The following is a 117722-nucleotide window of genomic DNA, read 5'->3' on the forward strand; positions in this document are numbered from 1 at the left end:
TTTTGGGGGATTATTAAATTAATGTTTGCCTTCCCTTGCCACGCTCTAGAAACTGAAAGAACCTAAGGATTAGTGTTATAAGAACCAAAACATAATTGTATGTGTTCTTGAGGACACATATCTCAACATTGACTGTCCTCAGTCCACTAAGAGTTGCAGTGATGAGGCAGGGCCTTAATCACAAATTGGATATCACGAAATTGGGGAGAAAAAAATCACCTGTCAAAATGTAGACACACTTGACAATTCACATTTGAACATACATACTTATTCAAGTGAACGGGCAAGTGTGTCCAAATGTTGACCGGTACTGTGTCGTATGTTAAAAAGCATGAGCGGGATCTAATATAAAATACATGAGTAGACATGTTCAAGCAAGCCAAAGTTGGCAACAAGAGTTGTAGTTCAAAATAAACTTTGTTGGTACAGGTGTACTGCTACAGGCCACTCAGTGCTGACATTTTGATGTAATTTGCGAAATCTTTTAAGGTATTGAATGAAAAGAATACTATTTAGACTGATCAGCTATAACCATATGACCACTGACAGGTGAAGTGAATAACACTGATAATCTCGTTATCATGGCACCTCTCAGAGGGTGGAATGTATTAGGCAGTAAGTGAACATTCTGTCCTCAAAAGTTGATGTGTTAGATGCAGGAAATATGGGCAAGCATAAGGATTCTAGCCAAATTGTGATGGCTAGAAAACTGAGTCAAAGCATCTCCAAACCAGCAGCCATTGTGGGGTGTTCACTGTCTGCAGTGGTCCAAGGTTCCACAGGAAAGAAGAAGGTGTAGTGGTCTCTTAATGTTTTATATATATACAGTTGTGCTCATAAGTTCTTTTGGCATCGATTTTGAAAATATGACAGAACATGCAAAAAAACTGTTTGTTATTTAAGGATAGTGAGCATATGTGAGCCATTTATATGAGTTTGTTAGCTGTCACATGGATGCACTGAGCAGGCTGGATACTGAGCCATGGGGAGCAGAAAAGAACTGTCAAATGACCTGCGTAACAAGGTAATGGAAATTCACAAAGATGGAAAAGGATATAAAAAGATATCCAAAACCTTGCAAATGCCAGTTAGTACTGTTCAATCACTTATTAAGAAGTGGAAAATTCCGGGATCTCTTGTTACCAAGCCAAGTACAGGTAGATCAAGAAAGATTTCAGCCAAAACTGCCAGAATTGATCAGGATACAAAGAAAATCCCATAGGTAACCTCAAGAGAAATGGAGGCTTCTCTGGAAAAAAACGGTGTGGTTGTTTCAAGGAGCACAATACGACGATACTTGAACAAAAATGAGCTGAATGGTCGAGTTGCCAGAAAGAAGCCTTTACTGTGCCAGTGCCACAAAAAAGCCCGGTTACAATATGCTCGACAATTCTTTACATGCCTCACAGCTTCTGGCACACTGTAATTTGGAGTGACGAGACCAATATAGAGCTTTATGGTCACAACCATAAGTGCTATGTATGGAGATGGATCAACAAGGCCTATAGTGAACAGAATACCATCCCCACTTTTGAGGGTGTGTGAGCTCTAAAGGCACAAGGAATCTTGTGAAAATGTATGGCAAGATGAATGCCGCATGTTATCAGAAAATACTGGCAGAAAATTTGCATTATTTTGCACAAAAGCTGCGCATGGGAGGCTCTTGGACTTTCCAGCACGACAATGACCATAAGTAGAAGGCCAAGTTGACCCTCCAGTGGTTACAGCAGAAAATGTTCTGGGGTAGCCATTACAGTCTCCTGACCTATATATCATCAAGCAGCTCTGGGGAGATCTCAAACATGCGGTTCATGCAAGACCACCAAAGACTTTACATGACCTGGAGGCATTTTGTCAAGACGAATGGGCAGCAATACCACCTGCAAGAATTTGGGGGCCTCATAGACAACTATTACAAAAGACTGCACGCTGTTATTGATGCTAAAGGGGCCAATACACAGTATTAAGAACTTAGGGTATGCAGACATTTGAACAGGGCTCAATTCATTTTTTTCTTTGTTGCCATGTTTTGTTTTATGATTGTGCCATTCTGTTATGACCTGCAGTTGAATGTGAATCCCATAAGAAATAAAAAAACATGTGTTTTGCCTGCTCACATATTTTCTTTACAAATGGTACATATATTACCAATTCTCCTTGAGTATGCAAACTTTTGAGCACAACTGTATATATACAGTGGATATAAAAAGTCTACACACCCATGTTAAAATGTCAGGTCAGATGTCAGAAATGTTTCCACCTTTAATGTGAGCTATAACAACAATTCAATTGAACAATTCAATTGAACAATTCAATTGAACAATTTAATTGAAAACCAAACTGAAATCTTTGAGGGGGAAAAATAAAAAACTCACAATAACCGGGTTGCATAAGTATGCACAACCTTAAACTAATACTTTGTTGAAGCACTTTTTGATTTCATTATAGCACTCAGTCTTTTTGTGTATATCTAATGCTTTGGAAATTCTTTTGTACCCTTCTCCTGACTGATATCTTTCAACAATGAGATCCCTCTGATGCTTTGGAAGCTCTCTGCGGACCATGGCTTTTGCTGTGAGATGCAACTAAGAAAATGTCAGGACACTCCTACTACTACAGCTGAACTTTATTCATGATTATTCAGAGTCCCTTTAAATGATGTCAGGTGTGTAATGACCTCAATTTAACATGAGTTTGAATGTGATTGGTTAATTCTGAACACAGCCACATCTCCAGTTATTAGAGGGTGTGCACACCTATGCAACCAGGTTATTGTAAGGTTTTTATTTTTAATTTTTCCCCCTTGAAGATTTCATTTTTTCATTTTTTTCATTGTTCAAATTATAGGTCATATTAAAAGTGGAAAAAGTTCTGACATGATTTTTCTTTGTCTCATTCTTTTACATCCCAATAACCTGGCATTTTAAGAGGGATGTGTAGAATTTTTTAAATCCACTGTAGATATACACTCACCTAAAGGATTATTAGAAACACCTGTTCAATTTCTCATTAATGCAATTATCTAATCAACCAATCACATGGCAGTTGCTTCAATGCATTTAGGGGTGTGGTCCTGGTCAAGACAATCTCCTGAACTCCAAACTGAATGTCAGAATGGGAAAGAAAGGTGATTTAAGCAATTTTGAGCGTGGCATGGTTGTTGGTGCCAGACGGGCCGGTCTGAGTATTTCACGATCTGCTCAGAGCAACTTTGACTGAAATAACCACTCGTTACAACCGAGGTATGCAGCAAAGCATTTGTGAAGCCACAACATGCAGAACCTTGAGGCGGATGTGCTACAACAGCAGAAGACCCCACCGGGTACCACTCATCTCCACTACAAATAGGAAAAAGAGGCTACAATTTGCACGAGTTCACCAAAATTGGCCAGTTGAAGACTGGAAGAATGTTGCCTGGTCTGATGAGTCTTGATTTCTGTTGAGACATTCAGATGGTAGAGTCAGAATTTGGCGTAAACAGAATGAGAACATGGATCCATCATGCCTTGTTACCACTGGGCAGGCTGGTGGTGGTGGTGTAATGGTGTGGGGGATGTTTTCTTGGCACACTTTAGGCCCCTTAGTGCCAATTGGGCATCGTTTAAATGCCACGGCCTACCTGAGCATTGTTTCTGACCATGTCCATCCCTTTATGACCACCATGTACCCATCCTCTGATGGCTACTTCCAGCAGGATAATGCACCATGTCACAAAGCTTGGATCATTTCAAATTGGTTTATTGAACATGACAATGAGTTCACTGTACTGAAATGGCCCCCACAGTCACCAGATCTTAACCCAATAGAGCATATTTGGGATGTGGTAGAACGGGAGCTTCGTACCCTGGATGTGCATCCCACAAATCTCCATCAACTGCAAGATGCTATCCTATCAATATGGCCAACATTTCTAAAGAATGCTTTCAGCACCTTGTTGAATCAATGCCACATAGAATTAAGGCAGTTCTGAAGGCGAAAGGGTGTCAAACACAGTATTAGTATGGTGTTCCTAATAATCCTTTAGGTGAGTGTATATAAATATACAGCTCTGAAAGAAATTAAGAGACCACTCCTATGTTTTCTTAAATCAGCATCTCTACATGTATGGCAGCCATTCCATTCCAGTGTCTGTTAAATTCCAACAAAGGCACACCTCATTTTACTTAATGAGGTACTGATTAGGTGATTACCTGAACCAAATCATATTTAACAAGGAAAAGTATAAAAACCACTGCTGTGGTCATCACTATCCTCTTGCAATAGGACCAGCTGGATGGCAAAAACAGTGCAAGTAATACCTCAAAGGTAATTTGAATAAAAAAATAACTACTCCGCATGACAAAAGAGTTGAAAAGAAATGCTTTGAGTGAGGAAGAGAAGGGTTCAGTTCTGGCTTTACTGGCAGAGGGATACATTGAGGTCAGGTTGCTTCCATCCTGAAAATGTCAAAGACGGCAGTCTTTGAAACAAGGTCAAGCAACAGACATTGGGGACAACAAAGCTACAGACTGGTAGAGGGCAAAAACGACTGTCCACTGACCGAGATTACGTCAACTAATTTGAATGTCACTCAACAACCGTAGGATGACATCAAGTGACCTACAAGAAGAATGGCAAACAACAGCTGGGGTGAAGTGCATGGCGAGGACGGTTCGAAACAGGCTCCTAGGGGCAGGGCTGAAGTCATGCAAAGCTAGAAAAAACCCTTCATCAATGAGAAGCAAAGAAGAGCCAGACTGAAGTTTGCAAAATACCATAAGCATTGGACCGTAGAGGAATTGAGTAAGGTCATCTTCTCTGAGGAGTCAAATTTTCAGCTTTGCCCAACACCTTGTCGTCTAATGGTTAGACAGAGACCTGGAGAAGCCAACAACCCACAGTGTCTCGCACCCACTGTGAAATTTGGTGGAGGATCGGTGATGATCTGGGGATGCTTCAGCAAGGCTGGAATTAGGTAGATATGTTTGTGAAGGGCGCTTTAATCAAGCCAAGTGTGGCATAAAGTGTCATAAAGTCACCCAACAGCAATGTGACAGAATGATAAAGCACATAAGGGTTATTCCACCAAATATTGAGTTAAAACATTAGTATTTTGTTGTAGAAAAATGAATATGAATTTGTTTTCAACAAATAATTACAATTAATGACAATATTTTTATTTGGAATTTGGGAATAATGTTGTCAGTAGTTTATAGAATAAAACAAACATGTTCATTTTACTCAAACACATACCTATATGAATAGTAAAAGCAGAGAAACAGATCATTTTGCAGTGGTCTCTTAATTTTTTCTAGCGCTGTATAAATATATATATTAATAAATATATATATTCCCTGCTTAGACTGCTGCCCCCGCGACCCGGCCCCGGATAAGCGGAAGAAGATGGTATGGTATGGTATGGTATATTCTGGGTGACATAATGACATAAATATTGATTGGACCAATCAGACTGGTTTACCACCAGCTGTCCACTGAGAAAAAATCTGACACCATAATTCTGGTGTATAAGACCACACACTGTATAAGACTGTATATTTGGTGATAAGTATTGTACAACACCATCAACCTGTACTGATCATGTTCTTACCAACATGGCTGAACAATGTTTTGAAGCTGAATCTTAGTTGCAGTAGATTGTTGTGATCTTGGTTGCACTCAGGAGAAAATACAATAGGCAGACAAAATCATTTCTAAGTGATCACACTGAATGTTATCTAATTTCTTGAAGATGTAACTCATGTAAAAGTATGCTAGTCAAATATACATGTGGAAGAGAATCCAAATGTATCACTTGACGAAATTGTTAAATTATTCAATGGTGACAACCATGCATCTGTTAAGAAACTATCTGTGAGACCTGTTAAAGCCAACCGGATTGATGATGAATTGTAAAAAATAAAATAATGGTTCAAATAATTTATACAAAATTGTGGCAAGCCAATCAGGCTTGCACAGATAATTTCTTCACATATGCTACATAGATAATATAACCATGACTGTCCTCTGCAATTTCCTGGTTACTAAAATTCTACAGACTGAAGTGAGAATACAAGAACTGAATATTGTAGGGAACAATCGTGAAATCTATATCACGTGTTTTTAATGGTCAAATATCCCAAAATACAGTTTTACAACTTCTGGAAGCTTACCAAAGAGTGAAAGAATGTTTTTGTATAAACAGTGGTTGATGTAATTCAACTACCTTCAACAAGATGAGAGCAAACTAGATATAGTCTTTAAAGGAACATTACGTAGAATTTTGTCAGTAAATGTTATCCATAATATATCTGAGGTAATAGTGTAATAATAGTGTTTTGCAACATTTATTCACAAGAAAATATTTTGGGTGCATAGAAAAGCACATCCTAAAATTCAGCAATCGTATTAATTGAAATAGACAGAATTCCTATTAAACCGGCCAAAATGCGAACTGGTTTGCTTTGCATTTCACCATTCTACAGGTCAACAGATGCATACGCATCGCACAAGACATGACTCCAGGCGTCACTTTGTAGTTCCCAAGTTAAACACAAACAAAAACAGTATTTTACACAGTCATGATCAAAGAGCAAAATATCCTGGCGCAACATGGACTGTGAACAGATAAAAATAATCAGTGATACACATATTCATATGCTTAATCCCTCACAGACTAGAGGACTGTTTTTAATTGTATTGTTGAATTTTAAATTGTGAATCTGTAAATATGATGTTAAAACTGTTGCTAACATGAAGGTATATATCCGGAAGTATGACGTAGGACGCTTCACACCCAGGTCTGCTACATCTTTTGTCCCGGGAGATTCTTAGTTGTTTCCTAGGCAACAAGCAGACTTTCCTTCCCTGTGCTGCTGCGTTTTGGACCATACCAAGTACAACTGTGATGATGATTACATCTTTGTCTAAACTTAATCAATTTCAACGTTCAAATTTGGACAATGAAAATCAGTAGACATGAATGAGGTCTAACCTTACAATTATTTCGTCGCACAAGTGAATCGATTGCTGATAAATGCAATTCCCATGTTTGCGTAATATTAATACACCCCTCAAGTGCATCCTGGTTTACAATCCCCTGAACTGTCAAAAAGAGCTTGTTGCTTGCAACACAATAGCCTTACTGTAAAGTAGATAGTTAGCTAGCAGTGATTGAAAGTTATTTCTGCCTTGACTGAGAGGGGGAAAAAAATCACACACAGAATGTCTGCGACGCCTTAACTAGATAGTCCATGTACGCGTATCTCTCCTTGGAATAGTTCCGCGTGGGCCCATATTGCATTGCACCTTTCTTGACTACGCTCGCAGTGACAAGTACAGCTGGATGCGGCAGGTAAGTAGCCAGGTAGCTAAGAATAGCGAGAATGCTACCAAAATGCTGACTTGGGTTGTTTCGTTCATGGTTAGTTTAGTTACATGTTTACCTTGTATTCTTGGCTCTCTGTGGAGGCTGTTGTCAAATAGGCTAACCATATCATACTGGCTCGAGCTAGCTAACGAGTTTGATTTGCTGCATCCCACGTTAACTACTTCGACTGGGAATGCTAGGATATAAAATGTTAGCTAATGTTGTACCGTCTTGTAGGCGTGTAGGGAATTGCCGGATTTGTATTCTTAGAGTTAGCCTATGTTGTCAGGTGGCATTTAATTGGCATTTGCTAGTTTGAAACGATAAAAAATGCTGGTAACTTTACCCCACGTAAACATGTTATTGAGCTATCAAAGCTGTACATGTGACATGTCACTGAATGTTGTAGCCATATGGTTGTATGTCTGTACTAGTATAACGTCCGACATCATTCAAATGAAGTTCAGGAGCGATTATATGCAACCCAGACTTAAACATAAAACTTAAATGTTTAAAACACAGGTTTCAGCATGCGGTAAATGGCTAGAATTTATTATCCACGTTGATTTTGCTGTACTCAGCCGTCAGCGTTATAGAGTAAGTTTAAGGTTGCCATTAAGCCGATGCAAACTAGTTTTTAAACTGAGAATTTTATGTCAACCTCTTCTCTTGTTCCAATAAAAGCAGGAGAGAAGTTATGAATTAGGTTAGGTTGAGCGTAGGACTATTGCGACACTATCAGCCAAAGTAACAATACAGGCTATTAAACTGTTGCATTATACTTTAAGTAGCATTATCTAGGTTAGGCTACACAACATTAACATATTTTAAGCATTTGACACACACACAAACGATTCGTAGGTACACACAGAAGGTCTAATTCATTGTTATGGTATGATTTTGTGACTCTGTAAAAGTATCAGTGCTATGCTGATCACGTTTAAAAACTATTTTATTAAAAAAATATTTTTTAGCCGCTTAGCCATCCAACTTTAGTACACATGAATGTTCTTGTCATAAATAATGAACACTACAAGCTAACAAAAAACAGTCCTATATAAAGCTTAGTAGAAAGGTCGGAGATATGTGACCCAAAAAGCATAAAAATTGTCCATCAGGAAAAAAAAAATCATTCAACCAATGCAATAGCCTGGCCCTAGCTGTTATGAATCGGATTAAGAAATGTTCTTTTGCTCTGGAGAATTTGATAGTCAATGTGCTTAAAAACTCAGCAGTCTATAATATAGCCTATGAGGTTGTCTTGCACAAAGATATCTCCTGAAATTGATGCAAACAACTGTTGATCAGATTTATAGGGTACATATGGGGCCTATCTGTGGATCTGTTTTGTGCTTTGCCGTATGTTGCCATGGGAACCAAACCCGCTGCTGATTGTGACTAGAAGCTCTGCAACATAGGAGAGACTAATGAACAATTCGACAAGATGGCGTGTCCTTATTTTGAGACATCTGAGCAACGTTACCCAGCTTTTGCATTATGATGTTGGGGTTTGTCTTTTTTTCACTCTGTAGGTTAATACAATGTTTGGTGCATTCTGCTCAGTCACGTATTTATTGGTCAGCTGAAAGTTCTTTCCTCCAGGGATTTCGAAGTGAAACAAATGTGGCTTCTTGATATTTAATAACAGAGAACAACAGGAAAGAAGCAGCTCATCATTAATCTTTGCATGGTTTTTTCAAATGTGTTATTAGGCCCAGATAGCAATAAGTAATTGGTAGACCGGAGGCCCTCCGTAGGCATTGAGGACCGTGTGCTAGTGTTTGGAGATTGTTTTATTGAGGTGTGCTGATGGCAGCCAAGCCCCTACCGATTACGAGCCACTATCTTGCCGCTGTCCCTCAGCTCTTAACCCGCCAGGCAACACTCCAGCTGCCTGCGAGAGGCAGTGACATTTATTTTCCAGCATCTACCGCCTCTTGTTTATATATTTATATATTTTAGGTTTATTTAACATATCCTTTTTGAAAAGGTTTGTGTCAATGAATTCCAACAAATTAACTTTTTATATTTGCTAGTTTTGCAAATAAGACACTGAGTTGTGTATCTGTTCTATAACACCGGCATTAGCATCTGACATTGTCATTACTAACTACGAGCATACTGACCGGTTTGAAGCAGTGTCACCTCCAACCGTCGATGCTGGAACAATGAATAGAGACTAGAGTTTCAAATTGGGTTAAAGTTGATGGGCCTTTTCCATAACTATGGAACACAGAATCAACAAAGTAAACAGTTAAACCAGTCAAATGTTAGCTGGGCAAATCTATTTCAGCTCTCGCCATCAATTGCAAAATGTACAGTTGTTTGTCTTACGCTTGCGTTGCTTCCGTGTAATTTTGTTTATGGAGCATTCAGTGTACTGTACATGAACCCAAACAAGGCTTGTCATTGGCCTTCACCTCACACACCTTCAAGGAAGTACATGCCTACGAACGTCCCAGCTTTCTATGTTTTACTTGCAACCACGGCACTGGGGGGTAGTGTCAGTCCTGACACTCTGCCAGAGACTGTTTTTTAATGTTAACTGATGGTATGTAAGGGTTATTATCTGATATTTTGAATGGAAAATTCTGCATAGGGCATCTTTAGGTGACAAATCAAAAGTGAACTAAATCTGGATAAACATCCCAGCAAGCAACACGCCAGTGGCCCACCGGTGGCCCACTAGCTTTTTGCCGCTGCGGCCACCAAGCGTTTCTGCAAAGCGTCGGGCCAGCAGGTCCGCTTTTAAATATAGCGCGGGTCGCAGCTTTGGGCAGTTTTCATGACGATGCCCTCTAACAATCCTGATCAGCAGCTCACCAGCGGCCCGACGGCCATATCAACTGTTGATATGCGAAGAAGCACAAAACATCCAAACTTGAGGATAAAATAAGAAACAAAAAATAGTAAGCAACCAAACTTTTGGACACATGAAGAAACAAGGGTTACTGTAGGTATTTAATCTCAGGCCAACGCTGTTTTGTTCAAGCTCCATTTCTATAACTTGTTTTCCCACCAATGGTTTAGAACTTGCATTCAGCTACCAGTTACTTGACTAAAGAATTTGAATGTAAATAGAATATTGCAAACAGTCATTGTTTAATACAGAACAGTCATTACGTTCTTACTCAGTAACCTAACAACACTTAACGCTAGTTATTTATAATAGAACAGAACTCACCATAGCTATGTAGGGGACAGGGCGTTCAACAATGTTTGGTCTGATATCCAAAAAATCCTTGATCTTCATTTGTTTCGGGTGTTCATCAAATTGTAGTATAACAATGTCATAATCCACATGTTGTATTGTCCAATTCAGAGCATATAGCTTATATCTTACACACTTTGAACAAGAGTTGATGAAATAACCAAGTCACTAAAATGAGTGATCATGGTATTACAGCGTGGGATTCCAAATGGCAATTGTCTTGCCTTACACATGCAATTTACATTTGCTATAGCGCCATCTATGGACACGGCGGTGTTTAAACACAGTAAAGAACTGTCCCCCATGAAGCATTAAAGTCGAGGCTTTAGGCGAGTAGTTGAGCTGGTACCATGCAGTGGAAAATGGCCATTAGTTGGGGAAAATATTATGGTAAGCAATGGCGAGAGACGGCTGTTTCAATGTGTTTATTGTACATGTCTACACGAAGGTCCTTTACCCAAGCAATAGTCAAAGTCTATTTTATTTATAAAAGCTTATGCAAACTGAGATCAGGAGAAAAGCGTCAAAAGCTGGTGGCCGCCATCGATTGCTCACTGGGATAGTCACAGACCCTCTTTGAAACATGGAAAAAGCTGAATTATCACAGTGCAGTAGCTGTATTAAAAATGTAACAAGATGACAACTTTCTAATGTTCTGATGATACACTGAACACCAACACAATTAAAACAGCCTACATAACTCTTCAATTCCATCTCGATTATAGGTATAAATAATTATCAACAGCTGGTTGTAATACCATGTGGGCTGACTCAGACTGCGTGGACAACATTTACTGGGATGGAGGGGTTTTAATGAAGCTAAAGAAGCTAACAAAATGGTTTCAAACTCTTGCATGAGCCTACTGCTTGTGGGTTAGAGAGACTTCTCAGTTATATAGCCTGCTAGGCCAATTAAGATGTTGAGGCGGGTCATATCTATTTTGAGCAACAGACTGTAAATATTTGTAGACTAATAATACCTGCATGCCTTTTCTATTAAAATATAGATTGCTTATTTGATCATGACACGTGTAAACAACCAGTAAACATCAGAGTGAGAAAAAAACAAACCGTTTTTTGTTTCAGTTGGTTTTGCCCATAAGAGTGCCTGGCCTAGATCAGAGAGTATACCATGTCATACTGCCTGAGATGCATATTGACAGGCAGGGTGGCATTTCACTGATTCAGATGATTTTCCTAGTGAGATATTTCAGACATTAATGTCAGTTGGCTGATACACAGTGGATCATGTGGATGCCGGAATAATTTTACATTGAAGAAAACATCATGACTTGTCATGTTCATGTCACAAAAAAGTCAATAGCCTATTTGTAACAGTTACATTTTTCTACATGTCTTTTCTTTGACGCACTTTTGACAGTTTAAAACTAAACATGCATGAAATCTTTAATAAATGATCATAATTTCTTCAGAAATGTGAGGCTGGCTTTGAACCATTGGATTTGTTCAGTGACTTGATGTGGACCCTCACAGAGGTGGATGGCCATCCCAATACGAATGGTTCCTGTATACACCAAGAAAAAAAGCATTTAGTTACTTAAATTGTGTGGTGTTCTACAAGTAAAAAAAGTGTATTGCATTCAATAATATCAAAACGTACTGTGAAGTATCGTTTTTAGAAACATCCCTGATACAGTCCCAGTCCAGGTTGTAGGGATGGGAAGAATGAAAGAATATAAGGTTGACTAAGTCCACCGCACCATTCACAACCAGAGATCTAAGTTACAAATGCAGATGTTATATATGACCCCTTCACATTCAGAAAACTAAGCAACAAATACAAATGCGTTAGATATGACCCTTGACATATTGCCCTCAATCAGACTTTATAATTAATGATGCCGTATGAGATTTCCAAAAGGTTTTTACATGATACATTCACAGACCACTTTTATGTAGTCACCTGCTTGTTAACACAAATAGCCACAAATCAATCAATCACATTTATTTTATGAAGCCCATTTTCCATCAGCAGTTGTCACAAAGTCCTTTTCCAAAACACCCAGCCTGAAACCCCAGTGAATCATGTGGCTACAATTCAATATGTAAAGCATGCAAACATGGTCAAGGTTTTGTTGTTCCATCAAATATTAGAGTAGGAAAGACCCATTGTTACTGTGATCCATGTGACTTACCGTGGTATGATTGTTAGTGCCAGATGTGGTGGATGGAGCGTCTCAGAAATAGCCCATCTTCTGGGATTTTCACCATACAGTCTTTTGAATTTACAGAGAATGGTGTGATATAAAAAAAAATGAAAATAAATAAAAAAACCACCCAGTAAGCGGCAGTTGTGTGGGCGAAAAAACCTTGTTAGTCAGATGAGAATGACCTGGCTTGTTCAAGCTGACAGAAAGGCCACATACAGTCAAATAACCACTCTTAACATTTGTGGTGCGCAATAGGGCAACTGAATGCACAATGTGTAGAACCTTGAAGCAGGAGCCAAAAGGGAGTCCTACCTGACAGTAGATTGGTATTGTAAATAAAGATCCAACAAGGGCTGATTGTCTCAGTTCCTTCCAAGATTAAGCCTAAATAAAATAGATTTTGAGCAAATTTACCAATCTGTCCTGTTGGTCATGTCCTGGCTCAATCTGGTCAAAAGCGGCTACAGGTCTTGCTACCTATAGGGCAAAGAAAAAATAGAGAGCAGTTAATTATAGCCACATTTGAGTCATTAAGGAGACAAATACAGATTAGTGTGTATACCCATTTTGAACTGTCCCCCTTGGTTAAAGAATACCACACTGACATTGCCAGCAGGATACTGTACTATTCCATTACACATTAAAATTGTACATTGAGTATAGGCTTTTTTCTGCATTGGACAAAGATCTAGTCACAGACCATGTCTGAAACGCATTGAAATTAATGAGATAGTTCATCCAAACATCATATTTCGATGTCAGTCCCCTTACTATCATTTTTTAAAACAATCCATTATTCAGCTCTATCTCAGTCTGTAAATAGATTTATTATCATCATACAAATTCATGAATGGAAACAGTACATACCTTTATCGCAAAGCTGCATTTCACTTGGAAAAGTACTCTAAAACACTCCAAATAATTAATTATCATTTACCTCAAAGAACATGACAATGTTGTATTCCTTGAAATATATATTTTCGCAATATGATTCTCATTTCAAATAAACGTGTACTTTCGGTGTTTGCCGGTCAGTTTTGTTCACAATTGTATCAATCCATTCGTTCGTTTGGAAAGAGAGTGTATACACACTAAATAAGTCAGTATTTGCTAACTAGAAAGCAAGTTAGCGTTTTCATCTTTGATATTCGCCTCGGACATTCACCTTGTGATGGTGAAAACGTTACTCCCCAACCATTGCCCATAATATCCGGAGTCAATGTGTACTTAGTGTATTATAGCATAGCAATTACAAGTATTACTTACAATCCCTCTTATCTCCACGGTTTAAACTGTGTAACTTAATGGAATTGCATTTGCCTTTATACCTCTTCTAAGTGAACGGGAGATACTATCCTTTGTATCAAAATGTTTCTTACAAAAATGTTATGTCTCGTTGCCGAAGATTATCTATTTATTCTTCCACAATACGACTCAGGAGATACAGAGGTATTGTCCCAATTGCAGAGTGGGTGGAATTTAATTAACTCAAGATCCATGAGCAGGCAAATGAGCAGGCAGAAATTGACATTGAACAAAGGAAAAGTTTTTTTTTTAATCAAAAGCACTGAATAAAACGGCATCATCCTGCACAATGAAATACATGTGACATGGCACACAACATCTACATAGTAAGAATAAACAAAAGCAAAAATATATCAATAATATAGTGGAAACTAGCAGCAATTTTAAAAAGCTAGGCAAAGCAACCCATCTTCTCATAGCTTGTTGAGGTTAAAGATCACGCTCACCTTGATGACATCACTGCCGAAGAACAGAAGCTGTATATGGTGGCTATAGGAAGTAGTTTGCTAGTGTCAGTTTGAAATCAACCAATTCTGCCAGCTGTTTTGTCTTTGTACAGTTTAAAAAAATCAATGCTACCACGGCAGATTACTGAATGTAGTTTGAAGTGTTTGAGTAGTTTTCCGCTTGCAATGCAGCTTTGCAAAACATTTCCATTCATGAATTTGGACGATTCTAATGGCTGTAATTATAGACTGGGACAGAGTTGAATAATGGATTGTTTGAAAAAATTGCTTTATGGGCCTTCTGGAATATCTGTTGGTAAGTGAAATTTCAGCAAAAAAGATTTTTGGACATATTATCCCTAAGTATACTATGCAAAAATAAGAAAAATGGATATAGTCATCTGGGCTAAGTGAATCGATGGCTGCCATTCACCTGCTGCTGCGGTGAATAATTTGAAAGACAGATTTCATTAATAAAAAGGTTAGTTTTCTCTGAAAAGTGGTAAATCAGTATTTACCAATAACGAATGCATACATTTTTTTCAGGAGTAATGATTCACTTGTACTTGGCCTCCTGGCCCCTGGGGAGACAACGGCTTCTTGAAGGAAAAAAAAATCAAACCATTGAAATTGTAGATCATTTAAAGGAATGTGGCATAATTTGGGATGTTTGAGAATATATACATTGCACAAAAAAATTAAGGGAACACACAATCATCACAGTATAACACCAAGTAATTTAAACTTCAGGGATATCAATCTGTCCAGTTAGGAAGCATAAGTGATTGTGAATCAATGTCACCTGTTTTGGAGCAAAAACAGGTGCACTGGAGAGGCAAAATGGTTTTGCAGTTGGTGGCCACGGACAGTTGCTCTCTCCTTATCCTTCCTGACAGATTCTTCTCTAGTTTTGCATTTTGCTCGTGTCCTTGTCGTTACTGGTAGCATGAGGCGGTACCTGCAGCCCAATAAGGTTGCTCGGGTCGTCCAGCTCCTCTAGGATGGCACATCCATATGTGTTGTCACAAGAAGGTTTGCTGTGTCTCCCAGTGCAGCCTCAAGATACCAGAAAATGGGCTGTTAGAACGGGACTGGGCTGTAGAAAGGAATCAACCCAGCAGCAGGAAAGCTATATGCCCCTCTGTGCGAGCAGGAACAGGATAACTTTCAGAAACAGAATCCAGGAGGGTGGCCTGAGGGACTGAATGTGAACGTTATGCTGCCTGCAGCATCATCTAGCATGACCAGTTTGGCGGTGTGTCAGTGAAGGTCTGGGGAGGCATATTCTTGGAGGGTTGCACAGACCTCCACATGCTATTCAACGGTACCCTGACTGCTGTGAGGTACCGGGATGAAATCCTCACGTCCATCATCAGACCTTACACTGGTGCAGTGAGCCTGGGGTTCCTTTTGGTGCAGGACAGTGCCCGGCCTTATGTGGCCAGTGTGTAGGCATTTCCTGGATGACGAAGGCATTGATGCCATTGACTGGCCCTCACATTCCCCAGACCTGAATCCAATTGAGATCCTCTGGGATGTTATGTATTTGTGCATCCGACGCTGCCAAGTAGTGCCACAGACTGTCCAGGAGCTCACTGATGCCTTGATCCAGGTCTGAGAGACATTGTTGGGAGTGCATACAGGCATGTGGGGGCCATACACACTACTGAGTCACATTATGAGTTGCCGTGATGAAATTCACTTAAGTTGGAACAGCGTGTGATTTAAATTGTTTAATTTTCCGTGTGAGTTTGTATCCAGTCCTCAATCGGTTGGTGAGTTTAGTCTCCTTTGTTACGTCATTTTGTTCTCAATGAATTACACACTGTACAGTAAAGATTTTGATCTTTAATATATTTTGTCCATCGAGACCTGATGTGTAATTTAAGTATTCCCTTAATTGTTTTGAGCAATTTGTTTTGGCCCAATAACTGTTTTCAATGAAATGCATGCTCCCAGGCACATGAAATCAGTGCATTGATATGCCAATTCAAATTTTCTGTTCCTCACTCAAAACTTTCAGATATCTTTTTCGACTTTTCTGGAAATGAAAGAAAAAGGTGCAGTGGTCTCTTAATTTTTTCCGGCGCTGTATGTTGTATAACACATTTCAAACAACATTTTCAGCAAATGGCAAAACACATGGTGTTTAAGTTCATGCTTTTTGTCTTGTTTCTACACACTAGCTACTAGTGATTGACATAACTGCGGGAAGTAAGGGTTCTGGGCCAGTCGCAGCGCCCCCCAACGAGATTTAGCTGTGCTGCTGCTCGCTGTTTAGTTTCCTCAGCACCCCCATTGCGTCACGTTGCACGGTATGGATCTACTGCCGATGACAATGCGTTGTCCGTCTGTCTATTCCCAGAACCTCTTGATACGAAGATCTTCCCTTGGCTATGGTGATTGATCATTCGGAATGCGTCTGGGCTTTTTAGGCAAACAGGATTTGTAACAGACGGTGTAAGAAAAAAAATCAATGACCATCACTACTAGCTTTTACCACTACATAGGTTCTGCCTAACCTAGGGAGAACATTTTGAGAACCCATTAGCTAACTTCGTTCATCATAGATATAATGTTTTCTAGCCACTGCTATCTGCTGGGACAAATGCTGTATTATATTGAAAATGCTTGGCCTATTTTTTATAGGATAAACTTTATTTGTCACTTATTAGGTGGGCCACTTTTTTTTGGGGGGGGGGGGGCACGTCTAAGAGTTTCTACGGTAGAATATTTTTCTTTTGAGTATGTCCCCCCCCATGATAAAATAAAATGTCCAGAAGAAACAGTGATTCTAAATTGGTTTCCATAAAATAAATAGATCAGAAGATTGGCAGGGTAAGGGTTATATCCAGAGGATTACAGACAATTCCATTTTACTTCTAGTGCATTGGTTAAACTACCTAGTTAGCTACATTCTGCAAAGGAATAGGATTGAATCCAGAATCTTGAAAACACAGAAGGTTAGGCCCTAGTTAGAAATCAGTTGCTTTGTTAAAACACAAAAGCGCAGCCTTTATCCCAGAAAACATGGGAATGAATTAATAATCTTCTAAAGCGATGATATAATACATTATTATCCATCACCTCCGCCACTATTATGGATGTAACGAATATCAATTTCTCAAAAAGATAAGTCAATAAAAGAAGTCCGAGACTAAATATAAATATATTCGATATTTATGAAAATGAGTTTTAATCTTATCTGATGCAAGAAGGAGAAAGAAATGAATATATATATATATATATATATATATTTATTATATTTCGTCTTATACTTTGGAGGTGCATTTTTATACATTTTTTATATATTAAACCATCCTCATAAAGACAAATTTTACCCCAAAAGTGTAATCTGTCCTTGTTGTTTGGCCTAAGAAAACAAAACATGTTTTTCCTACTTGCTGGTAAGTGACTAGATTTGGCGTTTATCGCCTGTTGTTTAATATCACTGCCAGGCACAAGGGTAAACGAGGACAGGGGAGGGAGGGGATACCACGGAGGGAAGGAAGTAGCCGGACTTGTTTGTCTGCAGGTTTTTTTTCCTCCTTTTTTTATGGATAAATGTATTCCTCCAACATTACGTTATGGGTTTTCTCATCGTTATAAAGTGCTCTGGCATAAGGCCAAGAAAATGGGACTGGGCTCCCAAATAATATTCTCTCAGCAGACTACCTTCTCCACAATACGCTCCAAGGCTAAAAATGTTTCATGGTTGTTTTTCTGCAGTCTTCTCCCGTCCATCTGTCTGAAGAGCATTTTAGTGTTGTCAAGCATGGATGTAACATGACACTTGTTTGCTGCCCCCCCCCCCCCCCCTACCCACCACACCACCACCCCTTTAACATAGAGACGAGAGTAGAGCGCCACATTTATACTCTCACCTGTGGTGTTGGCTGTTCAGAAACCTAAACTGAAGCAAGCAGCTTGAGAACATGGACGTTGCAGAATTTGCCAAGTAACAAACGCTTGCGAAACAACACTTTGCTACACTGCGCACTAATGATGTTGAGGTGACAGGGCTAACGTGAATTTCTCAGTTCCTCAGCTAAGTTGGGTACACATTCAACTTTGTTTAGAATGATTAATTAACACTTCAACACAGTGAAAAAATATTCTTTCCTTTTTGCTAGGCTGGCTGTTAATGCCCGAGCCTTGGGGGTTATCAGGTTTATTATGCAGTGGACTGGAAATAGCATGTCTAGCCTCATTGATGTGGTTGTTGATGAAGCACTCCCGTAATTTGCAGTCCACGTATGGTAGGGGGAGCTCAACGCAGACGTGGAAAGGGTGAGCAACATGAAGAGAGGGAGAGTCGGGTGGAGATGTGGGGGGGGGGGTGGATAGAGAGAGAGAGAGAATACAGCTGTTCTATTGGATTGGAATCGAAAAATCGTGAAGCCTGGGCTCTGACTCAACAGTTCTGTTCTGCTGCCGCTCCATCTGCCACGTCTCACGTGATGCCAGATAGGGTGGTGTGTGTGTCTGTCTGTGTCGTTACCGGGATGGGGTGTGTATGATAAAATAGTTTTCTTTCCTGGGGGATGGTGCTAGTCTAATCCAAATTGTCATGTTACAGTGCAGACGGGGAGAGCTTATGCTCCATATCAGACAGGTTTAGAAATGACCCAGTAGCCTAGGTCTCTTTTTAAAACAGGTTACAGGTACCTAGCTATATTACACTAATATTATCATTTAGTTTTTGATGTGGAGATGTGTGTGAGTATGGGCTTTTTGTTGGTTGCCTAATGGCCTAGATTTTCCTTTTGTGGAATGGCCAAAAGTGTAATGGCTGTTAACAGTTGGGTCGGGCATGAAATTGGGGAAATACCTTTAAGATCCAGATTTCAGTGTCTGTGTCATTTGGAAAGTTTTGCCTGCCTGCCAGTCAGGGCTCTGCAAGCCAATCAGAAAAGGGCTGTGATCAGCTACCTGCTTTCGTATTGGTCCCGGGCTGTGAGGGGGCGGACTTAGCTGGAGGCTGGGCGGGCTGGCAGGCAGGAAGGGGCTGGCCGTGGGGGGATGGCTCGCAGTGTTTCAGCCTGATAGCCGAGCAGACACTCCTCTGCTTCCTGCCTGCCTGCTCCACTCCCCTCCCCTCCGCGGCTGAGAGAAGAGAGAGAAATTCCCTGTCTAGGCATGGGCCTCAGGCTGCTGCAACGCTCGGCAGCTCCTCGCGGGGAATGACAACAGTTCACACGGTCATTAGCTCCAGACGCTGAAGCGGACAGACTCCTCCAAGGCATAGACGCCAGGTGCAACTGCTGCCTTTGCTGTGACTGAAAGAGAGGCACGATAGAGCTATACGGGACATCGCAAAACACCAGGTGGGAAGAACATCTCATCTATGAAACCTTTTTTTTTTTTTTTACTGTTTACTGCAGTGTGGTGCATACCCTCCTGGGTGGGGAGGTGAACTGGGAGAATGTTAGTGTGTGTATGGAGAGGGGAGAGGGAGTTCACCGCTGCGGTGATACAAACCCTTTTCAGGGTTCCAACTGCTGCAGTTCCTTGCGCTTGAATCGGGACTTGTTGATGATGGAAACTACATCAGACTGAGAGAGGCTCTCCCTCCATAATGCAGAAAAATTATGTAGAATTTCCTTTTCATGAAGTTTGGGGCTTGTGGTCTCGCTTATATGTTTCATACTCTTCAGACAGGGAAATATTAGTCTCCAAGCTGTTTGTAGGCTGGAAAAGTATTCAGTCACTCTATGCTCCAAAGGCTGTTAAAAACTTTTGAAATTGTGTCAACTTTCAACCAAGTAAGTTTGTATGCATCGTTTAAAGATTCTACACTCCTATACTGGAGGTGGACACGACATGGAGCCAAACGGCGGCATCCTGATTAGGCTACAATGAGCCATGCGCAATTTTAATGAGGTCCCACATGTTTTATAATCGCAGAGGAGGTCCTCAGTCGCACTCCAACATAAGCTCTGTATCCACGGCTGTCTGGTGTGTTAGTGTGTGAAGGACCAGGACATGTTGACTGGTCATGTGCCGGAAATCTCTAGACTGGTGTTTAACGTTTACCTGTCGTGAGTGGAACTGGTAGGGAGAAGGTGAGTGTATTCTGAAATGGACTGGTTCTGCCCTTCCTGTCAAGAAATAAATAGACAACATAAAAGCACAAATGTCACAGACAAGCAAGGCCAGGACCGCGAATCGGAGCAGCCCCCTCTCTAAAATCGATTTTGAGAAGGATGAGTTGTCACTGCTGACGCTCAGAGGTAATTAGCCATGGAATTCGGTGCTTTTAGTGAGTTCACCACTCCCCCAAATCATTTGAAATATTAACAACATTCTAAGTTACTTTGTAAATAAGCTCTTTATGTCCAGTCTCTGTGATAAGTGGAAAAGAAAGCTAAATCATTTGGGCCACACATTAGCAAGGATAATTCTGCTTTAAAAGCCAAATTGAAAGTAATATGAGAATTAACCTACTGGTGGGAGTTCTAGCATGGCAGTTTAGTGGTTTATACAGTTTTTTTTTCTTCACTACTGAAAAGCTTTTAAACGCACAATTAAAAAATGTTCTTTGAAAAATATCATCTGAAGTTCAGTGAGAAATAGTTTCACAGTATTTTCTTCTAAAGGACATTTGTCCTTCATTCAAACACCAGATCTCAGGCAACATGGTAATTCGATTCTGGTTTCCGTGATAGACTGGCTGTATCAATATTTGTTGGTATAAAATAACAAATAGTATCTTGATCGCAGAGGTTCTTTTTAATGAGTGAATTTTAGAAGTGCCTAGTATGATTCCTTCACTAAAACTGCTGCTGAGTTTGCCTTCAAACTTTGTGTTTTTATTTGCAGCGTTCTGGCAATTCTGCCATGTGATTTGATTGTAGAGTTGTTTGAATACATGTTTTTTCATGTATTAACATATCCAATGGCTAGGTTTCCATCCAATTTGCAGAATGGAAAAAATAAGTATTCTTAAATTAAAAGATGGGCGTATTTTCCTTTTTATAAATGAATGTTCAATGTCCTAAAGGTTTCAGCTCATTGTTTTGTGTAGCAATACTTTTGTCACAAATTTTCAGTTAAAAAGCAAATGTGTTCACTCTGCTTCTGGCCCCCAAGCCACTGCTCGTGAAAAGGTTTACCCCAGGCTATATGCTTAAATGGATAATGGACCAAGTGCAGTTGTCTTTTTCTATTGTCAAATAGCATTATTATATAGAACATTATTATTTTTTCGAAAGGCTTAAGGTCGTCCCTGTGCATTTTCCCCACTCTGTGAAGTTTATTTTCACTTATTTCGTCTTTACTGTCTAATAAATGTCATTGTTTCCCGACTCTCAGTGGGAGGACTGTATAACACAAATGTTAGGACTCAAAGTGAACTTTGATGTAGTATTCTCAAGTTACACTTATTAGCATATCCATGGCCATTTCTCAAAAAATTTCTTTGACATCCAAATACCCCACCATGTTAAACAATCTGTCGTCAAAAATTGTGTTTAACTGTTAGGCATATTTTCTTGGTTTAATGGTCAAATTTTAATGGCATAAGAACTGTGGATCTTATTGACATAATTGCTATTTGTCAAAAATAATCCATAATTGAAACCAGACCCTATTGCACATGTTTTTGACTAGCATCTGGATTTTCGAGGTGACGCAACCCAGGGTCATTAAAGTCATGAGACAACTCCAGTGGCTCTAATTTATGTTCTAGGCAAAGAAATGGCTAAGAAAGTCTAACCCTCTGATTGTCAGTCTATACTGAGCTGTAGATAATCAGGACAGAGGAATGGTTAGATATCCTATAGCAGGGCTCCAGACTGTGAACAAATATTCTTGGCTTTTTTTGGTTGCATCAGTGCAACCTTATGCAAGTGTAATGATTTGGTTAAATAGCAATGTAAATCATTCTGAGATCAAACTCTACACGTTTGTTTTGCTAGTTGTGTGTGTGGCTGCATTCATAAGCTACTCTCTCTCCCCCTTGCTCCCAACAACATGTTGTAGAATGGGCAGCTGGGCAGCTACTGCCCTGTGCAATGGCAGTTTTCAAAATAGAGTGGCAAAAGTGGTGGAACGATGGATCAAACTGGGTGGGTGAGGGCACAGATTAGAGTACAATTAATCACTGCCTGTAATATTCCCTTTTATTAAGGCGAGATGCCATACAATGTTCAAATCGGAGAATTGGGCTCCTTCATTATCGTACATACTATTATACCATGGATCCAGCTGCCTCTCCCCTCTACATATTCCGCCTGACATCTCTACTCCAACCAATGACACACGGATCATAAGGTAGGGGAAAACTGTCACTGGCCTTACCAGCCATGTGTTGTTTGTCAACAGTTACTTCATTTTAGAAATGCTCTGTAGTTGCAGGCTGTGCTCATCGCCCAGACATACAATTTGTTTTAAATGCAAAGTAATTAGAATTGAACCTACTTTAGAGCACATGTTTACAAGTCTAAAACATGTCAGCAATTTCCTCTGAGACTCACCAGGGGAAAATGTAAGTCTGTTGCTCTGCCTATAGGCCAGGTCCTTCATGAGAAGTCCACAAAGAAATCGGTCACAAAGTTTTCGTTAAGGCTATTAGGATATGGGGCACATATTTCTGCTGACTAGTCTCTCTATTACCCTGCTTAGCTTAGCCCACTAACCTCTGCTTAGCTAGTGTCACTCATTCCTCCTTATGCTAATGACATTTGAAAACTTCAAGCTCCAAGAGATGTACCTAATACCAATTTGCACAATAGCATACTTCACTTCTATGCATTTAATGGAATATTCGAGGCAACTTCAGCCTTGAAAATAGGCAATGATTAGATGTGTTGGATATTGATCTGCTTGTTTATTAAGAACCTCCTTTTGTAATGTTATTATACATAAAACTGGGAACGGAACGAGAAATCCTTAATAGAAATCCTCAGATTAAATAAGAGGCCTGGGTTATAGTTTTATGGGAGAATTTTCCGCAAACAGATCATAATATTAGTCAGTTGACATTTGGATACTTACAAAAGTGACGTAATCAAGCGTGGTCTTTAGAACCATTAGTGTTAGTACAGTAAAGGCAACAGAAATGCTTTTCAATAAGCCTGATCGTAAAACCCCCTGAACACTGTTACTCCTGTATTTCCAGGAACAACTAGAGATTGACATTTTCCTTTTTATTACACTGAGTCACTATCACGGTCTTTGCTGCCATGGAAAATACGGCCTACTCTTGTTCTTCCTGGCCATGCAAATGTATGGGGGATTGCCATCTCTTCATGGTAATAAATTCAAAAGAGCCTGGATTAATTTGCTTGGGTGTTATAGACCTGTAGCTTAACATCTATGCTGAGCTGGTGCTTTCATAAGATTGCATTGTTTCCATTTTACAGAAAAGATACAAAGTGCAGACTGTCCCATAGGCTGACAACATCCAGGATAGACCAAGTGAAGACTGTGTCTTTGGTTGACTACATCCAGGGGAGACTCAAACACAGCCAAACGGTGGCATTCAGAGGTCACACTAAATGACTTTCAATCGTGAATTCTAGGCAGGCCTGCTCTCATTCAAATTGGACCAAGATAATGCAAGGCCAGCTGTAATCCAGCTCAGACTTGCTATAAAAGATCATTTCAATGTACCTGATGGGATTCCTCACTACACTCCTTCTCCCCCCCTTTATTTAATTAGTTGCTTATGTTTTTATTTTTTCTCTATACGGTAATGAAAAAAACTATGTTTACACATTGTCAACACACTGTCGCTCTTTCCTGGAGGCACCAATCACTGCAAAATGAGTGGGGAGATGGGCAGGGGGAGTAATCTTTGCAGGTCACAACAAGGGTGTCACATGACCCAATGTACCTGCGCACCATCTGTCCCTCCAGTTGTCCTCATCAGCACTCTGTACTGGAGGTGTTCCGGCTAGGCTAAGCTCAGCTTTAGCCTATGTACTGCCTGGCTCTGGGCAAGGACGGGCTAATCAACTTTTTGTGGCCCCCAGAGTGTAGACTAACTGTTTTTAGCTAGACTAGCTTAGGCCAGGCTACAAACACACCGGTTTAGTTAGAGCTAGGCTATGCTATATTATGTGACTGTTAGCTCTTTCTAGCTTTCTAACCTGATTTACCCGAGCCATTCACCCTGATATCTGGGCTGTTTTCTGAACCAGAGTAGAATAGTAGGCTAATAATCATGTTACTTTCGTAACCCGATATGGAAAAAGCTTTTCTGCTTTTCTTATCCTGCTCACTGCGATGCGCGCCAGCATTGGTTTAGAACACATTGACAGAAGACCCCAAGTTGCCATTTTGGTTATTCATCATTTTGCAAAAGGCCATTAGAATGAAGGCTTTTGAGCTTTTTGCAACTTTGCCACCACTTAAACTTTTCCCACACAATTATTTGAATTGATTTCTGGGAATTGCTGATTGCCGGGATATTGAGAAAGCTTTGTTTTCCAAACAGCAATGATTCCAGCCCCATGATTTTAGGAGGTAAAGAATAATTTATGAGCCAATTAGATACTGTGTTTTTTCCAGAGGGGTGGTATTACTGTATTATAAAGCTCTGGAGTGAGGTTTCCCTAGACGCAGTGTTTCTCAACCCTGCTCCTGGACGCTCCCCCTACCCTGCATGTTTTAGATCTCTCCCTGCCCTAACATACCTGATGTAGCTCATTAAGGACTTGATAATGAGCTGATCATTGGAATCAGGTGTGACAGAGCAGGGAGAGATCTAAAACAAACAGGGCAGGGGGGCGCCCAGGAGCAGGGTTGAGAAACACTGCCCTAAAGCTAGGATCACCTTTACTGTCCCCAACCCTAACCTAACCATAACCTTAACCCCTAGAGGGAATTAATCCAAACTGAATGAAGTTCAGCTAATTCCTGGGAAAATTCCTTCACCCTACAGTACATTATTTGTGATCTGCCTTTTAAATTAGAATACATTTTGAAGTTGACATGGATATTCTAGGCTAGATTGATTTTACCTGGCCTTCTTTGGAATTTTTTACTTTCCATACAATTCCATGTTGCGTAACAGACAGAAAACAGACCTAAAACTGTTTGACTATGTTCTAAAAATAAAAAGGGATTAATTGTAAAAGGTCACATCTGACATGATTCTTACCTGGTTCTTTCATAGTGACTGACTCCTCCCCAGGGAGATGCTGTGAAATTAAAATCCTGCCTTTGAGAGTGTAGGCTCTTTCAGAGAGAATGGGGCGAGGCATCTCATCTAATTTCATGGATTTGCAGTGCTGTACTAAAGTGGGCCAATTTCCCTAGATGACAGGACAGTGTTTTGCCACACACACGCACACTCTGTTTTGCCACGTATGAATCTGCCTTGTGGTGGGTGCTGGGGGATGGGAGTCATCTGAAACATCCTTCTGGAATAGAGGTGGGTGTCCCCAGTGATGGCCTATAGCACCTCAGCACTGGTTAACCAGCATGTTAAAGTTGTAAAGTTTGTTTTATTTGGCCTTAGCCTACAGTAGATATGGGTCTCTAGGGCCCAGTTTATACATAGGAATTTTGCATATTGGATACAATTTGAAATTGAGGAATCCCATGCATTCGATTTCTGTACATTTAGTTTTAATTAATTGAAATCCGAATGTGGAAACTTTCCAAAAACTGAGCCTGGGTTCGGAAAAAAATTGTGAAGGATAATGGCTAAGCCTGATTTCTATTGTGTGTAAAAAATCAGCTGTTTCATATAGTGGTTGAAATACTGATTGCGTACACGGTCATGAAGGTTAAGAGTAATTAAATTATTTATTGCAGCATTTGATAGTCAATTGTTCATGATGTTACCAACTTGGTCTTATCAAACTCAATGTCAAAGAAACTTCCGGTTGTACCTCTACATTATAGATATTGCAATCTGGAATACACATCACAGTACTGTAAACCCATTGGCTAATTACTGTCGCGCTTTGACTGAACGTGACTTCCTGTGTACGGATAAACAGATGTTCTGTTATTATCTAAACATAACAAGCATACATTCATACACTTCAACATGTGCCACAGAAATATTTGTGATCTTTCTTACTATATATTGAAGCATGTGACATAATGGCCCATGATATTAAGCCAAGTAATCAAAACGTAATATTTTTTTAAAGAGAGAAAACCGTGTTTGAAAGTCAGGGATGGCAGTGGGAGTCAAAGACCGCAAGGACTCACACCCCCTTCCAACTGTGTGCCGTAGTCTTTTACTCAGACTGTTTTAGCACTCTAGGCCTCCATATGTAAGTTTTTCACTTGGACTCGCACACAGGTTTGTTTGTATGAAGTCTGACTATTGTCGCGTTCATTGGGCTGAGTCACAGTGGAGTGCATTGTGCTCACCATGCCGTCCCTTTTTAAACAGAACGATGTGTGGGATATGAAACGGTGAAGGGAATCTTAAACAGCAGCTGCAGGTTTTACAACACTCCCTCCCATGTCTGCCTGCCCCACCCCCACTTCCCCCTCCCAGTTAGCGCTAGAAAATATTTCCAGATGTTCCTGGAGAAAGCGGCTCCCTGCACGGCCCGTAACCCATTCAGTAGGCAAGCAAAAGACTGGGCTATGTTGACCTCTTCTGTTTTCATTCGTTTCAACCCTAAACCCTTTCCCCAGAACCTCAGAGGGACTGAGGATGGCGAATGAAAGCAGAGAGACTTAAGAGACTCTTTCTCCCTACAAATTGAAAATCCGCCGGCCGCATCGATGAGCCGCCATCTAATTTGATTGGTCGCCTCCGGTTGGTCGGTGTCGAGGCACTCGCTGAGCGCCCGAGCAGTGGCGTAATCGCGTCTGGCACATGCATCTGTCTCGGTCCCCTCTCTCGTGTGTGTCTCTCTCTCTGTTGGACAGTTTCCCAGAATACTGCTGCGCATTTTCGATGGGCTGGTGGTCCCTGTCGCGGCATTACTCAACAGGGTGGGTGGACCCGAGGGGCTTTACCCTCATTGTCCATGTTGGCTTGGCCCACTGTGCTCTGAGTGTCTCTCTGCACAGGGTCATTGCCATCCTCCGCTCTGCTTTATATTCAACACACTGGAGGGCTGCGGCAGACAAGCCGGCGCACGATTGGACCAAGTGACAGCTGAATAACCTCGCAACTGCCCTCTGTTGGCTTACACGGCACATCAAGTCTGACTTGTCCTACCCAGCCAAACACACACGGGTCACTCACAGATCACTTCAAAATTGCGCCACACTTTTGTCTCTCCCAGTTGCTGACGTTTGTCAGCAGTGTTATTGTTAGGGGTTCAAGCAGAGAAGCGGATGCAACTCTGTATTTCTTACCATTGCCATGCTAACTACCCATGGATAATGTTTGGATAATGCACCTTATGTCAGCGCTGCAATTTATTATCCGATAAAGTATTACATCTGTGTGGTCGGGCCAATATAGTAAGTGCACGTAAATCAGACAGATATTTGTATAATAACTAAACTTTGTACACTTCTCAACACATTTTCAAGGACTGTTGATTGTTTTAACTAGAATTTGGCCAGACATGCTAGGTTTATGAGGTCTACCTACAGTACAAGGTGTTTGGCTGGATGGAGGGATGTTAGAAAGGAAAACACATTTCCTGTGATTTCATTGGCTTATAGAATTAGGCTATTGTTTAAGCTAAAGTCCTGAGAAATGTTGTGTTTGAACATGTAATTCAGATATGATAGATACAAGTGGTTCTGGAGGAAAAACATTGCTTCAAGTCATCAGCATTAGACAAAATGGTCCAAAGTGCATGAAAAGCATATGATCTGTTCGATGTTGAGATCTGATGTTTGGCAAATGTAGTGAAGAGTACTGAAGTAGGATAATGTGTACAGTTTGTTCTGATGGTGGTGCAACGGGCTTACACCTTGAACCCAAGCATCGCTGCTTGCAGCTATGTATTTCCTGATTTTTGGGATGTGTTTAGAAGTATAATGCTGTTTAAATGTTTGCTTAGGCCCTACATCTGTTTTGTGAGCAGGTTTCAGGTTTTTGAGGTGAAGTCTGTTGCAGCATTATCTACACTTAAGTTAGAATAGGATGGTCAAAACGTTTAAAAAAAAATGTAAATTGAGTTATAACAAGCTAGTTGCTATTAGGTGGGCACAGAGCATTTCCTGGTCAGCGTTCAGAATGATACTTCCCCTACAACGAACCAATTAATTGTGAATACTAATGCATGTGGGTCTTATTTGTTAATGAAATTCACAGCTTTGTCGTCTTGTGAGCGGATGAATTATTGGGTTAATTTATTTTTGTAGAGGTTTTTAATTGATCAGACACTCTTGTAAAGAGATGTTGGAAGAATGCTCTGTCCTCGGCCATATCATTCCGGTCTATTAGAAAACAAAAAACGTTTGCATTAATTCTCCTGACAGTTGTTTAGGTATTCTTTCTGAAAATACCCCCCTTTTTCTCTCTTACAGATCAGTGACAGAAAGTGCCTTGTCAGACAGCATCCCTACTTGAAGCTGCCTGCCTGTGTGTCTCCTCCACCAAGCCCGCAAGGTTCCCTCCCCTTTTGCTGTGACAGAAGATCCCTCATTTCATCTTCACCAGGCACCGTCGGTGCGCAATAGAAACCCAAGCAGATTCAACTGCAGTGGTGTGGGGATCTGGCCCAGCCTCTCTGCCCCAAGAGAGCTGACTGACTTGCACAGAGAGGTTATTGTCAATACCCAACCCACTGTCTGAGCGCCCTTAACATTCTCAACCCAGCAGTGCCATCGTGTTTTCAATAGCACCAGTTTCAGTTTCCTTCCCGACTGCTCCCTCCCTCTGCCACCACTACTCCTGTCGTCCAAAGGACAATTCGGGCGGTCTGCCTGTCCAGCCATCCTCTGAGCATGCCCTTGTTGCGCTGTCAGTGGCCTGCACCCGGGACTAACTGATCGACGAGTGAAGGTCTCTTGATTGACAGCTTCTCTGATAGCCTCAACCTCCCATGCTGCGACCGCAGGGTGCACGACTTTCGCTGACCCGCGCACGCCATTATTCAAATTGTTTTTAGCTACATGTTTTAGTTACATTTCTTTTATTTTTCTCCCTGTAGCTCTTCAAAGAATCGTTAAATTATAAGCTCTCCTAAAACAAGTGGCTAGCTCAACACCACTTCCGGTGCTGCTATGGCTTTAAACATTGCTTCGATACGAGACACAAAATGGCTGACTCTGGAGGTGTGCAGGCAGTTCCAAAGGGGGACGTGTTCGCGGAGTGATGAGGAATGCAAATTTGCACACCCGCCCAAAAGCTGCCAGGTGGAGAACGGAAGAGTGATTGCCTGCTTTGACTCGCTAAAGGTAAGAAATGCCAGCAACCACAGCTTGGCCGATGGCTGTGATGCTTGGATGCTGTCCATATTGGAGAGCAGGGGAGTGGAGATTAAGGGGGGGTACTTATGTTAGGGGCCTCTGTGGTATCGCTCTTCAAACGATTCATAGATACCCTTTGCTCTTTGATTTGGGAAAGATTTTTATTTGAAATGGGCACTGCAGACTTAAGTTCTCCTTAACAGTTTGTAATCATAATGGGTGTGCTTTTATCCTGGTTGAGTGAGCACCTTTCTCTGGGCTCAATCATTGGAAAAGAACATTCTCCACTGATAGTAAGATTAAAAATCCTATTGATGACGGCTCTGAGCCTGTGATGGTGGCTTATCAAGTCAATAGTAGCCAATAATCTGGGCCAGTTAATTAACAATGAGGTATTTCAATGCAGAGCATGTAAATGTGTATATTAGTCTGTAGTATTAATCTATAGATAATTTACGCTGCATACATAAGTACACAACTTGAGCATTTTGCCCATCAGATGGTAGATTCAGGACAGGTGCTCCAATGACAGTGCATGTAAGATCTGCTCACAGACAGGCTTGACCTTTGTAGAGAAAGGTCAAAAAGGGCTCCTGTCATGATTGCTGCCACGAGTTTATATTTTGTAGTTTAGCTCTAACATTACCATTGCTCATAATTTATACTACTTTCCCCAACATCTGATGATTTAGAGGCTTGCAGTGGTTTCATTTCTGGACTGTGTAATCTGTTACACGTAAAACAACAATGCTGAAAAGGAAAATGTTTGCCTCATTGAGTGAAACCAGCATGGTATCCATGCTGCCATGATCTGAAAATGCAAAGAGGGTAGTGAATCACTAGAAAAAACTACCTGAAAGAGTTATATTGTAAAAAATAAATGAAACTATGAGCCCAAGAAAACCCTTTTTAAGACCATCCCGTCTAAAGCAGGTTGCCTGGTGTAGCCTTACACAGCGAACTACCGCATTGGGGACAGGGGAGAGCAGGCTCCAATTCTCTTTAAGACTGTATCAGCACTAGTGCTTATAAACTTTGGAAACATACCCAGTGACAATGATGAACGACCCGTGAAAGTGGAGCAGGTGTCCTGCCTAACAATAGATGTATGTCACAGCGCTGTAGCTCTACTGATGTAAGTGTGCACTGCTGCAGTCCATTGTTTTGTTGGACATTAACCAGTGTTATGCTGTGTTTTCAAGGTCACACTTTTAATTAAAGGCAGGGGATCAAGTTCAACAGTAAATTGCTCTTTTCACATGGTACCAACACTGGAAACTCACATGGGTCTGCGTATTTCTCTTGTAGCAGTTCTCACAGCAGCAGACCCTATTAGGGTCAGTGTGCATTCTACACATATTTACGTTATGGTTCTCTCCAATTGGGCATATCTTGGCAGCTTTATGTAATTCAGAGGTAACACACCATCAAAAATGCTACTGTATTCATAGGCCCATCAGCTGTTTTCTTGGCAAACATCTTTGCTATTCGTTATGCCCTGGTGAATTACTGCTATAGTATGTAAGCGTAGCGGGCCCAGTTTGGAGTAATATTGGAACGGGCCAGAAGGTTGTCACTCAATTTCGCTCCAGTTGTGCTCTGAGTAGCACTCACTTCACATGGTCAGGACTGGCCTGGCTCTGCATGTGTTTATGGGATACTTTTGTTCTGCTTAGCTCATGGATTAAGCGATCATTGGGTTTGCTAAATACTTTCATAAAGAAACTCATGAAACACACCGGTGCAAAATGGAGGTGACTTTGAGATTAGGTGGTCTAACAGTATGCTTATAATTAGGCTCATGTTGGGGCTACCTTACAGTAGCCTACTGGCCTAATATTAGATTAGTTCAGGAGAGAAACGCTTTTCACAATTAATGTTCTGCTTGTAATGCCCCGGCTGTGTGGTGGGAGAAAAAGAGGCGCAAAGCTCACCTTAAACCAAGTGTGTCTACAGGTCCTGGTAGAGATACTAACACTGGTAATATCCATGATGTAACTCATAAATTACCATGTCTCAGCTGACTGTCAGAACATCGCCACTCAGTAGAGGCAGTACAATGAACCCAAACATCTTGACTTTTTGTGTAGTTTTTATTTAAAGGGGCCAACCCGCTGTGTAAGGACCTGATGCTCCTTCGACTGATGTTAAGCTGTGTTTTGCGTCACAACATTTGATTATGTCACTGAGTGTGAGAATCATTTCTAATAAACTTTCAGAAGTCTGCTGTGTAACCAGATGCTGAGATGTGAACATGGGATTTAGATGAGAAGAAGCTAACTGCAACTTCTTCACCCTCAAAGCAAGCTCAGAGTGTTCCTCTGATATTAATCTGGGGGAAGCCCTGTTCTGCTGACCTGTTCCTTCAAGGCATTTCATCCTGGCCCTTGGGACCCATTTACGAGATCCCCACCAGGCAAAAGTCAGTTTGATCTCTGTCCACCACACAGAATAATCTGGAATGTCAGATGCTCCTTGTGGCCTAGCTTTCTCTCGCTAGAAGATTTTTTGGAATGAACTTCATCCCATTACATCTGGAGCATCTCCCTGTCTGAATCATCCGGCACCATCCGCGATGACAAGGTTCACCAGGCAAGGGCTGGGAGGTCTGTAGCGCGTCACACAATGCGGGGAGATGTGAAGGGATCCATTGAAAGGCGTAACCTCGAAGGTGCCTAGAAGCGCAAGTCGAGACAAAGGGACGCGGTGCCCAGAACAGAACAGCCAGGCCTTTCAGCCTCCTCGCAGAGCCCCCAGAGGCCCCGCAGTCACCCGACCAAGAGCACCCGAGGTGGGGTGGGGTGGGGTGGGGGGGGGGTTTGGCCACAGAGAGGCCAGTGGGTTTGGCCACAGAGAGGCCAGTGGGTTTGGCCACAGAGAGGCCAGTCAGGTCACTTGCAGCCGAGAGGAAGGCTGGTGGGATTGAACTGCAGAAGCAGGGTGAGGAGCAGGCTTTGCATTCTCCCTCCCCGGTGGGCTTTGATTCTGAAGATAAATGGATTCTTTCACAGGCCGGTTTCGTTACAGTGGATAGTGAAAGCCTACGCACCACTTACACTTGTCTTCATTTTGCTGCCTTAAAAACTAAAAAGGGATTATTTCCAAGATATCTCATGCAAATCAACTGTAAAATGTTGTCAGAAATCTTCCAAATATAATGAAAAAATAATATTTGTGTCTTCACGGGACCCAGGGGTTAATACCTGATCACTCAGTTTTTGTGTGGAAGCAAGTCTTGCTGAAATATGAAGCTAGGTTTAGATTTTCTGATGACTACTGTAAGGTGGGTTTCCTTTTCACCTTCTAACCTGAGTAAAAACAGATGCTTCTTCCCTGAAAGCAAAGTTATGTCCACTATATAATTCCTGTGTTGACTGCTGCTGGGGCATGGGGAATCCAACTGCCGTTGTGAGGGCTAAAACATTTGCCATTTTTTGTTTTCTCTGTAGTGGTTAATTGTACTTACTTGGAGTGCTTGATATGTTTATGCCATTTAGCAGACACTTTCATCTGGAGGAAGTGCCTACGTTTTCATACTTATTTACTGCGCCTTTGTGTATTTGTCTTTGCTCTCATTAATGCTGCTTTGTGGATTGCTTGGCTCTTTTCAGGTACTTTTTCTTTTCTCGATGGACTGAAATTCTTTCACATATTCTGTGCATATATTCTATTTCCAGAAATCCAGTAAGTCATTGACATATTACATTTCTGCTGAAACATGAAACAACAGTTATCTTGCAAATTCAGCTGGCCATAGTGTAAAATGGGCAAAAGCGTGATTTTGATGTGCTTATCAGTGCACAAGCAACACCACCCCCACTCCAATCGATTAAAAATAATTTAAACGCAAAGTTATAGAGGTGGTCTTGAGTGGATCAGCAGTCTTAAGATGCCCACTGCTCTTTCAGCAAAAACTCTCTCTCTCAACCCCTACCTTCCTTTCCTGTAAAGCATAGGAAAATGCCTGACAAAATAAAAATATACAATACCTGTAAAAAGTCTAGACACACTGATTCATTCAAGAGTATTTATTTAGTTTCACTATTTTCCACATGTAGAATATTATTGAAGACCTGGAAATTATGAAATTGAACTTGTCATGTAGCACCCAAAAAAGTGTTAAATTGATCAAAACACATTTCATATTGTAGATACTTCAAAACAGCCACTGTTTGCCTCTGACATCTTTGCACGTTCATTACATATCTCCGAAAACGGTTTTACTGTGCATGAGCTTTAAGGTTTGGTTATTTCTAAATGAGGGGTATAGGTAACTGGATTGACAATATTAGTCTGGAGAAACATACTGGTCATTTAGATTTTTGCAATGGATGCGAGTGGATAGCCTGTTGCTGTCCTCAACCTGAAGTGTCGCCTCTCCTGTTCACAGCCATGGATTCACTTCTCTGGCCAGTGTCTGCATTTATTACTGTGGTGTGATATCAATCTCTTTAGAGAATCCGAAATAAGGAATCCCTTGCAATTGCAACTGTGCTGAACCCGGATCTGTCCATGTGATCCTATTGATTGTGATTTTAAAAGGCAGAACAGGTCTTGAATTATTCCTCTCACCTTCATGTCTGTCATCTGCACCATCCATGCTACAAGCCTGAGTGAGCGTTTACAACCAACTTGTTGGCTTCCGCAGCCTATCGGGTTTCACAGTCGGGGGTTATCCGACAGGAGCGGTGAGCGAGAGCAACACTAGTAATTGTTGTTATTTACACGTGTTGTCTTTTCCTCAGCCACACAGGACATGGTCCCAGGTGTAACCCTATTCTCTTTGAGCTAAAGTAGTGCACTATAAGGGGAATAGGGAATATTGGGGACATAATGTGCCCTCATCTTAATCCTTGTGAAGTGAAAACGGTAGTGTCTGTAACCAAAGAGGGCAGGTAAGCTTGAGACTGCTCTGGCTGAGAGCCCACAAAATCAGAGAGTTTACAGTCAGTGTGGAAGATTTGTGGTGGATTCAAAGCAATTATCGAAGCACTTTGTTAGGATTTAGAAACAAAAAAAATCCCTTGTCCTCTGTGCAGCAGCAGACCAGGTCTGGGCAACGAAACAGGATAGAACTTCACACGCTTCGTATCTCATTTTAGGACTGAATTTGTCTTCTAATGAATGCTACGTTTGCATTCGATGAAGAATGCAGAGCTTTCTCTTTGGCTGTACTTTTCACCGTGATGTGAATTCTTGAACGTCATACTGTACGCTTACTCTCATTTGAAAGAGATAGCGGCTTGGGGGATGGGGGGGCATGCATTCCTCAGGGTAATCCCCTAAACTGGGCCACTCCCTTGCCAAAGCAGAACCGTATGGAGGGTTGCAGCTAGCTATGCCCCTGGGGTCATTCATTTGCGCCACTTGTTCTTTCTGATGGTAGGGCCTGCATCCATTGACGATCTTTGCAGGCAGGAGCCTGCCTCATTCCTAAACAATGACCTCCACCTCAAAACACGGCAGATTTCATTTTGTCATCATGACTTAAGTCTTTCTGCTGCCCAGGGGAGAACAGCCGTCTCATAACTCCATAAGTACAGACAGTTTGTTGGATGGGGCGAAGTCATCCCTGACGGTTGCTGCAGCTTACAGTGTTCCCCTTCTAAATGGGCCACTGCTCTGACCCATATGCATGTGCGGGCCTGTTCATCTCCGCAGTGCTGGACCAGTGACAGTCTCTCTGGGCTGGGCTAGGAACCGCAGCCCCTGAGTGGTCTTTTCAGACCCAGATTGGCCTGTGAGACATATTCCGCTTCCCGAGGCCACTGACGCATTGACTGCTCTAATTTGTTATTGCGAACTAAAGGGTAGCCATTTCGTATTGATCCCCCCCCCACGTTTTAATGCACAGATCCAGCATATAGGGTGTTTAGGCCTGATATTGATATAGCGGTTAATGAGAGACCGAGGGCAGAACAACATGGTGAGGTCCCCCTAGTTCTCCCACACTGCCTCTGTATCATTCTCTTGCCCTTTTTTCTTTCTCACTTTCTCTCACGCTCTCATATGTAGCAATTCTGCACCCCTGGTAGTGTAAAGAGAGATTTTCTGACGTTTGTTTTTTTGTCTCCTAAGAATAATTTGTACTTTGGCAGAATACGTAACTCCACATTATCCACAGAATGTGTTAGTTGCTGTATCAGTCTACTGCGGCCTATGCCGTTTCATGTGTTTAGGCAGGCACTGCAGCAGAGGAGAAGGTGATCAGAGCAGGGCGTGGCAGGCAGACTGGAATAGTGATGGCAGGGTTGCCTAGTGGTTATTGGACCAGTAACTTTAGTGCCACTGGATTCAATCCCCAAGCAAGTTGAAATCTATCATTCTGTCCTGAAGCAAGGCAGTTAGTCTGAGTTGCAGCCAGGTCGTTAGGGTTGGTAAGAATGTCATACTCAGTCACACTAAGTAAAATAACATGAAAAGGAAATTCACCAAGTCTTGGGCTTCATACCAAGGGACAAACTGTTAGTTCTAAATTACTCAAAATGTTGTGTAGAGTTTTATAGATTATTTATTTTTCACTCCATGTTAAATCGCTTAAAATGTCCCGACTTTGATGTCACGCTTTTTTATTGTGTTTTTATGATACAACAGCTTCTAGGCTACAGAAAAATCACATTCATATATGTAATAAGGAGACTCAAAGGGATATACTATATAGAAGTGGACAGAGTTTTTTTTTGTCCCTTCTGCCATAGACGAAACCAGACATCCCGTCTGCCCGTGAGCCGGCTGTTGGGTGAGACTAATCTAGATTGTGTTCATTCGCTTTTGTTGTTTAGCAGATTTTTCTCCAGTGGGAAACTGAATTATTAGCCTCAACTGTTTTGAGCATAATTGAATTCACCCTAGAAGGCCTTATGGTTTTCTGTCGCTCTGCCTTCTCCCATCAGTGCCCTTCAGAATGTGTCCTGATTGATCACATGCAGTACAAGACAGATAAACCATTAGATTTGTTTGTATAATTTATTTTTTAAATTCAGTTAATGAAAGTTTTCTAAGGCAGAATTGTTATGGGCTAAATCAACTGTGGGGTACTTTTATTAGACTAACAGCCCCACCTCTCATCATTGAATGTAGATGGGGAAACAGAAAACACTTCCACTAATAGACTGTCTTACAGTATGTCCCTCAGATATGGTCTAATGTCCATATCAAAGCATTACATGTTACAGCGATCACATACAGTCACACTAACCCATTGAACGATATGCAGATATTCTGAATTAGAAAATCTACCAAACTCTAATTATAATTCAACATTTTCTTCTTTGAGGAATTGTTACCAGAGGTACAATACAGAAGTTATTTTCGAAAGGTTGATTGAAGTAATTTTCTTTGTTTATGCATTCAATTTAACTTGAAATTGAACTACTGCCGTGAAGTGGCAGTATTACAAATGATGTGAAATAAATACATGCTTTCCAGTAAATCACTAAGAGCAAGGCACACTGAAGAAAGACCATAACATAACTGTTAGTCCACTCTCTCTAGGTGCTGCTGTGTTTTCGTCATTGTGTGTTGGGAGGGGCAGGCTAGACTCCATGTTGTTCAAATCTGGGAGACGGGCAGCCACAGCTGTCTTCAGAGAAGACAGAGTCACTTTTATATGCCATGGATCTCCTTTAATGTGCTGGGGGGGGGGCGAGGATCTGAGGCGCAACCATCACCCAACTAATTAGACTGGTAACCTTTAGGGCCACACTTCAAGATCTGGGCTGGGGGGAGTTGTGACTCAAGCATAACGCTTTGCTAAACTGGATTCCCTGACGGTTGTGCCTTTCAATTGGCTCCCTATATTCTTTATAGTGCAGTAATGGCGTAGGGTGCTGGTCAAAGGTAGGGTCCTGTTTTCAGTATAGGGTGCATTTGGAACGCAGTCTGTGATTGATAAGGTATGTCACTTTCATGTCACATGAGTCCCTGCCATTGGCCTAGGGTTACCTACCCTTGAATGCATACCGGTGGTCTTTGGTTTGAAACAGTACCTGCCCTGGCGTACATACTGGTGGTCTTTGGTTTGAAACAGTACCTACCTTTGCGTACATACTGGTGGTCTTTGGTTTGAAACAGTACCTACCCTGGCGTACATACTGGTGGTCTTTGGTTTGAAACAGTACCTACCCTGGCGTACATACTGGTGGTCTTTGGTTTGAAACAGTACCTACCCTGGCGTACATACTGGTGGTCTTTGGTTTGAAACAGTACCTACCCTGGCGTACATACTGGTGGTCTTTGGTTTGAAACAGTACCTACCCTGGCGTACATACTGGTGGTCTTTGGTTTGAATGCAGGCATTACTTCGGCCCATTGACTCTGCCCTCCTCCTATCGTCTCTATCTTTATAATGAAAAGTACCGCACTTCATCTGCGCTAGGGGTGCAATTTTTGTCAACTGTCTTGATAGGCAACCTTTCGGTTAACCGGTCAGATGATGTAACAGATCTTTTTTGATAATCATATCTGGTAATCATATGTTCAATAACAGAATTAATCCTGTCTGGCTTTGTGTTAGGGCAGGAGACAAGCCATGCTGATTGTCACAGAGTGACCTGCAGCCAAACTAAACTGAAAGGACATGTGATATGAGTGCTGCAATACCATCTTTGAGGTTTTCCTGGGAGACTAGTATGTATTTGTCCCAAATGCACCCTATTCTTTATTTAGTGTACTTTTTGATCAGGGAGGAGCCCTGCCGTTTTGAACACAGAGCAGAACTGTCCCGACCGACTGCCTGATATGATACAGACATGGTAGAGACCTAAGTAGATTACTTATCACTAGTCCAGGGAATGACTTTGCATAGTAAAGATAATTATTTGTTCTTTCACTCTCTAGGAATGTGTGTGAGGGCATTGTGTTTAGGTGGCCATCTTGGAGTAAAGAGCCTTCTGTTTTTGAAGTGAAACAGTTTTTTGTATTAGACAGGTGTTTTACCTTTCAATAATTCAAAGGTTTAGTAACGCTGCTTTAAAGCAAACCTTGTCTGTATTTTCAAACAATTGAAATGCACTACCTAACCTCCATGCAGTGCAAGTGCATGCTGTGTAGATATGAGCTATATGATTTTCAATTTAAGCTGGCCAGGGGTGTAATCACCCAGAACCAAAGGATCCGGAACATTGTTAAACCTATTCCCACATTTATCATTACCACAAAATGCTTTTTTTAACGTTTTGCAGTAATGAATAACCTTGAGCTTTCTGTTATCGGGGTTGGGCACTCATAATTTGAGTCTGCAGTGCTCCAGAGATGTTTGAACAAAGCGGTGGTCCCAAAACGCACTGTCACAAGTATAGCACCTACATGTCAAAAGCTAGTGAATGCATTGTTACCAGAGAAGCCCAAAAACATTGACCGTATGCCGAGAATCCTTCCGATCGCTGAACATGTAAACCGTTGTGCCACAGTAGCCAATTATCCTTTCACATTCCGTTCATCTGTCAAAGTTGTCCGTGCGCCGCCAGGCATTTCAGTCTCTGGGAAATCATCAATGAATACAGATGCCGGATTGATTACAATTCCAAATGCACAAAGGGTGCCTAATGGTTTTGACCGTGGAAAGAAAAGCACCCTGTGATTATGACGTGGCCAAGTACAAAAGGCTAGGTTAGACCTGCCATTATTACAGTCATTTGGTTTGACCCGACAATAAGCCTTTCTCGTTCGGCGCCGGGGTTTTCCACCCCAACCCCCCCAACGGGCAGCTTTGACGGACGTGCCCTGGTGTGCCACTTCCCCCGGCGGGGTTGGGTTCATGACCAACCAAGCGGAAGTAGGAAGGCACTGGGCTGCGTGAACTGTCCTATTTAAAACACTGTCTGTCAGCACACCGCTGGGGTGCATGTGCGCCGTGCTCCACCACCACTACCCCGGTCCTCTCCTGGTTGTTTTGTTGCGTGACAGAGGGGCCTAGCCGAGGGCAGGCTGAAGCCCCTGCTGGGGGTGGTGGGGGGGGGCACGCAGAGTTCAGGGATGTAAGTGAGATGGGCCATTTCACTCCCAAGCAGATGCCTGCACCACTGACCCACAGCGACAGGTGGGGGACACTAATGGGCAGCGCACCCAGGGTCAGGGCCCACACGCCGACCGCCTCCCGAACGCCACACTGTTCCATTTATAGAGACCTACATTTGGCCAGACCCCTTTGTGCTCTTTGTTTACTCTAGTGCCCTTTATCAGGAATAAGGTGTTGTATATTCATATTTGGGCATGTGAGGGAGGGGCGTACTTTCCCACTGTCCCCGCACTGATAATACCATGCATGGAGGGGAGTGGATAATACTGTTACAGACCTTTGAAAAGCCGCGGGGGGGTTTACTCTGGGTGGGGGGCAGCAGTAGGAGTGTGAGGGCATGTGGTCTTCCGGAGACGCAGGGATTCAAAGCTCTTATCTGTCCATTTGTGATCATATCAAAGAGACTGATGCAGTTCAGCCCCGAGATGTTTTTGGAAACCCTTCGATGACACCTAATGTCTGCATCTGTGGTCGGACAGGTTTTATAATTAATAGAAACACGAACTCTCTCTTCCTCCACACATTCGTTCTCTTATGTGCTTCTACAGAGGGCGCAGTGAACTTCTAGCTCCCCCTCTTTTCCCAATACAGGAATGTTGTGTACGTTGTGTACGTTGTGTGGGGCTTCATTTGAGCAGCTTGTGCGAGTCAAAAGGATTGGGTCCTAATTCAGTCCAGTAACTTAAGAGGCTGTCTTGGGCTTCTGTTTAGAGCTAGCAGCCCACATCAGCGGAGAGACGAGGGTACCTGCCTGAAGCAATCTAGCTCTGGGTCTAGTTCTTTAGCTCATGCAACATTTTCTTTTTTACGGTTTTGGAATTTATAACTCCTTGTCCCTGATTACTTCTGGTGTCGAATGACCATGACCCCATAGAAGAGCAGCCACTGGTTCTCTCACCTTCAGATCAGCGTAGGGAAAATCATTGGGGGCAATGCTGTGCCAACCCAAAAACAACCTTTATATGCTAGTGCGAAGTTCCCCCTCACTGAGTTGCAAGGTTGTTGGTTTGATCCCCAAAAGGATCAAATTACATGCTTTTTATTCGCATTTATTTTACTCCTAGAAAAAATAAACAACATTGAGACAATTTATTTTGCCTGGGAGACAAGGCCAAGATGTCAGCAGCAATCAATACAACATTACACCATACAATACAATCAAAAATGAACAACAGCTTGATGTAACCTGCTGGAAACATCTATACTCCTTGAACCAAGTCATGTATCAGAGTTTTAAACTCTTTGATGGGCACTAATAACATCTGTGTATTAATAGATTTCAGGCTATTCCATGACTCAGTGATGCACAGTGGGTGAGGGAGGACATACCTTACTTAGTTAAAGCCCCGGGGACTTACGTATCAAACACCTATGTGTCTGCTCACTGCCTGTACTGAAGGGGAGCAGGCCTCAGAGATAGATAGGGAGTTTACCTATAGTCATGTGAGAAATATTTTCTTTGTGAAGTATGGATACATACCCTTTACTTTAACGCTTTTAACCGATTGAGGTAACCATTATTTAACAAATGACACACAGAATATAGCTTGCATTCATATATTCATCAAAAATCCACAGAATAGCTTTTTAATAGTGCAGAAAATGAGTGCACCCTTAGTTTCAAAAGCTGGTGTTGCCTTCTTTGGCTGAAATAACTTAATGTAGCTGTTTCTTGTAACTGTCTATAGCATTGACTGTGTGGAATTTTTGCCCGCTTTTCTTTACAGTGCTGGTTCAGCTGTCATGTTTAAGTTATTTTTTTTTGCATGCATGGGCTGCTTCAATCCTCTCATAAGTTCACAAAATGTTGATAGGAACTTGTGAGAGAACTCAACTATTCCATAACCCTCCATTTCTTGTTTTTGAGCCGTGCTGTTGTAGCTTTGCTTGTGTATTTTGGATCTTTGTCCTGTAGCAAGATCCATGTTCAATTCTGCTTTGACAGATGGCCTCACATTATCCTTAGTAATTCTCTGGTACAATATGGAACTGAGGGTTGACTCAGAGATGACAAGTTGGCCAGGCCCTGGTTCAACAAAGCAATGCCACAGCCTCCATGTTTTACAGTTTGTATGAGGTTCTGATGTTCAAAGGTATTGTCTTGTTTTTGCCAAACTTGGCATCTGGGATTGTAGCCAAACAACTCCACCTTTGACTCATCTGTCCAGAGCACGTTGTTCCAGTAGTTTTTACTTTACCCAGGTGTTATCTGGAGCACGTCAGTCATGTCTAGATTTTTTCCTTCCTGACCCACCATCCAGGCCATGTGTGCGCTGTCTCTCTGACAGTTGACTCACACACTTCATTGATTGTGGCATGAGGCCTGTAGATTCCTTGATGTTACCCTGGGGCTATTAGAGACTTATGTGAACATCTGTTGATCAGCTCTTGCCCTGAATTTGGTGGGATGACCTATGCTATGTACATTTCCATGGGCCTGGATATTTCTCCATTTATAGATGATTTGTCGGATAGTGGAATGATGTACTACCTATTGCTTGGAAATGGCTTAATAACCACTACCAGACTCATTGGCATCAATAGTCTTCTGATAGTCTCCTCTGAAGGTTATGGGACTTCTGATGTTTGCATGATGTGTTACTGTACTCTTCTAAAATATATGTCTGGACCAATAACTTGCACTTGTTTTGTAAATCCCCTTCCTGCACTAATTTTGACTTCAGCTGGAAAATAGGTTCCATTTCCACGCATTTGGATGATTTGTGTTAGGAATTGTTCAAAAGTTCCACTTTGTAGTCCGAGAAGGGATTTCAGTAATACGGCATTCTCCTTTGAATTGTGAAAGAATAAAGAAGGCCTAAGATCATGACTTCAAAACTATACTTTTGGACACTGGACACGCTAACAAAGGCATTAGGGATTTTCTGGTCCACTACGTTTGTCTACAGCTCTATGGGTCGCCTCAAGTAGTGTGTTAAATAGGGAATACTGTGCAATCTGGGACACGATTCCTGCTCCACCATTTGCTGAGTGTATTGGAAAGGGACTTTGATGAATAGGTCTGCTCTCCCTTCACCTCATCTCCCCATCTCTCCCTCTGCCCTCCCACCCCCTCCATCTCATTATCCTCCTTGATCTGGGCTATGGATTTACATCACTCTGAAACACTTGCCTGCCGACGCCAGACACACAATCAATGGATTCCTCCGAGGATTGTTTTTTTTGTTTTTTGGGGGGGGGAGAAAAGAAGATGTAGCATTTTACATATGCAAATGGGAATTTGCTTTTACTGTACGTGGGTCTGTGTTCAGGCTTGGGTGTATGGTGCCCTGTGCACATCGAGGGGAAAACAAAATGCTACTGTTCAGCACGTGCTTGTAGTCAAACCATAGAAAGGAAAAAAAAATCTGTGAGGCAGGATTCTTGTAAATGAATTGCACTCACGAAAGATTAAATAAGTGTCCATCCAAATAGTGTTGTTTTTTTTTTTTTTAAACACTTTGAGCATGAACAGCTGCTCCTACTTGACAGGCGTTAGACTGCTTTAAAATGCAGTTTTCTTCTAATTGCTGATTGATGTCGGCCAGTAAGAGTCTGAAATGCACTCGGCGGTCATGATGATTAGCTGGAATTGTAAGAATTATTGCCTCAGTCCTTTACCTCTGACTGTCAACGCTTATGAGTATGGTGCGTCTGTCTCTCTGTGTGTGTGTGTGTGTGTGTGTGTGTGTGTGCGTGCACGTGTCTCTAGATTAGAGCGGCTCAACAGGGTGGGTTTCATGTCTCAGCAGGTCACAGATGATCAGATTAACTGGAGGAGGGCAGGTCTCACTGGATTACCAGCCTGGCCTACTGGGCTTCTGGATAGGGCTTGGAGGCACCCTCAGTAAATCTCTCTCACACACACACACACACACACACACACACACACACACACACACACACCCTATCTCAATGTTTACAGGCTAGCCGAATGCCCTTTTTAAAGGCTTCCCTCCGCTTGTTCTCCCGTCTCTGGACACATTGACACATTGTCTGTCCTCCAACCAGGACAGAGGTGCAACTCGCATTCTCTCTCCAAGAGTCTGAGCGTGTCTGTATCGGTTTACTCGGTGAAGAGCCGTACTGCTGTTTTCTCAAGCGTTTTTTTTTTTCCTTTCCCAGAAACTGCGCGGGTGCTTAACGTTCCGAGGCAGGCAGCACCTCGCTTTGAATACGCTCCCCTTGATGTTACTTGCAGTCTACGAATTGGAGCGAGTTGGTGTTCTCAGTCGGATGCACTCGCAACACTGCCTGCCACACTTTTATAGAACGCCCTCTACCCAGATGGAGATATGTGTGAAAAGTGTGTGCGTGTGTGGGCCCAAGGGAGAAGGACCCCTGTTGTGCTGAGAGAGTGTGAGTGTGAGATTTTGTCTGAGAGAACAGGAGGGGGGAATTCTCACCCTGTCTCGCTGTCTCTCTCGCTTTCTCTCACTATGCCTGTGAATTGGAAAGCGAGGCTGAACAGTAGCTCTGTCACTATCATGTGGTAATCCAAGGCGTGTCCGTGTCAGGACTGCTCTCCTGTTTCTAGGATTATGGCCGTTTAAACAAAAGCATACCTAATTACTGCCCAGATGACTGTAAAGTCTAGAAGGCAGCGCATGTGTGTGTGTGTGGGTGTGTGTGTGTGTGTGTGTGTGTGTGTAAAAGCTCAAATTCAGTTTATCATTTCCCATCTTTGTTTTAAGGGTTCCTTCCATTTTGTGTCACTTGCGAGACATTCAAAACTTGACGGGGTCTGTTACGTATCTAGAACAAATCTGGCCTACTTCATACAATTTCTGGAGAATAATGAACCTTTTACGTTGAAAAAGAAATGCTGTAGTCCAAGTTCTCAATTGTCCAGGTTAAAAGGCGCAGGATGTGATTTCAGTACAGCGTTTCCATTAGCGCTCCTTTCCTTTCAGGAGGCCTGTGTGCACCGAGTTGAACGCCTCAACTGCAGATCCTCAGAGGTGCCCGGTAATGCCCACCCATGTCACTGCGCCTTACACACGTATTCATGGCTGAAGCGATCCTGTTAGAGTGGGCCTGAGTGGAACAGGGCGCCGGGAAAGGACACAAGGATGAAGGGACCTCCTGTCTGTGTGCATCCAGCTCCTTCAGCATTCTCCCGGAGCTGGGTCAGGACCTGCTTTTTACCGGCCTCCGCGTGTTTTCCGCGAGCGCCCATCCTGTTTGGGCTCTCGTTGCATAGAGTTTTCACTGAAGAGGTCTCAACTGACCGGGAATATGGCCCGCACACTTGCAGCCCGTAACGCCCGGGTTGCAGGGGCCTGAGTCGAAGGGGCGAGATCTAGTCCGAGAAAGACAAAGGCAGAAGCTGAGACAAGAGGGAAGGGACAAAAGACAGAGAACAAGTAAAGAGAGGGGGACTGAGAAATGAGCAAGAGACCTGAAGCGGTAGACTGAATAAAAGAGTGAGTAAGGGAGTGACTGGGGGAGTAAAAGGACTGAGAATAGGCCACCCTTCCAGGTCAGTGGAAATCCTGACGCTCCTCTGATATGGGTGTAAGGGGATTACGGATATCGGCTGGCTTCGTTCTGCTTACAGTGGGTGGCAGTCTCACCGCCTCAGAGCATCTTTGGAGGTTCAGCCATTTCAGCTGTGGTGGAGGACTCTCAAAATGCAAAGGCGTAAATAAATAACTTAATGCATTAACTAACATACTGAGAGAGGCCTCGCTAGCTGCGTTAGGCCATCAATTCTTTATTATTCAGTCTGTGACTCTTCTTCCTTATAGACATGGCATTTAAGTGCAATCGGCTGTCCGTCACTCATCTACGAGCGGCCATCGATTCTGGGTGCCTGGATGTGTGAGGTCTAAATGGGACTTGGAGATGTGCGAACCCTATACAGCGCCGCTCGTGAGGGGGAATGAGTGGCTCGCTCATTCCCAAACCTTGTCACTCCCTTCAAGCAAAATTATACGAAGGCAAGGGTTTAAACAACGGTACAGTAGGAGCATGGTAGGCTCTTGATAACGAAAAGGCCCAGCCTTAGTTTGACTTTCCAGCGCCTCTTTAGGCTGGAGTGGTGGCGAACCTCTGTCTCGGCCGAAGCAGAATAGAGACCCATTGAATAGGAAATGCAAATGGTTGGTTAGTGGAGGCTGCGCCTGGAGCACCATTCTGCTTACCCTGGTACAGCGCCCCTCTGTGCCATGCCACCCACAGACACGCTCGATTCAGCGCACAGTGGATTGAAAAGGCGGATGGTCGGAGTACATTTTTTTCGGACCGGGAGGGGCATGGAGGTGGCCACGCGGGCAAACTAACTGTCGGTCATAGTGTTGTGAATATTCATTGGCTGCAGTGCATTTCTGTTGCTGGCTTCAATCATGTAACAAAAAGCACTATAGTGGTCTCGTTCAGCCCAAACTCACAGCAGCCTGAGGGATAAGATGAACTGGCCTTGGTTAATTTTGGGGTTCTTGAGGGAACCCCCTGATTTCTTGGGGGTTAAAGACTTTGCAAGGGCAATTAATAGGTTTAATGAGTGGGCCTCCGATGGGACAGGCCTAAATGGGTTAAGTATTTATTAAATTAAACACGTTAATCTCCAACCCCCCTGGGATTAATGTAATGTAGAACATATTACGAATGCTGTGTACTTTCTGCGTACTTGGGTGGAAACCCCTTTTATTCATGTGGGGCTACCTCAACCTAGGCAAAAAAAGCATGCTATGCTCTTACATGATCAACGATACTCAACATGGATGACTCAACAAGAAGGCCTGCTAGACATGTGGTCAGCATGTGTTGTACTGTTTCACATTTTAGTCATTTAATACATGCACAACCTCAATCAATCAATCAATCAAAATTTATTTATAAAGCGCTTTTTACAACAGCAGTTGTCACAAAGTGCTTTACAGAGACACCCGGCCTTAAACCCCAAGGAGCAAACAACAGTAGTGTTGAATTTCAGTGGCTAGGAAAAACTCCCTAAGAAGGTCGAATTTTAGGAAGAAACCTAGAGAGGACCCAGGCTCAGAGGGGTGACCAGTCCTCTTCTGGCTGTGCCGGGTGAGATATTAAGAGTCCAATTGGAATAATAAATACATTTCTCTTGGCTAAATCCAGAGTATATTTGATTTTAGACTAGGTCAGAAGTATGACCAGGTGGACAAGGACAGGAACAGCAACGGTCCCCCCAAACCAGGTAATCCGCAGGTGTGGACCAGGACCTCATCTCCTTCTAAAATTTAAAATTGGAGGAAACTGAGAAAAGTTAGTAGTACATCCCTCATGTCCCCCAGCACAATAATATAGCAGCGTAACACCTTGGAAACTGAGACGGGGGGTTAACCTAAGAAATGACTTTGAATTCCTTGCTGTTCTGAATCTCATCCTTAGGACTGTCCGATATTAACAGTCCAGGTATAAGTTGTGCTGCTTGTCAGACTAGGGCTGGGGTTTATGGATGTGGTGCTGGCCTCTTTTCAAAGCCTGAATATGTAATTGTCACGTAAACCCTTATTAGGCCTATTAGTACGAGTTATCTTGATGGTGTACACAGCTCCATTGACTTTATTTGTGCTGGATTGTTGAAACGGCTCCAGTTCCCCGATGGTGTCATTTGTTCAGAATAATACGGCATCTAAGGGGGCTTATTTAATAATGTGACCATGACTGCGCCAGCCGCTTGCCGTCTAAATCATAGTGCATCAGGTATCATTAGCCTTTTTCATAATCGCCTTCTCCGAGGCTACGCTCAGGCTAAATGAATTCCCACAACATCAGTGTGGGTGGCTCTTACCACAACCCCCACCACACACACACACACACACACGCCCTCCAGGACAAAACATGTGTCTCAAGTCGATGATGTCCTCTCACTCAGCGTTTCATCTGAGACGGGCAGCTTTTAGCGCTGTCATTGTTACATGAGGAATGATCTGCGGGCGTTGCAGCTCTGCAAGGGGAGCCAGGCAGAAGCTCTCTGCTAGTCTCCTCTTGTCTGCAGAGTCGGGGTGGAGCGACTCCCTCTGAACGGACCGGTCCCGCTTGCGTCATCTCACGTGTCTCTGCTGCAGAAGTGTTCCAGGCATCCATCACTGTTATTCACAGAGCCCCCCCCCTCGTGTTCATTAGTAGCGGACTGAAAAAGGAGCTTATGACTTCACGTAAAACAGCTCTGATGAACCAAGATGCCATGTTAAACTGTTTGACAGATGTAGCCACCCGGGACTATTTGTCCATGACCACTGGATATAACTGCGGTCTGGGCTTTGTCCGGAGCTGGTGGTGGGGAAACCTCCTGGCCTTTCCAGTCCGTGTGGTAGTGCCTGACAGTTGACCTCTGACAGTCGAATGCCCTTCCAGCCATCCTGGCAGTGGCAGGGAAGGCATCCAAAGCACGGCTTCGGCGGCGCTGCAAGCCCCCTTCCCCCGCCCGCCATCACTCTCCCTCTCTCAGCAGTCGCCATGGAGCCTCTGTCTGCCCACGGCGGCGTCAGCAAGAGAGGCTCTGATTGGTTTTGACACCTCTCTGGCTTTTGGCTGTGAGGCTCAGCGATAACCTTATTCTTTGGCTGGGGACGGAGCGAAGGGGAGGAGGCATATCGATGGCACCGTCACGCGCCAGCGGAGAAACTGAGCAGGAGGAAAATGTGCAGCGCTGGCACCCGGCCACGTACCAGCCGGAGAAGTGAACCGCGGGCCAGAGTGCACAGCCCTGCGGCACCCCGTGCGACTGGCAGCTCGGCGTCCCATGCCGAACTGAGAGACTTCTGTGCCTCTTCCATTAGGGCAACTGACCATCACATGATGTCTCTCATTTTCTTTTTACATCAGGCATATGCTTTAATCACGTAGAAACAAGTTAACTTTTGTAGTCACCTGATAAGGGGATGATCTGGCCTCAACAGTAACTGTCTGCTTTTGTCAATGCAACAAAGTATTCTTAGAGATTATCATTATGATGGGTTTAACTACTTTTAAACACATTCAGCAACAGGTGGTTATGTTGGGCTAAATGTTGTCATTGGGCATTTCTGGCAAACGCCAACTGGGTTTGTCTTCTTTTTCGAAGCTCAGCAACTTAAGTTTTTTGTTTTCTTGCAAAATGTATAGTATGTTTTCTTATTTTGGGCCTGGGGCCTTAGGGAAAACAAAAATGTCCAGTGTGTTAAAAATGCTAGTGCAGATTTTTGGTCCCAGTCTGCCTCTTACTGTGTATCCCTGCGTATGTATATGTGAATGTCCGGTCTCACTTTGATTTTCCCAGTGGTGCTTTTTTATGTCACAGTGGGAGTAAAAAAAACATCCAGTGCTTGTCATTATTTTAACTCATGGCCTACAACACTGGCTGAGCAGCATGATTACACGTTATTCGCTCTGCAGTCTCCCATGATCCAGTAACTTTTCCTTTATTAAAGCTTCCCTCGCATTCGTGACCCGGAACAATAAGCAGACATTGAGAAGGGGAAAACCCTAAAGCACGGTTCTGATTTCACGCGATGTCCAGCAAAATATGAATCCACTGAACAAGCGTCTCCGGTTTCCAAGCATCCTGAACATGTTGTAGCCATGGACACAGAATTGAATGTTCAACAGATTTCCTCAGCGTTGAAAGGCCAGCCCGAACATTTCAACGCTCCCTTGCTGATGTCAACGGTAATCATCAGGCTGGTCCTGCTGTTGGCAGGCCACAGCGTCACTGTGTTTGAAGGCAGGACTAGCTAGGCAGCCGGGGTGTTTGCTTGGTTTGTAAGTGGACTGGAAAGGGAGAATGTCCTATTTCAGCATAGACCCATGACTGGGGAGCTGGTGCTCAGCTAATTAGGTCACTGCACTCCCCTTGCTGCCTGTTGGTGTGAAGGTGAGAGGCATTTCAACACCGCAACCCCCCTCCCCCCCCCCGGAGGAGTCCCCTCTGTGTCCTCCCCTCCACCCCACCTCCTTCCTCTGTATCCACCCCTTATGTCCTCTCTTCCTTTTCACCTCTTCTCTCCACCTCCCCTTTCCTCCACACTCTCTCTCAAGCACTGCCAGGGAGAAATCCATATCAGATAATGGGCATGTTTACCATTAGCCTCTTGCTTGACGGTAATTGTCTCAGAATGCCAGCATTTTTGATATTGTGACCTCAGGTGCCACTTTGCATTTCTGTGGGTGAACACTGTGTCGGCTAGGCTCCTTAGATAGCAGCATGAGGTTCTGAGGTAAATTGTAGCGAAATTCCTTGAAAGATGTCATTCACCATGCGTTGAAGTAATCCATTTGTTAGCATTAAGGCACAGGGGGTGTAGTATATGGCAAATATATCTTGTCTAAGAGCTGTTGTTAGGTACGATGCATTTCTGAGAGACATATTGGCAATATACCTCAAACCCCCGAGAGATTATTGTTGTAAATTTCAATTTACAGCAGTTAAAAGTGATGTCATGTCATACCAGTGGTATATGTTCTCATACCATTGCTATCAGCTAATCATCCTTCAGGATTCAATCCACCCGGTTTAAAATTACCAATATATGTCCATTTAATATGGTACTCACATGATGTGAATACAATCATCTTTGCATGTCACTGGTAGAGACAGGCAGTCTATATTTCTGCTGTAGGTTGTGAACAATATCCAACAACGTTCAGCTGTTGTTATAAGGAATTGTCAGATGCAGCAATTGTTTTGGCCCCTTTTTAAAAAGTCCAGTTTCTAAGGGTGGGAACAGAGCTTTTGTCAGGCTGTTGTCTTTCCAAAGAGTAAACCTGGCTTTCCTGCATTGATGTTGTTGAGGCCAATGGCTCTATTGAACAAGGACAACCATATCTGTCTGTCACATGTGACTGATCAATAAATAGGGATCACATTACATCAACCATCAGTCTCGTTTAACCAATGACATAATTAATTGAACTTTCCCAACACAGTATTTCATAAATACTGCTATTGTGCATGAATATGAAACCCCTCCAATCACTTAGAATTATGTAAGAAGAAACGCAGCAAACCGTGCTTAACAGTGGATTTTCCCTTTAGTATGAATCCTAAAGTATTCAAATCAATTCACAGGGTGTATCCTTAATCTCTGACCTTTATGTAGGTCTTATGTATTTATTATTTACTAAATATTTAGCTATGTTTCAGTTGTGAAAAACCCCTTTGGGGCTTTTTAAATGTATGATTTAAGTTTTGATATCTTTTATACTTTTTGAACTATTTTAAACTTACAAACCAACACTTTTTAAACTTACATTGACTTAAATTAAAAAATATCAGTGGTATACTATCAGGGTCTCTATCTCTTGAATAGCTACAGAGACCGAACCAGCTACAGAGGGGGTTTCGCATATTTAGGCTATTCAGACTTAATAACTTGAAAATGATTATGTATGTATAAACTACAACAAGACACATTTTCATTGATTTACATAATTGACATTAATTAAACCTGTAAAATCTTTAGTCTATGCCAATTAAAAAGTGTGTTGACTATTCTAATTTACATTTTCCACATTTACATAATTAGTGTTAAAGGGATAGTTTTCATATTTTCAAATTCATATTTTGGTGACAGTCCCCTTACCCCATGATATCAATATTTCATTTTTGAATATCACAGTTATTGTCAATACCGGTATATTGCAACACCCCTACTCTGAATACTAGCAGGAAGAATATTTTTCGGTGTATACAGCCTTACATGTTCTAACCATAATACACAGATGATTGACCGAAGAGAAGATTGGACAGCAGTTAATGAACACGTTAATCCCCAATCCTTGCCCAGAATATTTAGAGGCAATGTGTACTTTGTGTATTATAAGTAGGGCCGCGTGATTTGGGTAAAATATTGAATTGTGATTTCTTTGACAAATATTGCAATTACGGTTTCCGATTTTCAAACATAGTAGATAATCTCACTTAAGAATATAGAATTAATAGCCTACATAATGTGCTATTAAACAGTATAAAAATCAAGTTAAAGTTTAGTGTTTTCTATTTTACATTGATTGCCAATTTCAAGGTGCAGTATTTGTCACGCTATTCGTTTAACGGTCATTTAATGCAATGGCGTTTGCAGCGTTTGCTATGTTTGTGCCGTTGCCATACATTTCTCAACCTTTGAGGTATATTTTCTCCCATATTAAGTTTGTTTGTAGGCCCCGAAATGTAATAACCATGCCATTGTATATGTGGGACAATATGTCTTGGTGCCACTCGTTAACATGAAGCAGACGTCTTCGCTAGCAGTTGCAGTGTTAATTCAAACGAACATTGAAAAACCATCAAGTATTTAAACAAAATTAGTCCAGGTATTTAAGTAATCTACCAAAATACCTACAGCACCCGAAAGACACATAATTACGTACGTATGATGCATGCACGTTGCCTCACTTGGAGCGCATATCATTAACCTTTTTGGAACTGAAAATTGTAATAGAACTCTGGAGAGCCAGAGGTATTGTCCGAATTACAGAGGTAGAATTTAATTTCAACTCGAGGAGGCAGAAGTCGATATCAATACAAGCAAAGCAAATCCAGAAGTTCAAAGTTAATTTATCAAATGCGTCGAATAACACAGCGTCATCCTGCACAATTCAATTCCTGTGACATTGCATACAACATCTATGCAGTAAGAATTAAGATATATATATATATATATTAGAGCAAAAAATATAGCAATAGTATACATAACAGTGTAAACTAGCAGCAATTTTAAAAAGAGTAGGATGGGGAATATGAACGATATGGGTAGAAGTATTAAAAAATATAGCAAGTATAGCAATAATATACATAACTATATGTAAACTAACAGGCAAAATCCAAAATAAGTGTGTATGCCAAAAAGGCTCAGGCGAAGGTATAGATTAGGATAAGCTAAATCGTAAACACGGAAGCCCTGCTAGGATCAAATAACATTAGAAAGCTGTCTCAAACTCTTTAACGTGCTTAGTATTTCAGTGATTGGGAGCTGGGGGGAATGCTGCATTGTTGTGATTGGGATCTGCAGGATCTTGGGATCTGGAGGCTATATGTCATCTTGGTGATGTGGTTGAGAGATGGAACTGTGAACAGACCTTACAGACATGGCAACGAGTGAAACCTCAAGTCTCCTCACCCACGTTCCTTGTACCTTTCTTATGACTACAGCGTTTTCCACGATTACAAATATTATTCTGAAATCCACTGACGAAAATGGGCCAGCTAGGCGAAGCAACCAATCTTCATGTAGCTTGTTGAGGTTAAAGTTCACGCTCACCTGGATTCCATCACTGCCGAAGAACAGAAGCTGTGTAAGGTGGTTATAGGAAATTGTTCATTAGTTTCAGTTTGAATTCCCCAAATTCTGCCGGCTGTTTCGTTGGTGTGTAGTAAAAATAATCTATGTTGCCGTGGCAAATTACTCAATGTAATTTGAAGTGTTTGAGTAGTTGAATAATTGTTTGAAAAAATGACTGTCTTCAGGAATATCTCTTTGTAAGTGAAAAATTTGATTCCCTAAAACCATTATATCTAACCATTCGCTAGAGGGACCGAACCAACTTTGTTTCATGTGTTTAGGCAATCCCAACCTAAAAGCCCCAGCATCTTGTGAAGCAAATATCCGGGTTCTAATTATTACTGTATTTTGTTAAGGGCCGATGCACGCGAGAGAACTGCAAATACCTTCACCCACCGGCCCATCTGAAGACCCAGCTAGAGATCAACGGACGCAACAACCTCATACAGCAAAAGACGGCGGCAGCCATGTTGGCTCAACAGATGCCCTTCATGTTCCCCGGCACGACCATGCAGCCTACGATGGTGAGTAGCACACCGCCAGGCCCGCGGTCTTCAACATTCTCTTCAGGGACCCTCAGACATTCCAAAATTGTTTTGTAGCCCCGAACAGGCACACCTGATTCACTAATTAAGGGCTGGATGATTAGCTGATTAGGTGTGCTAGCTTTGGAATAGATTAAATACATTAAATGGCTGAGGATCCCTGAGGAGAAGGTTGTCTCAGCCCTTGTTTTTCTAACTCTCAGCCCGTCTCTCTCACTCTCGGCCCCTGTCCCGTCTGCCTCTCTGTGTCTGCCTCTGTGACTCTTTCCCACCTCCCTGCAAAATCTCTCACCTCTTTGACCTCTATCTTTCTGTCTTCTCCCCTTCCTTCCCCGCCCTGTCCCCTATTCCCCTGCAGCAGTCATTTCCTATTAGCCAGAGCATGGGCTCCAGCCCGGGGCTGAGCTACGCACCCTACCTGACCCACATGACCCACAGCATGGGACTGATGCCCACCGAGATGTTGCAGCCCAGTACCCAGAGCATCATCGTCCCTGGCAGCCCGCCCGTCTCCATGCAGAGCTCCTCCTCCAACCAGAAACTGCTACGCACAGACAAGCTGGAGGTACATGGCCACTGACTGTGATGAAAGCATTTGGGGAGAACCTGTTTCACAAACTAACCAATCACAATATTAGGAATTAGGAGAGCAGTCTTTAGGGCTTCACAAACTAACCAATGTTATGTTACCTCAAAAGATTGGAGTAAAAAGAAAGTTGGTTGAGCCTCTGTATGGACATCATAAACGAACCAATCAGGATTATCTTATGACAACATCATTACCCATTCTTGTGTTGGTAGAAATGTATCACACTTCTAGAATCAAATTATAATACCTTTTATATTCCATATAAGGATATAAAACATTTTACTGTGTGTCAGTTGTCATTACATACTCGTTCCACTCTTACTTAGGAGGAATACCCCATATTCAAAGGTTGTTGCGGCAGCCAATCTGCACCTTGCAATAATCTAAAGTTCCGTTGCTGTAAAACGTTGGTTTACGGTGGTACAACATTAAAGATGTAACCTCAAACTATGGCTGACATTGTATATGGCTGCTGCCCAATGACAATACTCGTGCCCTAGTGACACCTTGTTTTAAATCTGGAGCCTGTGATCTCAGTCATGGTTGTTGGCCGGTGAATGTGTTCTTCAAGGGCGCAAATGTTGTCAACTACTTCATGTCCTCAACCATAAAGTTGAGGGTATAAATTGTGATTAGAAGTTCAGTGCACGTATTTGGCTTCCTGCCGGGGACCGGGGCTCAATGCCTGTCCCCACCCTTCACTTATGTCTTCACCTGTCTTCACCTGTCTCCCTCTAATTCCCACAGTCAATAAAAGCCTTGCAACAATGAAATACATTAGGAAAGTGACTGCCCACTCTCCTTTCACAAAAATCGAATGCATAAATCCTCTGTTGGCCAACCCGTTTTAAAGCCCGCCCAAATGTTAGCTCAGTAAACCTTGCAAATTTGAAGGCTTCGACTCAAAAAACATTAACATACGCCCAAGGGCTCTGTTTACCCTGACATGGATCTCAATTTTAAGATAAACGAGGACGTTACGAGGGTTTTGTTTATACTGTGAGCAACCAGGCCATTGTGGCTTAATGAGAACAAAGAATGGCCTTGAAAGGGTGGCAATCACTGACAGACAAACCTAGGTGTGTAGGTGTGCTGAGTGTCGCTCCCCAAGTACCGTCACTTAGCAACAGTGCCATGCGGCTGCTAATGAGAGGCCGTGCTCCGCCGGGGTACGGGTGCGCTCCCACACTCCGTGAGCCTGTTTACCTCCTCCTGCATCCTTGACGGGTGGGTCGTGTGTGTGTTTGTTCAGAAATCCTAGCTGTGAGAGCCCCCCCCCCCACACCCCCATGATTGACTACACCAAACCTCTGATTAGATAAACATCTGTCTGTTCATTGTTCCGTCCTTAATTCTAAATATTGTGTTGACGTGGCATCCTGTGTGGGTATTCTTTATGACATAGTTTGCCTTCTTACTCCACTGTCCATTGTTCAGTTGGTACCGGCAGTGACTTTGTATATAGCTTAACTTTTGTTTCATTATATGTTATTGAATTGTTGGGATAGACTTTGCCAGGAAGGCATTTCACTGTATTTGTGTGCAGGACAATGATACTTCATTAAACTGGATTGTTAGTTCTTAGCTAATGTTGGTGTGTGGTGTGTTTGTGTGGCGCTGTCCCGTGTTTGTCGGCGTGCCACCCGCCCTCCTTCCCAGGTGTGCCGGGAGTTCCAGCGGGGCAACTGCGCGCGCGGCGAGACGGACTGCCGTTTCGCCCACCCCTGCGACAGCCCCATGATCGACACCAGCGACAACACGGTGACCGTGTGCATGGACTACATCAAGTCGCGTTGCTCCCGAGAGAAGTGCAAGTACTTCCACCCGCCAGCCCACCTGCAGGCCAAGATCAAGGCGGCTCAGCACCAGGCCAACCAGACGGCCGTGGCCGCGCAGGCCGCCGCCGCCATGGTAAGACCCTCTGTCGACTTCCCCAAACCCTAGTGTAGTAGTAGTAGTGTACACATCACACACTCCAAGTAGGACCTTTTGTAAAGTGTTACCCTGTGTTTGCTGGGGTTACGCAGTTCTTGTGAATTTCCATGAAGTCAAACAGAAATCCTGGTTGGAATTTTTCAGAAATCCGTTGGGAAGAGTAGAACGTCCTAGAATCCTCCCAACAGTGATTTCTTGAAATAACGAGCGATTTTCTGGGAAGCTGCAAGACTTCTAACCCCAGCACTCTTATCAAAGGGCTAGGATTTGTGACTGTGTCGTGAGCAGGGAACTCTGAGTCCTAGGCCACGTTCAGTTAAGGAACGTCTCTCGCACGTTGCAGATAGAAATCCTAAGAATAAATATCTTCTACGTTTTGGAAAGACGTGTTTATTCTACACAGCATATTTCTGCCAGAACGCTCTAAAACATGGCGTCCTGCCGAACCCACCCCCCCGTGGGGGTCATGTGGTCATGTGCATATCATTTTGAACACCAAAAATATCTCAAAAGAACACAGTACATAAAATGTGGAGCACTGCTTTATTATTCAATCCAGTTGTACATTTCCACCCTTCCCACTCAGTCCAGACTCAGGTCATCGTATAGGCTGGGTCTTTAGAGGGCAACCGCAACCCTGTGTGGCTTCCTCTTTAAATGGCAACCTATTCCCCATACGAGGCACTACTTTTGACCGGGGCTCTATGGGGTTTACTTCATAAGCATGGGCTTTTCAGGACGCGGTCTATTAATAGCTCCGGGCTGGGCGCTCTTTCCTTCCAACGCCCTTGATCCTGCATACAAAGACAAACGTGTCGCCCTCCCCCTTTCCTCTGTATGATAAGTGCAGCTCTCTGCAGATCGGTACAAATTGAATCTAGAAAGACGGATGAGAATGTGAGGCCAAACTGACACCAGGGGCCCTGGTCGGTTGTTGGTCCCCTCCCCTTCGCCGGGGCTGTGGAGGAGAGCAGCATGCGAGATGGACACACAGACAAAGCAGATTGACTGATTGAGGCGAATGTACCGACAGACTGACTGGGAAGCACAGGAAGACGGACAGACAGGCTGACTGACCCACCGAGACGGACGGACGACTGACTGAGTGGGGCAGACAGGCTGACTGACCCACCGAGACGGACGGACGACTGACTGAGTGGGGCAGACAGGCTGACTGACCCACCGAGACGGACGGGCGACTGACTGAGTGGGACAGACAGGCTGACTGACCCACCGAGACGGACGGGCGACTGACTGAGTGGGGCAGACAGGCTGACTGACCCACCGAGACGGACGGACGACTGACTGAGTGGGACAGACAGGCTGACTGACCCGCCGAGACGGACGGACGGACGACTGACTGAGTTTGGGCTAGGACGCGGCCCTCCCTCTGTCCCCTTCCTCTGTGCCGTTTGTGGTCATTGGTCCGAATCAGTAGCTATTGAAGGGGTTGAACGTGGCCCAGCCTGCTGCTTGCCACTCACACTGTGCATTCATCGCGCACTGCCGTCTGACCCCACAGCACCATCCGGCATGCTCATGATTCATCGGCTTGCTCCCTCACGGCCGCTTGTCCTCCAAACCTCCCATCTGCACTTCCACCGAAACCAAGTGCAAAGCTGGGTGGAGGAGGGTTAGAGTTTACTGAGAAAAGGGACGAAAACCTCACCTAGTGCTGCAAAAGTTATTGATGAATTATTTCCTTAAAAGCTATAGTTTTTTAAAATGTATTGTTGTTTTTTAGGTTTTTTTTCCTGATAATTATTCAGTGTGAATAATCTCTAAATTGTGATTAGCTCTGTAAATCAGTCAAATCTGATAAACGCATTAGATTGTAAATCAAAGTTAGAAATGATTGAAAAGCTGTACCACAGACAGAAAATAATGTTGACAAACTATCACAAGGAGACCGTGCTAGTTGCTTTTGCTCTGCGTGACTTCTTAATGACTGCAACTGCAACAATAACTCAATGATGAGTCTATACTCCCATGAGATTTTTTGCATCTTGATATATGCCCCAGACAGAATCATGTATATAGAATTAAAAACAGCAGTTGGCTTTTCCTACAAATGCGAAGGTAATATGAGTCTGGTTCTCTGTTGAGTTATACAATTACAATGAAGTGGCATTTGATTTCATTTTTGCTCAGTTTTTGTCTTCCGTAGCCTTTTTTTTTTTTTTTCATTACAAGCCAAATACTGTCATCTTGCTTGCTTGTCCTTTCTACCTACCTACTTCTCAGTTGCCTTCCATTAACCATCAATTTCAGCCTGGACCTGACCCTGAATATAAAGTGTCGTCTAGAATAATTGCTAATACTTTACATTGAGATGCCCTTTAGAGAACATGCTTTAATGTAAAGTGTTATCGAATTATCTTAGTATGTCAGGATCCTGCAATGAAAGGAGAGGCATGGGCGTAATAACTCTATAAGAGCCTCTGTTGTCCCAAAGATATCTGCCATTTCCTCCATGTCATTGTTTGGCCTCATTCGGATGGCACGATAATTCTTCTCAAACATCCTCAATACTAATTTACATTGTAGTCGGTCAATTTAGCAGACACTGTAACCCAGAGTGAATTACAAAAGTATATCGGGTTGAGTGCCTTGCTCAAGGGTACGAACCAGCGGCTTTTCCGTTAACCATGCCGGTTAGGGATTCGAATCAGCGTTTTTCCCGTTACCAGCCCTAAACTCTAACTGCTAGGTCATCTACCACCGACCCGTTAGAAAAAAATGTCAAGTAATTGACTCAAGCAAATATTTTACTGTCCCGTTTTCACTCTAATGTTGAAGTGTAGAGAGGGAGTTCAAAAGGAGGGTAAACAGAGCTCCACATTCTGTGAACATTTTACATATTTTTACAATTCCCATTTTGACTTTCACCCAAGCTGCACAGCCACAGATGAACTGCTCATTGGGTTCACGAATGAATAAGGGCAGGTATGAAAAGATGAAGCTTTGCCTTGACCACCCAAATCAGGATTTCTTCATCCATGACAGAAAAGGATGTGAAACATATTAAACTGTAGAGTTCTCTATGATGTATGTTGCCCTCATACTATATACTACATATGTGTTCACAGAATAGGCAGAATCCTACTTTTTGATCTGCCTTCATAACTCAAACGTTCGCTTAAATCCCTCATCAACGTCAGAGGTAGATTTGTGCCAAATGTTGAATTATGTTCAATGATCTTATGGTAGTATTCTGCCCTTTTCTGTACGATAACTGAATGTCAGATGTATATATCAACATCAATTCAATATTCCGTAGCTTGATAACAAAACAGAATTTACTTGCTAGCTTTACACAGTTGATAACTTCTATCCAAACCGTTTTGTTTTGTACTTCATAAGTATATTTAAAAATCTTTGTATTTCTTACACTTTTTGTTTTAACCAAAGGTACAGTAGATGTTCTTTTTGCTTTCGTACTAATTCCCAACTTTAGTGATGTGTTTCCTTAAAAAACAAACTATTTTTTTGTTTATGTGCATGCCTATTGTTTCGTATGTGGTATACTGCATTCAGATTATTTTGTTTTGTTTTTCCTTCTCACCTATCCACAATGCAATGCTGTCCCCATGACGCACCTCTGCTTGCTGTTACCTGTATGTTAATACGCTTGACTCCCATTGGCCCACTGCCATCATGTGCTCGCTGCCTGCTATTTAAAGACTCAGTCGACTGCCAAAGCAATGAAGCGACCCCTCGAGGCAACTGTAGACCTGGTACTTTGACCTTTCACCTTTTGCTTTGCATGTAGCTTCTTAAACGTACTGTAGCAACTCACGATAATTTTAATTTGGCTTTTTGCTTTTTTAAACTTGTATTAAGCAGATAAAAAACCACCAATATGATTATTCTAGTAATTATTTTAGTATTATTTACATTGATCGCATAACAACGATAATATTGTTTACATATAAATTCCCAGTTATCACTTTGTTTGTTACTGTCCTGTAAATCCATTGTTGTTTTATAAGCGCCTTGCTAGATATTGTGTGTAGTTCGTTCATTGTCCCCATGTGGTTATTTAAACCTGAGTTGCCATTATTACTTCTATGTCGTAACTATGTTGTAACTCTGTGCCGTTTTGTTGCTAATAGCCACAAAAGACCAAGAGCAGTGCGATTTTTCTCGTCTCGTAGAATAGAGAACAGTCATGTGAACGTAGTCATTTCCGAGGCCTCCGCCTCTTTGTGTCTAACGTCTCCTCTCGTTGCCCGGTCCTTCCCCCCTACAGGCGTTCCCCCACGGCTGCCTGCAGCCGCTACCAAAGAGGCCGACGCTGGAGAAGAGCAACGGGGCCAGCTCACTCTTTAACCCCAGCATGTTGCACTATCAGCAGGCCTTGGCCAATGCACAGCTGCAGCAGCAGACAGCTTTCTGCGGTTTCCCCACAGGTAGGGAGTACACGCACGGACGCAGCCTGTTCCTAAACGTGCACTCAAACACACCCCCCGGTCTTGTACACAGACACACGCCCATGTAGCATGCCGCCATGCACGACACGGATAGAGCTTCCCCAGTACACTTTGCCCAGGTCAAAGTTCAAGTATATAAACCTTAATGGTTTCCCTCAAGTGAGGAAATGGGACGGCAGACATACATTCTCCTGAAGTTCAAGGCCCGTATCTCTTAAAAACCAACCGGAGTGTTCCAGAGCTTCTCCTGTAGCGGAAATCGAGTCGTCACAAGCAGCGTTCAAAGGCAGTGCCAAAGAAAATGGCCTTAACATGGCCGTTGTACGCTCGCCTCTAGTAAAAGTGCTCCGCCGCTGGGTGCCAGGAGTTAAAGGCACGGATATGCTTTGGTCACTGCGGTCACTGCAGTTACGTGACTGGCAGTAGGATATATGACTGTATGGTTGTAGTAGGTGGACCCGGATTTTTAACACCCACTTGTAATACGGTGTTGTCTGATGTTGAACACAGCGGCCCGTAGATTCGCTATCCCTCATCATACACGAGAGCACATTTGCTATCAGTGTTGCTCTCCCGTTGAGGGATCAAAGCCATTTACTGATGGAGGTTCACAACATCTCAAGCTCCCTATGTTTAACTGATTAGAGTACACTTTAATGCACTCGGCCCATAGTTTTAAGCCTATTAAGGGTGAGGCTTCCCTGGTCCCTTGTCCCCATCATCCCTCCCTCCCCTTTAATTGCTATTGTCCTCCATGGCTGCTCCACGGCCGCTCCACCCTCCCTCTCGTCCACCTTTCTTTCCCAGAGTAGGAAGCTGGTTCTCAACGGGCCTGGGTTAAATTAGTATTGCTTTGCCTATGAATAGCTCTGAGAGGGTCTCGCACGGCGCGTTTGGAAGTACTACTTCGTCATTTGAGAGAAAACAAGAGCTGCATGATTCCGGGTGAATTCGTTCTCACTGCATGGTCCAGCTGTGATCATCGAAGCCAGTGTTTCTCAAACCCCTCCTCCTTGGAATCCCGTGGCGTTTCGTGATTTATTTGTGGCTCTGAACGAACACACGTGATTCACCTAGTCAAAGGCTTGATGAATAGTAGACATGTTGAATCCGGCGTGCCAGCTCCCGAGTAGAAGAAATTCATAGAAAGGCTGAGTTGAGGTTTGAACACCACTGATCCAAGCGTTCAGCCCTTAACCTTTTCTAGCCTGATCCCAGACCTATGTGCCATCTTGTCAGCTCTTATAGCCGTTGTGAAGACTTGCGGTTGCTGTTACGGTGACCATAACAGTCAGCAAATAAGACCTTACTCACAGAATAAACATACATACCCCGGACCTGATAGGCTCATTTGTCTATTATACACATACATATATATTTTATTGCATACATTTTTACCTGTATTCTACTATTGTCCTCTGAGAATGTTTAGCCATAATGAATAATTTTCCTGTAAGAATTGTTAAGATGTCCAGACATAATCAGTCTGCACCATGTGATCCTGCCACCACAGGCTTGTGAATCGGTGTAAATGCATGCTTGTTTGTGTAGATAGCTGCCACAGTCTTTAGCCTGGTCCCTGAGCTGATCGTGCCCCCTCGCCGAGCCCTGTGCTCCGGGCTACATGGCGCGGACAGATCGGGGACCGGGCTACCACCAGGATGTCTGGCTCTGTACTCTCTAACATGTTTTTTGTCCCCCTCCTCCCCCTTATTAACCCTGTCTGTTCACTCTCCTCCACTGCATGCTCACACAGGGTCAGTGTTGTGCATGACTCCTGCTAGCAGCCTTGGTACGTTGCCACCTTTTCTTAATTCTCTCAAGTGTGATGATCTGTAAAGGGGTGGGGTGTTGTTTGCCCGTAGACGCCGGTCCCGGTTAAGTTTGACGTTCCCCTCCCCTCACTGAGTTGAGGTCCAAGATCTGTGCCCACCTAGTGTGGTTGGGGTTTTCGTTTCTAAATTAATTCAGTCAACTGACGATTCAAGTTCAGTAATTGGAGGAAGGTTCCCCCGTCGGGCTGACTTTTCAATCAGCCGGAAGATGTTTAAAAGCTTTTCCGTTTCTCGTTTTCCCCTCCTGAATTGACTGCCTTCCATTCAAATTGTCCCTGACCATGGTGTTTTGGGGAAACTTCACCACTGAGCCTCTACATTCGGGGAGAGCGAGGGCAGGAGATAGCTGGGTAAATGTCATCTCTGGGTTATGGGTGTGGTCACGCAGTGGGAGGCCCATTGGATTGTGGGACATTGGACTGGAGGTCATGAGCCTTGTTCTGACCACAGAGTACCACAAACTGGTGAAAACATGCCGATGATCAGATGATTATGAATCAGTTAAACCTCTGAACTTAAATCGGTTTAGTCTGTGCTTAAGTTCTCATGTTCCAGAAAGTGCCATAATTATGAATTGTAGAAGTTTTACTATTTGTTATAAGTATCATTATTATTATGAATAAGAAAATAGGCATTCCTAATGATTTGCTTATTGAGTACTTGGTATTATATTTGTTGCTGTGTTGATTAGGAAAGTTATCAGTTTCCCAGAGAAAAGAAAATGTAACACAGTTTGTACAAAAGCTCTCAATTTCAACTCAAATTGTTTTCTAGTTAACCTCAGTCCCTCAATTTCTCTGAACCCTCTCTGGGAAAAACTGATTGTCAGGCTAAATTTCCTTACCTGTGATTATAATCAGCCTTCTCCCCCTCTTTTTCTTTCTCCCATGCTGTCTCTTGCTTTTGCATTGTGATGCGCACGCCATCCGCTGGGCTAACCCTAAACGATGGCTTGTCCACCGCTCTTTGTAACATTCACCGTGCCAAAAACAAAACGTCAACCAACCAAAACAAACACCTGTTGCCGTGGTTACCACAATGCCTCCACTGCCTACCTGTTCATTGCTTCCATGCCCCCCCTCCCCCTTCCTGAAAAGTACCCATGATGTACAGTGCTACGCCTGCTACTGTCTCTGCAGCAACAACTCCTGCCACAAGTCTCCCCTACGCAGCAACAGCGCCAGCCAATCAGGTTTGCTCCTTTTTTAAAGCTTTTTTTTCTCCATCCAATCCCAGAGCTCTCAATAAGTGCTTGACGACCACGGACCACAGAGAGAGACGCTAGAGCGCCTGTCTCCTGTCTTATTGAAAGAGTCAGTTGCTTCTTTCTGTTCTGTGAGTGTGAAGGTGTTGACCACCTAAAGATGCTTAAATCCCTCAACCGCACTGCCACACGGTAAAGCAGACATTTGGCCCAACCAGGTATCTAATGGTTGAACTGAACCTCCATGTCCTTAAAATATACTGTCCTCTCAGGGAAAGTCATGCATGCTCTACTCTTGCCTGATACTGTGTTATGTTATCATGCCATGTGGCCTAGTGGTTAGATCATCTGACCTGTAACCCAAAGGTTGTTTCCCTTTGATCCCTGAGGCGTGTCAAATCTGAAGTTTAAAATCTGTCGTTCTGTCCCAGAGAAAGGCTTCCAACTTGTTGCTGTAAACGCCACCTTGTTGCTGTTAACAAGAAAACATTTCTCAGTCAACTCACCTGGTACAGTAAGGGTAAACAACACCTCCAGTGTTTTTATTGGGGCCGTGTTGCCCAATAACCCAGCAAAGCACTTATTCAGAGCTCTCTCGTTTGCATAGTAGTAGTTGTGTTGTCTGGTGTTGCATTACTTGCTAGTTTTTGTTTTGCATGTCTTGTTGTTTTTCATCCACTTCACCTTGATGTCGTCTTCGTTCAAGACATAGAAAACGATGGCTGGTATATACGGTTGACACAGTTTGCTACTTACAATATTAACCCCTCTGACCAACTCCGTGTTGGCTCCCGTCAGCCTACTGCGATTCAGTCTTACTTACCGTTCTTCTTGAAGGGGTGATGCATGAGGGCGAAACACCTTGAGGAAATGTGCCAATGTCATCTTTATTAATGTAATAGAAGACAGGAAGGGACGTCTCCAGAAACGTCTCAAAAAAGGATCCAGTGTAACCTTTACTAGATACTAGTACTGTTACTAGATACTAGTACTGTTACTAGATACTAGTACTGTTACTAGATACTAGTACTGTTACTAGATACTAGTACTGTTACTAGTTAAGACACTCCAATTCAACTCAGCATGGTCCAGAAAGGCAGTGTTCGGCTTGAAAGCCGGGTGACGCACACCTCAATGGACCTGACAATTACAGCAAACTGCCAAGCAGGCAGAGAGCCCTGCAGCAGACATTTAGCCATTAACCCCACTTAGCCAGCCCTTGGAACAGTAGCCACGTTGCTGGCTGGGTGAGATTTGATTTGCATCTCCGAGGTTCATGAGCTTTCCCAGAAATGCATGATGTCATCATTCCACGTTCATTAGGACTTCCAGTTTGTAAGGGAGTCATTGTTTAGCACCGTCCCCTGTATCATTTTTAAATTGAGGGATTGTCAGTATAGAAAGATATTGGGGAAGAGGGAAGATCTTCTTTTGGTCATCTAACCCCAATACAGTCCTTTTTGCGGCCTACTTAGCATGTTCCAAGCTAATAGTTAACATTAGGTGTAGGGGAGAGGAAGCAAATTCTAAACTTAATCACGAAGCACAGCTCCAGACGTTGCCATGACTTCAGGAGATCCCCCTGTGCTTTCTTCTCCTTTTTTGCCCCCTATGAGCTCACTTCCTGTCTGTGAGTCACAGCATTTCCTGCCATTGGCATTCAGCTGCTGTAGCAGCGGGGAGCTGCAGGCCCTCTCTTTAAAAATGCATGTGGGACTGAGAGCAGAAGCCGCACTGACGTCTGTATGCCTCGCCTAGCTCCCTTCCGATTTCCCCTCCCTCCCAACAGTATTCTGTTATTAGTGCCTAAACGGTGTTATTACTGTAGGCCTAGTATTACACAGGTTTCTTTGCCATTTTCCTCAAAACTCCGTAATTAGTCCCACTCGCTATTTTGTCTTTCCTCTCTAGCAATCAACTTGCTATTGTATTATTTTTCGGCCCTTGGAGAACCGTGAGTCTTAAGGCTTTGGAACAATTACCTCAGAAACAGAAATTTTTGTAACATGGCCATTTTGTAGCTCCTTCTTCTCCGATGGCACCCTGCCCCTTATATAGACACACTGACCCTGGTGGGATCTAGTACACTATGTGGGATGGTGCTTGGGACTCACTAATAACCACCCCTCCCCCAGCACATCTGAGAGGTTTGTTTGCCGTGCCTGCTTTCTGGTGAGGCAGCCGACGTTCAGATGTACCACGTAGCGAGCTTAGCTTATCCCAGAGTGTCTGGAGAGAAAGGGAAAGGGGAGGGATTGAGCGCTCTGCTCTGATGTTCTGATGTGGATCTCGTCTTCGTCCCTGAGTCGTCATCACGGCGTGCCAGTGAAAGACGTTCCTAATCGTGACGTGAACTTCATTTAGCAGTTTACTGCGGCCTGGGTCACACAGGAGCTCTAGAGACCACCGCAGACCCTCACACTTCCTGTCTCTCTGGGCGTCGACCAGCCCTTTCCATTCCACGTGACCATTGGTTGACGTAGTCAGCTATTAGCTGTGGAGGTTATCTTGAATGACGCACAGCGGACAGTTGATCATAAATTGGAGACCGTGACGGTTATCCGCAGGTCAATATTCCCTGCCCTAATGGTAAAGTGTGGGCGCCCTCTTCTGGCTGAATTGGAAAATACAACATGATAAACAAGGGTTTGTTTTGTCACATTTGTTAGGATGGTTGTACAACGGCCCCTTTTGTGTTCTACTGTCTGAAATAATGATTTTGTCAACTGTCAATAAGCACACACATAATCACTACATACTAGCTGTCAGATTTCATCAATTCCATCATCTGGTGTTTGCATTGTTTCGTTAATTTTCGGTCAGACATCCACCCCTGATTTTTGTTGGTATCTGCTGTGGCTCTTTCACTTCCATAGGACTTACTGTCTGATAGCGTTAATTTGTTCCTGCTTTCTTCATCCATGACGTCTGTGCTACTTCATATCCCAGCATGCATGCATCTCCAGCCTCTGTGCGTGTGGAATGACCTTTTGTCAGCATGGGCCTGTAACTCGTAGAATGACTAGCAGGGGAATAGTCATTCTATTTCAGTGCTGTAGCTGGCATCGCAGTCTCCACACATTAGCCGGCTCATCTACTGCATCTGTCTGCTCTCTGAGCTTAGGCCTCGCTCAGTGCCGCGTTAAGTCATTCATCTGCTCTCTGTGGCCCAGAAACCACTCCCAGACCCTACCACCTTAACAGTAGATTCCGGCCATCCAGTCTTCTCAGTGACTGATGGGTAGAGGTACGGGGTTGTTTCTAGCCTGGATAACCAGTGGTAACCAATGAAGAGCCATTAGAGCATCACATACCGTCAATATAACGTTTAGCTTTTTGTTGAATTTGTTCCCCCCATCACACAATGTCAATTTTCCTTTTTTTAAATTAATTTTTTCCTTTTCTTTTTTTTTTTTTACATCACTTGTCATAAAAGCATTTTGAGCCTCAGCATTTTAGGTTCTGCCCTGCATACAAGTGTGTTCAGGATTGACTTAGCAGCCTGATGACAACTGTCTCTTTCTCAAATCACCTCTCCTCGATTCCTTGTGTCCTCTCTACCCGCCACTTCCTCAAGACAATGGAGAAGGAAGGTCAGATAGGAGGGGGACATTGGACCTACTCCTCCAATCTGTTTGAGAAGGAGGCGAGGAAACCGAATGGGAGGAATCATGGACAGACGAGCGGAGATTGACCCGATTTAGTTAAAACAAGTAAAAAGTTGACCTGATGTTTGATCTCCATTTTGTCTTCGTTTACCTCTCCCCTCAGATCATCCTGAAGTAACGGTCAGGAAAAGAATGGAGTGTCAAGAAGCTGCAATACAAAGCCCAAAACAGACCTTCTTCTGTAAATACTACCTTCCCCCTTCACTAGACCTACATACAGCAACCTGCATGCTAAGAGTGTAATGCTATCAATTAACCATAAGACTTGAGTGCTGTTGTGTAAGACCAACACAACAATACTTACATGTATTACTAGGAAACTATTGACATGAAAATGACAATGACAAAAAAAGATAAGAATATGTACAGAACTACACACACGTAGTGGAGCGATGTTGACAAATTCATTTTAACGATTGTCTTTTCAATGTAATGTGGGTCCTTTTCTTTTCCATATTTTGGTTTTGAAAAGGAACCTTTGCCCTGCACAAAAACACCTAATTTGCAGTATACGAGAAGTATCATTGTTAAAACTGCTTAATTGTTTTAAACCAGAGAGTCACAGAGAAGTCCTTGGTCGCAAGTGGCGCTCTTGGCCAAGCTGGATTTGATTGTTTTAAAATGTTTGTTTCTTATGTTTAAAAAAAAAAAAAAAAAAAGAATGTTAGGACAGACGAGGATGGGCTTGTGTTTACTCGACTGTGCTCTGAACATGCTCCCCCTAACCCCCAATCACCATCACTCCTTTAAGACCTCGTATCACACTGCTCATGTCCACCACACGCCAATATTTCATCCCTGGAATCTTTCTAAATGAAAGGCATTGCGACTGACCGCTATACAGACGGACGGACTGAAAGACCGGCGGGGATCAGAGTTGACATTGCAGAAAATAGACTTGGAACAGCTCTGTGTCCACATGCGCCATATGTGCAATCTGGCTTCTTATGTCCACAAAAAAAGCTTTTCAGCTTGTTTAAATGTTATGTTTTTATGTCAGATGGGTGCTGACTTTGGGCTAAGGAGGTATTTGTGCATGCAGTTGGTTGGGCGCCTCACAGGGGTCAGTGTTTAGGAGAGTTTTACTGGCCGTCAGGGAGTGCTACTAGCCAATGTGAGCTCCGGTTTGTGTGCCAAGGGCTTAACAAAAGCTTGCGAGTGGCCGAAAGGATGGTGGGTCAAGCCATGGATGAACGGACTGTCATTCCACCAGATTCCACCAGAGGGCCTGAGTCAAGACCACGGGGGGGGGGGGGGGAGGGGGGGTTGGGGTGGTGGGGCTAGAATGAGGGAAGATGGGGTGGGGGGCCGGAAAGGAACGAAAGTGCTATGACTCAAAAGGTGCATTTGGCGATGCTCACCATCGTCGCAGGATGACTTGAACTTGACTGGAGGGCTATCTGTGACTGTCGGTCGTCACCCTGCTATCACCGAGAATCCTGTTTCCATTCAAGAAAAACTGTAGAAGTGCCTAAAAATCCTTTAACTTTACAACACCACAAGCATCTCGAGAAACTTTATGTAAAAAAACAAAAAAGAATATATACTCTGGATGGTAAAGCAAAGCTCCCCCCCAAAAAAGAATCACATGCCATGGTTAAAGCAGTACTCTAGTGTTCTTGTAAGCATATTTAAACGTCAGAAAGTAACTTTCTGGAGAAAAAAAAACTAATCAAGATGGCTTGGTAGAATGTTTGATATGTTTGAAATATTTAATAATGTAATATTGTTTTTACCATGGGTTTTTAGTAGTTTACATTGGAAAAAGTGATTGAGAAGATGGGAATTGTATTGTGAATTGTAGTGTATGTGTCTTACTTGGAGAGTTTATATTCATGGTTGTAGCAATGTATTCTAAATGATTTCAATTTGTTTTGTTTGATGAAAAGCATCACACTATGTCACCAGAACAATCAGTTATTTTCATGCCATACTATATTTTTTGTGTATTAGCATTGTTTAAGGACAAGCTCCATGCTATTACCTAAGGATTTCTGAGAGTGTACTTTGACTCAATCAAGTTTCTTCATACAACACATTCTGTTATTATACACATTTCTGTTTAATTCACTGTCAGTTATTTTCCCTGTCTGTGTTCAACAACTCTAATCAGAATCATGATGCTTTCCTCATGGTGCTTGATCAACACAGACAGTCCACAACAAGATACCTTTGGTTCAGAAAGAAAGGCACAGGCTTTTTTAGGTTTCGTTTTCCTTTTTGTTTAATTCCCAAAAGTTACAGTTTTAGTGTAATTTTTGGTGAAAGTTCATCCATGATTGTTTGTAATCTTGCTTTACAGTTTTGTCAAAATTGAGTTGGGATGATGTTGTAACCTATTCTATTTTGAAATGAATGTAATTTATTAAGCAGTGTGACTTTCTGCACGGTGGTCCGTACAAGGTCTGGCCTCATTTGGTCAACCAATGAGATGCGGATTGGGAGGAAGGAGGTGGAGTCTTAAGGTCACTAATGGAAAGCTACTGGATCTCTCGCCTTGTCATCAACACAGGTCATCGCATTGCAGTAATGAGCAAGGCTTTAGAATTGCTTGTATTGTAAAAACAAAAACAAAAAATAAACAAAAAAAGTTTATTGTATAGGTGAAATTTTACCAAAAAAAGAAAATTTTAAAAATATGTACTTTTCACTCTAGTATGATAGTATTTCATAACAATATTATGTTGTTGCTGTGGCAACCTAATGTTGCAATGACTAAAGTTCGGTATTTTTGTAAATTATGTAATCATTGTTTTTTTTTCTAGAACACTGTACACAACAGTAGATTGTAAAGCAGATTTGAAACTTATTTGTTGTGATTATGATAATTTGAATTAGCAAACTCTGTAAAGGTTTAAATTTAACACTTAAGCTGTTATAGACAAAGTTACCAATGATATTTAGGATACAATTATAACAATTTATCTATTAATTGAATAGTTAAGATGTATAACTTTCCCTCTGAAAGGACCACTGGTTTCATGCACACTAATGGAAAAATATGTATGAAAGTAGATAGATTGATTATCATCAGAGCTAAGGATTGTGCTTCCTTCCAGTAAAGGAAAACATTTCATTCTAACCTTTGCAAACTGCATAGGTTTGGTACATCAGTAATTCTGTTAAATGATCACTACCAGTTAATATTTGACGGATAACCTTTATAGAGCATCTTGCATGAAAAAAATACATTGTTTTTATTAATAAACGATAACTTACTGAATGTTTCTAGTTATACAGAAAACCACAAAAATATTCTGCACAAGACAAAGAAAAATCTAGTTCAAAGATGGGTTCAGTAAAGTCAGTGAAAATTGTGTTGAAATGGGCTGACATTGAAATATGAAGCACTTTCTGAGCAGTTGGTTATCTGGTCAGCCACAGCTTATCCAAACACTTTGCCTTATCTTTAGTCCATCGTGCTTAAGGTTTTATGTTCCAGAGCTGTTAAAAAGAAACTATTTAAAAATACAATTCCTCATATATAATGTTTTCTGTTTGTACTTTTCAGCATTTCTTTTTTATGGTGAAGCCGAAAAGATAAAACTACAGAAGCAGTCTCCTCTTCTTTAGGCTCTTAAAAACCCACATAACTTCTTACTAAGTGGTCTAACCCAGTTTGATAGCGATAAGCAACCGTTCTACCACATAGCTTTCACCAATCCAGCCAGGTCAGATGAGGTATTTCTTCAAGCAAGGAATGAAGGAAGCATGCTTTTGTTGAAAGTATTGGATAGGGCCAATATTTCCTTGTTGCATGCTTGATGATTAAAGCTGTGGCCCACATACCCTGCTGAATAGTCACTGGAAGGACTGCAACCAAGGCTGTATTCACTAAGGAGCAAACAGAAAGCAAAAGTCCCAAAACAGGAAGGACTGCTTAATCCTTTTTTCTGTGGCAAAACATTTTGCTTTAGGTTACAATAATTTGATCCAGGTAATCAATTTAGATTGATTTTGCCATCGAAAAGGAAGTGTCCCATCTATATTGAAAAAAGATATCCAGACTCAAATTGGACTATTAGTTTCGATTTAACCATTTTTCAATGTTTTCTTTGTGCATATATTTTGTGCTATTTTATGTTACTATAGTCAAATGTTTTGGTTCCATCAAGATAGTGTGAAATCTATTGAAATAAAGAAAAAAGGAAAGGTTGTTTATTGAGTTTATTTACCTAAATAATGACTTTTAAATGCGGTTGTCTCTCAGTTGAATGCAGAGATGAACCCTGCTCTGCATCAGTGTCTGCTATAAAGGACACAACATTTGAAACAGGAATAATGCTGTTATGGGGACACTTAGTGACATGACCTACTGTAGACCTCCACCAGATTCATGTTATTCGATGTCGCCACAGAGGTCTGGGAGCAACAGTAAACTGCCAAGAACGACGACCCCGTGTAGAGATGTCGATTTTGAGCATTGCCTGAAGGTATGGAGGGGAAGCTCCCCTTTTAGCTTAGTAGGCAAGCCCCATGTCTTTATAACAGATCCAAGCTTCAACTGGAAGCCAGTGTAGTGTGAGGAGGAGCAGGATGGCATGGGATCATTTGGAAAGTTTGAACATCAGGAGTGTCGTAGCATTATAGATATGTTGTGAGTTTTACATTGGTCATAAAACGTTTACAGTTATTCAATGTGTCAAGGGGTATGTATAGTCTTAAAAATAATCACAGAATATTCCAAACATGGACAAATTGCATTGGCAAACAGGAAAAGTCAAAGCTGACTTACAGGTATCGATGGACACTTAAAAGGATAGTTGATCAATGCTCCAAAAGCACAGCCTCAAAAGATTTCCACAGAATTAATCAGCACCTCTGTGACTCAGTTGCAAAAAAAACTGTCCTCCAAATTCCCCGGATCTCAATCCGATTAAGTGTCTTTGGGATGTTTTGGACCAAGAAGTCCAATCCATGTGCAACTTACAGGGATTGCTGTTAATATCTTGGGAATATGGTGTTATATGATACCAGCTGACACCTTCAAGGGTCTTGTAGACTCCAAACCTTTGTGGGTCAGTGCGGTTTTAGCAGCATACGGAGGACCAACAGCATATTGTGCAAGTGTGCAAATGTTTTGGCTTATCAGTGTATATTTCAAGACTGGCATATGAATAATGTATTCATTTAAAATATATATTTTCTTGTTCCTTTCGGCAACTTTGAATGAGAAATTCCCGTTACATTATCAGACTATTCCTCAGGTCATGTCAGTTTCAGGAGGGGATTGCAACTGCTTACTTGAACCAGCATGGTGTGAGCGGGAGTGAATCCTGTTCTTTTGTTTTTGATGTTTCACAGACAGGGACTCTCTTAAAATGTCAACCCTGTTACCATGAACTCACAATGTCATTTCTCAAAATAATTGTTTTGAACTACTAAAAACCGGTCACCAGTGCTGCCCATGTGGTCTCATTAGTTTCTTCACAGGGCAAATAAGGGCTAGTTAAGACTTAAATCCTCTACCCTGTTAGGCAAGGCAAGGCAATTTTATTTATATAGCACATTTCATACACAATGGTCATTCAAAGTGCTTTACATAAATATCCATTTGACAGAGGAACTGTTACAGAAATAAGAAATAATAAAAACCATTAAGAATATAAAATCAAATACAGAACAGTGAAGAAATAAGAAAAATTAAAACCGTTAAGAATATAATGTCAAATACAGTTTAGAATAAAAAATATAATAAAATAAAGGACAGTGAAAACAGTCGGACGGACAGTGGCACAGTGCTCATTCATTAAATGCAAAGTAAAATAGATGTGTTTTGAGTCTGGATTTGAATGTGACTACTGTAGGAGCACATCTGATCTCTTCTGGAAGCTGGTTCCAGCTGCGACTGGCATAATAGCTAAAAGCAGACTCTCCTTGCTTAGAGTGAACCCTTGGTATTTCTAGCTGATGTGATCCTAATGATCTGAGTGTTCGTTTGGGTTTATATTCATTGAGCATATCTGCAATGTATTGAGGTCCTAGGCCCTTGAACGATTTATATAACAGTAGTAATACTTTAAAATCGATCCTATATGTAACTGGCAGCCAGTGTAAAGACCTGAGGACTGGTGTGATATGATCATATTTTCTGGTTCTGCTGAGAATCCTGGCCGCGGCGTTCTGTACGAGCTGTCTTATGGTCTTTTTGGGAAGGCCAGTGAGGAGTCCATTACAATAATCCACCCTGCTGGTGATGAAAGCATGCACTAGTTTTTCTAAGTCTTGACTAGAAACAAAGCATCTAATTCTTGCAATATTTTTCAGATGATAGTATGCTGATTTAGTTATTGCTTTGACATGACTACTGAAGTTAAGGTCTGACTCTAGAGACACACCGAGATTCCTGACTTGATTTTTAGTTGTTTGACCTTTAGAGTGAAGGTACGCGTTCACCTTGAGAACTTCATCTTTATTTCCAAACGCAATAACTTCAGTTTTATCTTTGTTTAACTGAAGAAAGTTTTGGCACATCCAACTATTTATTTCATCAATGCATTGGAGCAGGGAGTCAATTGGGCTGTAATCGTTTGGCGATAGGGCTAAGTAGATCTGTGTGTCATCTGCATAGCTGTGATAAGAGATTTGGTTCTTTCTCATTATTTGGCTCATTGGGAGCATGTACAGGTTGAATAGGAGTGGCGCAAGAATTGAGCCTTGAGGAACTCCGCATGTCATGGACGTCCACTCAGACCTATGGTCTCCTATACTCACATAATACCCTCTTGCTTCTAAGTATGACCTGAACCATTTTAGGACTATCCCAGAGAGCCCCACCCAGTTTTCCAGCCTGTCTAGAAGTATGTTGTGATCGACAGTGTCAAATGCAGCACTGAGATCAAGTAGTATCAGCACTGATAATTTGCCTGAGTCAGTATTTAAGCGAATATCGTTTATTATCTTAATGAGCGCTGTCTCTGTGCTGTGATGCGGTCGGAAACCGGATTGAAAATTGTCCAAGTATCCGTTTGAGCTTAAGAATTTGTTCAGCTGATTGAAGACAACTTTTTCAATGATCTTGCCTATGAAAGGAAGATTTGAGATCGGTCTATAGTTGTTTAATATGGTCTTATCCAGATTGCTCTTTTTCAGGAGGGGTTTGACAACACCAGTTTTCAGGGAGTTTGGGAAACTTCCAGAGAGAAGTGAGGCATTTACCACTTTTATGAGATCTACTTCTAAACAGTTTAACACACTTTTGAAAAAAGATGTGGGAAGTGCGTCAAGGGCACATGTTTTCTTCCAAAACTTTGCAATCAATTTCTTCGAAATCAGACATAGTAACCACTTTCTCAGGTTGTGGTTGGATCTGTCTGACCCCAGCACTACTCGAGGATGTGTTGATCACCTTTCTGATATTATTGATTTTCTCAGAGAAAAAGAATGCAAACTCACTGCACTTGCTGTCTGAGAGCATTTCACTGGGAATCTGGCTTGGGGGATTTGTTAGTCTATCGACGGTAGCGAAAAGAATGCGAGTATTATTTAGATTTCTGTTTATAATATTTGAGAAAAAAATCTGTCTAGCTTTGCCTAATTCCATGTTGAAAGCATGGATGGTGTCTTTGTAGATGTTGTAATGGACTACAAGTTTTGTCTTTCGCCACATGCGCTCTGCTTTTCTGCATTGTCTTTTCATATTTTGCACTGCTGTCGAGTTTCTCCAAGGTGCTTTTTGTCTACCATTCTTCCTGACTTTCACAGGAGCAATATCATCAATTACACTTTTAACCTTTGAGTTAAAAGAATCAAGGAGAAAATCAACAGAGTCAGCAGATATGCTTGGTGTTAAAGATATGGCCTTCATAAATAGTATACTAGTGTTCTCATTTAAGCATCTCTTCTTGACAGACACAGATCTAACTTCGATGGCAGGAGAGATCAATATATCAAAGAAAATACAGAAATGATCAGACAGTGCTACATCCTTAATAATAATTGATGAAATATTTATACCCTTGCTGATAAGTAAATCTAGAGTGTGTCCATGATAGTGTGTGGGTCCATGTACATGCTGAGTCAGATCAAAAGTTATTAAAACTGTTTTGATTTCTTTTGCCATATTGTTTTCTGCATTATCTATGTGAATGTTAAAATCTCCAGCAATAGCAAAACAGTCAAACTCTGAGGAAACTAATGATAACAGTTCTGTAAAGTCCTCAGCAAAGGCTGGAGAGTATTTAGGAGGTCGGTAAATAGTGATAAGTAAAATGCGAGGGGCACCTTTTAACACAATACCCAGATATTCAAAAGACTGGTAGTTCCCAAATGATATTTGCTTACATTGATAGACATCTTTAAAAAGAGCAGCTACTCCCCCACCTCTCCTCATTGATCTGCAGACACTCATAAAATTAAAATTAGGAGGGGATGCTTCATTGAGAATTGTTGCACTGTTAATTTTTGAAAATGTGTTTCTGTATACTAGAGAGCTAGTTTTGTTTTGCATATTTTAATTTTGTGACCACAGGTGTAGCACAGGGTTAAGTTCAGATCCTCAGTTAGATTCATGAAAGATTAATTTGCTCTGAAATCCTTGTGTAGTTGGTGGGAATCTAGAAAAGTTTAACAGAATCTTTGGGTTGTTTGACAATTCGTATTACAGGTTATAAGTGTGTTTTGATGGTTAGCATTATGAAATAGTGATCCAATATTCCAGTATTATGAGGAAAAACTGTTGGATCCACATTACCTTTTTTACTGGAAAACACTAAATTTAAAATATGATTGTGGTAACATTTCCCAAAACCTAACTGTGGCTCCAAAGGCCTTTTTGAGAGTGTCATTGGATTTCTCCATGTAAAAGTTTTCTTACATAAGGTCTGATAAGAACTCTGGGATGAAATTAAGGAATGCTGTGTACTCCCCATTGGCTGTAAATAGTAGCTATGAAAAGTGAATGAGTAGGTTGTATAGCTTTTGTGACAAAACCCTCAGAAGACAGAGACTCAGTCATTTGTTAGAGTGTAAATTGATATTTGATGTTGTCAATACAGTTCTCAAAGAAATGAAGGGAATACATAATCATCAAAACATAACACCAAGTCAGTTAAACTTCAGGGATATCAATCTGTCCAGTTAGAAAGCATTAGCGATTGTGAACCAATGTCACCTGTTTTGGTGCAAATGAAAGTGACAGATGCACTGGAGAGGCAACAGCAAGACAACCCCCAAAAAGGGAATGGTTTTGCAGGTGGTGGCCACAGACAGGTGCTCTCTCCTTATCTTCCCAGACCTCTAATTTTATGTTTTGCTAGTGTTTTTGTCACTACTGGTAGCATGAGGCGGTACCTACAGCCCTTTCAGGTTGCACAGGTAGTCCAGCTCCTCCAGGATGGTTCATCCATACATGCCGTTGCAAGAAGGTTTCCTGGGTGTCCAAGTACAATCTCAAGAGCATGGAGGAGATACCAGGAGGCAGGCTGCTAAAAAAGGAGAGCTGAACAGGGCCGTAGAAGGGCATCAATCCAGCAGCAGGGCCGGTATCTTCTACTTTGTACGAGGAGTACTGCCAGAGTCCTGTAAAATAACCTCTAGCGGGCTACTGGTGTGCATGTTTCTGTTTGAATCCAGACCCCAATCCGTCTGTGATTTTGGTTTCCGTTGACCATTGTTACATCATTTTGTTCTCAACGAATTACACAATGAACAATAAAGATTTTAATCTTTAATATATTTTGTTCATATGATATATTTCTAACAGTCTGATTTTGAGACGCAAGGTATAATGTCTTTGTCGGGTATACAGGTTCTGGTCATAAAATTTAAACTTATATATTACAAACCCGATTCCAAAAAAGTTGGGACACTGTACAAATTGTGAATAAAAAAGGAATGCAATAATTTACAAATCTCAAACTTATATTTAATTCACAATAGAATATAGATAACATATTGAATGTTGAAAGTGAGACATTTTGTAATGTCATGGCAAATATTGGCTCATTTTGGATTTCATGAGAGCTACACATTCCAAAAAAGTTGGGACAGGTAGCAATAAGAGGCCGTAAAAGTTAAATATACAGATAAGGAACAGCTGGAGGACCAATTTGCAACTTATTATGTCCATTGGCAACATGATTGGGTATAAAAAGAGCCTCTCAGAGTGGCAGTCTCTCAGAAGTCAAGATGGGCAGAGGATCACCAATTCCCGCAATGCTGCGGCGAAAAATAGTGGAGCAATATCAGAAAGGAGTTTCTCAGTGAACAATTGCAAAGAGTTTGAAGTTATCATCTACTGTGCATAATATCATCCAAAGATTCAGAGTATCTGGAACAATCTCTGTGCGTAAGGGTCAAGGCTGGAAAACCATACTGGATGCCCGTGATCTTTGGGCCCTCAGACGGCACTGCATCACATACAGGAATGATACTGTAATGGAAATCACAACATGGGCTCAGTAAAACTTCCAGAAAACATTGTCGGTGAACACAATCCACCGTGCCATTTGCCGTTGCCGGCTAAAACTCTATAAGTCAAAAAACAAGCCGTACCTAAACAGGATCCAGAAGCGCAGGCATTTTCTCTGGGCCAAGGATCATTTAAAATGGACTGTGGCAAAGTGGAAAAGTGTTCTGTGGTCAGACAAATCAAAATTTGAAGTTCATTTTGGAAAACTGAGATACCATGTCATCCGGACTAAGGAGGACAAGGACAACCCAAGTTGTTATCAGCGCTCAGTTCAGAAGCCTGCATCTCTGATGGTATGGGGTTGCATGAGTGCGTGTGGCATGGGCAGCCTACACATCTGGAAAGGCACCATCAATGCTGACAGTTATATCCAAGTTCTAGAACAACATATGTTCCCATCCAGACGTCGTCTCTTTCAGGGAAGACCTTGCATGTTCCAAAATGACAATGCCAGACCACATACTGCATCAATTACAATGTAATGGCTGCATAGAAGAAGGATCCGGGTACTGAAATGGCCAGCCTGCAGTCCAGATCTTTCACCCATAGAAAACATTTGGCGCATCATAAAGAGGAAGGTGCGACAAAGAAGACCTAAGACAGTTGAGCAACTAGAAGCCTGTATTACACAAGAATGGGACAACATTCCTATTCATAAACTTGAGCACCTTGTCTCCTCAGTCCCCAGACGTTTGTAGTCTGTTATAAAAAGAAGAGGGGATGCCACACAGTGGTAAACATGGCCTTGTCCCAACTTTTTTGAGATGTGTTGATGCTATGAAATTTATAATAAAATTATTTTTCCCTTAAAGTGGTACATTTTCTCAGTTTAAGCATTTGATATGTCATCTATGTTGTATTTTGAATAAAATATTGATATATGAATCTTCCACATCATTGCATTCTGTTTTTATTCACAATTGTACAGTGTCCCAACTTTTTTGGAATCGGGTTTGTATATTCATTCATTACACACAGACTAATATATTTCAAATGTTTATTTCTTTTAATTATGATGATTATAACTGACAACTAATGAAAATCCCAAATATACAATAATACAGTATCTCCGAAAATTTCAATATTACTTAAGACCAATACAAATATAATATTTTTAGAAATGCTGGCCAACTGAAAAGTTTGAGCATGTACAGCATTCAATACTTAGTTGGGGCTCCTTTTGCTTGAATTACTGTAGCAATGCGGCGTGGCATGGAGTCGATCAGTCTGTGGCACTGCTCAGGTGTTATGAGAGCCCAGGTTGCTCTGATAGTGGCCTTCAGCTCTTCTGCATTGTTGGGTCTGGCGTATTGCATCTTCCTCTTCACAATACCCCATAGATTTTCTAAAGGGTTAAGGTCAGGCGAGTTTGCAGGCCAATTAAAAACAGGGATACCATGGTCCTTAAACCAGGTACTGGTAGCTTTGGCACTGTGTGCAGGTGGCAAGTCCTGTTGGAAAATAAAATCTGCATCTCCATAAAGTTGGTCAGCAGCAGGAAGCATGAAGTCCTCTAAAACTTCCTGGTAGACGGCTGCGTTGACCTTGGACCTCAGAAAACACAGTGGACCAACACCAGCAGATGACATGGCATCCCACACCATCACTGACTGTGGAAACTTTACACTGGACTTCAAGCAACGTGGATTATGTGCCTCTCCTCTCTTCCTCCAGACTCTGGGACCTTGATTTCCAAAGGAAATGCAAAATGTACTTTCATCAGAGAACATAACTCAGCAGCAGTCCAGTCCTTTTTGTCTTTAGCCCTGGCCAGACGCTTCTGACGCTGTGTCTTGTTCAAGAGTGGCTTGACACAAGGAATGCAACAGCTGAAACCCATGTCTTGCATATGTTTGTGCATGGTGGTTCTTGAAGCACTGACTCCAGCTGCAGTCCACTCTTTGTGTATCTCCCCCACATTTTTTAATGGGTTTTGTTTCGCAATCCTCTCCAGGGTGCGGTTATCCCTATTGCTTGTACACTTTTTTCTACAACATATTTTCCTTCCCTTCGCCTCTCTATTAATGTGCTTGGACACAGAGCTCTGTGAACAGCCAGCCTCTTTAGCTATGACCTTTCGTGTCTTGCCCTCCTTGTGCAAGGTGTCAATGGTCGTCTTTTGGACAACTGTCAAGCCAGCAGTCTTCCCCATGATTGTGTTGCCTACAGAACTAGACTGAGAGACCATTTAAAGGCCTTTGCAGGTGTTTTGAGTTGATTAGCTGATTAGAGTGTGGCACCAGGTGTCTTCAATATTGAACCTTTTCACAATATTAAAATTTTCTGTGATACTGAATTTGGTGATTTCATTAGTTGTCAGTTATAATAATCAAAAATAAAAGAAATAACACTTGAAATATATCAGTCTGTGTGGAATGAATGTATACATTATACAAGTTTCACTTTTTGAATGGAATTACTGAAATAAATCAACTTTTTGATGATATTCTAATTTTATGACCAGCACCTGTATACAGTGGGGAGAACAAGTATTTGATACACTACCGATTTTGCAGGTTTTCCCACTTACAAAACATGTAGTACTCATAGGTACTCTTCAACTATGAGTGACGGAATCCCCCCAAAAATCCAGAAAATCACATTTTTTTTATAATTTATTTGCATTTTATTGCATGACAAGTATTTGATACATCAGAAAAGCAGAACTTAATATTTGGTACAGAAAACTTTGTTTGCAATTACAGAGATCATATGTTTCCTGTAGTTCTTGACCAGGTTTGCACACACTGCAGCAGGGATTTTGGCCCACTCCTCCATATAGACCTTCTCCAGATCCTTCAGGTTTCGGGGCTGTCGCTGGGCAATATGGACTTTCAGCTCCCTCCAAAGATTTTCTATTGGGTTCAGGTCTGGAGACTGGCTAGGCCACTCCAGGACCTTGAGATGCTTCTAACGGAGCCACTCCTTAGTTGCCCTGGCTGTGTGTTTCGGGTCGTTGTCATGCTGGAAGACTCAACCACGACCCATCTTCAATGCTCTTACTGAGGGAAGGAGGTTGTTGGCCAAGATCTCGTGATACATGGCCCCATCCATCCTCCCCTCAATACGATGCAGTCGTCCTGTCCCCTTTGCAGAAAAGCATCCCCAAAGAATGATGTTTCCACCTCCATGCTTCACGGTTGGGATGGTGTTCTTGGGGTTGTACTCATTCTTCTTCTTCCTCCAAACACAGCAAGTGGGGTTTAGTCTCATCAGACCACATGACCTTCTCCCATTCCTCCTCTGGATCATCCAGATAGTCATTGGCAAAGTTCAGACGGGCCTGGACATGCGCTGGCTTGAGCAGGGGGACCTTGCGTGCGCTGCAGGATTTGAATCCATGACAGCGTAGTGTGTTACTAATGTTTTTTTTTTAGATTGTGGTCCCAGCTCTCTTCAGGTCATTGACCAGGTCCTGCCGTGTAGTTCTGGGATGATCCCTCACCTTCCTCATGATCATTGATGCCCCACAAGGTGAAATCTTGCATGGAGCCCCACCCCGAGGGAAATTCACCGTCATCTTGAACTTCTTCCATTTTCTAATAATTGCGCCAACAGTTGTTGCCTTCTCACCAAGCTGCTTGCCTCTTGTCCTGTAGCCCATCCCAGCCTTGTGCAGGTCTACAATTTTATCCCTGATGTCCTTTCACAGCTCTCTGGTCTTGGCCATTGTGGAGAGGTTGGAGTCTGTTTGATTGAATGTGTGGATAGGTGTCTTTTATACAATTTAGTTTTAGTTTCCATTACTCACAGTTGAAGAGAACCTATAATAAAAATTACAGACTTCTACATAGTTTTTTAGTGTGAAAACCTGCAAAATCGGCAGTGTATCAAATACTTGTTCTCCCCACTGTATGTAGGACCAAACCTAGCAACCATTAAAACTGCTCTAAATTCCCATGAAAATTAGTAAATGAGGTTAGAAGGATTTAGAGATGCATCCAATAGTTAAATTAAACACCTAAAACCTGTTTTATGTGTATTTACTCACTAAATGTCTCACTCATGGCTGATGCAATGAATGGGGGTTGTAATTTTTCTGTCTTATCTAAATCAGGACTTTTCATCCAACTTGACTCTGATTTATGTAGTTAGATGCCTCTGTGCGTTTTTCTTGTGAGATACTGTTGGGCAAAGATATTGTTATTGTCTGAGACTCCACTTTATTATTTCATTAAAAAAAATTAGTTTATGGAACTCAATGCAAGAAGTTTTACATTTTAAATTGAAACAACTTTATTTGGTGTCAATTTACAACCATTAAAAAAGTAGAATTAGCTATAAAAAACCAATGCAATTACATTGTAACTTTTTTTGTTCCACAGTCCACACAAAAATAATGTGATTTTGGTCAACATAAAATACATATTTTTCAAAACCCAATGTAAAATATTCATGCTCAAGACAGGTCATGAAAACCACTGTTATTATATGCGGTTCAATTTATTATGACAATGCAGTAGTATGTGTGCAGAAAGTAAAGTTAACGCCCTAGTAGTGTAAATATATATAAAAAAAGTAAAATATTTTTTAAGTACCTTTTTAGGACTTAAATGTGAAACACGGAAAGTATTTGGAAATGTTAGGCTGAAAACAATATGACATTGGAAGGCTAATTATGAATTATCCTGAAAACCTCCCTTGGACTGAACATGCAAGCAAGTTTTATTTATATAGCACAATTCATACATAGAAGCAATTCAATGTGCTTTACAATGAAACTAACCTTTGCCTTCAATGAACTGCTTGAATGGCAGATGAATATACAGACAGACCAACACACCAGTCATACTTTTTTCCCAGCTCCTTCAGAATGACATTGGCCAGGTCCTATTCATCCAGATCCTTTTCAGTGTTTTCTGAAGAGGCTGTAGTGGAGTATTTGATAAACCTTTTGACATCCTCTTCAGCCTGCTTGGGGAAGTTAGTGATGCAATCCTCAATGACAGCATTCATTTTCAACTGAACCTCTTCCGTGTTTTTTTCCAGTATTGAAGTTTCTCTGTCTCATCGTAGCCCTTAAGAGCAGTGTAGCCCATCACAACGATGATGCCCATGCAAAAGAGATTCTTCAGTTTGGCACAGAATTCTTCCATAGCTCGTCAACTTTTTTTCACACTGTCTCACATGATCTCCAACACTGACTCTCCAGAACTTCTGATCACAGCGTCGTAGAGGCTGTGTAGATTTTTCTCGCCACCTGTTGCGTCATAATGCTGCATAAAAATATCTATCATTAAATCTCTGGGACTATCGATTTTGAGGATGTCCATGTACTACGGAACTGGTTGTTGATGTTGTCCTCCACAGGAAAGAGGGTAGTTTTCATTGCACTCTGCTTGATCACACTGTTAATCAACTTATTCTCCTCTGAAGCAACATCCAGGCGTTCACAAACTTTCTGGAACTACTTCTTTATGGACATAGCTTCATCTTTCCCTAAATGTTCCAGGGCCAATTTTACAAAAGGACTGGCCACTTTGAAAAAAGGGGACAGGTCAACTAAGGAACTTGCTAACATCTTAGCTCCCTGCTGAAATACTTCCATTATATTAAATATTATGTTCTTGTTCTCTGAAATTGTCTTAAGCTGTTTAGACATCTTCACTACTGCTGTCATGCTTCAGTGCAAAACAAGTGGCAGTACAAATCTGAAAGAAAAGTATAAGGACATTTTAAGAATATTTGGCACTGTTTTATTTACATTGAGCTTGATCTTTAGTCCAGGACTATGCTTAAACGATGATTGGGAAACTATGGGATGAAGTCTATGTTCTAGGAAATTAGTCTTTAATAAACTGAAAACGTTCTATTAACACTATGATGCAGTCTGAGATGTTTTCGATTTACCAAATAATGTTTTAACTTCTTATTGTCAGCTGGTGTAATGATTAGTGGGAGACAGACTTAAAACCAAGATACAGAACTCAGTAGACATAATTTAATTTAAACAGTTAAGCTTTCAGCTTTTTAGACTATTGTTCCCATCATGGAACACAAGGATACGAAACAATAACGCCAGACAAACAACAAAACCAAACTAAATTGTGGGGGTTATGGTGCAATGCAAAACAGAGGAGGGGGGAAACCGATACTCCCGGGTGGTGGTCAGTAGGAGGGAGAGATGAACACCAAGGGTGTAGTAATGCCACAGGTGGATTCGTTCCAGCTGGAATTGTAATTCATGACATAGTACATAGTGTATTCCAGGACCATTTGGTCTTGACAGAACTGTTACAACCAGTAGCCAAAAATCACAGACTGTGGCTTTAAAGAAATAAAGATCCATTAGAAATATTGACAAAGAAGTTCAAAATCTAATAAATTATCAACTGCAATAACAAGTCTTGATCTAGCCCGACCTTAGTTGATTACATCTGTCCCTGTTTCTGAGGTTATGTAGATTTTTTTTGGTATTGTTGTTTGCTTCCTTCTCTCAAACTTTCAACTTGATTGTTGCTGGCTTTAAAGTGAGCTGATGAAGAGAGAGAAGGAACACATTTCAGTACACAAAGCAAAGCCTGTTTGGATTACAGTTTAACACTGTCTGTAAACAAACATGCAAAGGGTGATATGTGTACTCCAAGTGAGGGAATATGTGTACCCCCAATTTATCAATATTATGACCTTGATTTTATAAATCCAGGAGGCGTGGTTATATATAGGCTACAAACTGTGCAACCAATAACAAAAGTTTGTCATAATATTCAAGGTAGAACCGTATTGATATGTGAAACTGTTAAATGATGTGAAATTTTATTTAATCTGTTTCATTATCTACAGGGAGACACGTTTATATATACAAACAGTGATTTTGTTATAAGCATAATTCTAAGCAAACTTAATCAACTGGGAACATCTTATAAATTAACCGAACAGAAAAGACTAGGAAAAATAATTGGGTTTGTACACTATATAGCCAAAAGTATGTGGACAACCTTACTAATTATTGACTTCAGGTGTTTCAGGCACACCCATGGCTCACAGGTGCATCAAATCCAGCACATAGCCATGAAATATCCATTCACAAACATTGGCAATACATAAGGTCGAACTGAAGAGCTCAGTGACTTTAAATGTGGCAGTGTAATAGGATGCCACAGGTCAGTTTGTGAAAGCCCTACTAGATCTGCCCCGGCCGACTGTAAGTGCTAGAATTGTGAAGTGGAACTGTCTAGGAGCAACAAAAGCCCAGCCTATGGATGGGATACCGAGGCTTCCTGAATCATTGAGGCTTGTTTCCAAAAGACGCTGCAAGCTCGAAACGTTCCAACAACAGGGACATCGCCTGGACAAAATGTAATATGACATGTTTGATTTAGAAGTATGGTATTTAGCCCGGAACGGTGTATTCAAAGTAATGGTAAAGGTGAATGAATAATGAAGATCATTGTAAAGGGTAACCTCAATAAAACAGGAATTTGTGGAGGGAGAAAGGATGACATTTTGCATTCAACAAAATCATATTACCCGCAACAGGAAATATCTAACCCGTAACCATGTGAACAGCAGTCTGGAGTAATACGGGTACGCCACAATATTAAATGCGTTACTTTAGTGTTTGGTCATTTGTGCACATTTGTGTTGCATTCTGGTTTGAAAAGAACTTGGTCAAATGAAGATTTGGATGTCATCGATCATGTGATATTATACTAAAATATCTTTCAGTTTTAGTCACATTCATAGTTTGAATAATGATTTCTTCTAGTTATTGTCCAAATTACGAAAACAGTGAGCCACTTTTGTCAACAAAAATATTTTTTTTTAGTAACATTCTAGTCCAATAAATGTTATTGCCTCTAACCTATAGTAGCCTAAACATATCACCATATCAAACAAGGGGACATATCATAATGTTTTGCTTACAATGGGCACGTGAGTATCAGAACTGGACCACAGAGAAATGGAAGAAGGTGGCCTGGTCTGATCAATTACGTTTTCTTTTACATCATGTGGATGGCCGGGTGCGTGTGTGTTACTTACCTGGAGAACACATGGTACCAGGATGCACTATGGGAAGGAGGCAAGCTTGCGGAAGAAGTGTGATGCTTTGGGCAATGTTCTGCAGGGAAACCTTGGGTCTTGCCATTCATGTGGATGTTACTTTGACACGTACCACCTACCTGAGCATTGTTGCAGACCATGCGCACCCTTTCATGGCAACGATATTCCCTGATGGCATTGGCCTCTTTCAGCAGGATAATGCGCCCTGCCACAAAGCAAAAATGGTTTGAGGAACACAACAATGAGTTCAAGGTGTTGACTTGTCCTCAATTCCCCAGATCTCAATCCAATTGAGCATCTGTGGGATGTGCTGGACAAACAAGTCCGATCCATGGAGGCCCCACCTCACAACTTACAGGACTCAAAGGATCTGCTGCTAACGTCTTGGTGCGAGATTCCACAGCACACCTTCCGAGGTCTAGTGGAGTCCATGACTAGATGGGTCAGGGCTGTTTGGGCGGCAAAAGGGGGAACTACACAATATTAGGCAGGTGGTCGTAATAGCTGATCATTATGTCTGATCGTGCATATTGACAGGGACACTTTAAAATGTATCCCCAATATATTGATATATAAAATATTAATAAAATAGAAATGTGCTACCCTACGACAAGCAACCATGCACTGCTTACCGAAATAATTATTAGCAAATGTAATCATAATCATAACTAAACTTAAATTGTCATTTACTGCAGTTCTGTGTGTGGTTTGTCTAAGTGGTCTTGCCGTAGACCAACAGAAGCCGTGGCTTGATTGCTGTTGGTAGGTACAATGTCCAACACTGTACTCTCTCTATTTCATTACTTTCAAATGTAATAAAAAGTGGAAAACTTAGAATGTAATGTGTGTAATGTAAGCTATATCACCGTGGATTGTGTTAGTTTTAACATCACCTCATTTCGCACTCGAACTCTTAATTGTGTAAATATTTGCCTAAAAAGTGTCAATAATTGCATTGGTGAAAATGGGCCAATTTGCAAATGCTAATCAACCATTAATAACTTCAGCTATGATGGCTAAGTTACTTGGAAAGGTACAGTGGGGCAAAAGACGTACTTTTGGTTAGTGAATTTTTAGATAAACATGTTATATGTCGTGGATCTCCGCCCCCTAGAAGGCTTAACTCCTCGTGGTTTACCCCCGCCGCATGAGCGGCCATCACTGAAAAGTGATGGCGCTACTGTTCCTGTTCCTCCCGCCTTTTCCTCGGCCGCCTCCCTTCCTACGGTTCCTGGGAGGAATCCTTCAAAGCTCCCACCCCCTAGGTCCAGGGATTTAAGGTTTCACTGAGGGTTCCTGGGACGCCCCCATCTCTGCGAGAGCTCCGGTTCATTCCTACCTTCTTTCACTAAGGTGGTGGGTAGGCAGTCAGCTATTAGTGGTGCTGTCCCTCCCATGGAACCTGCGCTGGCTGCACACTTTCTACCGTCGTGGGGTTGGCAGGGAAAGAAGCCCCTCTTGCCCTCCCCCAAGGACAGGCTTTCTGCCCAATTTTTGGATAAGGCTTACGTTTAGCAGCGCAATCTATGGCAGCGTCTAACAACGTTGCTGTTCTAGCTTCGGTTACAACCAAGGTTTTGGAGCATGCTTCGACCCTTACCTCATGCGAGATGGGGAGATTGCGGACTCCATGAAAGCTATCCTGACCTCATGCAAGCTCAGACGATCTGCTCCGGCCGGACAATGGCATCTGCCGACACCGGTCACAGGCTCCTGTTAAGAGCTGCTGCGGTCTAGCAGGTAGTGTCGCTGAGTCTCAATTGGAAGATCAGGGTTCACGTCCTGGCTTTGACTTATTTTCTGCGGCCTTTCAATCCTCGCCAACTTTAGTTACCGGGAATGTAACTCCAGTTATATGAGTGGAGCGGAGCCCCCTAGACTTGTTGCCCTGACTCACCTGGTTATTCTGCTGGCTGAAGAAATTGTCGGGAGGGGGACCTATGGGCTCAGGTACCTTTATAGGGGCAGGCGTGCCCCGATTGGCTGACGCATGTTCATAAATTTTTTTCATTGATGGCCGCTTATGCAGCGGGGGTAAACCACTAGGAGCTAAGCCCTCTAGGGGGCAAACCTCCACTCATGATTTTTATATGAACGATCTCTTTAAGATTCAGAGAATCCAGTGAAATCTCTGTGCCCAAGGGACAAGGCCGAAAACCAAAATCGGATGGCCGTGTTCTTTGGGCCCTCAGGTGGCACTGCATTAAAGACAGACACGATTCTGTTGTGGATATCACTGAATGGGCTCAGGAACACTTCCGAAAACCGTTGTCTGTGAACACAGTATATCGCTGCATCCACAAATGCAAGTTAAAACTCTACCATGCAAAAAATAAACTATATATATAAACAAAATCCAGAACCTCTGCTGTGTTCTCTGCGCCCAAGCTCATTTAAGATGGACTGAGGAAAATTACAGAACTGTCCTGTGGTCTGACAAATTATTGAAATAATGGATGCCACGTCCTCCGGGCTAAAAAGGAAAGGGACTATCTGGAGTGTTATTGGTGCACAGTTCAAAAGCGAACATCCATGATGGTGCATTACTGCACATGGCATGGGAGAATGGGACATATGTGAAAGCGTCGTTAATGCTGGACAATGTATACAGATTTTGGAGGAACATATGCTGCCATCCAGACAATGTATTTTTCAGGGAATGCCTTGCTAATTTCAGCAAGACAATGCCAAACCACATTCTGCATGTACAGTGGATATAAAAAGTCTACACAACCTTGTTAAAATGCCAGGTTTTTGTGATGTAAAATAATGAGACAAAGATAAATAATGTCAGAACTTTTTGCACTTTTAATGTGACCTTTAATGTGAACAATACGGAAAGGAAAATAAATATAATGTACGTGACTCATTTAAGTTTCAAGGTACATGTGGGGCATAATTTTAATCAGGAGAATGTCCTCTTTTTAATAAAATATGGCTTGCGCCATTCAATGACTTCAAACGCTAGACTACAAATAGTCAGAAAAGGCGATTTTTTTTAATATACTTATATACTTGCGCCATTCAATGACTTCAAACGCTAGACTAGAAATAGTCAGAAAAGGCGATCTTTTTTTATATACTTCCATGTAACGCAGCTAGGTTTAAGCGCAATTAATATCATATAGGACCAGATGTTTACTTCCTATGCCAGTTGTTATTTTTCAGTTTCGTTGTGAAATGAGGTTACAGTAGTAAAATAAAAGAGGAGAACTGGTTTGGTGCTTTTTTGAGGCTATGGAATTTTAAGCTTCATTCAGGTTAGAAGAGGCTGAACGACGTTTCGTTTCAATTCACTTGCTATGGGGACGCGCTAACGTTCCAGCTCAGCCAGCGTTCTTTTGCCGTTTTTGAGGCCAGGGTGAATTTTTATGCGTTCTATTGTCCTGCCTAATACTACACTAAAAAGGAACCCATCGCTGACTAGCTTACACCACAGTAAACTTACCCTAGCTGTGCAGATAACTCAATACGTAGAGTTTGAATCCCTTGTTCCGCTTGCTTGTTGGAGCAGGGGACCAGGCATCAACAATTCGATGGACATCACTAATGCTTATTTTAGGCAGGTCTTGGAGACATGTACTAAAAACTGAAATTTTGGGCGACCCGGGTGATCGCCTTTATTAAACCTGGCTAAAGCGGAACTTCGCCCATACGCTTGTGCACAGAGCCTATTTCTTCCCACCTTCGTTCGAATCATGTTTTCTCAAAACCAAGTTTTTAACCTCTTTTGGTGTGGAGGCGGAGCTTTATTCTTAAACTTCTCTCCACAGATGGCAAGGCTATGATTTTCAGTTCATAGTGGTGTGATTCGTGGCTAATCGAGTGCGAGAATTCAATGCCTAGATCCTCGCCAATAGAGGCTCAAAACTTGGCTTTGAGAATACTTGAGTTATTAGTAAGTACAGCTCCATTGTTTTTATACCTGGGCATTGTACTATTACAGCAGCTACATTTGGTGAATGTTATAATCAACACCTTGGATGACAAATGAAGTTGTTTTTCCATGTTTGTTGACCTGTCGAAAGCCTTTGTTACAGTAGATTATGCAATGATACTGGAATGATGCTGAAGCTATCTTAATTGGGCTAGGATAAATACACTTGGCTCTGGTTACAAAATCACCTTATTGATAGAACCCAGATTACAGTGATTGTGGGGATTGCATTTACATTTCTAGTAGTGTGAAAAGGAGTTCCACAGGTTTAGTTTTGTCTGACTTTGTAATTGTAATTTTCATTTCTATGCTGATGACACAGTAATATACACTGCTGCCCCCTCTCTTGCCCCAGCCGACCTGCAATCTGATCATGTAAAACTACTACAGGTTGATGCTATATGCAAAAAAGAAAAGTCTATAATATTCTCTAGATCACAGTCTTCTTTCAAATTATCCTATAATTTCTACCCTTTAATCCCTAAATACCTTGGAATTTGGTTTGATGAAAATGTGGCTTTTAAAACACATCAATAATTTGGTAAAGTTCTACAGAAACAAATAATTTCTTTCAGCTCAACATACAAATACACGTGTGCAAGATACTTTTATCTTATACTATGATGATGTGGCACTATACACACAAGCCTCAGTGTCAGTTCTAAAACCTCTTGATGCAGTATATTCATGCAGCCTTGAGTTTTCAAAGTCTTAATTAATTGTTTATTTTTTATTGTGATTGTTTGTGATTGATTGGACCATTAAACATTGTGATTGTTCTGTTATCTAACATATACAGCTCCGGAAAAAATTAAGAGACCACTGCACCTTTTTCTTTCCTTTCCAAAAAAGTTGAAAAGTAAAGTTTTGTGACCATCTCCTTCCACTTCTCCAAAAACACGCCTTTCTTCTAATTTAGTGCAATCCAGAATACATTTCTGGATGGAATCTGGAATGAAAAGCTCAAAAGAAGACTTTATGTCCTGCACATGAGTAACTGCCACATTTCTTCACTTGCTAGCTGCTGGGCTTGTTCTGGTCCTGGCTGCTGACAGGCTGGTCCTGTGGCTCGTCTTGGTTTTGGAACAAGCTGATGCTCAATCTCATCCTCTTCTTCAAAGTCACTTTCAGACTCTGAATTCTCAGAAATGTGATCCTCACATTCTGAAAACTCTTCCTCTACATCATCATCAAAAGCTTCTCTCTCTTCATTTTTTGGCCATCTTGATCAGTTGTGATAAGGAACCCAAAGCTATATTTATTTGCAATTTGCAGCTGGGATAGAGTATAAAGATTGGTTCCCGCAAGACAGAGGGTAAAATGTGCGGGAATGTGAGAGCAGACAGTGTTGGTGCTTGAATTTTGCAACAATGTTGCAACCTTGTGGTGGAACGGCAGGGGTATGCAGATGAAAAGGGACTTTAATAAGCTATTTAAACGACCTAACATGTATACCACCGCGTATGCAAACGTGTATACGTCTATATGCGTAACTTAACCTCTTGACCTTGTCTGTATGCTTTATATACATTGAGTTGCAGCCACACTATTCACTGTTTGGCTATTTGCATTAATTAACAGGTGTACCTAATTGTTGGTTTGTGGATAGGTTTATGGTAGTTTTTATGGTATCAATCAATCAAATGCATTTTGTAAAGCCCTTTCATATAAAGCAGTTTTCACAAAGTGCTTATCCAATCTAGAAACACCAAAGAGCAATTAACAATGAGAATTGATGCCAGTGGCTAGGAATTATGTCAGAGTAGGGTTGTAACCTAGAGAGGAGCCAGACTCTGAATGGTGGCCAGCCCTTATTTGGGTGTGACAGGTGAGATTATAAAAAACATTTTGACCATATGCCTGTTCAGATGACCAGCGGGTCAATAAATACAGTGTCCAGAGTTATATGGACAGTTTGAAGGGATGGTTTTTAAAGTAGTTCCATGGTCGTTTGTAAGGAAACAAAGATGGTAGTTTATCGATAGTTTTATAGTATCTTTTCATAATAGTTTGTAAGGTGGTTTGTATTTTTTGTTTGCATGGTAGTATATGGTAGTAAGCACAGCTCCGGAATAAATTAAGAGACCACTGCACCTTTTTCTTTCCATTCCAAAAAAGTTGAAAAGTTTTGAGTGAAGAACAGTGGTGTTTAATTTGCAGTGGTCTCTTAATTTTAACCCTTCTGTTCCTCACTCAAAACCTTTCTTTTCGACTTTTTTGGAAAGGAAAGAAAAAGGTGCAGTGGTCTCTTAATATTTTCCGGAGCTGTACATTTAGTTGCATGGTAGTATATGGTAGTTTCCATTATAGTTTGTATGTTTGGTTTGCATGATAGTGTAGTAGTTTTATGGACCATACTTTACCATAGGAGTGGACAGAAGCAGTCTGATACCCAGACTAGAAGTTGGACTATTAGAGTGAGAATTCTGAGCTCCAACATTCAACTGAAAGGCCTACATCCTGTTCATGAAGAACCGACAACCACCAGTGCCTCTCTCCTCCAACTCTCTGTTTATATCAAAGGGCCACATATGCTGCTAACTGTTGGCGTGCTTGTAACCCAGGTCCTCTCAGTAAAGTCATCTTGCGAAGATTAGTGAGTGATCAAGCAGTATAACATCTTTCATCTAGGGGTGCCAAATCTGACTTCCTTGAATGTAGGTCAGAATACATGCTGACTTAAATAATATCTTCTCATACACAGTTCCTCTGTAGAATGTTGGCCGTGATGTCCACACACCTGCAAAAACACACACACACACACCCATGCACACAAACACACGTCGACACAATCCATTTCATCCCAGTATTTGTCTGTTTCTTTGTTCCTGTATCAGAATGCCATAATAACACATTGGCAGCAGAACAGAGACTGGGGAAGGAAGAGTGTCTCCCATAACGGGACCTGTTTCCACTGATTTTATTCAAATCCATTAGACATGTGTGGTATCTGAAGAGATATGGGAGCGTTGTTCACTGTTTCCCCTTGAGGTAGCAATGGAAAAGACGGGCTCTCTTCTTAGTAGGACCACGGCCAGTCACCGGTTCTGGTACATTGTCATGTTTCCAACGATACGTCCTCTGAGATCTTCTCTGCTTGTGCCCAGCTCCAAAAATTATCTGTGGAAAGACAACACACTTAGTCGCCTTCAAAAAAGAGCCCGCTTTTCATTTATGCTCCCTAGTTCCACAATGATTGTGTAGCGTTTTGCTTATGTAGTGACAAGAGTAATGGCAGTTTGTATAGCTTATCCAGAATGGTTGAAGCCCAGATAACCTATCTATGTACCTGAAGTAGTTGGATGACACTGATGGGGAGCAGCCAGTCAATGCCGTAGACCCAACCACAGAAAGCCAGGGAAACGAGGCCTGCAGCCTCCTCCCAACACTCTTCAGCACCTTTGGTCAGATCCTCCATCTTCCACAGAAGGTCACTTGCCCCTGCTACCTTCCCACTCCTGAGTTTGGCTACTTGGGATCGATGTGTTTTGAGCATCTCTTGTTTTACGTTACAAGGCAGTAGTATCTTTGTCTTTCTTTTGAATAACAATTGCTTGTCTGGGTGCTGGAGGCCTTGTCTGTACCAAAGGGGTTGGATGCTGTAGCACAAGTATCTCTCCAGTACAATTGTACATGCTGGGTCCAGTCGTCCCATTGGTTGCACAAGCCTTTCCGGGACAACTATACAAACTGTGTCCCGTGGTCTCATTGGTTGTACCAGCGTTTTCAGGGCAACTAGACAAACTGTCCTATGGTCTCATTGGTTGTCTTTGCGGCCCAGGGTTTCTGATGGAAGTTGATAGGAGCCAGCATGCTGTTCAGGTTAAGTTCATGATAAGCCTCGCTTGCTTCCTGCCCTTGAGGGTAATCAGAGCATTCCTAAAACCCTTCTAGTCCGGATGGTGTATTGTTGCAAATAAACCTACCATCAAATGAATGCCGGAATGTACAGATACATTTCTCTTTAGAAACATTAGCTGAAACAACTGAAAAAGCAACTGCTTGATACATTGATAGGTGAGTTATGGTGTTCAAAATGTTTGATTGGAATGTTGGCTTACACAATGCCCATGATGTCACAGAGGGCATCAACATGTCACTCCCCCTCCTTTATCACACCATCACAATATGGTCAAGATGAATGTGGATAATTTAAAGGGTAGGTCTTTTTTTCTATCATTTTACATTTTGAATGCTTCCAATTAAAAAATTAAAACAAACTTTAAATATTCTTAAGCAGAGACATCATTTCTGTGTGGTTGATTAAAATGTTGATTATTTTGCAAGGGGGAGAGACAGATGTCTACGGCATCACATATTATTCATTCAGTTTTCTGTGGCGTGATGTAATTTGGTGACTGGCCAGAGAATGACACAGTTGATGGAGGATGTCTGTTTTAAACATTGCTAATGAGGCTACTACTAAAGTCATTTAAGATAAGCAACTTACTACAAATTAAGATAGGGTGGCCATATTATATTTTGTGTAGCTAGATCTAGGTTCAGCTTCCGGAGAGAGAGAATGATTCATGTTAGCTAGCATGCTAGCCAGCTGCACAGAAAGACACAGACACACTAGCTACCTTAAAAATAAGTCCAGGGATGAAAAACATTTTAACAACGGTAGGGGGCATTACAGCCACTCGCCGTGAAATGTAAGCCCTGGTGGTCAGCTGTGGCATCGGACCAGAGGAAAAGGGGTAATAAGTATATAGGGCCCTAACATGTAATATTGAATAAAGAGGGGATGGGCCCTCAGAGATCGCCTATCTACAGGGCCCAGAATTTTGTGCTACTCCCCTGGTGGTCAGTCATAAGGTGCTTGCACTTGAACAAATTATTTCACAATATTGTGGCAACTGGCTAACTTGATAATTTTGGACTGTGGTTGTTGATTCTTAGATGGGACTGCAGTTGTTTCTTAGATGGGCCATTATGTACAACTAGCATAAACACAAAAAAAATCAACAGTAGATGTCTGCAGTTAATATATTAAGTTAATATTTAAAAATATAATTTTTTAAAAATTGTTCAGTGCCTGAGATATTTCCATTTTAAACTTTCTCACTGGTCCATCTTACAGTTTGCATTGACATGTAATCTCCTCATACTCACTTTCCTCCCAACCTAAACCACCCTGCAATGGCAAATACTATTCCAGTCTCATTTGGTGAGGGAAGACGAGGAGAAGACAAGGGGCAGGAGTCTACACAGAGCCCCTTTCAACATTAAACTGCTGTTGGAAAACTTTAGCACAGTACCATTAGGTACATTATCGAACTAAGCAAGTTAAGTTGAACCAGTTAAAATTGATCCACAGGTTAAATTGGTAAACCTCATTAGACTAGCTTAGACCACCCTCTGCATCCTTGTCCTATCTTCATCCGTGGAACATCCTATCTTCATCTTTTTGTAAACATGCTTTAGCAGAGTATTCTTAGTAAATATTCTACCACAGACTGAGCAGCAATGTTGTCTTCCCTGATTGAGTCTGTAAATAATAGATTAGGTTCCTTTTGAGACTGAATCGTTTCCAAAAGTCCTAAATTGTTCCTTTCCTGTGTAAGACATTTGCAGGTTCAATGATCTCTTCTTATTCAGAATTTTCCCAATGATAAGATCAATTTCTTGTGTGAGTCAGGACGTGCAAGTTTAGTTGCTTCTTCCAACAAAAGCTTTTCCCGCAGTAACCACAACTAAATGGCTTCTCTCCTGTATGAATACGTTTATGCTTTGTTAGGTCCCCATTTTGAAGGAAGCTTTTTCCACAGTCACCACAGCTAAATGATTTCTCTCCTGTGTGAATACGTTTATGATATGTTAGGGCCCCCTTTTGTCTGAAGCTTTTCCCACAGTCCCCACAGCTAAATGGTTTCTCTCCTGTGTGAATACGTTTATGCTTTGTAAGGTCCCCATTTTGATGGAAGCTTTTCCCACAGTCCCCACAGTGAAATGGTTTCTCACCTGTGTGAATACGTTTATGATATGTTAGGACGCCCTTATGATTGAAGCATTTCCCACAGTCCCCACAGCTAAATGGTTTCTCTCCTGTGTGAATACGCGCATGTTCTGTTAAGGCCCCTTTACTATGGAAGCTTTTCCCACAGTCCCCACAGCCAAATGGTTTCTCTTCTGCATGAATTCTCATGTGCCTAGACTGATATTGCTTTAGTTTGAAGACCTTGCCACAAATCAGGCAGGTGTTGGGTTTCCCACTGTGACAGAGTTGGATGTGGGCCTTTAGTTTACAGGTGGAGGTATAGAGTTTTTTGCAGAAACAGCATGAACTGGGTCTCTTCATGGCAAGAATCACATGCATCTCTAAGTCACTTTTCAAAGCAAACATTTCACCACAGTCAGAGCAACTGTGGGCTTTTCTTGTGCTGGGATTTGAACAGTGTTTCTCAATTGGTGGGCCGGGATCCGATGATGGACTGGGATCCGATGGAGGGCTGGGATCCAATGGTGGTCTACTGTCCAGTCTGACTTGGTCGCCATTTATGGCTGAGCTGTGGCTGGATGAGTTGTGTTGATTATCTGGAGGGTCAAGAGACGTTGGATGGGTCACAAGGCCAAAGGGTTTGATAGCAATTGTTTTAGAATAACACTCTCTTCTCTTTACAGTCTGGGTTTGGGGAAGAGTCAAAGACCAATGTTGGACCTCCTGATCATATTCACTTTTCATACAAGGAGTGAGTATACAGTCTTTTGTATCCAGGAGCCCTTGAAACTGCTCTTCCTCCTGACTGGTCCTGAGTTCCTCCTGTTCTTCTTTAATCTGTATTGATTCTGGGTCCTTCTGTCCCAGACTTAGCCTCCACTCCGGCTCATGGTGCTGTTGTTCAGGGGGGAACTCGGCCTCAGAGACTGCAAGAGAGAACTTTAGGGAATCTAGAGGGAAGGAGAGATGGAAAAAGCAGAAATTATCTACACTGTAGTGCGTAGGTATTTGGAGAGTGATACATTCTGTATTCCAGCACTTTATATTCTAAATCCATGACAATGTATTTAAAGTACTGACTCAGTCAGCATTTATACAGCTCAGGAAAAAATTAAGAGACCACTGCAAATTATTCTTAAATCAGCATCTCTACATGTATGGCAGCCATTCCATTCCAGTGCCTGTTGAATTCCAACACAGGCACACCTCATTTTAATTAATGAGGTACTGATTAGGTGATTACCTGAACCAAATCTAGGAAAGGTATAAAAACCACTGCTGTGGTCATCACTATCCTCTTGCAATAGGACCAGCTGCATGGCAAAAACAGCACAATTACCTCAAAGGTAATTTGAATTAAACAACTATTCAGTATGACAAAAGAGTTGAAAAGAGTTTAATTTAAAAAGCCATTGCAAGCAGAAACAAACTCAAAAAAACGATTCAAACTAAATGCAGAAATCAGTCACACAGGCATCGACTTTTTGGACTGCATACTGACGAAACAGACGGCAGAATTTGGTTTCTTCAAACAAACAGGAACTATGCCAACTATTTTCTGTAGCCACCTTAGAGAGCCTCTGTTATTTGGAAATGATGTCATCGGTAGCTAGCAAATGCTCATTGGTTGTTTCCGGGTTGTTAACAAAGTTACGTTGAAACTTGAAAAAACGTGTACTGATACCTTTTGTGAACAAAACTGACCAGTAAACATAAGAAGTATCAGTTCAATAGAAAATGTTATTTATACAGTAAAAATAAAAACAGAATTTTGAGGGATACAACATTGACTTTGAAATAAACAGCACTACTAGTCTTAGAAGTGTTTTGGAGTAGGTTTACTTTTCCTCTTTCTCAGGTTATGTTGCTTGGGACACACAGTTTCAATTCATGTATTTGGACAATGCTAATAATGCGAATTTGTGAATAATGTGAATAATGGCTTGTTGTAAAAAAGTCACTCCATGAGCCTTCAAGAACAGCTCAGTATGAGAAATGTCACCCAAATAAATATAGGGCAAACTACCCCTTTAAGACAGGCAGTTTGATTATTTTATGATAGCAGAGGCTTCTGCCTAGCAATCCTCCCATTAATGTAATTTTGATTTAGCGTTCTTATTATTGATGCACGCACAGTAACCTGAGATGCAGCAAGGGAGATCTGTGAGCTTACAGATAGGATGGCATTTACCTGATTTATTATTTTCCTTCTGGGTCTTGTGGATATTTTTCCCAAATATTTAATTCTCTCCATTTGTAAATGAATTGCCTCACAGTGGACTGATGGAGCTCAAATCTTGGTAAGATGGTTGTGCTCATCGACTGATGTGCTCACTACCCTCTTCCTGATGTCTTCTGATATCTCTTTACGTCTCAGTATGGTGTGTTTTGCATTCACCTGTATGGGTAACACCGAGCTAGCCAGGTTTCTTATCTCTATCTATCTGCCAAAACTCTTTCCTAAAAATGCCTCCTTTGATTTGTTCATTTGGTACAGAATTATTTACACACCTGATTCTACTTACCTACTTGAGTTAACCAATGCAACTTGGGGTTCATTTATTGTTGCATCTGCACAAATTCCTTTTTAATTTAGTTTTTCCTACTACACGCATGATTTCCACTAAACCAACATATGAACCTGTTATGTCATACCAAGACAACTTGTTCTGATTAGTGTTTATCATGAAATATTCATATAAAATAAATCTATAACTGCAGAAGGGGTTCAAATACTTTCAAGCAGAGCTGTATACAAAAGATTTAATAAGGTATCACTGAAGTTCTGTCTAGAGTGCCCTCCACTAATATACAGGTGCATAATTTTTTTTTTAATATCAGGAAAGAGTATTATTTTCCCCCCGTAATTGAAATAAAAAAGTAACACCTTCTTATATTGTAGATTCATTACACATACAGTGAAACATTTTAAGCCTTTTGTTTCAATCTTGATGAGTATGGCTTATAGCATATGGAAATCAAAAATCCAGTACCTCAAAATGCTTGAATAAAAAATCTACAATACATAAATATGAGAAGAGCTCTAAAAAAATAATTTTGTAGTCACACCTGGTAAATGTGTGTAAAACGTGTTGAGAAAAATAATTCTGTCTACTGTTTATTGTCTTGATCTTTTATTCAAAATAAACTAAAATGTAGCCTTCAATTAAAGCAAAAAATGAATTTTTTTATAAATATAATCCATCCATCAATCCATCCATCCATCATCTTCCGCTTATCCGGGGCCGGGTCGCGGGGGCAGCAGTCTAAGCAGAGATCCCCAGACTTGCCTCTCCCCAGACACTTCCTCCAGCTCTTCCGGGGGGACACTGAGGCGTTCCCAGGCCAGCCGGGAGACACAGTCCCTCCAGCGTGTCCTAGGTCTTCCACGGGGTGCCCAAGCCACCTCAGCTGACCCCTCTCGATGTGGAGGAGCAGCGGCTCTACTCTGAGCTCCTCCCAGGTGACCGAGCTTCTCACCCTCACCTCTAAGGGATCGCCCAGCCACCCTGCGGAGAAAGCTCATTTCAGCCGCCTGTATCCGGGATCTTGTCCTTTTGGTCATGACCCAAAGCTCAAGAACATAGGTGAGAGTAGGAACGTAGATTGACCGGTAAATCGAGAGCTTCGCCTTGCGGCTCAGCTATTTCTTCACCACGACAGGCTGATACATCAACCGCATTACTGCAGAAGCTGCACCGATCCGTCTGTCAATCTCCCGTTCCTTCCTTCCCTCACTCGTGAACAAGACCCCTAGATACTTAAACTCCTCCACTTGAAATAAAATACATATTTTTGGAAAATATATACAGGTCTGAAAAAAATGAAGAGACCACTGCACCTTTTTCTTTCCTTTCCAAAAAAGTTGAAAAGGAAAGTTTCGAGTGAAGAACAGAAGCGTTCAATTTGCAGTGGTCTTTTAATTTTAACCCTTCTGTTCCTCACTCAAAATCTTCCTTTTCAACTTTTTTGGAAAGGAAAGAAAAAGGTGCAGTGGTCTCTTCATTTATTCTGGAGCTGTATGTGTGCCACAATTATTGGCATCCCTTTTTGTAATACTTTGTGCAACCTCCATTAGATAACAGCTCTGAGTCTTCTCCTACAATGCATAATGAGGTTGGAAAACACATGGCAAGGGACCATTCCTCCATACAGAATCTCTCCAGACCCTTCAGATTAGGAGGCCCACACTTATTTTCTATGGGGTTTAGGTCAGGGGACTGGGATGGTCATGGCATCTAGTGTTTGTTTCCAAAAAACTCTAATTTGGTCTCATATGACCATAGAACCCAGTCCATTTGAAAGTTCCACTAACGTTTGGGGAACTATAGGCATTTGAGTTTGTTGTTTGATGACAGCAAAGGCAACCCGTCTGATTGTAGTTTTGGAGACTATGACCCCAAGGCCAAACTAACATCTGCAATTCTCCATCTGTGATCTTTGGAGATTCATTAGCCATGCGAACCAACCTCCTCCTGTGTATGAGGTCAACATAGACACACGTCCTCTTCCAGGCAGATTGTTACCATCTCCAGTTGCGTAAAACTTCTTCATTATTGCCAATTAGTGATGGGACTCATGAAGCCAAGGCTCAGAGGCTTGCTTAGAAATTTCAACCCAGTTTGCTCAAAGCGAAAGGTCCGAGGCTTGTATCCAAGCAACCATATCATGTGATTGATGACGTTTGAAGCATCGGACATCACACAACCATCGAATAATGAAGTTAAAGATATGCCGCATTCCAACCATGCTTTAAAACATTAAACTAAATTAGTCTAGAGCCTAAACATCAAGAACTAATGAAATTCACAGGCCGGAATTGTCAAAACGTTTCTGGTACATATCATTCATTATCAATAACCAAAGGGTATACAAATACCATAGACTATTGTTAGAATTGTCTTAAAATGTTGGTAGGAACGTAAGCTGGCCGATAGCTCAACGTGTAGTGTTGTGGATGGACAGGTAATTGTTTCAGAAAGCCTGGTTCATGTCCCAATGATAACTTTTTCATACATTGGTTTGCTGATAACACTGCATTTGTATTTTCTACATCAGTAATATTTGCTCGTCAGTTATTAATGTCACAACTTAAATCAAGGATTGGATCCACCATATTTTATGAATGTTTAACTCCAGAGTTTCCCTCGTAGAGATGCATCATTCAGCGTATGTTCACCCAGAACACCAGTGTACTGTGGGCAATTCCCTCAGGCAAAGTCAGAAGAAATGCGGACTTATGAAAAGGGTGCATAAAGGGCTTAGAATATCTGCGAGAGAACCCTTGTGCAATGACGATTTGACAGTGGGACAACCCTCACAGACTTAAATGTGGACATTGGCCTGTGTCACCTCATATTTATACCCCAGTGAAACAGGACGTAATCGCTTACCACTTAAGTGTTCCTACTCAGGTGAAAAAAATAAAATATGAATGGGAATATACTTCTGTTCGATTTACACATAAGAACTTCTGGGTGTGGCAATTAATGTGCCATATGTTCTGGTGAAAAATATTTCATTCACCCCAAACTAATGTATCAAACGATGGCGTTGGGTTTCACCCCCAAACTACCCTTCTTCAACCCATTTTTGTAGCATGGGCCTGAACTGGCCCTCGGCACTTTTAACAAAAACTCCTATATATTTCCCCAACATTTCTACCAACACAGACAGAAATACTGTAAATATGGAAGCAAATACCTACCCATTGATGCTAGGATAGCAGAGACCCTACCCTGCCCATTTTCAAAGAAAACATCTCTAACCCTACTCTTTTAAAAGAGTATCTTAAATCCTCCTCCCCAATACTGGTGCCAACTAAAAAAAGTTGGTACGTGTTAAGAACTTTGTTGAATTGTTGAAGCATTTTACTTATTGAGTAGGACTTTAGCTACATATTTGAATATCTTAATACAAACCTGTTTGATATAATTTTACCTCTGGAGTTAACTGAAGCATTCTCCGTAGGTGATCATTCTCTTCTCGGTACTCCGCAACAGTTTTCTTTACTGCCTTCAAAATCTTAACAGCAGATGCCGCTAAGAACTCATTTAAAAACAAACTAAATGACTCTAGTTTAGACATTTCCAGTTGACCGAAAGTGGGGTATTCCTCTAGTATGGCATTACGAAGTGGGTCCTCCTGACCACATTCCATTTTTACATGGAAAGGAGTGGATAAGGAGTCTTCTGTATTAACAAGCCCCTGAAACTGCTCTTCCTCCTGACTAGTTCGGAGTTCATACTGTTCCTCTTTAATCTGTATGGGCTCTGGGTCCTTCTGTCCCAGACACCCGCTCCACTCCTGATCAAGGCGCTGCAGTGCAGGGGGAACCTCCTCTTCAGAGACTGCCAGAGACAACTGCAAGGACTCTAGAGGAAAGCAGAAGACCAAAAGTATTGTAGCTCAAACAGAAATTCGAACAAACAATGTCTCTCCCCATTACAATACATTTGTTACATAGGAGATTCTAAATAAACAGCAGTCAGTGGAAAACGATTGTCACAATGTCAACTTATGTGAGAGCTCCTCATTCGGTTTATAATAGAGGCAGTTTTTTAGTAATGGAGCAGTGATTAGTAATCTCCAGTCACGAATCGCAAATGTACCAGTAGTAATCCTGTATTTATTGACAATTCACATGATTTTAAAACTGTAGGGGGCTTGGATTCCGGCACCTAAACACACAGTCTATTATCCAAGTTGGGAATCACAAAGATCTTGGCACCTCAGGCAAATCCAGACAATTTGATGTAATATGAAACTTGGTTATCAAACAATACATTCTGATATTGCTTTAGATGGATACAATTTACACCAAAAGATTCCCTCTCAATGGCCCTCATTTATCATTCTTGCGTAGAAACGGGCGTATATGTTGGCGTAAGATTTTGCTTACACTTCTCTCACCGCCTGATTTATGAAGCTGTGCGTACCTTTAAAATCCAGGTGTACGCAATACCTGCCCTTGATAAATGCCGCAGCTGAAAACGATCGTCATTAGAATAACACGCCCCTAAATATTCAAGTCTCCGCTTCCCCCACGCCCTCATTTTACGCCATGGACACACGGAAGACGGCAAAAAAGAGAAACTTCTCTGACGTGGAGATTGAGACGATCACCAGGGAGGTAGAAAGAAAGAAAATTGTTTTATTTGGCAGTTTAAAAAGCGGAATAAAAGATGATGATGTGATGTGGAGTACCATTCATTCACATTAATAATTGCATGACAATTTGTAATATTCGTCTTATTATTTTATGATATTTATTATTAATGACGTTTATTGTTATTTAGAAGAAGAATGTCGTTATTATTATTATTTCTATTATTATTATTTAAAAGAAGAAGGTCATTTTTATTACTTTGTCAGTCTGAATAAAATTTTGGTAATTAAAAGCCTTTTACTGAACCCAGTCCGGGCGCAACTGCCGGGCCTAACCCTGAAACGTCATATAAAGCGCACAGGCTCGCATATGAAGGAATACATATAAATCAAATGCTTTGGTAAAGTCACACAAATTAAACATTGAAGTCCATGTTGCACAAAAATAAACACTGAAGTTTGTAATGATGTTGTTTTCTATTTACAGTGGGTCATAATACATCATATCTTTTAGTTTGTCAGTGCGTTAGGATTTTTTTTTCTGCGCATTTCCGCACTAACTCAAAACGTGCGTACACCACCTCCTGAGCTGGCGTAGGATTTGAGAGTGCCGTACGCCAACGTCCATATTGATAAATCTCAAAGTCACCGTGGTTTTGGGTGTACGCTGGAAATTTGGTGTACGCACTTTTGATAAATGAGGGCCAATATCTTTTACACTATCTCTATTTAAGCAATTTGAAATGTTAGCCCTGATCCTTACATTAGGAAACTGTATGGTTACAATTGAATGTGCATATTGGCCACCATCAGCTAGGATTTGTATACTAACTGACTTGATAGCCTCTGTTATAACATCAAAAGTAATTTGCTCAAATTAGCTTGCTTAGCTAAAATTGTGTAAATACATGGTCTTTTTTTTTTGCCAACAAAGGCATTCTAAACAAATATCAGTTTGGTTTTAGACCACAATACTTTTACTGCTACTACCTTGGCAATGATATTGACAAAGCATTAGATGAAACATCTAATCGTGTTCCTCTGTTTAATTAATATATCAAAGGCTTTTGATACAGTTGATAATTCTATTTTGATGAAGAAAGATTTGAGTAGTAAACTTTTCCCAGGGTTTAATTTTAGGTCCTTGGTTGTTCAATTTGTATAAAGGATATCTGTAACTCCGTGAGATAGTCGTTTTCATTTTGATGCTGATTACACAGGAGATTACTCTACTGCCCCTTCTCTTGCTCAAGCATTTGCATACTGACAGCCTGACTTCCAACAACAAAATTCCATTCAGTCTCTTCTAAATGCAGGCAAAACAAAAATGCAATCTCAAAGTCCCAAAATCTAAATAGATCTATATGATTTCAACAGTATTGCCCTGGATGGTACTGTTATAAAATGTGATCCTACCTCTAAATACCTTGGGATTTGGTTAGATGAAAAACAGAGTTGGTGAACGAGTCTACCGATTTGATTAAAAAAAATATTAAAATTAATATTTTGCAAATAAAGAAAAAGCCAAATTTTATACTGGCCATTAAAAAGAAAGGATTAAGATGGGCGAAAGAACACGGACACTAGACAGAGGAACAACTCTGCCCAGAAGACCAGCATCTTGGAGTCGCCTCTTCACTGTTGACATTGAGACTGGCGTTTTGCAGGTACTATTTAATGAAGCTCCCAGTTGATGAAGCTGCCATCTATTATTCAGCACTATCTCCGGCTGTAATTAGCATTGTCCAAATTTATGAATGAAAACGGTTTGTCCCACTACAGCAAAGCTGCATTGCAGGGGGAAAACTTCTCCAAAATACTCCAAACTAAGCCTAATGGTGTTAAACGCAAAGAACATGACGAATGTTTTATTCCTCGAAAAAAGTATGTTTCGTGATATAATTGTCCTTTCAAATAAATCGGGTTCTTCACACATCAGGTCTCAATGAACGAGATATATTAAAACATCAAAATCTTTACTTGCACATTGTGTATTTCATTGAGAACAAAATTATGTAATAACGGGCAATGGAAACCAAAATCACCAACCAATTGATGGCTGGATTCAAACTCATACCAAAAATCTAAGTAAACAATTGAAATCATAGGCTGTTTCAACTTGTGTGAGTTTCATCACGGCAACTTATAATGTGACTAAGTAGTGTGTATAGCCCCCACGTCCCTGTATGCACTCCCGGCATCCTCTGGGCATGCTCCTGATGAGACGACGGATAGTGTCCTGAGGGATTTCCTCCCAGACCTGGATCAGGGCATCCTGGACAGACTCCTGGACTGTGTGTGACGCTATTTGGTGGCGTTGGATGCACCGATACATTACGTCCCAGAGGTTCTCAATAGAATTCAGGTCTGAGGAATGTGAAAGCCCGTCAATGGCATCAATGCCCAGGTCATCCCGGAACTGCCTACACACTCTGGCCACATAGGGCTCGGGCATTGTCCTGCACCAGGAGTAGGGGTTGACCAATATGGATTTTTCAGGGCAAATTTCATTACCAATTATTAGTGATCAAGGAGACTGATGACCGATATTTGAGCCGATATATATTTCTGGTACAAATAAAAATGTCTCTGTCAAAGTACTAGAAAACAGAACAGTAAATTTTGAAGAATAAAGTGCAGGGAGCTCATACCAGGATTTGTTATACTTTAATTTTATAGAGAAAAATGATTGACTAAATAGCTTCCCAACGCAGGTATTATTTACAACCTTTGTCAGGTTTTTTCCTGTACTTTTCTGTAACCAACTTTTCTGCAATAAATAAGAAAGTTAAGAACTAAAATATTCTTAAATTATTAAAGCACAAAAATGCTTCACTTATTTCAGCACTAAAGCATTGTAAAGCCTTTGTGTGTAAGTTCGTTCCAATTCTATGTATGGAATGTATTAACATGATAACAGGGAACCAAACCGTATTATTACTGGCTGTGCAAGAATGTGAACGTTATGTAAAGTTTTTAGCTAGTCAGCTGACCAAATTAATGGTAAACATTAACTTGTTTAAGTTACACTAGCTATAGGCTCTGTGCACAAGCGTATGGACGAACCACCGCTTTAGACAGATGTCGGCATATCATTTTCCGGTTTACTTAAGGCGATCACCCACGTCGCCCAAAATTTCAGTTTATTGTAGATGTCTCCAATACCTGCCTAAAATAAGCATTAGTGATGTCCATCGAATTGTTGATGCCTGGTCCCCTGCTCCAACAAGCAAGCGGAACAAGGGATTCAAACACTACGTATCGAGTTATCTGCACAACTACGAGGGTAAGTAGTTTACTGTGGTGTCCCGGCCGGCTATCGGCTAAGCTAGTTTTCCTTTTTAGTGTAGTATTAGGCAGGACAATAGAATGCATAAAAATTCACCCTAGCCTCAAAAACGGCAAAAGAACGCTGGCTGAGCTGGAACGCTAGCGCGTCCCCATAGCAAGTGAATTGAAACGAACCTTCGTTCAGCCTCTTCAACCTGAATTAAGCTTAAAATTCCATAGCCTCAAAAAAGCACCAAAACAGGACTCCTCTTTTATTTTACTATTGTAACCTCATTTCACAACGAAACTGAAAAATAAGAACTGGCATAGGAAGTAAACATCTGGTCCTATATGGTATTAATTGCGCTTAAACCTGCGTTACATGGAAGTATATAAAAAAGATCGCCTTTTCTGACTATTTCTAGTCTAGCGTTTGAAATCTTTGAATGGCGCAATCCATATTTTATTAAAAAGAGGACATTCTCCTGATTAAAATGATGCCCCACTTATATATATATACAGCATACAGCATCACTCATCTTGTTGTGAGTTTAGGTGTTTACTAATGCGGATGAGTATTAGTAAGTAAACCGGAAACTGCAATACCGACTTCTCGACAAAAGCGGAAGTTCCTCACTACGCTGGTGCACAGAGTCTATTGCATTCAAACACCGTTAGTTAATTAATTCAAGACTCTACGTTAGCTACTGGTGTAACACCCATGTTCATGTCATTTGCTAGCACGCCAGTGTAGTAAAGAGCAAACGATATGCAACAGAATTTCCTCACAACGGAGGTGAAGTCTTTAAAGTTAGCTAAGTTGACATTACTTTTCATGTAACCATCATGTAAAAAAAAAATTCATACGGGCACGTATTCTGTTATATATTAATGGTTACCATACTGTGAACTTTAGCTAGCTAGTTGCATTCACACTGACATCGTTACACAAATATATCACTGCATAAATAAACTCAAATGTTAGCGTTAGCTATCTTTTACTGCAACAAAAAGCATTAGGCAGGGACTTTTGAATATCTGATGTGGCTGATTTATCTTGTTTGTCCTATTAAACAGGGGTCCAGAAAAATCACTTTCCAAAGTATTTTTTTCTGCTAGTAAGCAAGACCAAAACATTAGTTCAGGCATTTTAGGTGGAGTAACGTTAGTCCACAAAAAAAAAACTAACTAGGTATTTTCATCATAGGAAAAGACCATAATGAGGGTAATGTTTGTTGTATCTTAAGTTTAGATTATTGTGATGTTTATAGCAACATCATTCTTACCTCATCTCAGCCATGCATCTCACAGCTCGCTCTCACGTCTCTCACAGAAATGACATTGTGTTGATTAGTTATTTACTTGTGACATATAACCAATCTGATAATTGTGAGGCCGATTGTATCGGATCCAATTATTGGCTAGGCAGATAATCGGTCGACCCCTAACCAGGAGGGAAACCCAAGGCCCACTTCACCAGTGTAAGGTCTGAGGATTTCATCCCGGTACCGAACACCAGTCAGGGTACCGTTGGCTAACATGTGGAGGTTTGGCGACCCTCCAAGGATATGCCTCCCCAGACCATCATTGACCCACCGCCAAACCGGTCATGCAGGATGATGTTGCAGGCAGCATAACATTTACCACGGCGTCTCCAGAATATTTCGTCATTGTGTAGGGCTGGCAGTGCTCCTCCTGTTCCTCCTCAGACAAAGTAACAGATACCGGCCCTGCTGCAGGGTTGATGCCCTTCTATGGCCCTGTCTAGCTCTCCTCATGTAACAGCCCGTCTATTGGTATCTCCTCCATGCTCTTGAGACTGTACTGGGAGACACAGCAAACCTTCTTGCGACGGCACAGATGGATGTGCCATCCTGGAGGAGCTGTACAACCTGAATGGGGTGCAGGTACAGCCTCATGCTACCTGTAGTGACAAGGGCACTAGAAAAATGCTTAACTAGAGAAGAATCAGTCAGGAAAGATAAGGAGAGACCAATTGTCTGTGGCAACCACCTGCAAACCCATTCCCTTTTTGGGGGTTGTCTTGCTGTTGCCTCTCCAGTGCACCTGTTGTCACTTTCATTTGCTCCAAAACAGGTGACATTGATTCACAATCGCTTATGCTTCCTAACTGGACAGATTGATATCGCTGACATTTAATTAACTTGGTGTTATACCGTGATGATTACGTGTTCCCTTCATTTTTTTGAGCAGTGTAGTTATGTAATTGGAAAATCGGTTAATGCAGAGGTCTCGAACCGGTTCCACAGAGGGCCGAGTGTCTGCAGGTTTTCGCTCTCACCTTGTACTTAATTGACTAATTAGGTCACTAATTGGTTCATTTCTACCCCCACCTGGTTGTTTAGGTCTGAACTGGGAACCAATTTAAAGGAAAACCCAAAAACCTGCAGACACATGGCCCTCCGTGGAACCGGTTTGAGTCCTCTGGGTTAATGGGTCCGTTTGTATGGATTTTACTGTACTACAAGCATAAATGAACAGAAGATGCCAGCCCAATAGCATTAGAAAAAATCTGGATAGCAATTTGCAGTATGGCCAATAAAATACCAAAAAGAGCCTGCAGAGTTCTATAAAAGAGTATTGTGGAAAAATGAGACATATGAACTTGTACCAGAGAGGAAAGTGATAATTTTCATCTGAAAATAAACTAGCTTATCACCTCACTTCCACTGTAACTCACTCTTCATTGATGATGTAACTGCTGAAGGCATCAGAAGAATTCTACAGGGTACAGAAACATCTTGTCTGCTCAGATTAAACCTTTACTTATTGGATCATGCTTAGTCATGCAGCAATACAATGCTCTCAAGTACACACTACATTGCTTCAAATGAGTTTTAACTACTATAGTAGAACATTCTGAAGTAACAGGGTAGATAATTTTATTTAAAACTATGCAGTCGTGACCCCTGTTGTCCTAAATAGTTTGCGTACAACTACAGTAACTATCAGCAGTTCTACATACTACGGGACAGTTGTTTTTTCACCTCCACCAACAATTATTAGTGACATTCTGAAGCCCACACCGACCCTAACTAGCAAATATAGAAAACGCTGCAGTAACTATTTCCTCCCAACACTGGCTATGACTACTGGCTATGTCAGGAAATGTGTTTCAACTATATTTGTCATGTTAAGTTAATCGCTTTGTTAACATGTCTTTTTATTTCTCAGATACATACTGGTTTAACTTACCGTTGGCTACACATTTCTAACAATACAATAGCGTACTGACAATGTCTCAATTAGCATACTAATTACTACATGCTGCAACTACGCTGGTCATGGTGAAGTACGTAGTGTTTAGTATATTATAAACTAGTATGGCAGCATTGCATATATTCCAGCATTGAGACCTTTATGCGTAATCCCAAGGATCACTACTAGATACCTACCGATTCGACGATATTTTATTTCCCTTGGGATTCCAAGCAATTTTCTTAGCCGATCATTGTCTTCCTGATACTCTACAAAAAATTTCTGGAACGCACCGACAATCTCCAGGGCAGTCGAGGATAAGCACTTGTCTGAAAACACGCGAAACGAATGTAGTATAGACATGTTCCGGTCATTTAGTTCAGTATTAAGCTAAAATGTCTTCACTCGCACGAAAACCATGGACCTACGATTATCAATCAGCGTCTTCTATCAAACAGCGTCTTGTGAGCAAAAGAAACACTTCCGGGTCACGAAAATCTGGAATCTTTCAAAATAAAAGAGACCAACGAATTACTTAAAAACGGAGATTAATTTAGTTTATTGAAAACATGTACCTCTCAAAACATTGACAACAATTCAAATATGATCATATTTAAGAGAAATTTCGATAAAAAAGTGGGTGTAAAAACACTTTCCAAGGGTAAAATTCAGACAATGCCAATGACAGAATATGGAATACATATTGCCTCATAGCTCATAAACTATTGGATATTCCACAGAGAAAGCAGTGTAGGAAATGTCCAGGAGAATGTGTAGAGTAAGACAAACCTGTCTATTCATGGGGAAAGGTGTGCTACATCTAGCAACACATTATTTCCATACCTTCTTTTTCCACAATGTATCTTAATGGGTATGAAATACATATTGACTCATACAGAAAAAACGATTCTATACGCCGCAGTGAATGTATTGTAGGAAATGTTTAGGAGACTATATAGAGTGTTTATGTGCAAAAGAATCAAGGGGTACTGTGTATTTGCAATTGTTGCTGGCATTTTACTCCACCCATCCCATGCAACTCAATGGATATGAAATACATATTGCCCTGTACAGAAAAAACTATTCTATATGCCGTAATTAATGTATTGTAGGAAATGTTCAGGAGAGTCTATAGATTGATTATATGCAAAGAAATCAAGGGGCACTTTGTATTTGCAATTGTTGCTGGCATTTTACTCCGCCCAGCCCATTGGCCACAATGTAACTCAATGCATATGAAATATACACTCACCTAAAAGATTATTAGGAACACCGTACTAACACTGTGTTTGACCTCCTTTTGCCTTCAGAACTGCCTTAATTCTACGTGGCATTGATTCAACAAGGTGCTGAAAGCATTCTTTAGAAATGTTGGCCCATATTGATAGGATAGCATCTTGCAGTTGATGGAGATTTGTGGGATGCACATCCAGGGCACGAAGCCCCCATTCCACCACATCCCAAAGATGCTCTATTGGGTTGAGATCTGGTGACTGTGGGGGCCATTTCAGTACAGTGAACACATTGTCATGTTAAAGAAACCAATTTGAAATTATTCGAGCTTTGTGACATGGTGCATTATCCTGCTGGAAGTAGCCATCAGAGGATGAGTACATGGTGGTCATAAAGGGATGGACATGGTCAGAAACAATGCTCAGGTAGGCCATGGCATTTAAACGATGCCCAATTGGCACTAAGGGGCCTAAAGTGTGCCAAGAAAACATCCCCCACACCATTACACCACCACCACCAGCCTGCACAGTGGTAACAAGGCATGATGGATCCATGTTCTCATTCTGTTTACGCCAAATTCTGACTCTACCATCTGAATGTCTCAACAGAAATCGAGACTCATCAGACCAGGCAACATTCTTCCAGTCTTCAACTGTCCAATTTTGGTGAGCTTGTGCCAATTGTAGCCTCTTTTTCCTATTTGTAGTGGAGATGAGTGGTACCAGTGGGGTCTTCTGCTGTTGTAGCCCATCCACCTCAAGGTTGTGCGTGTTGTGGCTTCACAAATGCTTTGCTGCATACCTCGGTTGTAACGAGTGGTTATTTCAGTCAAAGTTGCTCTTCTATCAGCTTGAATCAGTCGGCCCATTCTCCTCTGACCTCTAGCATCAACAAGGCATTTTCGCCCACAGGACTGCCGCATACAGGATGTTTTTCCCTTTTCACACCATTCTTTGTAAACCCTAGACATGGTTGTGCGTGAAAATCCCAGTACCTGAGCAGATTGTGAAATACTCAGACCGGCCCGTCTGGCACCAACAACCATGCCACACTCAAAATTGCTTAAATCACCTTTCTTTCCCATTCTGACATTCAGTTTGGAGTTCAGGAGATTGTCTTGACCAGGACCACACCCCTAAATGCATTGAAGCAACTGCTATGTGATTGGTTGATTAGATAATTGCATTAATGAGAAATTGAACAGGTGTTCCTAATAATCCTTTTGGTGAGTGTGTATATATATATATATATATATATATATATATATATATTATTATAATTTTTTTTCTTTTCTTCTTTCTTTGTAAAGCACATTGAATTGCTTCGATGTATGAATTGTGCTATATAAATAAACTTGCTTGCTTTATCTGGTTACTTAGATCTTAATTAGATACTTCCCTAAAGTGGTGAACACAGCCGAACCCAGTTGACTAATTTTACTTTGTACTTTGTACACCTCTACTTCTATGTGATTGTTGTGATCTTTCATTTCAGTTCCAAAGATGCATTGTTGAGCTGGGGGATGCTGTTGCCTGGGTAAATGCCAACATGGGCCTCTTCTGAGACTGGGTACAAGTCCTCACCCCTGAATGAGGAGGAAATACAGGGTGCTCTGCTGATGCTCAGAGCGGCTTCAACTCTAGAGGAAGAACAAGAAGCTCTCTCCCCATTCATCTTTTTGTTTAATAATTTTGAAGACACTGAAATTTTCATGGACGAAATTGACAAAAGAGGATACCTATTAGCTGTCTTTAAACCATCATCTAATGCTGGTTTCCACACAACAAAAAATACAAGATCCAGAAAACACAATACAATTTGATGAGAGAAAGAGACAAGGAACATCATTTATTTAGCAAGACTAAACTGGACAGTGTTTTGGAAGTGTTCACCTGGCCATACAACATGATAGGATGAATCCAAAGCCTACAGAATCTGGGCAAAGCTGAATACACAGTACATAAAGAAAGAGTTTAGTTTTGACAGTGTTGGAATGTAATGTTTTGAATATTTAATGGGGTAATTAAATGTTTAATTGTCTAACTGTCATATCATTTAATTTTGTATTTTTAGGTTATGCCATTAACTTTAAGATTTTGGGCTATATTTATTGACTTTCAATAATGTATGTTGTGCTCTTTTGGACATGTTCTAATTGTAATTTATGCTATTGAATCAACTTTTAGGATAAGGGTTAAATTAGATGTAACACTTATATTTCTCCAAACAATGTTTTAAGTCCATAACCACGTCATTACTATATAATAAAAAATGTGTTTGTTCCAGGCACCCCTTGAAAAATTTATTGTTCTGTATGATGCAAATTGAAACTTGCCTCCTTTCTGCAACAGCCTATAGAAAATTCCACACTTCCAGTTACCAATTTCAACTTTCTAGAAGATTGCTGTTAAATTGAACAGAGCATGTCAGAGGAAGGGGAAACCATTACAATGATTTGTATGAAAACTGATCAGATCTACACAGCAGAACCCACAGGTCTCGGCAAAGGACCTTCAGAACAGTTTTGCTGACACTGAAGTTGTTGCTCACAGGTCCACCGCACAATGTACCTTACACAGCATGTTCACATTTGTGTAATATGTTGAATCTATGGAAAATACAGAAATGGTAATCCTATAAAAACTTGTGCAAAAGGGTGGCCTGTTTCACTTTGGAACATGAAGAGCTCAGATCAACTACATTTTATCTGCAATAAGCAGCATTCTCAACCATCAACCTCCTAATGATGGCCTTCTACTTTATTACATATAACCAAGCAATGGCTACTCAAGTAAAATTGACCATGGCAGGCATAATGAGTATGACTGTGCATATGTATGTATGCATGTGTCTGTATTATAACTGCACTCAGCAGTTTTCTAAACCACCAGTGTCTCATTCTTGACTGTAACCAAAATATTTTAAACTTTTTTAGAGGCACTTCAGTTTTCTAATTTATATATTTCAGTTGTATGTTATCAAACAATTTTAATCCTGAAACAAAATACAATTAAATGTTATTGGAAAATACCATTTTATTTTACATAATTGGTACAAGCATAATCAGACTAGAGTGCTTTTTCAACATGTAATCAAAGAAAATACACTTTGGTTTTCTATATCAGTACTTGAACCGCTTGAACTTAGTGTTATACCTTGACAAAATTATATTGAATTAAATCACATGGACTCTGAGATAAAGTTGTAACTTTAGTTTACTCTTCCTCCATTAGTACACTCAACATAATGACGTCATACCCATACATGACACCTAGCGTTGAAACGTGTCAAACCAGGATGTCTCCAAACTGACCAATGGCGAACATCAGTGGGTGTAACTTAATATTCAGGAACCCCCATTTAAACTGACCAATAGCGAACATCAGAGGGCGTAACTTAATATTCAGGAACCCCCATATTAAGTAACGCCCTCGACTTGCAGTCTGCAGATGTATCTTATTGGACATTGTTGGGAGTGCATACAAGCACGTGGGGGTCATACACACTACTAAGTCACATTATGAGTTGCCGTAATGAAATTCATGCATATTGGATGGCCTGTGAGTTCAATTGTTTACTTAGATTTTCGATGTGAGTTCTAATCCAGCCCTCAATTGGTTGGTGATTTTGGTTTCCATTGTACCGTTGGTACACCATTTTTTTCTCAACACATTTCACAATGTACAGTAAAGATTTTGATCTTTAATATATTTTCTTAATTGAGGCCTTATGTGTGATTGAAGTGTTACCTTAATTTTGTTGAGCAGAGTATATTGTCAAATAACATTAAAATCTGCAATTTCTCAAACCGCTTACCATGCTTGCATTATCAGCAGTCAGATTTAAAAAAACATCTCTTGCATTGCCTGTACAACACTGAGAAAGTGTTGAAAGTGTTCAGAACAACACTGTGAAAGAAGGACCTGGGTGCAAATATCTTTGATAAAAGTAAAACATTTATGAAAGATCACAGTCTGTCTGCCTGGCTTCACATCACAAGGCATCACGACTGCAGTCATGCAAGCAAAAAAATAACATAGCAAAGATTTTGTAGAATTTAAATTTAAAACCTTTTTTTAATCAATATCACCACTCATTTTGCGTGTCATTTTTCACAATAATAGAGGACATGACCTCTGTAACCTGAGTGGTAGGTACCGGCCTATATAAAGATGTATATAATCATCACTATAAGTTTTGCATAATCAGATCTCCATTGAACTTTTAGGCCAACACTAGGCTTAATCAGTGTCTGTGAAATCGGCCACTGCCATGGCCTATTTGTGGTTACAATCTGTCTCCATTGACTTCTCAACACTGTTCTTAAGTTCTCCTCATCTCAATTTTGTATTTTCCCTCAACATCATTTGTAGATAAAACAATTTGAATATGGTGGGTGCTTCAAAATATTTTAGGGAACGAAATCAAGCTAAACAAATCATATACACTCATCTAAAGGATTATAAGGAACACCTGTTAAATATCTCATTAATGCAATTATCTAATCAACCAATCACATGGCAGTTGCTTCAATGCATTTAAGGGTGTGGTCCTGGTCAAGACAATCTCCTGAACTCCAAACTGAATGTCAGAATGGGAAAGAAAGGTGATTTAAGCAATTTTGAGCGTGGCATGGTTGTTGGTGCCAGACGGGCCGGTCTGAGTATCTCATAATCTGCTCAGTTACTGGGATTTTCACGCACAACCATTTCTAGGGTTTACAAATAATGGTGTGAAAAGGGAAAAACATCCTGTATGCGGCAGTCCTGTGGGCGAAAATGCCTTGTTGATACTAGAGGCCAGAAGAGAATGGGCCGACTGATTCAAGCTGATAGAAGAGCAACTTTGACTGAAATAACCACTTGTTACAACCGAGGTATGCAGCAAAGCATTTGTGAAGCCACAACACGTACAACCTTGAGGCGGATGGGCTACAACAGCAGAAGACCCCACCGGGAACCACTCATCTCCACTACAAATAGGAAAAAGAGGCTACAATTTGCACGAGCTCACCAAAATTGGACAGTTGAAGACTGGAAGAATGTTGCCTGGTCTGATGAGTCTCGATTTCTGTTGAATGTCAGAGTAAGAATTTGGCGTAAACAGAATGAGAACATGAATCCATCATGCCTTGTTACCACTGGGCAGGCTGGTGGTGGTGGTGTAATGGTGTGGGGGATGTTTTCTTGGCACACTTTAGGCCCCTTAGTGCCAATTGGGCATTGTTTAAATGCCACGGCCTACCTGAGCATTGTTTCTGACCATGTCTATCCCTTTATGACCACCATGTACCCATCCTCTGATGGCTACTTCCAGCAGGATAATGCACCATGTCACAAAGCTCGAATCATTTCAAATTGGTTTCTTGAACATGACAATGAGTTCACTGTACTGAAATGGCCCCCACAGTCACCAGATCTCAACCCAATAGAGCATCTTTGGGATGTGGTGGAACGGGAGCTTCGTGCACTGGATGTGCATCCCACAAAACTCCATCAACTGCAAGATGCTATCCTATCAATATGGGCCAACATTTCTAAAGAATGCTTTCAGCACCTTGTTGAATCAATGCCACGTAGAATTAAGGCAGTTCTGAAGGCGAAAGGGGGACAAACACAGTATTAGTATGGTGTTCCTAATAATCCTTTATGTGAATGTATATATATATGTTTAAAGCTTTATTAGAGGCAATAAAGAAAACAATTACAAGATGGGCATAGTTTATGATTCATTCCAGTATTTCTCTTAATATGTTACAACAACCAACAATGATTTAAATCAAAGCTAATTAAGAAAGTGAATACATTTTATTAAAAACATGTTTTTTGTAGATGTCTCCAATACCTGCCTAAAATAAGCATTAGTGATGTCCATCGAATTGTTGGTGCCTGGTCCCCTGCTCCAACAAGCGGAAAAAGGGATTCAAACTCTACGTAACAAGTTATCTGCACAACTACGAGGGTAAGTAGTTTACTGTGGTGTGCCGGCTATCGGCAATCGACTAAGCTAGTTCCTTTTTAGTGTAGTATTAGGCAGGACAATAGAACTAAAAAATTCATGTTACGTGGAATATATAAAAAAATTAAAAGTTTACTAATGCGGAAGAGGACAGTAAGTAAATCGGGAACTGCAATGCCGACTTCTAGACAAAAGCGGAAGTTCGTCACTACACTGGTGCACAGAGCCTATTGAATCATAATTAATCTCTTATTCTACTTCTTGTTGTTAATTGCTCCAAATTACAAAACATATCAAAATAATAATTAAGAGAAGAAAAATAAGCACTGATAAAGCTGGACAGACTCGGCAGACCCAAGCGTACTGTAAGGGTCTGCTGGGAACGTCTGTCCGAGTCTCCTGTCAGCGAGATCTTTAACTCCCACCTCCGGCCGAGCTTCGATTGGATCCCGAGGGAGGCTGGAGATATTGAGTCCGAGTGGACCATGTTCTCCACCTCCATTGTCGAAGCGGCCGCTCGGAGCTGTGGCCGTAAGGTCTCCGGTGCCTGTCGAGGCGGCAATCCCTGAACATGGTGGTGGACACCGGAAGTAAGGGATGCCGTCAAGCTGAAGAAGGAGTCCTATCAAGCCTGTTTGGCTTGTGGGACTCCTGAGGCAGCTGACGGGTACCGGCAGACCAAGCGGACCGCAGCCCGGGAGGTTGTGGATGTTGTGGGGCTGTCTTGGTTGACACGCCTTCAGCAGCATCGCGTGGCGGTTGGGGACAGTGCCTCTAGGATGGCAGACTGGGGTGATGGTCCCTCTTTTTAAGAAGGGGGACCGGAGGGTGTGTTCCAACTACAGGGGTATCACACTTCTCAGCCTCCCCGGGAAAGTCTATGCCAGGGTACTGGAGAGGAGAATACGGCCGATAGTAGAACCTCGGATTCAGGAGGAACAGTGTGGTTTTCGTCTGGGCCGTGGAACACTGGACCAGCTCTATACCCTCTACAGGGTGATGGAGGGTTCATGGGAGTTTGCCCAACCAATCCACATGTGTTTTATGGATTTCGAGAAGGCATTCGACTGTGTCCGTCGCGGCATCCTGTGGAGGGTGCTTCGGGAGTATGGGGTCCTGGGTCCTTTGCTAAGGGCTGTCAGGTCCCTGTACAACCGAAGCAGGAGCTTGGTCCGCATTGCCGGCAGTAAGTCAGACATGTTCCCAGTGCATGTTGGACTCCGGCAGGGCAGCCCTTTGTTGCTGGTTCTGTTTGTAATTTTTATGGACAGAATTTCTAGGCGCAGCCAGGGGCCGGAGGGTGTCAGGTTTGGGGACCACACGATTTTGTCTCTGCTCTTTACGGATGATGTTGTCATGTTGGCCCCTTCAAACCAGGACCTTCAGCATGCACTGGGACGGTTTG

The 117722-nt window shown here is 41.7% G+C and overlaps 2 protein-coding genes and 1 pseudogene across 20 annotated transcripts; 1 reads left to right on the forward strand and 2 right to left on the reverse strand.

Moving 5' to 3' along the window:
• Window positions 1-7086: 7086 nt before the first annotated feature.
• On the forward strand, window positions 7087-67907 carry LOC105030698 (muscleblind-like protein 2a). 18 transcript variants are annotated; one of them, XM_010904729.4, is made up of 10 exons: window positions 7087-7330; window positions 28888-29760; window positions 53385-53552; window positions 53932-54138; window positions 55822-56073; window positions 59781-59834; window positions 60350-60509; window positions 62287-62322; window positions 63463-63557; window positions 67341-67460. In XM_010904729.4, the coding sequence occupies exons 2-10, from the start codon at window positions 29587-29589 to the stop codon at window positions 67353-67355; spliced, it is 1161 nt and encodes a 386-aa protein (XP_010903031.1). In that variant the 5' UTR covers window positions 7087-7330; window positions 28888-29586; the 3' UTR covers window positions 67356-67460. The 18 variants fall into 18 exon arrangements, with proteins under 18 accessions (XP_010903031.1, XP_010903039.1, XP_010903032.1 ...); XM_010904737.4 differs by having other exon boundaries at window positions 63505-63557; XM_010904730.4 differs by having other exon boundaries at window positions 53935-54138.
• A 14055-nt stretch (window positions 67908-81962) lies between these two features.
• LOC109614911 lies at window positions 81963-83283 on the reverse strand (annotated as a pseudogene).
• A 10253-nt stretch (window positions 83284-93536) lies between these two features.
• Window positions 93537-109576, reverse strand: LOC105030700 (zinc finger protein 180). 2 transcript variants are annotated; one of them, XM_020042047.2, is made up of 3 exons: window positions 109324-109576; window positions 101452-101904; window positions 93537-96480 (listed from the first exon to the last, which is right to left on the reverse strand). In XM_020042047.2, the coding sequence occupies exons 1-3, from the start codon at window positions 109487-109489 to the stop codon at window positions 95210-95212; spliced, it is 1890 nt and encodes a 629-aa protein (XP_019897606.2). In that variant the 5' UTR covers window positions 109490-109576; the 3' UTR covers window positions 93537-95209. The 2 variants fall into 2 exon arrangements, with proteins under 2 accessions (XP_019897606.2, XP_010903048.2); XM_010904746.3 differs by having other exon boundaries at window positions 96394-96480; window positions 101471-101904.
• Between the last annotated feature and the right edge of the window lie 8146 nt (window positions 109577-117722).

Source organism: Esox lucius, chromosome 22 (assembly GCF_011004845.1).
Source record: "Esox lucius isolate fEsoLuc1 chromosome 22, fEsoLuc1.pri, whole genome shotgun sequence".
Taxonomy (NCBI): domain Eukaryota; kingdom Metazoa; phylum Chordata; class Actinopteri; order Esociformes; family Esocidae; genus Esox; species Esox lucius.

Coding starts and splice junctions, on each gene's coding strand:
- LOC105030698 (XM_029116648.2), top strand. CDS start 29,587: ATGGCTTTAAACATTGCTTCGATACGAGACACAAAATGGCTGACTCTG. Junction 29,761..53,384: donor CCTGCTTTGACTCGCTAAAG/GTAAGAAATGCC, acceptor TATTTTGTTAAG/GGCCGATGCACGCGAGAGAA. Junction 60,510..62,286: donor TTTCTGCGGTTTCCCCACAG/GTAGGGAGTACA, acceptor ATGCTCACACAG/GGTCAGTGTTGTGCATGACT.
- LOC105030700 (XM_020042047.2), bottom strand. CDS start 109,489: ATGTCTATACTACATTCGTTTCGCGTGTTTTCAGACAAGTGCTTATCC. Junction 101,905..109,323: donor AATAAAATATCGTCGAATCG/GTAGGTATCTAG, acceptor GCTTTCCTCTAG/AGTCCTTGCAGTTGTCTCTG. Junction 96,481..101,451: donor GGTAAAATTATATCAAACAG/GTTTGTATTAAG, acceptor CCTTCCCTCTAG/ATTCCCTAAAGTTCTCTCTT.